We start from the raw sequence: 144,179 nt of genomic DNA, 5'->3' as shown, positions 1-144,179 counted from the left end.
GAAGGCAGGTCTCATCTTTGCAGAAGAAAGCTGGCACAGTGGCTGCCTGAGGGGAGGCAGGCAGGGAACAGCAGGTAAGGAACGTGAGGGACTTCTCTGGGATGCCGCACTTGTTCTGTACGTTCTCAGGGGTGTTGGTCACACTGCTGTATACATTTGTACATACTCATTGAGCTGTACACTCAGGGTCTGTGAATTTCACTGGGGGAAATTAGAAATTATTCAAGTTTCTCATCACTTTAAAAATGCTATCTCAATAGTCTCAGGCATTCCACTGGTGAGAGTACAGCTTGGAATAAATGTTTGGAGGACTTTCATGTTAAGTATTAAAAACCTTGAAATACTTGTATTTTTGACTCAGTAATTCAAATTTTAGAAATTTTTGCTAAAAGCAGGGTTGGGGACAACTTTTTTATATTTATGGTGACAATAATAATATACTTTGTTATAAGATTTTTAAGCATAGGGAAAAGTTGAAAGAATTTTACAGTAAATACATTCATACCCATCACCTTGAGTCTACCATTGATACTTCAGTTTTTTGCTTTATTGCTGTCAACTGATAGTTCTTGGAATTTTGGGGGTGCGCTGAAGGAGGCAACTTTACTTAGTGCGAACAGCTCACTGGTAGGTAACACGGGTGTCTGTGAAGACAGCACCGCTGTGGAACAGTTCCGCAGAGTTACAGCATAGCTGCATGAAACCAGCAGGGCCAGCGAGGGCCCCTCTTCAGCAGGGCAGCTCTGCTCTGCCATGGTCCGCCCCTCAAAGGTCTGCTCCCATCTGTTCCACTCTGCTCCAGGGAGACATCTTTGGTGTTCCAGCTCCAGCCAGTAGGTCACCTTTCCCAGGCACCAGTGAAAAGTGTGCTTCCAAAGCACACTTCCCAAGCCCCAGGGAAGCTGACTTATATAAGCAGAAGTCCTCTGATTGGTCAGAATAGAGTCGCCCTGATTGGTCAGAGCTGCACAGCTCTGATTGGATGGGAAAAGCCTCAGTCCTGTTGGTTGAAATAGAACTCCAGGACTTCCTTCATAGGGGCTGGTTCAGATGGCAGAAGCACTGTGCAAAAGGGTGGTTCAGTGCATTCTCCACAAGGTGCAGCGTACATTGAAAGGCCCTAGTGTAGAATGGCCTCCCTCTTCTCCTCCCTCCCTCTCCCCTCCCTCTCCCCCCTTCCTCCCTTACATTGAGCCCAGTTAGCCACCAGGAGCTCTTCTTAGCAGGTATCTTTTTTCCCTCAGGATTCACATCATATATCTGTCTATCCTCCTATTTTTTGAAGTTACAAATCAATTTGTGGAAATTTGATATTCTTTTATAATATTGAGGGCAACCAGCCAGGACTGGGGGGGCGGGTGGGGGGAACAACCTTTAAAACACTAACAGATTTTTTTTCTTCCTGTGCAATAGTATTCCACAAGTGTATAAATCCTATCATGGATAACCAAAATATTTTAAGTGTACTCTTGGAATTTACCCAGAAGCCAGATCAAGTGACTATCTCTGTGTTCTAAGGGATGAGGGAAACACCTGCTGCTTTTAGACGCCCTTTCTAATCCGCCCTGGTTCCACCAAGTTCCACCAGCAGGTAGTCATTCTTTCAAGTTCATGCATTGATTCTGAAGTTAAAACTGTGGCTGAGGGAGTACTGGGCACAGGAGTAAACCTGGCGTTTGGGGTGAAGGAAACAGAGGACACTGAAGTGCGTACAGTTGTCGAGCACACTGTAGTGTGGGGTTGGCCCTGTATTCCAGAAGGGCCGTCTCCAGGGATGAGAGCGAGACATCTGAACTTGTACCGAGAGCTTTGAGACAGTCAAACAAAGATTTATTTCCTCTGTAATTATTAAAAATTCTGGGCTCCCCACAAATGCTAACTTATGGTGGTTCATGTTGGAAATTTGGGGGTGCCCCAAGGTGGGGGCAGTCCATCCGGCTGAGCACTTCCTGGGCTGCGTGTCATGTCATTTTGATTTTCTGGGGTAGGGCTGTGGGGACCTGGAAGGGGTGGCCTCAGGGGGTTGGGAGGGACTTTCTGCCAATCCAATCAATGACAGCTCTGGCGTAGCTAGCTTGTTTTCAAAATCATAGGCACAGTTGTTCCAAAATTAATATTTTTGAATATTTAACACACCCCTTAGGGAGAGCCAAAGGCCTCCCCACCTTTGTTTCCTCTGCAAAACAAGTCAAGATGAAGTCTTCGCTGATGAAACTCTTGGCGTCCTCTGATTCAGCTGTGCTGTGTCCCTGCGGCATTCCCTCTTGAAAATCCCAAAATAGTCACAGAGCTGGCCTCCAAGGCTAGAGCTGACCTGGCCTGCCTGGCTGCCTTCCAAGAGGGATTCTTCTGAAAATATTACTTTGCTTCTTTTCTCCCCAGAGACTTTGTTTTTAGTGTTAGAACCCATGCAATGAGGTGTCCTCCCCTGCTTATGATATAGGAACGTTATCTCACTGGCTCGTTTCCACAGCCAGTGAGTGGAAAGGGAAGACTTGAATGAATACTCGATACACCAAATCCCAGGTCCAGAACCACAAGGAAAACCACCCAATGTCAGGCCAAAGACAGTGATGGATATGCAGGGGAGGAGGTATCAAGAGCAATGGTATTTTGTTAAAAAAGGGAAAATACATACATTGTTTTTATGCTATCACTATAGTTAGTGAAATTATGTACACATAAGGGAAAAGACCAGAAGAAAATACAAAAACAAGGAGACTTTTAGTTAGGAGTTTATCAATGGTTTTGCCCCATGAATTTCTGTTGAGAGGTAAAGGGAGAATCCAGGTTGGAGAAGGATGGAGGTGCACAGGCTTGGGAAGCAGGAGGAGAGGAAATGGGAGTGGGGGTAGCCTGTCTTTGAAATGAGAGCGGTGGGGTGCAGGAGGAGCATGCTGGTATGTTCCTTGGAAGAGAGGCAGAGGCAGGCTTGGGATTTGAAATGAGCCAAGGGGAAGAAATAGGAGAGGGAAGGAAAGGTAATACAGAAAGGGGATGGGAGGACAGGGACTGAGAGGAGGGGGAGGGGGAGGAGGAGATGACAGGCAGGATGTTGCAGAGATGGCGGGATGGAGACTACATAGTGCCTTGTACACAACAGTTACTCCAAACAGGTATTAATAAATTAAGAGTTAACGCTATTGGTTGGACATTGCAGTAACCAGGACATGCTTATTATTTTTAGGAGCTCGTTTTGTTTTGTTTGTTCTGTATGTGTGTGTAAATATGAAAATAGCTTTACTTTATTTTTCTGAGTATATATGTGTATATATAAACACATGCATATATGTAAATATATGCATGTATATTCCAAAAGCACAATAAATAATTAAGAAGAAAATAATCTGTAATTGGATCTAAACAAAACTATAGTTAGCATTTTAGTATGTAGCTTTCTTGATAATTTCTGCTTATTATGTCCACACACATAAATTCATATTACTTTCTAACAAAGGCAGCAACACTGGTAATCCTTTTGTCCCTTAACAATTGCCATGAACATTCTCCATGTTAATAAATACCTTTCTCTGATTGTTTTCTGTTGTGTGGATAAATATAACACACTTAATCTCCCCTGGATGAACACTGGGTTATTTTGAACTTTTAGTTACTATAAACAGCATTGTGTTGAATAGCCTGGTACACACATCCCTGTACAAAAGCCCATAACAACGTGAGAATTTCTGCATCCTCCGCCCCTTACCACTTGGGGTATCGGCCTTCTTTCTACTTTCTCAAAAGGCCATTGTTGAAAAGCACGCCCAAAATCTCCCCTTTCTCATTATGTCCTGCCTCGTGAATATGTAATTTGTTTTAGGAAACATCTAGAAACTCTTCTGGAAGACATTCCTAGTGGAATGGAAAAAAACTTGATTTGGTTTTAGGAGGTTTTTTCCCAGACAACAGAGAAAGTTGAGCCCCATCGAGGCCGTGCTTTATGTCTTGTACCTGATAAGTAGTTCCCTCTGATTGGGAAGGGGAGTAATTAAGCCTACGGAGATGCTTCGCAAATATGCAAAAGTAGATCTGAAGCAATCCAATCCGCGGATGTTTCCCCGTGTGAGTCTAAAATTATAGCAAAGGGTTTTCTCCTTTACTCTTCAAAATATGATTGTAAAAGCATTGTCATCACTCAACCCTTTAAGAATAAGCATGGAAATCACAAGAGAAGTTTCACTCTGAACTCTAATTTGAGGTTTGGGCAAACATTTAGGTATTCATTTAATTTCAGACAAATAAACTACAGAATTCTAGCAATTTATTATAGGTCTAATTTGCAATAAGGGATACCAGTGATGTTTCTACCAGCATTTTAGTAGAAATGTAAAATGTATATTTATAACACTTAGTCACTTCCCTTTAAAAGTAATATCTTTTCAGCCTGCAAGGGAAGTGGCCAGATGGCTAATTAGGATACCAAAAGTCAGCTGTACTGTTAATAAGGTCCGTGCGCGTATTAACCGGAATGTTGGCTTAACTAGAATATCCCATTCCCCAACAAGGAGAAAAAAAACACTTGTAAGTTCAGAAAATGAGCTAAGTGGTTTGACAAATTTCTAAATAAGACCATTATAGTTACATGTTCTTGCTAACCTACACTGTGATGAGAAATCCAACCATGCCCAAATTGATCTCCTTTATTTTGTTGCTATTTCCCCTCAACCCTACCCCCTGTTCCCTGGAAATATATATATTTTTTGAACTGAAAGGTTAGTGATTGTTGAAGTTTATGTGGGTTTTTTTTTTTTGCTGTTGTTGTTTCTTGAAGGATACAAAAAGATTAGCCATTTTTGAGATACATATGTACACTCATATACATATATATAAAGACTTTGTAGTATATCAGTTAATCAAAATGGATATAATTTCAGTAATTCTAACTAGTTATTTTGCCACTCTTCCCACAGCTAAAAAGTGTTTGTTGGTTGTTTTTTTTTTTGAAGAGGAAGCAGTGAAGAGTTAACTATATATATAGTAATAGTAGTATATATAACTACTATTATATAGTATATACTATATATAGTATATATATAGTGTTACACACACATATTTTAATCTCCAGTAAAAAGCCGAATTACATACTTTATGGGAAAAGATGCACACTCTCGTGGCATTTAGTAAATTACTAGCGTCTGGAGCTCAGTCATGTTTGAAGTTAAATTAATAAAACCAGGTTTGCAAAAATCTCCATGCTTATGTTCAAGGAGTCAAGAGGTGAATGCATTTATATTTTGTTAAGAAAGGCAATTTAAACTCCTACAGGAAAGAAAAGTAACATAAAGATGATGGTTGACACTGAATCCAAACTGTTAGCCTGGAAATTAACTAAGAGAATGCATGCAAAGGGCGTGCACGGGCACTTGGCACAGGGCACGTGCTTGGGATCAGCTGTTGGCACACGTGCCACCAGTTGCCTGCAGTGACCCAGCCACCAACTAGGTCCTCTCAGTGAAGTGAGGATGATAACAGCGCCTAGTCCACGGGATGGCTGCGAGAATCAAAGAAACGCTTAGGGCAGAGCCTGGTCGGCCGGAAATTCTAGCCAAAGATTAGTTTTTTTATTCTTAACTGTTCATACCCAACATAAATCATTTTGCCTGGGTTATTACTAGCAGGATTTAAACATATTTTATTCTGCTAATTAGACTGCCAAAATCTTGGCTGGTAAAGATATATATATTTTTTTTTTTTTTTGGTAGTTCCCTTCCTGTCTAGCTTTGCACAATAAGCATGCGACTCACACGCCATTTCCATTTGTGTATTAGTGAATTAATGTGTGAATCCGAGAACAGTGAGTTATGGTTAAACTGGACACCGAGAGAAATATAGAGCTAAAACAAAGATTTCCTACTCACTTCATCCAGAGATGAATAAAAGATCGTTGGATATTGTTTATCTTTTACTAACTTCTGTAATCGAATGACTCATCAGCCATAGATGTGTTCTCAAACACAGAGTGCTTCTGAAAAAGGAGTACTGGCGCTCCTCAGGGCTGCCAATTGCAGGAACAATAGGTGGGATTAAAACAAAAACAAAACCTAGCCCTGGGGTTCTGAAGCCATTTGTAGGACAACGGCGCCACCTCTTGGATGGAAGAAGCAAGTCTGATAGAGTTTTGTCCATTGGACGGTTCATTCCTGCCTCCTCTGAGCAGGGCCGACTGCAAAAGGAAGACACCTGAAAAACAGTGAAAGACTGTCTCCACTTGCAGCTCTTGGACGAGTCTCTATTTTAAAACCTGATCTCGTGTCCTCGCAAAGCTTCCCAAGGACTGCCATTGGTGCTACTGCTCCTTCAAGCCTTGCGTGTTCACTCGCCCTTTAGGGACTGCTGAACTCTGATACCCATCATTTCACTAGGAGGAGACATTACTTTCAATAACTCGGATCACTGTTTAACCAGGCCACAGTTCTGTCTGTGGGGCTTTAGACACAAATCTCTGAGAAGTCAAGAAAGAAAAATCCGAGTCTAATACTCTGATAATGAGATGACATGTGGATCGTAGTCCCTGACCTGGAAACTCAAAACGGTGCCTTTGTTTGGGACAGTTTTAGAGTCTTTGGAGTTGGAACTCTGCTGTTATCCCCCAAGATGGTCCCTTTTGCTCACTAGTGCACCAGGCTCGCATTAAACCCCCAATGCTGCTGTGTCTCCATCGCTAGCAACCATGTGGTGAAGTCAACTTCGGCTGGGCTGCTGGTGGCAGAGAATATCTGGAATTACTTGCTGTCATCACCACATTTTTTTTTTGGAAATCCTGAGTGGGCATGGCAGGTGGGAAATAGACATATTATCGAAGAATAGGAGTCTAAAAAGAACAGGCACTCTGTTTTTTATCTTTGGGTGAGATTTTGTCCCTGGCTCTCTTTGAAGCCATTTACTGGCTACTGCGACCAACTTCATAGGGTGAAGAAAAAGAGGTGTGCATTTAGAAGGGCAGGCACCAGTTGTTTGAAGGCACAAGAGTGACTACAATATAGGCAACATACAATGTCATCTGAGCGGCATGAGCGATCGGGGAGTTTATAGGCCATAAATATTTGAATTAAGACAAACAGGGAAGACCTACACAAGGAAGCTCAGGTGGAAAGGGCGAAAACAGGGAAAGTCTGGGATCCAATCAGGAGGACAGAGCCAGGTTGTGGGTGTCATTAGCAGTGTCCGTTTCTTCCACTTCTCACTCTTTCAGGTATGAGGCACAGTTGCATTGTCCAGCCTCAGGGAAGTCAGGTGTGGCTGAGGAGCACACACGGAGAAGGAAGGGAAAACTCTGGGTTACTCCCAGGCTTTAAAAGCCAGGACAGAATTTTCCATGCACTCCTTTCCTGCCTCAGCAGTTGCGGTTCCAAAGGTCAAGATGCAGCCTCTCTCAGTCTGTTCTCTGGGTAAGGCTGCTTGTTGCCATTGAATATATACTTTCATGACATTAAATCATCAAGATTTTGAGGTTGGGTTGTCACTGCAAAATAACCCAGTCCCTTCTGATGAATGCACAGGGTTGCCATGGAATGCATAAAATAATTAGCTAATAAAAGTAAAAATAAGAAGCAAAGTCTCAGGGAAACTCTAATTAGAAAGCATTGATTTTGTGAGAACTAGAAGACAAGAATTTCCTTCAGCTACTGAGAAATGTTTCATGTGTAATATACAAAGTAAGTAAATATAAATTATATGTTATATAATCTATAGTATATATAATCTACAGTGTATATACAAGTAGATATATGAATAGATCTACATACATGAATAAGTAATTTGTAAATACACATCTAAACCATAGACACTGGTTTAGATATATGTTTCCAAATCTGAGTCATCCTCCCACTAAATGACACATTGTCTCTCTGTTTCCCCAATTCCAAAACAACAGCCACAACCACCACCCAGGGGTACTTTCTCTATCACATATCTCCTTTCTCGGTTGTAAACATTCTTTCTCATTCCTCACCCTGGAAGCTATAGCATCAACTGACTCTCTGCTTCTACCTTTGTTGACGGAATCTCTTTATACAGTATGTACAGCAATATTTAAATATTCCAGGAGTAGCCTTTTTTCATAAGGTAGAAGTCAAAGCCAGGAGAGACGCCATGACTCCGGCAGGTTCGCAGATCTGGGTTTCAGCAGAGCTGGGACTTAAATCCCTGCCTCCTCGTGCCCAGCAGTTCTGTTTTCTCCGCACACAATTCCTTCCTCTGAGAAGCCCTAATGCCTCCCTGACTTGGAGTGTCCCTGGAGTGCTCTCTTGATTATTAAGCACCTTGGGGCTTAGCAGAAAATCAAGGCCTCTCTTTCTCATTTTTCTTTCCTTATTTCTTCCTGGGTGGGGGACAGAAAGGTTAGGATCAAGATTGAATATTTTCATTTCTTGTCATGCCCCCAGGTGTGCAGACTAGTGCCATGGGCCACTGGGAGAAAACGGGCTCTTGTTAGCAACTGTGCCCAGAGTGGAGATTTCATTTTCTCCTCTTAGCAATTTTACTAATTTACCGAAATACTTCTTTGTTGTTCAAAACAGTAACGACATAGCAGTGCATAGAATTAAATAAAAATTCCAACACCCTTCCTTCCCCAGAGAAAAACCACATTAGCAGTTTTATTTATATTCTTCCAGCTTTTTCTACACATGTACATAATAAGTCATGTTCTAGGAACAGCAGGTGAAAACCCTGTAAATCTGTGGAAGAATACATATAGAAAAAATAAAGGAAGATATACCATTATGTGAAGTGTTTCTGAGTGGTAGGATTAAGAGTGATACGCAACTTCTGTACCGATAAAAAGGTGTTAAAAATAAGACTTCGACAGGCAGCAAGCTAAGTTCACATAGAATATTTAGGAGAGTTGAGGAGTTTAAGAAAGTCATTTCTAGTAGGGCAGAGTGCTGGGATCGAAAGCAAACTGAGAGGTTAGAACAGGTGAGGCAGCTGAGTGGAAGGTCATGCTGTGGGCAGTACACCCCTGATGTCCTGCGGTCTGGTCCCCTCCTTCGCCGTCTCGGATTGTCTTGGACATTTCTCAAGTTCTGTGTGTGTATGCCCGTGCACACATGTCTGTGTTTTGACATGGCTCCGGCAGGTTCCACCTAAACTCCAGACTTTACTGGAGGCCAGAACCTTGTCTCCAGGTACGCATCCTCCCCGCACCGGAGGACCTGCTCAGCGCCCAGCTCTAGGTAAATACTGCGTGCCTGCCATGTTGACTTCCGCTTTTGTTTATTCTCATCCTCAAAAATCGTCTGAGCCAAAGACTGCTCAAGCTGTAGAGAAATCCCTTCCCATCCCTGGCACTGCACGGGCTCATGAGCTCCCTGCAGCTGTGTTTCCTGTTGACTCGGCATCTGGCCGTAAGCAGACAGAAGATGCCAAGTCCACACCAGACCACAACCACTGAGCACCAAGGATGGGCTTCCTGGCTGGTACCAAGGGGGAATGTGCTCCCTTTGTAGGGATCACAGTCCTGGAAAGAAGGTTCCAATTTTCACGAGCCAAATAGCTGACTCTAGCACCTTCCCGCCACCCAGAATGTCCTGATTACTATATTCAAGCCATCTGGGCCACCGCCGTGGAGTGTACACTGTGACTGCCATGAGAGAGCTCAGAAATCAGGGATTCCAGGATCAAAGGGCCTTAAACGTATCTTAATCCAACACCCGTCTTCTTTCTATTTAAGTTATTGATGACTGTTAGTCATTTATGTAATCGTGTATTGTTAGGGAGTTTTCTTTTCAGGCATATGAGGAATTAAAATCTCCCTCCCCAACATGTCGATCCATTGCTTACTCACTCACTAAGATTTGAGAATGGACTTCCCTTTCCCTTTTTACAAGTCCAGTTCTGTGCCACGTGCTGAGGCTGGGACGGTGGGTGAGACACAGCTCCTGCTATCAGCAGCCTCATGGCTGGGTTGGAAGATAGCTACTGAACAGGTAATTAATAAACAGTATGTGTGTGAAAGGATACACGCTTACATAAAAAAGCAGGATGGAGGAACATCGACTCCAATCTGGGCTGGCTGGGCAAAGGAAGGGAAGATTCCTGGACTATGTGAAAAGTCACCTCTCTCCCTAGTTTGTTAACCAGATAACTCTTTTGTCAGCTACTAATTGACCCAACTGTATTAATTGAGACCGAACTTCTACATCTTTCCATGGACAGAATAATCTTTGCTGGGGACTTGGTAACTGAATCCGATCATTCCTTGCCCACTCCACTCCCACCCCTCTGTGGAAGCAGTGATGTTTGAAGACCCTAATCGCAGCCATACAACATTTCCTTTGCCAGAATCCCTAACCCAAGGCTGTCAGTGCCTAGCATTCCATCAGTGACAATCACTATTTAAGGACTGGAAACATTATGAAGAGAAAAATTATGTTCAGCGCTTGGGAATGGCATGCTTTCTCTCTCTCTCTCTCTCTCTCTCTCTCTCTCCAGAAGTGAATGAGAAAACATGTCACGTATTTTCTACTAGTGGACAACTTACATCCATGATGAAGCCAAGAATGTCATCAGAACATAGAGACAGAAAGAATCTGGACCCTTGATTGCTTTACTGAACTGCTGGAGCAACTAATTCTGACACACTTCCAAGTGTGTAAGCCAACGTACTCAATGTACTTACTCTTGAAGTCCATTTGATTTGGGGTTTCTGTTACTTACATCTAAAAGCATCTTAAGTGTTTAACTTGCCTAAAGCTTTATTAAAATGAAGAGATCGGATATCTATGGTTTCTTTTCTGAACAACTAGTCTAAGAGTATTAAGAAGGCAGAGACCTTTTCTTTGGTACTCCTTGTTTGGAGAAACTAATTATAGTTCCTTATGTCCAAAGTCGCATCTTCCTGGAGAAATGTTCTTGATTCCCTTAGAATATGGCTAACAGTTGGAAGCAATCAGATTCCCGAGTACTGATTACATACTATTCTTTGCCCTGCCTATGCTAGGGCACCAGGGTATGAGCAAACTGGTTCTGAATAAGATATGGCTCTTTTCTTCAAGGAGCTTAAAACCCTTTGGAAATTACATGTAATATAAGGAGCCTGAGCATCGGAGTCATATACTCAGTTTCGAATCTCGCCCTGCCCATTGTATGTCTGGCACGAAACATATGCTGTCTCATTTCATCTTCCCATCAACAGCTAAGGGCATTATTTATGAATGAGGAAATTAAGTTCAAAGAGGTAACTAACTTCCCTAAAGGGACTTGTCAGACACGATGGCGCTGGGAAACAGCTATAGGACTGAGTCCAAAACCAGAGGTATAACCAGAGGTCTAGGTGGGATCTGAATGTAGCATTCATCGGCAAGCACCCCAGACAGCCGATTTATGTCCATGGTAGTTCTCTGAGGTTGACGCTGGTGCTCAGCTGCTTTTTGTTTGTTTGTTTGTTTGTTTAAGAGGAAAAGAAGCCCCACTTAAATCAGGCAAAAGCTTCATCTGATGGCAATTAGTGCAGAGGGCAAGAGCACTGAACAAGCTTTCTGGTTAGCCAACCATTTGATGAAGATTTATTATACCTGATATATGACAGGCATCATGCTGAACACAGCAAAGAATACAAAGATTCATGAGGTTTGGTGTGTGCTCTGAAGGAGCTGTGGCCTTTAAACGACAGTAGTTGCTGTGTATCATATGTCTACGGACTGCAAGGCATTTTTTCATAAATCACAGAAATCCTTAAGAGTCACTGCGTGGAAATAATTTTGTTCCCATGCTACGAACCAGCAATCAGAGGCTTGGAAAGGCTACACCCACATCATACAAACAAAGCCAAGGTTGGAAAGAAAGTCTGAGCCCAAAGCTCGTGTTCTGTTCATGGCATCACTCGGCCACCTGAAACCTAAACTTAACTGAGAGAAGCAGTGTGAGTAGATGCTCTTGTATTCTCTGCTCCAGCCATGGGCCTCCCGTCCACCCCGGAACCAAATGCCTGCTGTGGTGCCATGCTTATTTAAGCGCTCAGTGAGTTTGCATAATGTATTTTCAGCTCTGTGACAGAGTGGTAACTGTGCTTACCAAGTGACTGATCTTGAGAAATCTGAAGTCTGAACATTATGCTTCACGTTCTGTTAGCCATAACAGGCAGGCACTTTTGCCTCTCGTGAAGAACCGGTTCTATGTGATGTAGATTCAACACATACCTTTCGACACTTGCTATATAAGCTAGGCCACTTCCACATATATTATTTGATGACTTTCATTTTGCAAATAGTGAATTTGAAGCTGTAGTCAACTGCCCAGGGTCACTGACATTAGAAGTGTAGGTTCCAGATTCAAATTCCAGTTCTCTCTGTCTAGCACAGTTTTAAGTGTGGGCCCAAATTTTCAATGTATTTTCAAGGATCTGTCCAAGGCATTTTCTGCTATACCAGATGTGAATGCTGTTGGGTTTTGTATGGTGAGAGCTACTTTTATTTAAAGCATTTACTTTCTTTCTTCCTCTTACTCCACTTCTATGATGGCTTTTGGAATATCTGACGTCTATGCAACCTCCACTTTTTTCCTTGGCATCTCATAATTACTGGTGCTGGCTCTGAGCTCTCTCCCAGACTATCCCGAGGGGCTGTCCCTCACCAAGCTACAGCCTGTCTCTGAGTTCAGTTTTCATGAGAAATGTCTCCTTTGTGCCATTTACCGAAAGGAAAAAACTCCCAAGCTTCTCTAAATAGCATAAAGTAATGCTTTCCTCATAGTCTTAAAATGGGTTTTCTTCTTTTTCCTTTTTTTTTTAACTTGTATGACTTGCCTCATTAGCAGGATCTAGACAGTTTGCCACATGAAAACTATTCGAGAAGACTTTCTTCAGGTCTTTGGTATGACTAAGACTCATTTACTCTCCTTAGCCCTGGGTGATCTCTTGGGAATATGTTATATTTTCAGAACGAAGAACATATCAAGCTAAACATGTAAGATTTATTTTCTAAATCAACATTTCTGATAAGACTCAGTCGAGGTAAGGACCTCATTTGGGTAAGGCTCTGGTGGTTATGCCTATCACCTTACACAGTGCCCAGCAACAAACTACACTTTTCTGTGTTTCTGGTGTGAACATGGTCCACTTGCAGGTTTCAGCGCGGTGAGCCTTGAACTGGGAAGAGAGAATGTCAATAGGGAAGGAGGAGGGGTCCCTCATAGCTGCATTCAGACACTCTGCCGTGGTTCTGAAGTTCTGTCAGGGGAAAGTTAGAAGAAAGGGAGGCTAAGACTGTCTTTTACTGCAGAGAAGACAAGTAAGTGGAAAAAACATCCTAGTCTTTTGAGAGAATATTCTAAATCAATGCTTTCAGCTAACACCTCTGTGCAAAGTAGCGAAATGCAATGGGTGAGGTGTCTGAAGCCAGAGTTCAAGTCCCACCTCAGCTACTTAACTGCAAGAGGCTTAATATCTCTGGAGTTAATAACTGTCACTACCTCACCAATTCTGGGGTTTAAATGAGATAATACAATTAAAGCACTCAACACAGTGCCTGTTGATCTTAAGTTTGGGAAATGTTCTGGCTGCCATTATTATTATTATTATTATTATTATTATTATTATTATTATTAACTTTATTTTCTAGATGTAAACATTCACTGAGGTCCAAGTGTTGCGACAGCACATTCCCACTTGGGCATCTAGTTGTCACCTCGAGTTTATAATCATGTAAAACAGAAGTGGATTTCTCTGAGATGGAGATGAGAGGACTGGAGGGGCAAGTAACATTGACCTAGAAATAGATTTAAATTGTTCACTGACACCAATCAATTATGCATTTTCAATGCATGCCCGTTGAGACAATTAGTCTTCAGTCCCTACAGGTACAGGGGGCTAGACTGCCAAAATGCAGAGAAATTATATAATTCGAAGCTCCAGCATTCACAATTTCAGTATCTATCTTTAGAAAGCATATAATTTAAGTCCAGTATTTTGAGAAGAGAGATTGGTACAACAGAACTTGGGAGCTATTAGGTGATGCTGGGAGTGATTTGGAGAAGAGAATTGTAAACTGAACATTTGACTAATTATCCAGATTCTGAAGCACAGGCCTTGCATCCAGGAACTGAATTTTAGTCTTTTAGTAGAATTTATTAGTTTCGTATTTATCTAGCATTGAACTAGGCCAAAGGATGATTAGAATTACTCTTTACAATTAAGGAGCTTATGTGATATTTTTAGAATATGAAAATCATAGACAATCCTAAATTAATCTACAATCCCAGACCATTTTTAGCTTAGTTATAAGGTTTTGAAGATTTCTGCACCAGAATTAATAGCCCCCCAACCCCTCACACTGTGTGAAGTTCACTCTTAATTTTGAAAAGCAGTTTCTAGTCAAGCAAGCAGGAAATTAGTTTCACTGAGTCAAAGAAGTCAGCCCACCGCTGGCCAGGCCAGCCTTCGAGCTGCCTCCACAGAGGTTTCGAGAACCAGGGAAAGACAGCTGAGGGGGTGGGGCATCTCCAGCCACATGCTCTTCCTCCCTCTAGACACCACCATCTCTTTCACAATGTATTAATTAGCTTTGACACAATATTTCTAAAGAACAAATGACTCCCAAACACAGAGGCTTCAAGGTACAATCACTGATGTTCAGGAGCCTGTGAGTTGGCCAAGCTGGGACTGAGGCTGGGCTTAGCTGGCCAGTCAGCTTCAGGATGGCTAGACTTTGCATGGCAGATCTGGGGGCCTGCAGGGTGGCTCTGCTCCCTCATTTCCTCTTTCCATCACCCTGTGATGGAGAGCTACAGGAGACACACTTCTGTCATGGAGAAGGCAGAGACAAAGGGAGAAAGAGGAAGCATGTAAGGCCTCTTAAAACCTAACATGGAGCTGGGCTCCTGTCCCTCCCATCCACATGGCCAAAGGGAGTCAGTCACACAGCAGAGCCCAAAGTCTTAGACACAGGGAAAGATGCGTGGGGCTGGTCCAGGGCATGGATGGAGGGAAGGTGATGGGTTTGGGGTCAATCTACCAACCTGAATCACCCCCAATCCTTAAAAAAAATCCTTTCCCCCGAAGAATCTGAAGTTTCTCTATTCAAAGGATTTTTCTTCCTTCACTTTTTATATTATCATTCAAGGTTTTAAATACCTATACTTCTCCCTTAGCCAGACAGAGTCCAGAATTACTTCTTCTCTCCATTTCATGCTTCAGATTGGAAACTTTCTCCCTTCCCTTTTGCCTCTGTTCCTGCCATTGATCTGTTTTTGGGCTAAATTTTTTAAACTTCAAAATGATCTATATGGTGTTTTCTTAAACAAATGGCATTAACATTTGTGGTATTATTTAAGTTCACATCCCACAAGTAATAAAGGATATACCTACAACATACACATACACACACAAATCTGAACACCTACATGGAGACTTTGAATACTGAGTATAATCTTAAAGGAAATTATTAAGCTTTTTAAGGGTTTAATTACTCCAAAAAATTTTTTTAAAGAGTTCAAAAGTTCAATTACAACATTCTACTCACTACCCATATGATGAAGAAATAGATGTGTGGGGACTGGTTAGTATCTTGCTTTTTACTGATACCAGACCCTCTGTCCAGCATTCAAGAATACAGACCATTAGTGTAAAGGCAGGTGAGTGAGCAAAAGCATAGCTCACACCTAACACAGCATCCCTGGGCAGAGCTGAAAGCCCATGGGACTTGGGTGAGTCAGAAGTAACTAGTATGTCTCAGGGGTGTTCTCAGAGTCTCTCTCTTTCTGTGTGCATAAATGCATGTGTACATATAATCAAAGTAAATATATCCTATACTTACTCATCATTAAAGCCCATGAGTTACAATAAATTGTACTATATCAGCCTGATGGCTGTTATCACCATTAGGAATCAATAGTTCATCAAGAAATTATATTTGTTCAAGTTGCTAAGGTGATATATTGTGCAGTTGCTTTACTATTCTGTTTTTTAAAGATTTTTTAATTTATTTTTAGAGAGAGGGGAATGGAAGCAAAGAGATACATCCACTGGTTGCCTCTTGCACACCACCCCTCTACTGGGGTCCTGGCCTGGTACCCAGGCATGTGCCCTGGCTGGGAAGTGAACTGGCGACCCCTTGGTTCACTGGCTGGCACTCAGTCCACTGCGCCACACCAGCCAGGGCAACTCTTCTGTTTCTAAAACCGAGTTTAAGATAAGCTAGTAAGGGAGAAGCCACTTCATGGGTCAAGTACCCCCATTCAGTGTCTCGATGCCACCACAGGTTTTACCATCCTGTATTGTACTGTTTACTCATCTCTACTGACCATGGGGTTATAAACTCCAGGGGGAAGCAAACAGTTGTCTTTGTTCAACATTTTGTATCTTGGTACAGTGTCAGCCATGTGTTAGCTGCTCAATGAATAAGTATGTATTGAGAGAAACAAACATCATTCCCATATGTCACGTAAGACACATAAGCAAAGCATTCTGTAACTTGTCAATGTTATACAACTCTCTTTAATTATGATAATCTGCACTAAAATGATCTACAGAGAAAAAGTATAATAAGCCGACCACCAGTTACAAATGTGCCAGGCCGGCAATCTGACAACTTTGCACATTATCTACTGGGGGGGAGAGTTATGTTTAGATCGCTGCCTGAACGTGTGCATGTGGGCTACAAGGCACACAAGCATGCTCCGTGGTGGGGGGTGGGCCTGTCCTCACGGCCTACACACACACGCACGCGCACATACACACACACACAACCACAGTAGTGACAGAAAACCTTGGACTTCACACTGAAATGTTTCACTGTGAAAGCTCCTCAAGGCTATGAAATCTAACTGAAATTCAAGTACAAAATAAAAATTACCACAGGAAAAATACAGTTTTTTTCCCTCTGCATTAAAAAAAAATGAGATGATTCCCCGCCACCCCCCTCCCCCAACGATATAGGACCATAATGATTCAATTTCTCTTGCACCAATCAGCATCAGCCTGTGAGATCCAGACCTGGCACATGGAAATTTCAGCCTTAAGTCAAATATTATTTCAAAGTTAATGACAAAATCTATTTTTGCAGTGGTCTTGTTTAAAATATTTCCCCTTAATACTCTTGAAATGCTGTAATTGAAAGCAGTTATTTGAGATGCCAGTGCATACTTCTTTAATTATGTCCTGGCCCATCTGTTTCCAATGAAGGGGCAGTATCTGTTTGCAGTTACCAATCTTATGAAAAACAGGCTTGTCCCGAAATAGATTGGAACTAAAACCAGAAAGCATTTCTTTCAGAGGCATCCTTTCAAGCCAATTAACTTTAATCATTATAGAAATGTTTATTTCCCATCTTAGTCTCTCTTCACATGTAAATTCCTTCAGGGGAAAAGATCTCTTTTTGTGACTGTTTGAATAGTTCCAATTTGGATTAATCAGAACCTGCTGGCCTGTTTATGTTCCAATTGTGAATGCTGGCAGCTTCCTTGACGCGGGAGGCGCCCAGCCCAGGGGAGAGCAGACCTAGAGAGGCAGCGCGCACGCACCTCCCGGTCACAGCACATTGGCTTAACCTCCCGCTTGCTCCTGTGCCATCTTCCAGGGTGGGAGCTGATGAAGCCATCTGATGGGTGGGGGACCGGGAATCCCACCCACGTCACTAAGAAACCTGTCTCCTCTAAGGAGCCAGACATTGTCTTGCACCACAGGCTCCCATGTCACTCTCGGTAAAGCTATAAAAAGGCCTGTTGATCTTGCAAAAGACAGTGTCTGGGGGCAGGGGGTGGCTTACAGGGACATCACACTACCCGAGGAAGAGTTATTTCTAAATTCCCTCTGTTCTTCAAGGAAATTTGCTATCCAAAGGCAAAAAAAAAATGGTTTATGGCAAATTTGTAGCTATTGTTATTAAGAAAAAGTTGTTCAAGGATGGAGATTTGGGGCTGATTTGCACACTGATACATACCCACAGTACCTGGTACTGTTCTAGTAGACCTGCACTGAACATTAGCGGAATTTATCCATTCTTCTAGGCCATGGGGATACATTAACATAAGACAAAGTCTCTGCTCTTATGGTATCTTAGAGATGAAAACAAAATGGTAAAAAAAACAAGACAGGTCGACCATAAGCATCATGAGGATAGAACAACAAGTTTGTCTCTATGCCTAGACAGGGCCTGATGCAAAGTGTTGGGGTCAGGGTTGGTGCTTAATGAATGCTTGGTTAATTCAGTGCAGCAGGCCACGTGTATCTTGGCCACCACCTGAGCACGCTGCCGCTGCCTGAGCCTTTAATAAGTTCCATTCCCTGTGATGAAAGTTTTGCACACATGAGCGCCTCCAATTCTCCAAACAAACAAACAAAGCCTCTGTGAAGTCAATTTTAAATCTCTCCAATGTTTAGATACAGAGCTGGAGCTGATGTACGGAAATAACTTGCTGGAGATAACCAGTTAGCAAACACCAATTCGGGATGAGGAATTCGGATGTGTCTTCCTTGAAAGTCAGTATTCACTTACACACGCTCTCCGCTGTCTCTTCTGCTGAGAGCTTGCCTCTAACACACCACAGCGCAGGGATTTCGTAGTCACATACGTAAAAATCTGAAACCACATTATCATCATCTGGGAAACAACAGTTCCATTCCTGTTTCTCCCTTGCAGTTCCTGGGTGTCACCCTGAAAAGGCCCCCTATTACCCACACCATCCTTCAACCCTGGCTTCCTGAAGCTAACTCATCTGTAGCTTTTGGATCGCGTGAGTTCCATCCAAGCAGCAGACAATCTCCTGTTTCCCAAGAATCATGAGGGTGAGTGATATATTTTTTTCCCTTTGTAGTTGAAATGTTATCCTGTCCAGCTGGATGGACTTGGCAGGCTTGAATTAAAGAAAACCACCCATCTATCCCATGTTCTCTTCCTCTGATGATTTAAATAGAAGTGTAACAAAATCCCTTGCTTAAACCTTCATAGTTGAGTCCCAGCCCCAACTTTCCAGAAAGCAGACAGGAATTCCCATGGGAATGTCAACTGAGAGTACTGGGTGACGCAGCGATGAGAAACATGTAAGGAAGGGATGGAAAGTTGGGAAAGAGGACAGAGACACACTGATGACACAGCGGCCAAGGATCTTACCACACTCACACTGGTGAGTGGCTTCTGAACTTATGTGGTCGAGGAGGAAGCTGGTCTCCATGTACTTGAGCCTGGCGTTGAGGGGCTATGACTCACATGCTGGGTCTGGAGCAGAGTAATGAGTTATGAACAAACTACAGGCACTAATTCTGCATCAGAGTGTCTATGATCTATTTGTCAACTGTTCATTTATCACTTCATAACATCAATCGCCACTCCTCAGTCTTCAGGCACAGCATACTAAGTGCTACCCTAACAGCAAGAGAAATGGATCTCTAGAGAACATTCCATTTAAATTTGTTATACACACACATACACAAATATGCGATAAAGGTGAGAACCCCACAAAGAAAATGGGAATGTCAGAGTGGGGGAAAGTGTGTTAAAGTGAAAGATGTATAATAACAACAAAAACAGTAATACCATTTATTTAGTTTCTACAATGTGCCAGGCACAGTGCTAGGAGCTCCACAGCGACTTTATAAGGGCCCTTTACAATTAGTGTTCTTATCCCTGTTTTACAGATGAGAAAATTGAGCCTCAGAGAGATGAGCAGTTTCAGATGCCAGAGGTAGTCAATGTAACAAGCAAACTTATACCCAGCTCTTTCTGATGCCAAAACCTCTGCTCTTACTATATTAATGCAGTGTAAATTAAGGAGATTAGTAGAAAATGTGGTGCAGAGAACTCTGCTGTTTGAAGGAAACATTAAGAAAAAAGAGATGCTAGAAACTTAATATAGGATCCTGGAAATACCCCAGAGCTAGAAATGAGATTTAAATTTTATTTTCTGCTATCTCACTAGCGACTTTATACCTTGGGTAAGTCACCATACCTCTCTGGGCTTAAGTTGTATCATCTCTTCTATTCAATTAAGGAGATAAATTTAATGCTGTTACAGATTTCAGTAGGATGTTTGGTGTCCAAATCCCTACCCCGTACCCCACCCTATCCCTACTGCACAGTTCTCTGTTGAAGGAGAGACTGGAGCAAGGCTAAACAGCCAAATGCAAAACCATATGCTATCCTTTCGGGGGTAGGGCTCCTAGACGAAGTCAAGCAGAGCCAGACAGGGCCTTCCTTTCCCTGCTCCCATTTAGCATGAAGGGGTCTGCATAGCAGACTCCACATTTATGTACAGAACTAGCCTCATGGATAAGAATAGTCAACCTGTCTCAGCCACCCAAGTGCAAAGAAACACAGGGTCAAAATGGGGGTAAACTTTCCCTTCTAAATGCACCAAGGCATATGCAGGGGTGGAGAAGCAGCAGAAGAAAAGAGTAACTTCTCTCCTCTGCAAGTGACTTCTAAGGTCATCCCTGGTATTAAGAGTCCATGACTGATGAAGCCACTGCCCCTAAGCCACCAGAGTTAAGATTTAATGACCGTCCTTAAAACTCAGATGTGTAGTGAAATTGTGGGGTACCTTTAAGGACAGGACTGAGATTAAAAGTAGACTTTTAATCAGAACAATAGATAGCAGAAGACAATGGCATAATATATTTAAAGTGCTAAGGGAAAATCATCGTCAACCTAGAATATTTTACCCAGCTAAACTACTCTTTAAAAGGGAGGGAAGAAAAACAGTTTACAATGCACAGTTTCTCCTGAAAAAATCGTCAGAGGATAATGTGCTTCCTGACATTCTCACTTCGAGACCCAGGAATGCTCCCGAGCTCACGTAGCAGCTCTCCTCTCTGCCCCTGCTTTTGCTCTGCCTCCACCCTCAAAGTAGAATCTGCAGGGCTAAGCGAATGTACCCACCTGGAATCTGCCTCTCCTTCTAAACCCCAACTCTGATACCCAGGACCCCCAGAATTCCCTGACAAAACACCCCAGAGTCTACTTACAGATCCTATATGGATCTCTTCCTCCAATCAGTTGTCCCAAGAGTGGGAGCTACTACCAGTGTCATACCCCTACACCTAGAAGGTACTGTCTGCAAGAATTGTGAGTGGAGCATGGACATATGGGTGAGGAGAACTATAAGCATGCCTCTAAGGCCCTTAAAGGTGTGGGAGGAAGCCAGAGTGAGACAGGATGGTACAGGCTGAAGAGCAAAGACCAGGGGCCCACTTTTCCCAAGCCAAGAGTTTCTGGCTTGGAAGTCCAAGAAGTCCATGAAATCTCAATTTGAACCTGGCCCTCACGCTTGTTAGGAAGACATAACTGTCAAGGAAAAGGACAGAACATCATGTATTTAATAATGCGTACGCTTTACTTACAACTGTTAAACATTTAGGCGTAGGTATGTGGGCCTCCTTTTATTGTTCTTGCTCTAAGCCCTGCAAATATTAGGGGAAGCCAAGAAGAAAAAGGGAGCCTGTGGGAAAGGAAATAGAATATAAGAAACAACACAGGTATGAAAATTAATAAACCATGCCAATAAATTAATAAATCAGTGACCATAAGAAAATTAATTAAAACCACAATGAGATATCACCTCACATCTGTCAGAACGGCTATCATCACTAAATCAACAAACAAGTGCTGATGAGGATGGGGAGAAAGGGGAACCCTTTTGCACTGTTGGTGGGAATGCACTTGGAGCAGCCACTGTGGAAAGCAGTATGGAGATACCTCAAAAAAATTAAAAATGGATCTGCCTTTTGAACCAGCAATCCCACTTCTGGGAATACATCCGAAGGAACCCGAAACACTAATTGGAAAGAACACAAGTACCCCTATGTTCATTGCAACGTTATTTACAATCGTCAAGATATGGAAACAGCCCAAGTGCCCATCAGTAGATGAGTGGATAAAACAACTATGGCACACTTACACAATGGAATAATACTCAGCCATAAAAAAGAAGAAAAATGTTACCCTTTGTGACGGCATGGATGGACCTAGAGAACATTACGCTAAGTGAAATAAGCCAGTCAAAGAAAGACAAATACCATATGACTTCACTCATATGTGGAATATAATGAACAAAATGAACTAACAAAGAAAATGGGGAGAGACTCATAGATGGAGAGCAGGATGACACCCAGAGACAGCAGAGTAGGGGGTTGAGGGATGGAGCAAAAAGGAAAAAGGACTCATGGACATGAACAAGAGTGTGGTGACTGCTAGGGGAAAGGGGGTAAAAAGGGGACCAAATGGTAATGGAAAAAAAATACAATAAAGATTAAAATTTTAAAAAGACAGGATGAATAAATCCATGTTTAATCCATATTTTAATAATTAAAATAAATTTGAATGCAATGAAAGCACCTATTAAAAGACAGAAATTAGCAGTTTGAATAACAAAGAATAAAGTCCAGCTACATGCTACTTATAAGACGCCCTGTGAAATAAAATCACACAGGCTGAAAATGAAGTTATGAAAAAAAGATATGGCATGTAAACCCTAACCAAAAGGAAGTTTATTTTATGTTAGTACCTGACAACAGATTTTAAAGCAAGAGAGTTAATGCAAATACAATGTGATGCAACAAAACCACATAAGGAGAAATGAATGAAAATGAAATGATAATCAAAAATGTATATGTACCTAAAAAGTATAATTTTAATATAGAAAAAAGAACCCTAATAGGACTCTTCCTCATCAAAGCAGACCAAAAAGAAGCAAGGATATACGAGATTTGAACCAAACAGTACCAAGCTTGATGTAACATCCATACTTCTATCCTTATATCTATAGAGATGATCCTTTTCCCTCTAGTTAGAAAATGTACATTGTTTTCAAGAACATACAATGTATCCAGTCACATGTAGCACAAAATTAAATGAAAGTCAGTAACATAAAGATATGCCCTCTATATGAAATTTTTTTAAAGTTTGAGAAAGCTCATGGCTTATAGAAGAAATCAAGAAGAAAACAAATATATTTACAACTAAATAATGATGAAAATACTAAATTTTGTGATTTGGGATTTAGCTAATGGGATACTTATGTGGAAAAAAGTACAAGAAAAATGAACCCTAAAATATAACAGAAATTAATAAAATTTGAAAACAAAACAATAGAAAGTATCAGATCGGGGAGAGATAGATGAAATTAATTTTTAAAGAATGAGATGATACTCTTTATGATATTTAAATAACACCCCCAACATTTATATTTTACTTTAAGGGGAAAAAGAAACAAATAAATGGCTGAATGTGAGATAAATTTTTAAGTATCAGTGTTATCACTTTTTTAAAAATCCTTGTAACTTTAAAAAAATATGAATAATATTATTGGTTCATTGTCATTAAAAAAAAACCCTTTTCCAAGTTTAGTGTATTTTTCTCTCTGCCACCAAACATTGAAGCCATTGCTACACTTCCTTAGTCTTCCCACCTTTGTATTATTGTTGCTTATAATATTATTTGTGCTTGTCTTACTTAGAGTTATGGAGCTTATATTGTGTTTTGCAACCACAATTCCTGCAATTGTTAAATTTCATTCTATTGTTTAAATGGATTCAATACCCACGAGTGTTTGTTTTTGTTTAATTTTACCACAATTTTTCAATCTGGTGGTTCTTAATTTCTTTAAAAATCATTTAGTTGGCTGGTTTTCATTATTGAATGTTTTAGTCCAGAAATCTTCATCGATTTACTTTTTTCCCCACATATGAGGCATCTGCCCTCTCTCCGATTTCTCTGAATGGCAATTTGGCTGGGTTACATATTCCAGGGTTGACAGTTATTTCTATAGAACGTTATGGACATTGCTTCATTATCTTCTGGCCTTTTGTTCCCTCCTCTGGTGACTCACTTTTTCTGCCTAAATATATAAATTAATTACTTAAAAATAATTTGTTCAGTTCAGGAATTTAACCAGGATTCCAGACAGCATTAATTTTGTAGCATTATTTCTCATGGATGCAAAGTGACCTCTCAAGCCGTGAATCCAATTCCTTCATTTCAGAAAAATTTTTGTTCCTGTAGTGGACCTTCAGTGGGTGTATTTATTTCAGGGATGCTGGCTGCCGTCAATGTGAGATTATATTTGCCTTTCACAACTCTCAGCTTCGCTCTAATTGCTCAAATCTCTTGTCTGTAATTATGTCAATGTCTGCCCCATGCCATTTTTAGGCAGGCCTATTCCTTTCCTTGGCCTTCCTAATGTATTTATGAATTCTACCATGTTATTTTAGTTTACAATCTGTTTAATTATTTCTACAACTTCCCTTTCCATCTCCTTCTTTTGCCTCATCTCATATGTGGGCTCATATTTTTACAAAGTTGTTTTCTAATTTTTTAATTGATTGATTGAGTTTGAGGCAGGGGCAGGGGGGTAGAAACAGAGAAACATCAATGTATTGTCCCACTTATTGATGCATTCACTGTTTGCTTCTTGTATGTGCATTGACCAGAAATCAAACCTGCAACCTTAGTGTATTGGGACAGTGCTGTAACCAACTGAGCTACCTGGCCAGGGCTGACAAAGTTGTTTTCTATAATGAAGCATCACACAGCTTTATACCAGGTTAAAATGGTACAGAGAGGCATGCAGATTTTCCCTCCCATGACACCTAAAATTGAACAGAAGTTATGTTTAAAAAGCAAAAAAATCTACATAAAACATGCCGTGCATGTGTGTGATAAAGATTAATTATCACATCACTGAGATGGTTTACCTGTGGTCCTAGAGCGGAAGAAGAAAACTTAAAAGGAAATTTAGACAAAGCTTATATTATCTGAATTTTATAGTTGCACATATATATCTATATGTCAAATTATCTGTTTCCAAAGCAGGATTGAACAATCCAATAGAATTTCTTTTAATCCAGTTCCTATCAATTTAGTTCAAGTCAGATCCGTCCAGCTCAACTAAACTGAACACTACCACTAGCTCTAATCTCGGTCCACTTCCTATTAGTATGAGAAACTAAAACTCCAGCCCCAGATAATAGCTGTGTTGCCACTGTTGGCTCCAGGCACACCCCCCCAACCTACCCAACACTCATGTCCCCACTTACTCAAGTGACAAGCTTTGTCCACCCCTCCTCTCCTGAACCTCCCTGATCTTGGCTTTGTGGGCCAGCTCCTATCACCTGCTTTAAATCCCTTTTTGTTTTGACAACTTATTTGGCCCAGTTTCTGTGTCTGACCAATTTCAATCTATTTCACTAATCCATTGACTTCTTATAATCCATTCAATTTTGATGACTGCAACTCAAAGTAAAACACTTTGGCTAAAAACTAGTCCTAAAAGAATTCACTAAGACTAGCACTAGGTGTGGCTCAGTGGATTGTGTGCCAGCCTGTAAACCAAAGGGTCGCTGGCTTGATTCCCAGTCAAGGTACATGCCTGCGTTGCAGGTCAGGTCCCCAGTAGGGGGTGTGCGAGAGACAACCACACATTGATGTTTCTCTCCCTCTCTTTCTCTCCCTCCCTCTGCCTCTAAAAATAAATAAATCAAATCTTTTTTTAAAAAAGGAATTCACCAACTCTGTAAGACCAGACCTTGACCTCCCTACCAGTGTGTAAAATGCACTATGCTGCCGTGAGAACATGGCAGAGAAAGACCATGTATCCTGTGGACTAAAAATGCAGTGAGACCTCAACTTGTTCACCACCGTGCCTGTCCTTGACTGTTTACACCCAGAGCTTCCCCAGAACTCCTTTTATGCATGCTAATGCAATTCCTACAGAACGCATCCGGAGAGGCAAGCACATAACTGAGCACCAGCATCAGTCCAAAGTTCTCAGAATGAATTACTTTCCAAATAGTTCAAAGAGATTTTTTAAAAAGACAAACAGACCCTGTATGGCTCATAGAAAGTTGGCATCAAAGGCAGATGATGGATTTGAACGGCAGTTCGCTGTATTTTTATGCTTTGAGTGATGGTGTCAGTGTCTTCCTGTTATTCTTGGCAAGGTAAAAAAACTTTGAGTTTTTCTCTTTTTTATTTTTTTAAACTGTTGCAGAATTTTCCAAAAGTGAGAAAAAAACATTAAGTCACCCTCTCTATTGCTCTGGCCAAATAAGTATTCCCTATTATGTGTATTCTAGGGTGTCTATGAATAAACCCTATGACATGTACTCTAGGACTTCCATGGATGAACCCTCTGATGTGCATTCTAGAACATGTATGAACTAACCCTGTGATGTGAATCCTAGACCACCTATGAACGAACCCTATGATGTGTATTCTAAAACATCTATGAATAAAGTTTACCTTAAATTATAGTAACACTCTCACTACTCTCTCTGGAACATGTTTCCCAAACCTAGTGATTCTTATCATTCTTTCTTTCTGATTTGGATTTTCCTGTCTTAATTTCCAAAATTTCTACCCATATTTCTCTGAACTACATCTGTCTGTATCATGCTACAATCCTGATGTGGGGTTATGACCTTCATATTAAGAAAGGCATTTAAGCCTTTCCCTTGGTTAAAGCCCTGGAGTGGAGATAAGTATGGATAAGGGTGTGGAATGTTATAGAGGCTAAGTGGGGACTTCCTCAACCCCAAGATGTGGCATCTGTTTAAACTAACATCAGATGGCACCTTGGAAGGAAAATAAAACATCAAAAGGCAGCACAGTGGACGCGTGCATGAGGACAGTTTCAATTCTTCATCGTGGTGGGGACAGCAAGTCACCACCCAATTAGCTCAGCATTGATCAGGTCTTGATTGGATTCTCAGGCTGTTCTAGAAGGTCTTCCCATGCTTTCCACCTCTGTGTGAGCCCTGGGAGTTGTCTAACTCCCAGCTTCTTGGTGGCTGCTCTTCCCCTGTAGTTGCCCTTCACCCAACCTTGTAGAATCTTGCCCTGAGTATGTGCAGCTTATTATTTGGCCACTATTTCAATACAGATTTCTGAAGCTGACAAAGAAAGATATCCACCTTACCACTGCTATTCCACATTTTGCTGGAGATCCCAGCCAAGTGAATAAGGCAGGAAAGATAAATAAAAGACATACATATTCAATAGGAAGCTCTGAAACAGTCTTTTTTCACAGGTGACATAATCATGTGCATGGAAAATCCTGAGAAATCTTCAAATCACCTATCATAACTAATACATAAATTTAGCAAGGTCATAGGATATAAGGCTAATTAAAATTTAATTCTAATTCTAGATACTAACAACAAAATCTGGAAAGTAAAATTAAGAAAATAATAACATTTACAAGAGCTTTCCAAGCACATATTCTGAGGCAAATATATATGACCTATACATGCAAACCTATAAACTTTGATAAAATTAAAGAGCTAAATAAATGGGGAGATATGTCATATTCATAAATTTAAAATTCAATATTGTTATGTTGATCCTCTTGAAGTTAATATGTGAATTCAAAGCAATATCAATAAAAATCACTAAGTTTTTAAAGTAAAATTGGCAGGCTGTCTGTAAAACCATTTCAGAACCTCAAGGTGGCAGCTTGAACTTGCCAACAAGTAAACTTACACAGTTCAGTGTGTAAGACCAGTGTTGTGTGCCGTCCTCCCAGTTCCTTGTACAGAATGCTGAAAAGACATCAATCTCTGTGATTTCATCACATCTGCACTTTTCACTGTTTCTGTGATACTTCAATCAAAACCAAGTGACATTTCAGCAAGGGAAACCATCAACAAAACAAAGACAACCTACTGAATGAGAGAAGACATTCACCAATGATACATCCAATAAGGGGTTAATATCCAAAATATAAAAGAAACTCATACAAATTAACACCTAAAAAACCCCAAAAAACAAGCAATCCAAATAACAAATGAGCAGAGGACCTAAATAGGCATTTCTCCAAAGAGGACATACAGATAGCCAACAGACATATGAAAAGATGCTCAACCTCACTAATCATTAGAGAAATGCAAATTAAAAACATAATGAGAACTTGAGACTGATATAATCTTAGTAACCAATTTTTGCATCCCAAAAAAATTAATAAAATATTTTAAAATGTTGGTGAGGATGTGAAAAAAGGAACCCTTGTGCACTATTGATGGGATTGAAAACTGGTGCAGTCACCATGGAAAACAGTATAACAGTTCCTCAAAAAAATAAAAATAAACTACCATATGATCCAGCAATTTCACTTTTGGATATTTATCAAAAAAAACCCAAAACACTAATTTTTAAAAATATATGCACCCCGTGTTCATGGCGTACTTATTTACAATAGCCGAGATATGGTATGGAAATAACCTAAGTATCCATCGATACATGGCTGGAAAAAGAAAAACTGGTATATATGTATAGTGGAATATTAGCCATTAAAAAGAAAGAAATCTTGCCATTTGTGACAACAAAGATGGACACAGAGGATATTATGCTAAATGAAATAAGTCACAGAGAAAGACAAATGCCATATGATTTCACTTATATGTAGAATCTAAAAAACAAAATAAACAAAACAGAAATAAACTCACAGATACAGAAAAAAAAATTGATGATTGCCAGATGGGAGGGAAGTAGGGAAGAAGAGTGAAAAAGATGAAGAGATTCAGAAGTACAAACTTCTGGTAATAAAAGCAGTCACAAGGATGTAAAGTGCAGCATAAGGAATACAGTTAATAATAATGTAATAACTATTATAACCAAACATGGGCACAACAAAAGGTACCTGTGCTTAGATCTACAAGGGTAGGGAAAGTGGGTGTGTGTGGAGATATTTATCAACTTTCTTCTGTGAAGCCCAAGAACCAATGATAGGGCCGTTTTCATAAAATTACAAAACTCAAATCACCTGATTTTACTCCTTCTTTACTGAGGGGAAAACTGGGGCCAAGAGAGGTCAAGTAGTTTGCTTAGAATCACACAGCTGGCAAGCAAACAGTCCCTAGAATCTAGATCTAAAGATTCCAGCAGGACGATTTATGTGTTTCTTATATATCAGAGTTGTATCCATGGGGGACAATTATGCGTCCATGAAACCAATTATGACTAGTGCTGTAGGATCTTATCTTGAGATTTTCCTAAGAACTGGGAAACACAGGAAGGAATCATTGCAGTGGGACTGAGAAGGTCTAGAGCAGACAACCAAAGCATCACTCTCTGGTTTGCAGAAAACTGAACCACTCCCCACCACTCATCTCTTTGTTTTACAGGGTCAGGTTTCCAAAGGATTCTGTAGGTCAAGCCTGAAGCAGTAGTACCTATAACCTTTCAGGTCTCTCTGCTCTCCTTCCTTATTTGAAACTTCATGGCTAAAGAGACCCCTCTGAATGATGACTCCAGAACTCAATAATGACAGTGGTACAGAGTCCGTTTAGAGGCATCTGAAAATATCATTTGCCTTAAAATAAAGAAAGCATTTGCGTTATTTGAGAGTGTCCCAACTGTTCGTGGAGAACATCCAAAGTAAGCACTTTCTTTCCCAAAACCAGTTTTCAAGTAGGGCGTATATTTCCTGCACTGCCAAGAACAAAGCTTTAATCTGTGACTCACTTGAGAGCTAAAGTGGACTTCAAATACATGCTCAACTTATCTCTTCATAGGTCAGTTATTCTTGGGAAATTTCAGTGGCCAATTGAAGAAATGCTCACAAAGAAATTAAAAATTGAAGTCATTATTCAAAATATTGTTTTACAATGTACTGATCATCAAAATGAGCCTTTGCAAAAGTCAATTGACCTTTTTAATGTCTCCTCATCATGTAAACTGTTGATGGGGAAGAAATTTATGAAGCAGTTACTACTCTTAGAAACCATGTGCAGGCAGGGAAGCATTTTGTAAACTAAGCAGTAATTTCAGCAAAGTAGTTTAGTGTCTTAAAAACATTGCTCAATAGCAAACATGCCTGCAAAAGAGCCACTGTCCTAGTAATCACTGAACTACTTCTAGTCCCCTGGACTTCGTGCCTCTCCATGTGCGCTGCCACATATTTGTGGCTATTCTTTGCTGCTATGCAAAAGCTGGTACGAGGTGATGCATTAAAGGTTAGTGGCAATATGGAGTCTGAAACCATATCAACAAAATTTTCATACTCAGCTACACTGAAATGCCCTTGTCTGCCTTACACTTTGAGATCTGTCACTCACATCTGATTTTGGAGTATCATACATTAGTATTTTGAAACATGCTGGTTTACTGAGTTATGCAGATCTCCCAAATGTTGACATAACATCACATTCATTAATATCACCACCAATTTAATCATAAGTGTTTAAGTATTGGGAAGCTGTTAAACTCATGGTAGTAGATAAAATTTTCAAGATTCTAATTTTCTCTTTAAAACTTTGCTTTTATCATTAGCAATAGATACTTGTTTTCCCTGAAATGACAAACTTACTTCATTCAGTTTTGAGGAAATGTTTGCCAAACACCTGAGTCTGAATAACCATAGCGTGTTATTCTTTCTTGCAAGTAAGAAATGAATATATATGTCATAAATAAAGTGGTGAGTTTCTAACTAACAGAAACACACAACTAAATGAATGGATCGAGAGGATGTGGTATTTAACATGCACACACAATGGAGTATCACACAGCAACAAAAAGAATGAATTCTTGCTATTTGTGACAACACGGATGGACCTAGAGGGTATTATACCAAGTGAGACAAGTCAGCCAGAGAAAGACAAATACACTATGTCACATCCTCGTGGTGTGCATGCTTCTGTGATAGGCAGGCAAGACTTGGAGCTCACTCTCCCAGAAAATGAAATCATGTTTTAAAGGCCCCCTGGAAATAGTTCTTGAAAACTATTGTGTGAGTTAAGTGTCAAGGAATCAGCAGTAGGATTGGGTTTCCCTGGAAACACACGTGGGCTGAAAAACGGAAGGAGGGGAAATTTTCTACCCAAGGTCCTGAAGAAAGAACTGGAAATGTGTTGCCAAGAAATGACAACCTGTTTTTCCAACACTCATTCAAATTCCCTGCCTTTCCTTTTCAGGCACCTGACAAAAAATATTTGATACTCAGATGCTTGCCTCTACTCTGAAGTGTGACTTCATTTCAGTGAACTAAGGTTCAGGCTTTCTTCCCATTACACACACTGAAGGGCCAACGACAGTCCTGCAAGAATAGCTCCTGGCGGGGGTGGGGGGAGGCAGGGAGCACGCCTGAAGGGCTGAGGCTCTAATGAGCCTTTGATCACTGGCTCCTCACAGAGCCAGTACTGGGTTATGTTACCACTCACAGTCAACAGGCAGAAGTTTCCATCTGCCATAAAGTCTGCTTTTCTGCAGGTAAAGGTGTGGGTGATTGGGGCATGGTGTAGGTCACGTACCCTTTGCCTGCTGGTTCAGGAGTACTGTTCTTCATAGAAAGCTAGATCCTTCCTCTCCCAAATATTTTAACAATGAAGAGAAGAACAATGGCTCCCTGGATGTCAGTGACTAAGTGTTATCAATTAGCTTTTGTGATGCAACAAATCACGACAACATTTACTAGTTGAAACAATGATGATTTGTTGTTTCTCAGGATCTTTGCGTTCCTTGAGTCTGGGCAGACTGAACTGGAGATTCATGGTGGAGAACAGCCTCATATCTGTGGGCTGTGGCTTATTGCTGCTGTCTTATCCTTCCATTTCTGTATGTTCCAAATTATGGATATGAGTCATCCATTAAATTTTTTGTATATGGAAGCTGTTTTTGTCTCATTTTTCTTTAATGTTTATGTAAGTAGATTCATGATATACGTAGTTTTGCATTCTGATTTGATTTAGTAAAAAATTACATTGTTAGAGTTTGTCCATCTTTACAAATTCTCCCGAACATAATTTTAGTAGCTGCATAGCATTATTTAATTTGGGGTACACCACATAGTTGAAGCCATCGTTTTTCTTTTGTTGATACTTGCATCTCTCCTGTTTCACCGTGTAAGTAATGCTGTGATGAATGCCTTAGTGAAACACAATTTTGAACGAATGTCTACCTCTTTATATTTCTTGGAGTGTGACTGTTGTGTTGCAGGGTGTGACCTCTTCCAGGGCTCTTGATATCTCCAAACTATGTGTCCGAAAGGCCCAAACCCGTGTTCCCAGCAGCAGTGAGTGAGCATAGGCCCCACATGGTGCCCTCCTGTGGGGCCACTGGGAACTTGCATTTTGATAACAAAAGAAGACAGAGTGCTACCTCAGAGAACAAAGAAGCTGCTGAGCTGCTGAAGGGGAAAAAATCAGCCCCAGGAAGAGCAAGAAGGGAATGAGAGTGACCTCTTATGGGAAGGGCCCCCCTCACTTCACCTTTGCTCACCCCTCTTCTTCCAGAACCTCATACAGTATCACACACGTAAGGCGATAAAAATCAGTTTGCATTCATGAAGGCTCTTTTTCCAATCTTGACTTTACTTATTAGCAACAACTTTCCTAAAATTAAATCTCACTTAGTTCTGTGTTTCTATCAGTTCAGATTTTGTATGTGCATGTGCTAAAAACTTAAGACAGTAGACTGGAAATTCACTTATCTTTATTTATGAATAAAGTACAGAGGTAACTGCACAATGTTGCCAGGTCAGTTCCGTGATCATTGAGGCCCTCACTTAGGACAGGGCTTCCGCCTCACTGTCCAGTCTGCAATGACCCTGCCCTTCCTGCAGCCAATAAGAAGAAGGCAAGGGAAGACAAAGCAAGCCTCTCCATTGAAGGACACTTCCAAGAATTTGCACATGGACCCTGAGGAGGAATGCTGGGAAATGTAAGTCCTTATCCCAAGAGGCCATGTACTCAGCTAAAACTTGGGAATTCTATTATTACAGGAGAAAATGCCAAGCATTTAATAAAATTTTAAAAGTATATAAATGAAATTTTTAACAGTGAAGAAAATAAAAGTATATGTAAAACGTGCAGAAGAATGGTCTCCCAGAAGAAAATGCTTAGCTTTGCACCTCGGGATATACAATCAAATATTTCTAACAGGGACTTCTGAATATGTCAAAAGCACTACGCAAACAAAGAAACTACTGCCTTCTCATCTCTTCTTCTTTTGCACCCTCTCCAAACCTCACTGGGGGATTGGGAGGAGCTGAGTGAGAAAAGGGAAGAAACATTCAACTCCGTCTGAAGGCTGGCAGGTCTGTGACAGCTCTAGCTACGGGAAGAAGCACTGTGACTTAAGATGGAATAAGTTGTATTATTGCATGAAACTGTACAGTTTTAGTTACTAAACTGTGGTAGTTCTGCTACTTAAAGTGATTATACAGCTCTTTAGGAGCAACAAGACAGCAGAAATGCCATAGGGGTGTGTGAGGGTTCCATATGGGAGCAGGGTAGGGGTTTCACACCAAGCAAAGCGCAGAGGGAAGATGAGAAACACAAGTGAGGGTCCCTTGTGAGTACATTCCATGAGCATTGCATGTACAAAGCAAAGGCTACAATAACTGCTTCACAGGGCAGTCTTTGGTTTGTTTTTGTAAAGGGTATATTTTAAACATGTAAGAAAGCAGTAGAGAACAGGGCATAAAATAAAGAGGCGTTAAATTAATGTTGTTTTCCTTCCCTTCTTTCATACTATTCATTCAACAAATATGTATTGAATTCACACTATTTGCCAGTATGGCTTTCAGAATAAAGACATAGAAGGGGGAAAGATCATAGCAAATGGTAGAGATAGATTTGAAAAACAATCTTATCAAGTCTCCTTGTCTAAAGAGAATTCAATTTACTTCCTCCTGGGGGAAGCTGTTGAAACTTTAGACGTAATTTCCAGGAGAGACTCCAGCACGAGAGGCTCGGGATGTTAACCACATTTCATTAGCAGAGATCCTACAACATACGTCTTGAATTTTCTTAGCTCATTGAGTTATTTTTCTGTTAAAAGCTGATGCCAACTCTAATAGGTCCACACACAGACACGACAGACAAGGTCTGAAACCATTTCCTGGAGGCAATAGGTGGAAACTTCCGTTTTCTCCATTAGCATGGCGAACTTCACTCGCCTTTTCTGCTTTCCTAGTTATCCTCTCTGCTGCCTGCAAATTTTATCTGTAGTGACACCTACTGGCTCCATGCTGTAGTGAGCACACTGTTGGGCTTGGAGGCTCTCTCTGGCTGAGTATTGGGCCAAGAGGGGCTGGCTTTGGGTTTGCTTTCCATCCTTACCCTTGTCAAAGAGCCATGTGAGAAAAGGACTTTGTATCAAGGCAATTCAGATTCCCCCACTCCTACTTGTAAAGAGAAATTAGATAGATATCTGTACTCCCACATCATTGATGGGATGTCAATAATCTCTTGAAAAGAGGGGCAATATCCTTCCAAGTGGTTAAAATTTGAAAGCAGCTCCCTTCCCCTCCTTCGAAAGCTAGGGAGGTGTTACAAACCAGCACTGTGGGGAAAAAAGAGAAACGGTGCCAAAAGTGGCCTTTCTTTGGCTGGAGCAGAGTCATACCACCAAGATTCTTAGAGAGGAAGAAGCCAATGATTCATATTTTTCTGTCTGATTTGAATCTGTGATTATTTAAAAGCAAAATGAAAACCAGAATTTGACATTCCATATTTGAAAGCCATTTCAAGATCATTTTTTAACAGACCCAATTCATCTCACTCTTGTCTTTTGTTCGCTCCCCACCCACAGATTATTAAAAAAAAAATTGGACAGAATCAAGTAAATTCCCAGAGAACAGAAGAATTCAATCCAATATAACATTCATCCTTCTTACTGAGTTTTAAATAGGGAAAAGCACAGAACAGAGCCAATACTCATGGGTCCATATTTTCTTTAAAAAAAAAAATTATAGAAAACATTAGTCCTTTTCCCCCTTCATTCCAATTCCATCCCCCATCACTATCATGCATTTATCCTTCCAGCGTGTTTTGTAAAAATAATTAGCTCTCTATATGGGGTGAGGTGGACACACAGAAAAAGAAATTTATTTATTCAAAAAATTGCATATTTGTTTTTACACGTTTAAACTTCAGTCACCTCCATTTCATGCAATACATCTATTGAGATGTTTTTTCCACTGCTCAAAACAGTTTTTGAACTTGTCAATTTTGATGCCTTTTAGTGCTTCTGCTGGTTTTTGTTTCACGTCTTCCGAAATGGCCAAACATTTCCTTCTGAGGACTTTCTTCATCCGGGGAAACAAAAAAAGTCTCTTGGAGCAAGACTGGGTGAATAGGGAGGGTGGGGCATGGCAGTCATGCCGTTTTGGTCAAAAACAGCTGAATGCTCAGCGTAGTGTGAGCAGGTGCACTCGTAAATCACCCATGATGAAATGGGCAAACGTGTTGAGTCTTCAAAAAAAAATTCACTGAAGCCAAATGCAGCCTCTCACGACAACGCCACCTGGTTCACTGACACAGATGGGTTCCTAGAACACTCACCTAGAGGGGGAAACCTGTACTACAAGAGGCCCGCCCTCCAGAAGATACTTCTGTTTTTATAGGGGATCCCCCCTCATGTATGCACTCATCAAAATATTCCCTGTGTGTTTTCATTATATATCATTCTACAACTTGTTTTTATTGCTATTCATGTGTAGATATATAATCTTAGCCTACTATTTTAACTGCTGAGTTCTATTGTATGAAGACATTACAATTTTTTGGCCATTCTATTACTGTAAGAATTTTCCCAATACATTTTCCCTATTAAAAACAATACAGTGTAAGTACTTTTGTGATACTGAAGAACGAACTTTAAAAAAATTGTTCCTCCACAAGAGAAGTGAGAACACTGACAAAATTGTCAAAATCAGCTCTTAAGAACTTGGGAAATTAATCAAAGGCTTGCAATCATCTAAGAAACATTTTTTTAATGCCTGAAAAACAACAGCAGCTATGAAAATCAGCAGCCTAGCCACTGTTGGACAGGGCAGAATAGATTTACAGCTTCCCCCAAGCCCTCCAGGGAACGACCGCTATTTGACTATCTCCCTTAAAAAAGTACCATCCACAGGACTTTTTCATCTAACACAAAGACCTTCCAGGCCAAACAGGCCTATTTCCAGAGCATCTGTCAAAACCAACCAGTGGCAATTGTTTAACATGGCACTGCCTGAGGTACGAAGACCAGTTGGGGCAAATTAAGAAGCTGACAAAAAAACTTAAAAGGAAAAATTGGGGAATGAAATGCCCACAGTGGGCTTCGAAAACTCTGACATATTCCTGGAAATCTAGAAGTCATGCGTATGTGCTGGGCTCTGCACATGGCAAGGAAAGACCTGAGGAGGTTCTAATCTCTCACCTCCGGGCAGGTGTGAGGTTCTTTGCAATTAGGAAGCAAAGGCTACGGCAGTGTTATGAATTGCTGGAAATGTGGACAGCATTCTATAACAACACACCCAGAGCCCCTCGGCAATGGTTGGAAGGCTTCCTGGTTCAAGGCCTATAAGGAAATCTGCCATATCAGTAGCTAACTGAGCAGAAAATTCAGTTGACACATGTGGCAAAGGATATAAACTTTACAAAATTAGTCCAATAAAGTTACTACATTCAAAAAATAAAACCGACAACAATGAGCATAACAACAAATGCTGAGTAGGGAGTAATACAATTTCCAAAGCTACTATATTATGTTATGTTACATGTCCAGATTGTATGAAAATTATCACATTTACAAAGAGAAAGAAAAGTATGTTCCATAAACAATAAGAAAAAGCAATCAAGAGAAACTGTCCCAGAGGAAACAAGATACTGTACTTACTAAACAAAGACTTTAATATACTATTACAAATATATTGAAAGAACTAAAGTAAATCACATCTTTGAAGAACTAAAGATAAGGATAAAAACAATGTCTCTCTCACCAAATAGAGAATATCAAAAAAATAAATAAAAATTATACAACCTAACTGTATAGAAATTCTGGTGTGAAAAGTATAACTGAAATAAAAAATTTCCTAAAAGGGCTCAACAGCAGATTTTGGCAGCAGAAGGAAAAATCAGCAAACTTGACAATTGTTCAATTGATGTTATCCAATCTAAGGAACAGAAACAAGAAAGCATGAAGAAAAACAAGTGAGCTTCAGGGACTTGTGGGACATCATCAGGTATGCCAAACTATGCCTATCATGACTCACAGAAGGAAAGGGGGGATAGAAGCAGAAATATTTGTAAAAATAATGGCCAAAAACTCCTCCAATTTCATTTAAAAACTCTAACCTACACTTACAAGAAGCTCAAAGAATATCAAGTAGCATGTCTAAAGACAAAGACAAAGAGAAAAATTGTAAAGCAACAGTGAAACACGACTCATGTAAGATACTGTCATAACATTAACAGCTGATCTGTCATCAGAAATTATGGAGGCAACATAGTAGTGGGATGACATACACAAAGGGCTGGGAGAAAAAAATGTCAACCAAGATTTTTATATCTGGCAAAGCTATGCTGCAAAAATGAGAAATTAAAGCATTCACAGATAAACACAAATGAGGGAATTTTTTGTTATCATATCTTTGAAAAATACTAAAAATATTGCTTACACAAAAATGATAGGGTATTAGAGAGCAACTCAAATATACACACAGAGAAAACTCCAGTAAAGAACACAAGTAAATATAAAAAGCAATAGAAATGTATTTGTGTTTGATTTACCTGTCAGATTTAATAGACAACTGTAGCCCTGGCCAGGTATGCGGCTCGGTTGGTTGAAGTATCATCCTGTTCACCGAAAGGTTGTGGGTTTGACCCCTGGTCAGAGCACACACCTAGATTGAAGGTTCAATCCTCAGTCAGGGCATTATGAAAGGAAACTGATCAATATCTCTCCCTCTCTCCCTCCCCCTTCCTCTCTCTAAAATCAATAAACATATCCTTGGGTGAGGATTTTTTTAAATGGATGCATTTTTATGGAATTGAATTATATCTTATAAAAACAATGCTCCAATGAACGCCCTTACAATTTGTCTCCTAGAGCACGAAGTGTACAAATGTTTATAAGTCTATGGACCTACAAGTGGAAATTCAAGGGGCTAGGCTTTCAATTTTGCTACAATTTGACAAATTGCTCTAAAAGTAGCTATATCCACTTATACTTCTTCAGTGGTATGAGGAAGTTCCAGTTTCTTTCTACCTTTATCATTATATGAACTTTACAGATTTTTTAATTTTTAGTTATGATTTTATTTCTACTTATCTGTTGTCAAATGGTGTTTTCATTCTTCAAGGGGCATTTGGTATTTATTTGACCATTCAGTTTTCTTCTGTGAATTTTCTACTCATATCCTTTGCCCACCTTCTAATGGGCTGTTTGTTTGCCGAAAACTACCTTTCAGTGCTGGTAACTTATAAACCAAAAGCTTTCCTCCTCAGTGGTAATAGGTAAGCATTAGCAGCCACCTATGCATGTCAGTGCTTTCTAGGAACCACATCCATTCCAGAATGGAGTCTTTGAGATATGTGGTTGCCATGACAAGAGACAACATCTCAAAGGATTCCTTTGCTTGATTATTTTACTTCTGGCCAAGAGGGAAAGGTTCTCTTCACTACCCTGCCTTGCCAACAATTACAGAAAAATTACACACAAGTAAGTGATTTTTCTCCCATTAATCCTTCAGTCCATCAAAACCCATCTTCTTTCTAGCTTTGACTATTTAGCTTTTGTTCTGTTAAAAGAAGGAAGTACGGATATATAAGAATATCTCATCATGTGTTCTCTACTAAAGTTCTTTCCAGATTTACTGCTTGGAAGAGTTTATCTTTGTCACTTAATTTCCTAACTTCGTGTCTATTTTCCACCATCTGACTATACCCCTCCTGCCTGGCAGACATCCTGAGCACTTATGTTAACTCATGAAATTCTGAACGGCCCATCAGCTGACATCCCCCAGTGTTTGGTCTTACCCCCAGCACGCAAGCTCTAAAATTGAACTCCCCTCCAGAAAGCATTTCATTTTCCTCAATAAAGCTGGATTTCAGGGAGTCAAGAAATAGAAAATTTCATCAGGTGGTGAAAAGCTCGTGAGATAAATAGTTTAAATATCAATAAAAATGTTGGTCACAATTTATTTATTAAAATAAACCATACATGTGTAGAAATATAGACTAGGGAAAATTCTAGATCTGTCCTAAAATTTCTTCGTGTATGTATTTAATCATGTGAGGTTTTTAAATGAATTCTCCCAATAACCTAAATGACCTTGGGAGAGGACCTTGAGTGTGTAATGAGATAGCAGTCCATGACATTCCAGCCAAGTGAATTAATACTACATCCTATTCATTTAAAACCCTAAACAGAGCCTGACCTTCTGGCCTACAGAAACTGTCAGATAATATATGGGTAGTTTTTAAGCAATTAAGTTTGTGGTAATGTTTACCCAGCAGAAAAAATTAAATTAATATCTACATATCATGCATCATAGTGGCATCAAAATTCATAAATCAAAACAAAACTATAGGAAATGTACTTGTTTAATACAAAATACTCTTTTGCAGCATTAGTAGTAGAAGACTAATTCACCTATGTCAGCATGGCAACAAAGAATCATAAAACAAGTAAGAATTCAAGATACAGTAAAGACAAAGGTAAGTGTGTATGTGTGTGTGTGAGAGAGAGAGAGAGAGAAACCCACATATCAATCTCTGTCCATCTCTGTCCAAAACAAAGAACATATCTTTTTTCCCTAATGCCCACAGATATATTCATAGAGGATAACCATGTATGTTAGGATAAGAATTTCTATATAAATCTCAACATGTAAGAATAGGAAAAATATTCTCTGATCACAATGCAAACAAATTTAGAAAGCAATAAGGGACTATGAAACAAACACAAAAAGCCTACCACTTGCCATCTAAACCATTCTATTTTAAAGAATTCTTCAGTCAAAGAGGAAAATTAAGACAGAAATTACAGACTATTGATAATAGTCCGTATTAGAACCTATAGCATACAGCCAAAATGGGATAAAGAGAAAAATCCCACAACTGTAAATAGAATAATAAACCAGAAAGAATGACAATAAGTGAATCAAATATCCACAACAAGAAGGGAGAAAAAGAACAACAAAATAAATCTGAGACAGGCAGAAGGAAAGAAAGCCTACATTAAAGATGAAGCCAAATTCCTGAATTTGATAAGAGAAAAAGAGTAGGACTAATGAATTAATTCAAAATCTGTACTACCTCATGATGAGGAAATTTTACTTCTATTTTTCCAAAATCCTGTATTTCCCATCTAACAATGAGAAAAATGCCAGATAAATGCAACCTGAGTGATATTCTACAAAATACGTGACCGAGTCCTCCTCAAACTGGCAAGGTCATGAGCAAGGAAAGACTGTAGGACAGCGACACGCAGGAGGAAAGGAAATTAAGGAGACAAGACATGCAATGAGGGATTCCGGATCAGACTCTGGAACAGAGAAAGAACATAAGTGGAAAAACTAACAGAATCCAAATAAAGCCTACAGTTTTGTTAATAATGCTAATTTCTTAGTTTTGACTAATGCACCTCAACTAAGTAAGATGGTAACATTACAGGGAACTGTCGGTGAGGGATGTATGAGAACTCTGTTCTATGTTTGCAACTTTTCCATAAACATGAAATTATTCTAAAATTTAAAAAAATATTTTAAAAAGTGAAACACAGGAGACCTAAAAAAATCTAAGCAGAGTAATTAAAACAGAAGACATAAAAATGATCTTCAAAGGGCTACCTCCTCAACCAAACAAAAACTTGGCAGGTCCTAAAGGTTTTATATGGGATTTTACTAAACATATCAGTAATTGATGGCTGCACTTCTAATAAAATAATTTTGATAACATGAAAGAAATTTAGAAGGCACTCATGAAGTACCTTTCCCATGAAGTACAAATTCAAAAATAACAAAGCCTTTTCCTTTTCAATTTTAATACACTTTATTTTTTCTGTTTTCTAATAATGGTGGATGGAATGTCCAGAAATGGAAAATGATAGTGATAATGGTCATATTTGCCTTGTTCTTTAATGAGAATATTTCTAGTTATTTCCTTATTACATCTGGTTATAGCTTTTATGTTTATATACCACATTAAGAAATTAACTGCATCTCTGTTCTATTAAGAATTAAAATCAATAAAATAGATTTAAACTTTACCAAAAATTTTTGTCACAATAAAAATGACCATGTGAATTTTCTCTATATTTTCTGAGTAATTAACGTTGAGAATTGTATTGTAGGTTTTCTTTTATTGAACCATCTTTGCATCCTTGGAATAAATACCACTTGGTTATATAGTTCAGTATTCTTTTAATGTGTTTCTGTATCCTATTTGCAAATGTTTGTATAAAATGTTGTTCAGAAACATTCATAATGAATTTGTGTGAAGTTTTAGCGTATGTGTGGATGTGTGTTGGGCTTTGTCATCAAGGTCATACCAGCTTCAAATTTCAGGATACGCCCCACTCAGTGGTAAGACATTAAGTGTATTTCAAGAAATTGAGTGTATTTCCTTTTAACTGGTCTTCTTCTCCCTCACTAGTCACTGACCTCCAGAGGCTGCAGTCCAGTGTGAAATGGCAACACCTGGTACGTTATATTCTACGAGGACACTAATGTAACCAAAATCTCTTGGGGGAAAACATTTCTGTCCATGTGAGGCTGTCATAATCAATGCCTAAAATATGTGTGTGGGGGTGAAAGAGAAAAAAATGGCAGTTTGTTTGGACACTGTTTTTATCTTTTTTCCCCTACAAAGTCATGTTCATGTACACCCTTGTGTGACCTTGGAAATGACCTATACCCCTAATTTAAAAGGGAGAAAGTCTGACCCACCGCACTGTCTGCCCTCTCCTTCCATCATCCCAGTGGAAATTCTTCCCACCCAACTGTGTCACAAGTGATGACCAACAACGTGCTCTCCCTCCCAGGAGGATGACTGCACTTTTCCCTTCCCCTACTTCTTCCCCCACATGTGTGCATCTCTCAAACTCTAAGGGACCCTACGAGGAGCAGCTCGTCCCAGGCTCATCCTTGAACCTTGTCCCCAAGGCCCCCTTTGCTCTGACTACGCAGTGAGCTGACAGCAGCCCCGCCTGGGCTCACCTCTTTCCCATAGCGTTTCTAGACAGCCAGAGCAGCCCCGCCTAGCCTCCTATTCCTGCTTCTATTCTAGGCCTGTCCTTGTTTCACTGTCCCCCAGCTTTAATAAATAGACTCTCAAACTAAAATTAAAGAAATAAAGTCATGACCAACAGGAGGAGGACAAGAAGTCATGGTGTGAGCAAACAAAATACGAGTGTAGATATTTCCTGGGTCACAGCCACAACCCCAGAGATAAAGATAAGCGAGCTGTGAGAGAGGAAACCCCTTTCCACTCCCATAATGGCAAAAATGGCTAACCCTTCCACAGCATTTACACAGCATGTAAGGCTCGCTCTGAGTGCTTTTAATGAGTGGCTCATTTAATCCTCACAACTGCCGGACAGGGCAAGGACTACCATTATCCCCGCTTGGCAAATGAGGAAACTGAGGCAGCAGGTGACCTGCCCACAGTCACAGACAGGATACAAACTTGTGAAGTCTGATTCCAGTCACTGAGATAAGTCCCATGCTATCTTCTGTAAACCCCGAAACCAAGAATCTTGCCTGCCTTGGGAAAGGAGGGAGACTGTAAGCAAATGATAAGGTTGGAGATTTTAAACACACAGGATTCGGTATTAATAATAATGGTGAAGCTGTTTTAATAACTAAAAGAACATTCATGGAATGAGTCAATAAGGGTGACAGTTACTTAGGAGGAACTCAAGGGCAGGAGGTTGGTAAAGAAGGGAGGACAGAGTGTAGGAGCAGTAGTTACAGAAAAAAATAAAACCATTTTCTAGTCTTCTCCGCCAAAGAGTGTTATTAACATTCCTATGTGTGCACATCCTGTCTCTGGAAGGATGCCCAGGAAACGGACCACAGCTGTGCTCTAGGGCAGGGGGGCTTGGAAACTCTGCCCACTGTTTACCCATTTGTACATGCGTGTGCACTGCTTTTTAAATTGTTTACATAAATCGGGGGCACTGCTTTAAAAGCTTACTGAAAGAGACGCTTCTACAGACAATCTCGGTTCCATCACTGGGTCAAACTGTGCATTTGTCATCTACATTTGCAATAGAAGAACACGGAAAAGCGAGGAGAACCACAACACGGAACATGCACAGTGTAGTCACGCTGGCTCTGGCGGCTTCTGCAGGAGTGGAAATACTTTCACTAGCTGTGGGAGTGGTGGGTGAATTTTTTCAGCTCCCTCAATACCTGGCCTCAGCAAGGGTGCTGGAGACATGAGACCGTCAACACCAGCTTCACTATATTCAGTAAAACCCCAGCACAGACCGCAAGCCTAGCAGATGAGGGCATGGGACAGGCACACCCCCAACTCGGGTACCCCATCTCGCCACACTTCTCCGTATTTTGTTGTTGTCTAAATTCTAGTGATCTAGAAATGAAGGGAAAATGTACGGACTCACATCATGTTCTAGAGGGCCGAGTCCATGGCTCCCTTTGAACATCCCCAGGACTGCTTAGGAGTTACTAGAACAGAACTCAGATTTCCTCAGAATCATGATTATTATGATAACCCCATTTTCCTGCAGGCTTAGGTAGCATCAGAAACACACATTATATGCATGCGCTTGGAAACATCTGGGATTGAAAGAACTAGTTAAATTGGCATGACTCCAAATTTTCTGGCCAAGAATGACAACAGATACAGAACAAAAATGTCAATGATATGAGATATATATATAAACAGGTGGTCAGCTTAGAGAAGAAAGCCAAAATAATATATTTAGAAGCTTAGGGCCCCCCAGACTGGTCCTAGCACCTAGTGTTCTGAAATATCTTACAAAGTACAGATTTCCAGGATTGTGCTGTTCTTTTCGTTTACCATTTACTGTGGTGTGCAGCGGAGGCCCATGGTGATCAGGGAGTAGCCGAAATGAGACAAAAGAGAACGCAGCCGCAGAACAGAAGTGAAAGGCAAGGATGGCAGGCACTGAAGAATTTCTGGGAATACCAGTGAGCATGTCACACGTTCCAAACAACAAATTGCTGGCTCCTTCCTGTAACTGCCTAGAATGACACCTCTGGAGAACCAGTTTCTCTAAGCTCACCCGCCCTTATTATTTACCACTGTGTGCTTTGGCCTTAGCGTTAATAAACACTAGCAGTAATATGGCAGCAGTGAACGCTTGTCAAGAAGGAAGGTATGTGCTGTAAATCAGTGATGCGACAGAAGATGTGATGTTAAATAAAAGGGGCAGAACAATAACGCGGGGAGCGATAACACAGTGACAAATCTGGCTCCATGAAGAGAAGAGAAGCTGGCTAACAGACTGGTAGCAGAGGTCCGTGTTATTACAGGACACCTGAAGACAATAGTGAGAGTGGTGTTCAGGAGAGCACCTGGCCATGGGCATTCCTCACAAAACTGTGTCTGAAAATGCTAACTATATGAGCACACGTGGTAAGCCAAAAAAGGCTAGCACTTGGGATCATGGGTTTAAATTGCAGTTTGCCCTGTCTCAACACATCCATGAACTCTTGGGCTTATACCCCCAACCAAAACAGTGCCATTAGTGCAATCCAGTGTGGTCCCGTGATGCCTTGAGGCTCCTAGGTCTGTTGTCATGGATTCCTCTCTTTTTCCTGATACAGGAGCACAAGGTTGACAGCCTATGGGATGCATACACAAGCATCATAAATGACCAAGCCCTAATCTTGTCCATAAACTCCAGGTATGATAATCTGCAATTCTCTACTTCACTGAATGACTGTCTACAAAATGTAACAGAGAAAAACCACAACTGTAAAAAAAGAAATGATTCCAAATTCCACCATCCTAACTTTTCTTTCTATCCCAATCTTTCTGTATTGCATGGATAGACAGATAATTTAATTATTCCAGAACCATAAGTAGATTGCACAATTTTCTGTAATACTTTTGATTTTGGCACTTTATCTTAAGTTTTCATTTTTCTTAATCATTTTCATTTTAATGGCAGGAGAGTATTCTGAAAATTTGAAATTCTCTAAGTCATGTTTTACTAAAATTATGATAATCCTCCTTGTACACACAAGTCTATATCTTCTCTGAAACATGTCTTGGAAATACGCTTCTGTGAGTGAGGCTGTAGATGTAGATGACAGGCAACCTCAGAAATGCCCTGCTGCTGGGTCCCAATTGGTTGGCAGCCCCGCTAACTCAACAGTGTGGACCCACCAGGACCATTGCTGAGACCTTCCTTCTGATGACACCATACAGTGGGACAAACAGCTCCAGGGGTGACTTGGCTGAAGGAATCCCCACCAGCCTGGCCAGACTTCCCTTGGAACTTAGCAGTCCGCGACGCTTCTTGCCCCAACCCTCCTACCTTCCTTTCTCCTCTGGGAAACTTCGTGCATCTCTAAATCTTGTTCTGGACTCCGCTTCCCCTGAACCCTAGCACATGCAGATGGGATGAACCTTCTTAGAGCTTTCAATAAACGCTGTCAATTTGGGGACCAGAAATCTGCACTAATAATAAATGTTTATTCAAAGGCCAGTCACCTAAATTTAATACATACCTACTTTTTTTCTACTTAATGACATAACAGGTTCAACATTCTCATTGTTATTTCATATTATTTTCAATATAAGCAAGACAATATTTTCTATATGTTTTTGTATTTATGAATTTTCTCATGTTCTTTACCAGTTTATTAGAATTTTAGTGGTAGTATATATTTAATAAGCATCTCCTGATGTTTTTATGGTTTTAAATATGTTCCTTTTTATCTTGTTAGAATTGATTTCATGGTCATAGCTATCCACCACAATTTTATTTTACTTTTTGCATATCCAATAAAAAATTAATTCTAGATTGCACTTTCATATTATGTCCAGTATCTCTTAGTTTTTTTGTTACTTGATTTTTGTTACTCTTTAGTCTCTAAGTTATCTTTATTTATGAACTAATTTAAGCTATATGCTTCCCAATGCCATTATAAGGACTGGAAGTCGACAAACTATGGCCTGTGTGCTAAGTCCTACTGTTTTTACAGCCTCCTGTTTTTGTACATCCTGAGAGATAAGAATGTTTTTTTTACATTTTTAAATGGTTGGGAGGAAAATCAAAAGAAGACTATTTCGTAACCTGCAGACGTTATATAAAAGTCAAATTTCAGGGTCCACAAACGCCGTGTTGTTGGGAAACAGCCACACCCGCTCTCACTCACATACTGCTGTGGCTCCTTCTGGGTTCTGATGGCCGAGCTGCTGTAGACAAAGGCATCCAGGCCTTACGTGTTATCTGGATACCACAAAAGGTGTTTGCTGACCCCTGATGTAGATGATGCTGAGTTCAGACACTTCCTTTCCAAAGGCATATTTAACCATTTGGATGGTTTTTTTTGTATTTGTCTGTATGATGGAGTAGCTGTGGGTTTAAAGGGTTCTGAGCTGTTTGGTATCTTGACAGAAGTGATGAATATATGAGCCTCCGTGTGCGATAAAAACGTATAGAACTAAATACACACACACACAAGCACATGCACAAGTAAAACTGGGGACATCCAACCACGATCAGTGGATAGAATGGATATCAATACTGTGGTAGTAGTATTACACTACAGTTTTTACCACTAGGAGAATGTTACCACTAGGAGAAACTGGGTGAAGTGTACAGAGGTCTTTCTGTATTGTTTCTTACAACAGCATGTGAATCTACAACTGTCTCAATAGACTTTTCAAGTAGAAAAAAAGCGGAGTGGTAACAGATTGCAATTTGACCAAACATGAAATACTGTCACAATAAACTAGTGCCGCATTTGGCCTGGAAAGGGAAATAGAGAATTTACCCATGTGTTTGCTAGTTCTATATTAGGGCATTTTCTATTCTGTACAATTATTTAGAGTTTATTTTATAAACACCACTACACTGTTTTGATTTAATGCTGTTTTGTAATAGATTCTCTTAGCTGATTGAGCTAGAGCTTCCTTATTTTCTTGATCTTTTCCAGCAAGGTAGTCTAATAGTCCTCCCCATTTATTTTTCCAAATGAAATGTAAGTGTGCTTTATTAGCTTGATGAAAATGTTCTAAAATTTTAATTGCAGCTTCAGACTTTGTAAAATAATTTGAGAAAAACTGGCATTTATAAGTAATCTATTTGTGAATATATTTTTATTTATTCAAACTTTGTTTTATGTCTCCCTTAAAAGTTTGAAGTATTTTTAATATAGATTTTGTACACTCCTAATTTATCAGATACATTGTGTTTTGGTCTCTGTCTCATTTTATCATGTGGAAAGCAATTACTGATGTACTGAGACGTAGTAGGATTTGGGGCAGTGTTACATGTGTCCTGTATTTGATTGAGCTTACCAAACTTTTTTATTAGATTGTGTCTTATTAGAAATATAAGAAACTCTAACACAATATTTCAAAATAAGAAATTAAACCCTTATGCTATTCCTGTTTTTAATGAAAACACACTACTTCTCAATTAGCAATATATTCATTCTTGATTTAAACAAAACCTTTCAAGAAATTGTTTTTTTTTCCCTAGAAAATGGTGTTGAGATTTATTAAATACAATTTCAGGTTTGATTAAAGAACTACTTTATTTTTAATCTATTAATACATTTGTATTAATAGTTTTTAGAATATTGGGCCATTCTTACATTCTAATGATGAATCATGATTGGTAGTGTTACATTACTCTTTTATTATTTTTACAAATCATTGTTCTAGAATTTCAAACTTTATACTCTTAAATATTTGTTCATATATTTTAGATTGTCTTTTATTTTAACTCCATTTGAATAACCAGTTATAACCAGATCCCTGATTTCCATTAATTAGTGATTTTTCTAGGCTTACAAACTCATTTGTTTTGAGGTGGAGGGGGGTGTTTGTGTGTGCGTGCATGTGTGTGTGTCTTAACTAGCTGAATTAACTGGAATTTACAAAATAATACTACACAAAAAGAAATAGTGTTTAAGTGTGAAGACTTTGGGGTCAGACAGACCAAGCTTCTGACATCGGCTCCACCACTGACAGATTTTGTGATTTTGAAGAAGATATTTAACTTCTTTAGGTTTCAGATTCCTTATCAGTGAATTGGGGTAACAATGGTACTTACCTCCTGGTGTTGCTGTGAATATGTATTGAGATAATAATGCATGCAGAACAGGTAAAATGCATAGCACCTGGTGTTCAAGTCCTCAGTATCTATGCTTTTAACCTATTCTTTTGGAAACCTGATAAAACTTTTGGACTCTTTCCCCTCAGAATACACATAGACATAAAAACAAAATTTGCATCTTATTTTATAGGTTTTCATGGATGGCAGACTCTGGATTAGGATCCCCATTCCATATTTTAATTTAACAATTTTTGTCTACCCACATAATAGTTTTCCATTAATTTTTTTATTTATTACAGACTGTGCCTTTCATATATCATCCAAGTATTATTTGGTCCATAAAGATTCACACGTTATATTTTCATATATGCCTATATAGTTTAATAATATAAATCAATTGTTTCTAATAAACCCACATAATAGCTAATTTCTTTTTTTACTAATGTAGTCTTTCTCAATTATTATTTAGTTTTGAGTCCTCTGATTTCTTTTTTAAATCTTTATTTAAATTTGTCACTGAGGATCATTATACTTATGAGCTTCCCTTTTACTCTTTTTTCCACTTTTTCTCATTTTGTAAAGTATTCCTTTTGCTTATGTCCTTCATTTTTTATAAAAAGTCTAAATATTATGATGATAAGTTATAACATTTTTCTTTTTGTACTTTTTATCTTTATTGTATTTTCTTCAGTACCATGTAATCCCCTTACATGGCCCCCCACCCATAATCACCAGGTCCTTCATTTCTTTGATATTTTTTAGTCCTTTTAAAATTTTAAGATATGTGCTTGGTTTGTTATTTTTTTCATTTTAAATGAGAAAAACTACTGATAGTATTTAAGTATTTTAATTATTTTTGAATCCTCTAATTTTAAAAATAGATTTCTAACACAGATTTCTCATTGTAATTATAGAATGAAACATATATCCTTTCATATTTTAAAATTTTCTATGCCTAAGCATATGATAAATGTCAGCATTTCATCATTGTCTCAAAAGATAATCCTTATCTCATTTAATATAATTTATTATATGTATATATAATAAATATACCTCCTTATTGATCATATTCATTATCTCTTTTTCAGAATTTTAAAAAAGATTTTTATTTACTTATTTTTAGAGAGAGGGAAAGGGAGAAAGTGAGGGAGAGAAACATCAATGTGTGATTGCCTTTCACGCACTCCCTACTGGGGACCTGGCCAGCAACCCAGGCATGTGCCCTGACTGGGAATCGAACCAGCAACCCTTTGGTTCATAGGCTGGCGTTCAATCCACTGAGCCACACCAGCCAGGACAGAATTTTTATTTTTACATACTATATGCTAATATGTGAATGCTTAATCTTTCCTGTAACAGTATTCCTATTTCTTTTTGTCTCTTTAATGATTTTCTTTAATAATTTCCATTTCTCCTTGTATCTTTAATAATGTAACATGTATTTTAATAGTTATATTTAATAATTTATACATTCCATTTCTATGTGATTTTGGATATTTCATATTATTAACTATGCCTTTTATTTTTTTATAACAATTATATCCATCTCCCTCAATACTCTTCAATTTGAATTACACACTGTGTCATATCAATATGGCCCTCCTGATTTCTTTCTGATCACATCTAATATAATTTTCCCATGCTTTTATTAGGAGGTACCTACTTTTAAAAATTCAATTCTGATTCTGAAAATTATACTTGCAAATATATACATTGCCCTTTGTGTATCAATCTTAATAAATAGACTTATTGCTTCATTTAAAAATTCCCAAGTTCAATATATCAATATTTGGTCTACTTCTCACTTCACTTTAATCTGTGAAACAAATATTTAGGACAAAAATTTAACAAAAGCAAACTCATACAGCAATTTAGTAAGGAACCCTTTTTCTTTCTTCTCAGGTGCCTTTCCACATCACCTAGAACTAAGAACACATTTATACTAAGACGTCACTTGTTGTAGTACACATTAGTATTTAATGACTGCTCTTTTGGAAAAGAGTTACATGCAGACCCCCTACCACCAAAAAGCCATACTTGCGGACCACTGCCCAAGCTGACCCACAGAGTTGCATGTGCCTTTCTTCTTCCGTGTGGCCAGTGTCTGCCTCTCAGTGTCTGCTCATGGCATCAGAGTATCATGCTACTTTCACTACCCTTGTTTGTGACCTGAACTATTTTAGCATAGTTTTAGGACTGATGATATGATTTCAAAGTAAACTGAAAGATATTTTTCTATTTCATCAGTCTTAATTTTGCATTTTCTTAAGACGGTTCATATATTCCTAGACATTCAATACCTTCCACTGAAAATTCAATTAGAAACTTTTGATAGATAGCTGTTCAGAGCCTAATAATCCATTAGAGCTGATGAGTGACAAATCAGTCTTCCAGGATCTGAAAATTACCTAATACATTCCAAGATATTCCATTCCAAACAATGAATCTCAGAGAGAGTATCTTGACAGTAGAGATTCTAAGTCCCCCACAAGATTTCATATTTTACCACCTAATATCACCATCTTTTCAAAAAATAATTATTTTCACCTCATAAAAATCAGGGAGGACTGTTATCCAGATCATATATACCAAAGGAATAACAACTGTATAACAACTTATCTTTCTAGCTGCCCTTCAGCAACTAGAAAATATCTAGAAGACATATCTTTCTTTTGCCATCAATTGGAAGATGAATCCCAATATCAGAAATGCTAACATATGAGAAACATAGTATCATGGATCAGAGAAAATGTGGTAGTAATTTATTTCAAGTGCCAATGCTGGGCATGGCTGAGAATGTAACCACTTTACCTGATTATGTCTATTGAGAAAAATAGTCTGATTTCCAAATAACTGATTACAGATGTCATCCCTTTATATTTAAAGCACCATCATCAGTTTTATGAGACAATTTAAAACCCACATGTCAGATAAAGCCAAAAGACAGGCCTCCTTTTCTAGTCCATGCTCTCTTATTTAAAAAAAAGTCACCAAAATTAGGTTATATTTGTTTTCTCCTCAATTTAATCACTGCACCTTTTCCTTGCCAGCTTTGTGGATCCCTTGCTGCAATTTGAAACTCAGTTGAAGATAATAAAGTCATCCTTTAAAATGGTATTTACTATCCCAAGTCTTGAGGAAGTGAAAGAAATGGGGGACGATGACGATGACGAGGACCTGCAGGTGAGAGTCTGCCCCCTTTAATCGTGAGGGGACTTCGCCAAGCACACAGCAGTCCTGCACAACCTCTCTTCCCCGGTCACGACTTTTGTGGTTTTCTCCTTCACTCGTCTTAGATACAACAGATACATAGCACTTCCCAGCACTGATCTCCACCCCTGCATTCATGAATTCTGCAAAACATGGGATTTAATGGATTGTGTAGGTTTTACAGGAACAAATGGGTAAACGCATTTTTGGTTAATTGGCTGAACAAGGACAGGGAGTTTACTGGCAGGTTCTGCCAAAAAGGAAATGTCGGCAGAGAAAGGTGGAGCCAGGAAGAGTCCCATAGTAAGATCTGCAACATGTATGGTCTCTATTTCCTCAGCATAGTTGCACAGTGCACCAGCTGTGCAGGTTCTAGAAGAAACGCATGGCACCTGGCTTTGGGTGAGCTCTCATCACCATAGCTATGGCTCTCCTATCTTACCTGCAGTTTATGGGAAGAACTCAGGACACCAGGATGTGAAACCGATAGACAATGGGGTAAAATTTTAGGTAAGGTGGGCTGACTGGTTATAATACATTTTTGTTTTTCAGGAATTATACCAAAGTATTTTAAACATATATGAGGATACTCTTTTGATCTTAGTGTCTAAAGACCTCTACAAACTGCAAATCTTAAAGGTAAAGGGAAAGGAACAATTTTGTTCTTATGTCATAAATCCAAGGACACTGCACTTCTTATTTCCCATTTGCCATCTGTAACATCTCCTTCAAATATCTGGCAGCTGGAAAAAATTTTTTCCTCCCAAGGTATGCAAGTAACCCCTAAATGACACCACTTCCCTGTATTTGAACTACAGGAATTTAACTTTGGGAGGATGGCATGAACAGACATTTAAGAAGCCAAGCACTACGTGGCAGTGATATGGGGCATCGGGGAACAGGATGGTCAACCTGGACTACGTCCGAGTCCGCGGAACAGCGAACCAGCTTTGGCAGGGTCTATATGCATGTTCTTCCCTAGCAGCTCTGCAGCTAGAGAATTCGTGGTCATCCTATCATCATGGATACCATGCTATCCCCAGAAACCCTAACAATCATCCCAAACCCATTTTCACATCCAAGACCTCACTGTGTCCCTGATGTCCCAGTCTCTGGACACCTTATGGTCTTTAATTTTGCATTCCATACATGATGGCATCAGGGGGTGGCTGTCTGGAAATACTGGAAAACCAGATGCACCTACTCTGCCCTGAGCATCCATGGGTTGTCCAAATCATAAACTACCCTCAAGTACAGAAGCCGAATCGGCATGCGTGAGGACAAGGAAGATGGTGAAGGAAAGTGAAATACATTGAGCTAACTGGTGCCTAATTTGAGGCAAATGTTTTCTGCACATTTGTAAAATGTTAATTGCACAGCTTTTTACAGTATCATTCTTGCTCCATCATTACAACCCTCTCCCACGTGTGCTCTTTCAGCACCCCCCCCCATGCTGCTTAGTGAGCAGTTACTGTATGTCAGGCACTAAGCTGAATACTTACTACATGGGTTGTATCTCACTTGGTACTTAGCCCTGTGAGGAAGTTGCCATTATTTCTCCCACACTGCAGATAGGGAAAAGGAAGCAGAGAAAGGAGCAATAGTATATGCAATGCTAATGAGTGAAGGAGCTATTCTAACTTGGGAGCCTGTTATTTAACCACCTTAGTCTTACACCTTCCATGTCCAGAAACACTCCTGATTCTCAAAAAGCACTGAACTTACTACTGGAAAAGGCACAGGCTGACCACCCCCCGAAATTTAGAGATGCTTCTACCCTTAGAAATGGATTTCAGAACGGTTTATACAACGGGAGCACCTGTGGCCGACCATTGGCATAAATACTATGGACTCAACAGACTGCCTTAAGCAGTCTGTTAATGGTGACCGGCCTGTGAAACATAGGCAGGTGTTTGTCCCTTCCCAAGGTTGTTAATGTGCCACTGTACCTGGGGATTTAGGACAAACAAAAGTCACAGTAGGATAGACTGGAATCAAAGTTTGCAAGAACTTTTTAACCTATCCACCTCCAGAAATGTACTCTGTAACCCTGAGCCAGGAAATATCTGGGTGGTATATTTAGAAAGAAAGTTCTGGGATAAGATGACATTTCAGGATCAGATAGCATTTCAATTTTTTACACTGAAAATCAGATCCTGTGATAAAAAAATAATGAGAGAATGTGTATTTTGAAAGAAAAGAAGACGAAAAGCCAATGATCCCCTTGTCGCCTTGTGTTAAAGGGGACATTAGTAAGTACTTGTTGGGTAGAACTGAAAAAAATAAAACCCAGGTGTGGTTCCCATAGCAGACAAAGGAGTGCGCGAGTAGATGGCAGTCTACTAGCTGGTGGTTGTGTACTTTTTAAGTAAACGTGGCTGAGGTGTGAAATCATCAGAGGCGTGGGGACCCTTGACGTGGTGAGGAATGTCCTCACCATTTCCTCTGTTTAGGAAATGCAAATACCGTGGTTCTGGGATGACTCCTGTGTTTTCTACAGGAGATGGCCGTGTGGATGGGTATCGACAGGTCATGCCTGCAGGAGAGAGTCCTGGTGATCATCAGCAGAGTGCTCATCTTCGCAGCCAAGAAAGTCAAGGAAAGTGTAAGTCACTGGGTGCTTCTGAAGACTGCATTTCTGTAGCGCCCTTTTCCGAGACTCGGGTCTGCAGGGCATCAGCAGCCCGCAGGCTTGACTGTGCTGGTAGGTTGGGATATTGGGAAAGGCGTCAGTGTCCCTCGTGACTCTGTCAATCAGCAGAACTTCTCAGACAACAGATTAAGATGTCTCATGCTTCACACCAAGAGTATGAGTGTGTCAAGCCAGCTTTTTATTCACTGTGTTGATTCTCTTCTGCAGACGTTATTTGTGACCTTATAAAGTCTTCCATCCTTACTTTCCTTCTTATTTCTCCTTTTCTATCATATTTTTTCATCATCTTTTGTTGTTGTTCAAATACAGTTGTCTCCATTTTCCCGCCACCACTTCCCCCTGCCCAACCCACTCCCACCTCCCACCCTCAATCCTACCCCACTTTGGCTTTGTCCATGGGTCTTTTATACATGTTCCTTGATGACCCTTCCCCTTCTTTCCCCCCATTATCTCCTTCCACTTCCCCTCTGGTCACTGTCAGTTTGTTCTTTGTTTCAATGTCTCTGGGTCTATTTTGCTTGCTTGTTTGTTTTGTTGATTAGGTTCCACATAGGGGAGATCATATGGGGAGATCGTATTTGTCCTCTATTGCCTGGCTTATTTCACTTAGCATAATGCTCTCCACTTCCATCCATGCTGTCGCAAAGGGTAGGAGATCCTTCTTTCTTTCTTCTGCGTAGTATTCCATTGTGTAACTGTACCACAGTTTTCTATCATATTTCCTATCATATTTTTAACATAAATATTTATTTATGTTAAATTTATGCAAGTGATTCTTGAGTACTTTCATTGAAACATACTAGAGATATAGCCGAAGTTTCCTTTCCCCTCCTCTCCACCCCAGTTCCTTCTTACCACGCCAGGTGCTGTGTGTGCTGCCCAATAAATAGCTTTCAAATGGATCCGCACACGCACACGTGGAGAGAACATAGCTTTGCTCCTCAGCGTTCCTTTACTAAAGTTATGTCATATTTACCTATGGTTCTGCAATTTGCTTTTTTCACAAACAACATGTCCTATAGATATTTTCCTAGATATTTCTCATTCTTTTAACCACAACATACACTCTACAACTTTAATACATTAAAATCTACTTAACGATTCTTCAGCTGATGGACTTTTCAACTGAATAGTTTGGTGTATTCTGTGTTTCCTCCTTCAAACAATACAAAAATGGTCATCTTTGTGTAAGTGTGTGAGTAGGTTTAGAAAGACAGTAGATCAAAACGTATGAGTAGATTAAAGTTGAGGAAAGCACAATTGTCTCCCAGTGTGCATCCCTGAGGGATGGCCTTTCCCTCTCGCCATCACCAACACGGGGCTGCCATCAGACCTATTCCCTGGGGCCTTTCAGATGGAGGAGAGCAGGTGTCTCCTAACTGCCAATACTGATTGGGGTTTTCTGTGTTTTGAGTAACGTCCTTGCCTGCCTTTTATACTGTCTCTGAACACACCTCCCCCTTGTGGATAGTCAGCCTCTCTGGGTGGTAGTTGTAACATTCACTGTCCCCTGCCCACAGCCCACCCCTCTACTGTGAAAGAACAAGTGTGTAAGAACAAGTGTTCACACGTGCACTGCTGAGGGTTCCCAGCTACAACAGACTTGAGAAGTCAAGTGGCGATAACCCACCACTCTGCTCTGCAGTGCCTGCCGAGTGCCACCAGGTGGAAGCAGACCAGCATGTTCAAGAACACGGACACTAAGCTCCTAGTTGTGGCCGCATCAAACTTTACCAAGTGAACTTTCTTTTCAAATAATGTCTCCTAAAGATGGCTAAGTCAATGATATTTATGGGGCGGGGAAATAAGTCTATGAAACAAAACAATCAAAAATATTATCAATAAATTAAGTATTTAAAATGTAAATAAATTAAAAGCTGAGCTTCCCACAGGGCTTGATTTGTACACAGTATCTCTAGGACACAGACAAATCAACGAAGATTTGTGCTGCCCTTCTCTAATGCAATGCCACTGCCAATTCTGTTCTCAGGAGAACCCACCTAACCCCTAAGCATTGCTTTCACTGAAAAAAATACTTTTTTCTTTGTACACTACCCTAGTCTTTGTCTTCCAGAGTCTCAGAGGCTCCTGTCCTACTGAACAACCCTGACTATCATTCATACTCCATCATACGTAGTTTTAAGTGGTATTCTTCTTATATGACCCATGTGTCCATCAGGATGAAAAAACTGCCACAATCAAAGAATATTTGTTCCTTCCATTAAGCTTTCAAGAAATGTGAGCTAAACATGTCATCTTATAGCATTAACATAGGTTTCTTCCCCTAGGTTTGTTCCTTTAGTACATGAGCATTTAAAAAATTGGAGGAAGCCCTGGCTGGTGTGGCTAGTTGGTTGGAGCGTCATCTCATACAGCTAAGGTTGCAGGTTTGATTCCCAGTCAGGGCACCTACCTAGGTTGAGGGTTCAATCCCTGGTAGAGGAGCCTACGAAAGGCAACCAATCAATGTTTCTCTCTCACATCAATGTGTGTGTGTGTGTGTCTCTCTCTCTTTCTCTCCATCTCTCTCTCTCCCTCCCTCCCCCTTCCTCTCTCCAAAACTCAATGAAAAAAATGTCCTCGGGTAAGGAAGATTTCCAGTCGAAGCTGACAAACGGACATGTCTTTATCTCCTCTGTCCCCTGTGTTCTCACAAAATGACAGTAATGACATTTGTTGAGGGTATAAACCCACAACAATAAAGAGAAGGAGCAAAGGGTTGTTGGTGGGCTGGTGACACCAACCAACTTGCAGGAGAGAGTGGAAGGAAGATGGGAGCTGACAGAGCCTGGCTGGGGGGACAAGAGGCCAGAGCACATGAACTTGGGCTGGGGGACAGCTGAAAAGGAAGTCAGTACACCTGGTGGAACCCCAGAGAGGCTGGCCCTGTAGAAGCCCAAGTAACACTGACTAATGGGTGGGAGGCAAAGGCAGGCTGTAAACAGAAGCATTCACTGAAAGAATTCATCACAAGTTCTTGCAGAAGATTCCATGTTGCCTCCCCTCCTCCTAGACGCACACACTGTATTCCACAGGACATGGACCCACTGGAAGGCAAAATCTGAGACATTTTTTTTCTCAAAACATCTGTCAGTTCCCCAACAAAATTATCCTGATGCTGTTAAGATCTCCATGATCCCCGTCTCTCTACCTCGTCATTTGAAAGCAAAGCCACCAGCTGACAAGTCTTGCTCACATAGAAAACATCACATTCTTAAATATGACCAGACAACCAAGATGTGTGAGAAAACCCTTGAAATACACAAGATCAATGTAAAGAGAAAAAAAGATGATCAAAAATAGACAATCGAGTACAGAGAAGAATTTAGTCTAAGAGTTGATGAGACATTTGTAGGACTCCTAAAATAGGGAGAGTCCTCAGGCCTGCCTTACAGAGAAATCTATGCAGAAAAGATCCGAGAATATTCACAGAAGAAAAAGTTATCTTTCCTTCTTTTGCTGACATCTTCATTCTCAGCATCCTAATTCAGTTATGCTCGTGGTCCATGACCCAGGTCACTTCACACTGTTCTTCAGAATGACTGTGTGTGTGTGTGTGTGATAGACAGACAGACAGACAGAAACAGGGATAGAGGGAGAGTGAGTAGGTGTGGCTGGGTCAAGCAGCACGAGAGGCAGGGCTAAGGGAACATGAGAGAAGTAGAAAGAAGGACAGACAAGCCCCTAGAGGGCTGACTTGACTCAAGTTTTACCACCACCGTTTGCTCCAATCACCACAGAATTTATCTAGGAAAAGTAATCACTTGTCTTAGAGACAAGAAGATTCTGCAGGCCCAGTAGCTTATCAAACCTACATGTGGGCAGAGTCCTTTGAAAACAGAACATAACAACAACAAAGAGAAAATAGTAACTGTACTGAAACCTTCACAAAGCAAAATGTCTCTTCCACCTCTCCTCTCTTGTGTCTCCACTCCCTTCTCTTCTGTGTTTGATCTGGCCAAACAAATCAGTCAAGATGAAAAACTAAATATTTGAGCAGCCTATGTTTTAAGGACATTGCAGGGAACAATATGTAAGTGTGTGGTAGTAGCTTTGACATCAGAATTCAGTGCTCTGAATTTTAAACAACGAATTTCCCTGGGAAGAATCAGAGCAATTTCAGGAGGAAAAGTCCCATTTCTCCAGGGGCTGAGAGAGTCACCTGAACTCTTTCATACAAAGAGAAGGAAGCCCAAGAGTGTTCAGATATCAACCTCCATGACCTCCCCGCAGGTATCCTGGGAATCTGCTACCTGTAAATTGCTACCTGATTTATGAAACACAAACTAATAAAGACTCAACAAGTCACTGTTATCTCTGAGCATTTGCTACAAACTTTCTTTCGTGTCATCCATGTTACCCCTAGTCACCAGAGTAAGTGTTACCAGGCAGCAATTCGTAGATGAGGAAACTGAGGCTCAGTAACAGCACCAAGGCAGACATGCAACGCCTGTGCACTCTGAGTCTCATCTTCCAGTCCTCGTCTGGTGTGTACATTAGAGGTTCGGGCACGGACATCCAGTGCTGACTCTACACAGCAACACATTTCCCCCCTTTGTTTTCTGCCAGGCAAGTGTGGACGCTCCCTGTCTAGGGGTCCTGGCAGCGGAACTGTGTCTCTTGTGCTCACACCCCAACCGGTCCATCACACAGCAAGCGTCCTTGGGAATGTACCACCTCCTCTGCATCGCCAAGCATCAGAATGGTAAGGCCAAGCCACCCCCTTCTCCAAAGGGCACTGAGAATCTGTTGTTAAGATCAGAACAAACCCCAGTAAAGAAAGGAGAAGGCAGAAAACCAATAAGAGAGCAGCCATGAAACCAAAAGCAGAAGGGATAAAACCAGAGAGAAGACACGAATTACCCACATCAGGAATGAGAGAGAGGATGTCACTAGAAATTTGATGGGTGTTAAAAGAATAATAAGGGACATATGAACACCTTTATGCCAGTATATTTGACACATTAGACACATGCATTGAAAACTCCCTCGAGAAGAAATAAATAACCTGAATATCCTGTATCTGTCAAAGAAAATGAATTTGTAGTTAAAAGCCTTCTTACAAAGAAAACTCCAGCCAACATTCAAGGAAGAATTGTACCAATTCTATACAAATTTGTGCAGAAATGTGAGGATGAGGGAATACTGGCCAACTCATTCTTTGAGGCTAGCATTATTCTGATACCAAAACCACAGAAAGACATTACGAAAAAATAAAATCAAAAATCTACAGACCAATGTCTCTCAGACATAGATGCAAAATTTTTTAACAAGTTTAGCAAATCAAATACTGCTATACATAAAAAGAATAATGCACCATGACCATATGGAATTTATCCCAGGAGTGAAATATCAATTTAACATTTGAAAATCAACCAATGAAACATACTATATTCACAAATGAAAGAAGAAACTATATGATCATATTAGCAGATATAGAAAAAGCATTTGGCAAAATTCAACATCCATTTCTGATTTTAAAAAGAAATATTCTCAGAAAACTAGACATTAAAAGTAAGCTTCCTCTACCTGCTAAAGGACACTATGAAAAACCAACAGCGAACATCACACTTAATAGTGAAATACTGAACGATTTTCCCAAAGATCAGGGAAGAGACCAGGTATGCACGGTCAGCACTTTTGTTCAACCCTGAGCAGATCAAAGTCCAGAAACTATCCACACACACGTGGTCAAATGAATTTCAACCAAGTTTCAAAGGCAAGTCAGTGGGGAAAGGATACATTTTGATAAATGGTGTCTGAAAAACTGGTTACTTCATATGCTGATGGAGGGAGACACACAATAGGCAGATGATGTGCCGTAGCACTGTACACTTGAAACTTATATAATGCTATTAACCAATGACACCCCAATAAATTCAATTTTAAAAATTGATATTTGTAAGCAAAAAAGGAACTTTAATCTACATCTCATACATGCACAAAAGCTAATTCAAAATGGATCACAGGACTAAATGTAAAACCTGAAACTATGAAACTAGAAGAAACCTTTGTACCTTGGATTAAGCAAAAATTTGTCAAATACAACACCAAAAGCATAACTCATAAGTGAAAAAAAAAATAAATTAAGTATTTCTGTTCTGTGAAAGACACTGTTAAGAGAATAGGCAAGCCACAGACTGAGAGAAAACATTTGCTAGTTGCTATCTGATAAAAGACTTGTACCCAGAATTTGTCCCCAGAATGAGAAAACAGAGTGTCAAATTAAAAGTAAAAGGCGAAAGATTTATATGATCTGAAGAGAAACCAGAGTAAATTAAAAACAATAGTAGACTTGAATACTTACTTCACCAAAGCAGCACAGACAGCAAGGAAACACATCAAACCACGTTCAGGATAGAATCATACAGGGATGTCAATCAAAACCGCCACAAGACACCACTGGACGCCCATTAGCATGCCTGAAGCCAGAGAAACTGGCCGTGCCACGTGCGAGGAAAGACGTGAGAAAGCGGACCTATCCCACGCTGCCCACGGGCATGTGAAATGACACAACCTTGGAAAATCATTTGGCAGTTTCCTGAAAAGTTACGCACACATCTGCCATGTGACCCAGTCACTGAACAGTTTAGTCTCTACCTAAGAGAAAACAAATATCAAACGAATACTTGCACACACATGTGGAGAGCACCTTTATCTGTAATAGCCAAACACTGGAAACAACCCAAATGCCCATCCCTCAGCAGGTGACTGGGCAAACAGGGGGTGGGGCAGACATAGAGTAGAAGAGCATTCGGTAGAGAGGGATGAACTACTGGCACATCCAACAGCAAGGATGGATCGCATTTTGCTGACCAAAAGATGCTAAACAACAAAAGAGTAAATACTAGATGACTCCACTTGCATAAAACTGGAAAACACAAGCTTAGCAGGAAGCCGACCAATAGTTGCTTTTGGATGGGGCAGGGGGAGAGGGGGCGGTGTCCAGGGAAGCAGGTAGGAGGGGTTAAAAAGGGCACAGGGAAACTTTTACAGGTGATGACTATGTTCGGTTTTGTTTTATGTGGTAATGTTTTCATGAATATATACGTACATGAAAACTTACCACATTGTAGGCTTTAAATATGTTGTACGTCAGTTATATCTCTGTAAAGCTGTTAGCAAATGAAATAATTTAAAAACCCCACCTCTCTGGAACCAAAGACACCTGCACCTGAAGCTTTGGTCAAGCGCTTCCAGCTTTCCTGCAGCACCGCCTCCCCGCAGCAGCCCTGGCAGATCACTTCCAAGTCCGCTCTTCCGCCAACGGCCTCTCCGGTAGCTTTACAAGAGCCCCGAACAATGGATCTGATGCCCACATGTATTGATACCTGGTCCACCTACTGAAATTATCTACGTTCTTCATTTCCATTTCACAGAGGCCTCCTACAACACTGGAACTCTGGGTCCATGTGGTCATCACAGTTTATGTGACCAAACTATCACCAGGGTGTTAAATTTTCAGAAAACTTCCAACATCCAGAATTGGGCAGAAAGAGGAGATTGGAAATAGCAACGTCAAAGAAGGAACCAGTGACCAAACGCAAAAAAAGACCGCTCTCTCTCCTTTCCTTCAGAGGACATTGTACGGCACACCATGGCCAAGTACGAGCAGTCTGGGAACCAGTGTCTCCTGTCTCACTGCTGCGACATAGAGTTCCTGCTCGACATCCTGAAGGAAGACAAAACTCAAGTTGCTCGGGTAACTTAGCCCCCGTTTCATCTTACAGCTTTTGTTTCATGTGTAATATTATTTTTTGTGACCACATATTTCAACCTAATTTATATTTTAATATTTTTTTCATTTTATATATATGGAATGTACACATGAAATGCACAAAGAGAAAACGTGGCTCGTTCATCTTTCTTAACTGAGAAATGCACATCATGTAACTTTGTTCACATTTTATGTTCCACGGTCCATGGATATTCTTCTCACTTTAAAAAGGGATTGTTTGAATTACATTTTTTGTACTGCACTCATGGACTTAGGGGCCTTTTTTTCCCCTCTCCCTGCCTCCTAATCCCTCTCTGGGAAAGAGGGAAGTCCAGCCCCTTCACACTCCACCCACTTCTGTATCCTTGTTTCTGATCTGAGCAAAATCATTTCCAAAGCTGAAGGAGTTTGCAATGATTTCTAATATGTGAGTAGCTGAGTTGGGGTAAAATCAGTATTTTACAGTTCCTTAGTTTGAATGCTATGGTTTTCCACTTCTCCCTGGCCTGCCCTCAGAGCTGACTTACCCAGATGAAAATGTTTTCATTGCTTTAAAAATCAAAATAAAAAGATATGTATAATTTAGCTTGCATTATAGTCATCTTAATACCAACCCAGGGTCGATTATCGTTTTTAACATTTTTTAATGGAGGATGAGGCCCACAACAGCAAAAGTGACTAGAGCCCACAAAAACCACGTGGCGCTACCTAGCCCCAGGCTTCAGTGTGATGCCTGAGGTCCGGGGATGCAACTGGGGCCTGAGGTCACGGCTCTCTCTCTGGGTTGCAGAGTATAGGACACATGTTGCTGCCATCCTTGCTGACTGACTTCGTGTGGAGTCTCCTGATGCGACTCGCTGTGCCTGACCGTGGGATGGCAAAGGAGGCGGCCAACATGCTGAAACTGACCCTGGAATACCACGCCCACAAAGTCACCATGGTGAGACACCGGCCAAGGGGCATGCGATGACCCTGTCAAGTGCTCCTGTGGCCATTGGTATAGACCTACTTCTTCTCATATACAGGCCTTGCCACTGTGTTGTCATGTCAGTAATGAGGTGAGGCTTTTGGGGTGGAATATTTCAAGCATCCAGAAAAGTTCAGAAAAAAATGTAATGGACATTTTATCCACAATTCATCCACATCATAACGTCTTGCCGTATTTACTTCAGATTTCTGAAATAAGTAAGTGAGTAACAATAAACTAGTACAGCTGTCATTCGAATCACCCTCGGAACCATTGAGGGGAGTTTCAACGGCCCCCAGCTTACTGTAGGTTGGCCACCTAATTTGTGGGGCCCAGTGCAAAGTGAAACATGGGACTTCTGGTTCAAATGCAGGCGGGAGGTGCCATGAAAGGTACATGCATACGAGTCCTTTCCTTTCCACCACCGTCTGTCTCTTTCTGTCTCTCTGCCTCTCTCTCTTTTTCTCTCTCTGTTTGTTGTGGTGTTTTTATTTAGTCTAAGTGAAAAACAACTAAAATTTAAAATTATAGTATGGATTTCACCATCCATTGTTATATTGTGTAATTCCAATTACAGCTGTAAATTTAAGAGCATTTGACTCAACAAAATAATGCAATTCATAGCTCTTACACGCATGTTTTTCATTCTTCCCGGAAGACTGGCAACGCTACAGAACTCCATTGTTTTTATTTCACTTCTTGTCGTTCACACATTCTATGAACGTTCTCTATCCTCGGCTTATTGAGGAGGAAGGAAGACAGAAAGGGAAGATGTATGGGGTCCCCATCTTTCTCTTCCCTCCCAGGCCTAAGTGCTCATCTTGTACTTGCTTTGTCTCCCCCTGAACTCCTACACATCCCAGGTCGACTGGAATTCCGTGCACCAGTGGTGACTCACATATTACACGTATCTCCTCTGCTCTCGCGCATACTCTACTGTCCCATGGGAGTTCACTCACAAACAAAGCGGGCAACATCTGAGCTTTAAACAAAGTGAGGGGCCTTCAGAGGTGGGACCCTGTGCAAATGCACAGGTCACACACCCCTGAAACTAGCCCTGGTGGTGACAGGAGGGGGCAACTTCAGTTCCCACACCTGACCTTGCAGTGTTACGTGACTGAAAATAAATGAGAGCTGGGACTCAGGTTCAGAGAGCAGGAAAGGGGGGGGAGGGGAAGGCTCCTCGCAGATCTCCTAGTGCCACCACCAAGGGGGCATTCTGAGAGCAGCATATGGAATGGCGGCGGGGTGGGGGGGGGGGGGTTGCTGAAAGGCAGTGGTCACATCCGTGACAAAAGAAAACTCTCCCCTCACACAGCAAGAAAGGGAGGCTGGGTAAAGCCATACCAAGTCCCCAGAGAGGAAGAAAAGCCAAATCAGCTGATGCTAGAGTAAAATCACTAAACACAGAGGGAAAACCCCGAAACAATGACTGGTCAGCAACCCAGCGCCCCAGCCCAGCTCCCACACACCACTGAACTGCTGAGTAAAGTGGGCTCTTCTCTTAAACAGGGTTCTAACACCACTTACAATGAGAGACTGTAGATGGCGAAATTTATCCCCCCTGGCCCCGTCCTCTAAAATGGCACACATAGTTTGTGGCCTCACAGTCTCTAAACAAGGCTGATGCAGGGAGTTTTCCCTGGAGGGTCACAGTAGGCCATTGTTTCTGGAACAGAGCAGACAGTACCATGGCTGCCTCATTTGGGGGACACACTGCTTTCATAGGAGGAGGAGGGGAGGAAAGAGGTCTAGCCCCAATAGTTAACAGGCCCATAGAGAAGAAGAGTGGCTTAGGGTCTCCCATTTCTCGCTCACCCGGTGCGGACGTGGAGAAGGAATGTCTGTACTACTTGACACTTCACCTTTTTTCTTTCCTTTGGAGTAATGGGCTGAGCGCGTATCATTGAACTGTATCTGAGGCAACTACAACAGAATGGAAATATACTTCAACTTTCCGGTTAGTGACTTCTGGGGATACGGGCAGATGCAGCCTGATGCTGAATACACAAGCACTGGTCTGAGACTAATCCCCAGATCTAGCTAGTGCTCTCCCTATTCAAGGATGAATCAAAGTGAGGAAAAAACACAAGCAACATGGGGCCTATATGAATAGGATTTCCAAGATTATGACTCAGTGTTCGCTGTTCTGGGCCATCCCTCCAACACACAGCTCACTCCTTCAGTATGGAGAGTCAAGTCATCTTTAATTGTTTAAAAAAATGAAGTATATGGTTCCATTGTTATTCTGTTCCGTTATTTTGACTTTCTTCTTTAAAAGTATGAATTATAGCTAGGTTTTCTATATTGACCTTATATATCTCATATAATTAAATTGTGTATATTCCCAAAAATAAACATTTTTTGTAAAATGGGTATTTTTCCCACTATCAATAAACGCACAGATAGGTTTATTCCTCAACCAAGTAAGTATTTTGCATTGTGTGGCCACACACATAAATATGCTTTCCACTATTATTTTATTTCTGGGTTAATTGCTTGCCGCCTTGGTTTTTCTGAGAATGACTAAATTCTTCAGTCCAAGAAACACCTTGCTCTGGCAGGGACTGTGGCCCAGGAGACTCCTGCTGACTTGTGGAATTCCTTCTCCAGGTGTCTAAGATCGTGGAACTTATTTACACACAATTGTGTGAGAACTCTAACCATGTTATGAAGCAAGCTATGTTGCGGGTCATCACCTTGTTGACACGTACTTCACCGAAAAAAGTCATCTTTCAGCTGATGGACTACCCAGTCCCTGCAGACAAGTAAGGCCCCCTCGCCTCTTCCCCAAGGGGTGGTACACAGTGCCCAGAGCCAGACAGACCTGGACATGCCAGTTCTGGCTTCCTTTTTTTTCTGAAAGGGAATATCTACTTTTGCATCACGTGGGATGACTGGAAGCCTTAAATAATGTCACACAGGTCATTCATACACTTGTACAATACCTGGCTCACAGCAGACCATCAAGAAATGATCACTGTATCGTTGAGCTGAGTCTTTGTGTTCTGCATCTCTGATAGAAACACACCTCCCCTCAACGTGATGATGAGTTTTTCTCCACATGGAATGAGATTCATAGTGTTCTTTTCTCCTCTATGAAAGACAGACGTTCAGATATTTCCACCCACCAATAAAATAATGAAACATTAAACATTCCCAGGTGTAACTGGGAGCCCCCTACCCCTTAGCTGTTTATCTGAAATTCATGATCCAGGATCACAAGAAACATTTAAGAAGAAAATAATGCTAATGTGAGCCTATGGGGCAGTGAACCTACTAAGCACATGGGAAGAGATTAGGAATTACATCCCTCTGTTTCTACAATTTGTTCATTGGAGAGGAAGGTGTTACTTCTCAACTATTCATAGTATGAAAGGCAGATGGTGATATATTTAGAATAGGTCTGGGCTTTGGAAACAAAGGAATCTGAATCCTATCCCAGCTACGCAAGTTTCATAAACTCCTTGATCCTCAACTTCCGTTCTGTGAACTGAAAGCAGCTCATGTTACGCATAAAGCTATTACAGGGGCCAACGAGGTAACATCTGGGACAGGGCATCGAAATCAACAAAATGCTAAACCAATTCTATGATGGACTTTCTTTTTCCAACAGAAAGATTGTATTTATTTAGGAAGCTTAACCTCACAAAGAAAATTGAGGAAATTCCTAAAAACTAAAATTCTTGATAAGACTCAAGTGTTTTTCATTCAGGAACTAAGCACCCACTGTGTGTAGAATATCACTAGCCTTCCAGCATTTTGTTAAGTGGAAGGAACATCCTCACACAACTGTGAAGTAACAGTTTGCAGTGAATCCAGTACAAACAACATGTATTGAGGAGGTACAGAAAGCAAGAAGATTAGAGTTGGGTGAATTTAATTAAAATAGTCCGAGCAGGTCTTCCGAAAGAGTAGGTGAGGTAGAAAAGAGGAGGGTTAGGAGATAGGCTAAGTTGGAAAAACAGAAGGGAGCCCTGGACAGCCAGAGGCATGACCAAGAGATGAGGGAATGAGCCGGGTACGTGAGATTTTGTGTCCACGTGGCTTCAAGCATGCTTCTAAGAGGCAGGGGCAGTTGAGTAATGGGTTCTAGAGAACTGGGCATGTCCACGTGCTTGGGGACCAGCCCCTCATATAGCAACCTAAAGGCAGAGAGACCAAGCAATAGGGTTTGGAAGCCAGCATGGATTGACAAGGTGGCAGGAATACGCCAGCACGAAGGAATGCAGCAGCTTTTAAGATGAGCCACAAGAAGAATAATCTTGAAGAACAGCTGTGCATGCAGGGAAAGGAGCTAGGGGCCTGGAGGCTGAGAAGCCAGGATTCTAGTCACACCCATGTCACTAATTAAATGTGTGACATTTGGCAAAATAGCTCGCTCCTCTGAGCCATTCATTTAATTTTAATCATTGAACTTCACATTTAATTTTCTAACCCTTCGATTTATAGTTTTTTATGTGCTTTTATCTATCCTTTTTTTTTCCAAGTGGTGTATTTATTGATATGTTAATTTTATTGTCATATCAGTTTTTAAATATTCTATTATCCCTGAACAAACTGGGTCATTAGGTGGGAGGGAGAGGACGTGGGGGGCAGAACGCTGATCGGTTCTCGACACTGAGCTGAACGTACATTTAAAGAGGTGGGGACACCTCAGGACTCCCACTGTGCGGGCGGGCTGTGTTGCAGCACTTTGACCCTGATGTGGCAGGCCGCCGGCTCCGAGGCCAGCGTGGCCCTCCCCGTGCTGAAGACCATCTTACTGATACTGCGAGGAAAGCCTGGGGAAATGCAGGAGAGCCTGGCGGACAGAAGACGTTTCTCTCTCGATGCTACAAACATGATGCCCGTGGCGGTAAATCACCCAACGCGCGTTTCTTTTTCCTGGTGGCGTTTCCTGATCCTGAAAATTCCTCTCTGCCCTCAGGCTCAGTCATACTTCCTTCCACGGTCCTGCTCCCCTGTATGAGTTCATTCATTCATTCCTTCATCCGGCACATATTTATTGAGTGCCTACTCTGTGCTTCTCCCTGTTCATGAAGCCGACATTCTGGTGACAGACACAATGAACCCAAAAAATGTGTCACGTGTCAGATGACAGCAAGCTTAGAAGAGATACAAAGAGCTGGGACAAAGAGACAGTGACGGGAGGGTTTGGGGAAAGCGGTCAGAGCGGGCCACTCTGCTGAGACGACATCTAAACAGAGGCCTCACGGAGATGAGGGAGTGATGCTTGCAGGTGTCTGCGCAACAGGGTTTCTGACAGAGAAAAGGGCAAAAGCCCTGTGGTGACGGGCGCTCGCCTGACACATCACTGAACTCGAGGACGGTCGGAACAGGACTGAGCAAGGGTGACCGTGCAGGAGATGGTATCAGAGAGGCAGCCACCAGCTAGGCATACTCGCTCTTACAGGCAGGTGAAGGCCTAATCTCATCTCACGTGTGTCCCTCACTATCTGTCTCCCAAGGACCAACACTGCCATTCCTGGGAGTAAATTCAAATCTTACAGAGATGCAGAAAAAAACGGAGAGTGCTCCACAAATGTGAGGTGGGGACATGAGTCTCTCTGATGTGGACAAACGGTCAGTGGGCCCAATGATGTGTTAGGGACCCAGCCCGCCTCCATTCCTATCTCACTGCCCTGGATTGTTGAAGTACAGGGAGGGCCTGGAGAGGCATAGAATAGTCTTCGTGGCAACAGATGAAGGGGGCCTTGGGACGCATGCCACCCTTGGAGAGGAGCTTGCTTCCTGCTGGCCTGGCAGCAGGGGTGGGGGGGGTGTGCATTGCCAATAATGCTTTGGGAGTTCATGGCCACGGACTGCCTGGCACGTTCCTGGCTCACACAGACTTAGCTGCTATTGGAGGAAGGAACGCACATGCAGGCTTCAGGCTTCCTTGGAGGAGGAGGGGGTAGGGTGCAGAGTCCCTCGCTGCCCCCATCACTGGCGCTGACAGGACTCAGAGGAAGACAAGACAGTCTTGACTCTCTTCCTTTCCCTTGTAGGCATCCCAGGCCCTGTGCACACTGCTGCCTGTCCATTCCTACAAGAAGGCGGTGGCCCAGTTCTTCCCTCAGCTCTTGATGGCCCTCCTGTTCCAACTGTTCTACACCTGCAACATAACACTGGTGATGGAGAACAAACTTTTGTGAGCTGGCTGCCTCTTTGCCCTCGGGTTGAAGCGGAGGCTTGATAATCCCCTGGGCGGTACATTCATTTATGGCCACTTGCCCTTCTCAGAAGCGTGGAATGCTTTCCACGTAGTAACTACTCTGGGTACCTAGAAGTCAGCCAGGACTTTTGCTGAGGGTGGGTGCTGTGTAGATAGGACCACCCCACACAGCAGGGCTTAGATCCACCTCTAGGAGAGGCCACCGCAGGGAACATCTGCAGGGAGCATGCGCAGGGAGCAGCAGGAGACCCAGTGCTCTGGCTGGGCCCTGTCCTCTCCGCCAGGTCTCTCCATAAGATAAGAGAGCGTGCCACATAGTGCTCTGGGGCGTGAGGGCTTGTGATAGCAGGCACTCGTTCTGCCCACATCAGGTAAGCTTTGGCTCTTCCCTTTCACCCAGGAGAGCACAGTCTGGGAAAATCGACACCCATCTGTCTGCTGTTTGCCCTCATCCAGTTCCTAAGCCAGGCGGGACTCTTAAGTGCTGTCTTTCAGGCAGACATACCAAGTAAATGAGAATGTATGCTATTGATTTAAAGCATCTGAGGAAGCAAATCAGCACCTTGAGCAAGTTATCACATCATTTAACACCTTTTGCTAATAAGCTGTTAAGAAGTGAATAAACGAATAAGCTGCCCCAGGGTCAATCCTAGGCTATATATGTTGCAGCCCCAGCTGTAGCCCGCACCCCAGGTACCAGTACTCAGGAGAGAGGAAGAGCATTTAATGGTCTCCTTCCTCTCCAATACCCCCTTTCCCCAAACCAGCATCCTGCGCAGGACGGAAAGGAAGGGCAGGTCCCATGTGCATAGTTATGTGAAGGCCACAGTCAGACTGTGACTCTGCTCTCCTCTGGGCCCTAGCTTTGCCCGGGACGCCCTGAGAGTTCTGCTAAATTGCTCCGGGCTGCAAGAGGTGGACACTGCTCTGAACAGAAAGAATTTCTGGGACCAGATCTCCCAGGTGCTGTTTCACCACCACGGGGTCTACCTCATTGCCACGTAAGAACAGGCTCTGTCTGTGTGGGATCTGGGTCTCTGCCCCCACCTTCTCTGTCTTTCTTCAGTGAAGCCACATGGGAGCACAGCCCACACCCACTTGAACTTCCCAACCCCCACCCCCATAACCTGTATTGCCATGTGACTCCTACTTCCTTGCTGATTTTGAGGGGTGTGTGCTTTGGGACTGTCTTCTGTTTCCTGGCCCATGTGCCTGGTGATATAGATGCCTAGCCTCCCTCTCTCCACAGGACAGGTTCCTCTTTCTGACACAGACAACTAGGGCAGAATCTGGTTTTTCTTTCCTCCGTGGTCTGCTGTGGGCATCAGCCAAATACATTCAGGAAAGGATAATGAAAGAGGACTTTTGCTTTTCTAGTCCTCCCACAATTTCTTTCCCCTGGTTAGCCTGTTAGTACATAGCAAGCTTCTGATTCTAGGGATCAGATTTGCTGATCAAGAATCAAGATGCGCGCTCTTGACAACGTGACAGACCATGTGAAGTTGTGACTGACGCCGAAAGTCCAGTCCAAATGGGCTCTGGGCTCCCAGTGCTTTGAAAACGGTATCTTATTTGCACGTAGATTTCAGGAGCATATCTTGTTTTGTAAAAGTTCACCTGCACCCTCCAATGGCCCCCAGTTAAGTCACTCTGTTCTTAGTAATTTTGGATCTTCGTACTCAAAGTGAGGTCCACAGACCAGCAACCACAGCAACATCCAGGAATTCAAAATACAGAATCGCATGGCCCACGCAGACCTACTTTGTCAGAATCTGCATTTTAGCAAGATTCCCTGGGTGATCGGCATTCACGTTAAAGCTCTAGAAACACCAGTTCAGGGTACCAACCTGGGGTCTTCAAATGGAATCCATGCCATGTCCTCCTTCCCAGTCCTGCCACTGCCAATCTGATCCAGGTGTGTCAGGACAGCTGTCAGCCTGGCCAGTACTCAGGTGGGTTACAGAGAATGGCTTGGTGAATCAGGGTTCACCAGCTCTTCTCCAGCACCAAACTCTCTCCTTCCTTATTTCATTTAAAGGAAAGACTTGGTCTACAACAATAAAGGTGACCTGCACCATCTGGAATTGCCAAGACAGTTATTTTCTCTCCCTTTGGTCTGGCACTGATGGGAGGTTGCGGTAATACAGAGCATTCTGTTCTGTAGCACAGGATGGGAGACAGGAAAGAGCAGTGACGTTAAGAGATGTTGTCAGTGACCCGAGGTATACACAAGGGGGATCCAAAAAACCAGAATTCTCTTCTGTAGGGCAAGCCCCTTGTAGTATAGGCTTCCCCACTTGGTGAGTATTCTAGGAACCCATCTGTTATCAGTGTACCAGCTGATAATGTTGTGAGAGGTTGCATTTGGCTTCAGTGAAATTTTTTTGAAAACTCTCTCAATGCATCTGCCCATTTCATGATGAGTGATTTACGAGCACACCTGCCCACACTGTGCTGAGTGCTCATCAGTTTTTGACCAAAACCAGCATGACCCCCGTGCCCCACCCTCTGTATTCACCCAATCTTGCCCCGAGTGACTTTTTCTTGTTTCCTTGATGAAAAAGTCCTCAAAGGGAAACATTTTGCCCATGTGGAAGAGGTGAAACATGAAAAGTCATCAAAATTGACAAGTTCAAAAACTGTTCTGAGCAGTGGAAAAATCATCTGGGTAGGTGTATTACATCAAATGGAGAGGAGAATACTTACAGGGTGACTGAAGTGTAAATGTGTAAGAATAAATATACAATTTTTACAAATTCAGTTTTGGGGGGTCCCCCCATACACTTCCCCACAGCCTGTGTAGAATGTATACTGGGGATGCCATTTACCTGGATTAGGGAATATTAGAGAATTTCATTCTTGGTATCTGGATGGTACAAAATATAAGAATAATAATTCTCTCTTTACTACCACTAGAATCTGCCCACACAGAAAGTGTTCTCATCTTCTCTGCTAATTCAGTGCCGTCTCCTCCTTTCCAGAACCCTTGGTGAACACAACTTTCCACAGTTTCCAGAGACCCTGCATTATCTCTACAAGCTCTCCGTGGAAGGTCCTAGAAGGTCAGAGGACAGTGTGATCACAGTCATCTTCCTCACTGAAGTGAGTTTTATTAGGAGACTGTGAACAACCGAGTTCTCACTCCCTTTTCTTACTCAAACGTACCTAACACTCTAACCTTGTACCTCCCTCACTGAATGTTTATTTCACCATGAGTTAAAACGATGACAGATATCTGAGGTTGACGGGTAGGATGGAGATAGAGCTGGGTTATGAACAGTTGAACCCTCAGCCTTTCCTGGAGTTGGCTTTTATCATTTCCTCAAGTGTGTGGATCTGCACAAACACCAGTTACTTTTGAAATACCAATTCATATATCTCTGCATGCTTGTTAAAGTATATTGAGGGATAATTGAGTTTACTAAAGATAGTAGGTAGCATCTGAGATCTAAATGATACTTCAGGCTGTCTGGAAAAAAAAAAAGAAGGGATGGTCCAAATAACTGGGTGAAATAAAGATTAGAATTCCATTACTCTCTATATGAATATTACATCATCTATTGTAATGCCATACTAGAGTCAAGCCAATTGAGGAAATCCTTTTGAATCTAACTTTAGTTTTTACTAAATAATTAACTACTTAAGCAAACATCATTTAATTAATAAGCATAAAATTCACTACTCATTGGTGATACTACCTTTATTAATTTTGTTATTAATTTCATACACATACACACATATTAGGGTCTGTCTCAGGTTAATTGCTAGGTTCCATTTAATTTTCACTCTCGTGGGAAGCATCATACTGTTGAAATATGGCCATGTGCAAATAAACTTTAGTATCTAGCAATGCAACTTCTCCTCAACTCTTCTTTTCAAAATTTCTTTTGTTCTTCCTATATATTTGTTCTTCTAGTTAAAGAGAACATTGCCAGCTTTAAAGGGGAAAAAAGCTCTTGCTGAAATTATTACTTTAATTACATTAATGCTATGAGCTTCTTAGGAATATTTGATATGCTTATATTTTAATTTTTATTTTTACTCAATATTTTGTCATTTCCATATAAATTTTACATATCATTTTTTGGAATTACTAAGTAGCTGATATTTCAAATGGTTAGTGTGAATGTGGCCTTTACATTTAGATGTTCGAGCTTATGGTTGCTGAATGTTCAGGAAAATTAAGTTATTATCTTGAATTCAGCTAGCTTCCATATAAATTCTAATGATATTTTAGTTCATTCTCTTAGGTTTTCTAGCTGTATGATCCTAAAGTGTGAAAAATTAGGATAATATTGTTACCTCTAAGTCATTATGTTTATTTTCCTGAACCATGTGTCTTCGCCTTGTCCCTCACTGAAGTTCCATTTGGTGAATAATTCGATCTCTCCTTTGCTCACTTAGTACTATTATGACCTTAGTGTTTTTCCCAATACATTGTATAATTCTCTCTCTCTTTTTCTCTCCTTCTCAACACAGATTTGTGAAGGATATCAAGTTAACCGAGGAACCCAGTGCTTTAACTATGCATCCTTAGTGAGATACATTTTAAGGACAAAAATCTTTTTTAAAATACTCACTTTTATTCAGGAGTCTTATTAATATTGTGTGTTGAGATTGTAATTTTAAAACTGAGGCATGCATTACAAAGCAGAAAGCCAATATGTACACACATGAATGGTATTAGGCACCAGGGTGGTCCAGGTAAGAGAAAGATGAGGCAGTATAAAACCGCAAGAAGTTAACATAAACTGTGTTACATTACATTTGAATTGAATATATCAACACTGTCAAAGTGAACTTATGACTAAAAAAAAAAAGTATCTCCTACCTCAAGTAAGGGCCCAGAAGACATGATATGCCAGTAACAATCAGTACACTCTAGCACCCCCTTCTAATGGTTTCTCAATACCATTATTCACTAAAAGGAAATGTGTCCCCATAAAGAAATGAATAATTGCGGGGGCAAGGGAAACCTAAGATGAGCCTAGGACATCTAACTTTTCCACAAGCAAAAAAGTGCTCGAAGGCAGATGGGCCATGTCAAAAGGACACACGCATCGGCTTGTGGGGGCTCCTACCGGCCAAATTTGAGCATCAAAAGAAATAGTAACATCAAATAATTGTAATATGTTGAAAAAATTTAACACATAAGTCCTTGTTACTACTCAAAATTGGAAAGCTGGAAGAGAGAGGGATGCCAGCCAGTAAATGTAGAAAGAAGGCTAGAAGAAGAAGGAAAAAAACACACCATTTTGCAAGTCCCAATGTAATAAATGAATGAAGAAAAATTATTAACAGTTTTAAAACCATTAAGTGAAAGGCTGCTGGAGAACACAATACTCATGTGGTACCAAATTACCGCCCTGCAGGTCAGCAACTAATCATAAAGGAAAATGTGCCTGTACCATCTGCTGTGTGGTGACATGCGCACAGGATACATATGGGAATATGCTGAAGTGCTGGGAGCTGTAGTGTGACTTGCGTTCCAGTTTCACTGACAATGTCTTCATTTTTATGCCTGTAGCAGAGACTGCGCATTGGCCTTTACTCTGACAACACATTAGCTGTTTTCTTTCAGCTCCTGAATAAATTCTTCAAGGACCCATTCCCAGAAGAATTTCTAGTTCTCTTCAGGAACTGGATCAACGACTCCAACCCTGCAGTGAGCAAACTGAGCCTGCAGAAGATCGCCAGCATGGCGCCCGTCATCAACCAGGTACGTGGGCGTGTGGCCTGTGTCTGCCATCACCTTCCACATCACACTCTCACACTTGATGTTGCTCAATATCCTTGCTGAGGTTTTATCAACAAGGGATCGGGGTTGACTGGAAGAATTGTGTTAAGTCAATTCAGTGGCATTATCACCTAATTTATATTTTTCCCAGAAAATCATTCGTGGCATCCAGAATTTATCAGCATCGCCCTACATGAACATCCTTCTTACAGTCTAACCACACACATAAGTTGATTTCCCCTCCAACACACACACACATGCATACATGTTAATGACCATCTCTGGACACTCACGCCAGCTTCTCCTTCCACTCACACCTCTTTCCTCCCTCACCCATACGGAGTCGCATTTCTCTCCTCGTTCACAGATCAGTTCAAGTCGAATTCCACCAACTCCTCGGATCTCTAGCAGCCTCATCCCTCTCAGAGCCACACCAGCTCTGGGCACTCGCTTATGTAATATGTCACACCAGTGCTGCTCCATACACAATTCTGAACCAGCAACACCAGTATCTCCTGGAAACTGGTAAAAAACGCAAATTGTCAGGCTCTACTTCAGGCCTGTGGAATCAGGAATCCTGGGGGTGGGACTGTGGTTTCGAAAGTCCTCCAGGGGCTTCTAACATGGGTTAAACTTCAGAACCACTGTCTTATATTGGTTTCTGCCATGTCATGTGGCTCTGTCTCACCTTCCAGGAGGACTGAACCCAAGTGCACCTCTGTGTTCCGTAATCGCCTTGTACATTTCAAAGTACTTGGTGCAGCGCTGAGAGTTAGCTGTTCTATCAATCATTGTTGATTTAATAGCACATCAATAACAAATCCTTGTTTATCTATTAAGCATAATTTCTGACAACTGAAAGCCAGGCAGGGGGCATCCATTTTGCATTTAGAATGAAATGAGCCATGGTCTATTTGCTTCAAATAAATCATGCAAGTCGATGTACATTCTTTTCGTAAACAGAAAGTTACTTATTGCCTTGTCTAGCATTCTTCCTAGTGTTATTAAGCACTGAAGGGACATTCTGGGTCAAGGTTATGTAAGACAGAGAGACAGAATTACTGGACTGAGGTTGCACATACTGTCTGTGGGTAAAGACTCAACCTTCCTGCCAGATACAAGCAGCCTCTGGCTATTGTTTTGGCAAATAGTATTTATTTCTTTTACTTTTCTGTCCAACCCTTCTTCTCCTCCTTCGGTGTCTCCTATTCATGTTTTTCCTTGCCTTAAATTCTGTTTGTCTCTAATCTGCAGCTGACTCACATGACCTGGCTCAGTATCTGAGCAATTCTCATGTCCAAACAGGTGACCAGAGTCCCCTCGTTCAGAGGGCATGCTGACAGCAGTGTGCTGGTACACATGTAACAGTCAGCTCACTAGAAATCAGACCAATTTCCCAGGTGTGAATACTCCCACCACAGCTGACTTCAAGCTGTCAAAGGGACATCATTAAAGGTGGAGGTGGGAACAAGAGCTCATCATGAAGACATAATGCACGTAAATAACCTCAAGGGAGTATAACAGAAAATGTAGCAAAGTAAATAGGAAGTGATACATTTTGAGCTATTTATAGCTATTGTTTTTTTTTAATAAAAGATTTATTTATTTTTAGAGAGGGGAAGGGAAGAAGGGAAACATCAATGTGTGGTTGCCTCTTGAGCGCCCCCTACTGGGGACCTAGCCCGCAACCCAGGCATGTGCCCTAGACTGGGAATCGAAACAGCGACCCTTTGGTTCGCAGGCTGGCATTCAATCCACTGAGCCACACCAGCCAGGGCATAGCTATTGTTTTTATTTATTTCTAAATTTATAAAATTTAACTTTTTAGTAGCAACTTTTATCTAACAATCAGCCTATAAAATCTTTCACCATCGCCCCCTGTGAGCCAGCTCCGGCATACCGCCACATGCTGTCCAGATCAGAGGTGTGTGTGCCAGATGCTCACGCAAGTCTCTTTCTCATTCCCAAATCCCACCATCTCCTTCCTTCCGTATGCAGGTAGGAAATGTTTACAGCTTATTGTTATGCATCCTGGATGCCTTCCTTTCCAAAGACAAGACTGTTATAATCCGGGCGCTGCTCACCCTTCGGAGACTTTTAAACAAACTGGACAAGGTGACCTACTCGTCTCTATGCACCCAAATTGCTTCCAGCTACTGCCCACTGATGGACCATGTGAGTGGTACAGCTGGGTGTGCGGGATCAGTAGATGAGATGGGTGAGCTAAAGCCCCAGCTCTGGCAATGACAGTACAGCCCAGAATAAGTGACCAGAAGACGGTCATTTTGTGCAGAGCCACCATTTCTTTTCAAGGTAACATTAGTCAGGAAGTACTGTGAGAACCTGGAAAAGTCTCCCCATAAGAAAGGAGAGTCAAAGAAGAGCCTCTGTCCTTGGATGAAAGAGAAATTATAGCTCAGTGGCCATATATTGGTTAACCCTGAGTCCAGACTTCCTGGGTCAAATCCTGTTCTGTCTCTTATTAGCTGTGAAGTCTTAAGCAGGTGTTTCAGTCTCCCACCTGTAAAATACAGAGGGTAGCAGGTATCCTGTGAGGATTAGAGATGATGTGTAACGCCCCCACATGGGTTTGTTATCATCATATAAAACTTTGAATTTAAAAGTATCTCATCAGAAAGTTGTGTGTTTTAAAAATTCTCATTTTGTATGGTAAATGTGTTCCAGGCAAGTTGATGACAGTAATTTATTTTAATAAACAAGAGTAGTTTGGTATGCTATGGGCAATCTATTTTTTAAAGATTTTTATAATTGTAATGAGTTGTTTGTGAACCAGAGAATTATTTCATAGAAAATTATCTTGCCAAAATTTGTAAGTTCTTCATTACTCAGATTTCAGTGAAGAAGAGCACAATATTATTAAATTACAGAAAGAAAGGATTTAGTGGCAAAAATTATTTTTACAAGGACAAAAATGATAATAATAGTAGCTAAAATTTATTGAGCATTTACTATGTACCACATATTATTCTAAGGAATTTACATGTATTATCTCATATAATTCTCTAAACAAACTCTACTACTATTATCCAGGTTACATAAAGGAAACTGAGGCAAAGAAAAGTGAACTTTTGGCCAAGTTCACACAGCTAGTCAGTAGTTAAAATAACTATGTAAAATATTATTTTCAAAGTGAAATCACTTGGGGGGAAAACTAAATAAATTATCAAGCCAAAAAAGAAGGAAAATTAAAGAGAACAGAAACTTGTCAGGGATCAACTTACCCTAAGTCATTCCTTGAAGGCAGAGTATTTGAAAAACATCAGGATATCAATGAACCTATGGGACTGTGTCTTTCCATATTAAAAGTAAAAAAGTAAATAAATAACACCATGATCAAGCTCAATCAACATATGGGGGACAAAACTGGGAATTCAATGGGTACCCAGGCCCTCCAAAGCTCTTCCCACTGGTCTACACACACTGCCTTTCTGTGGTCAGCATGCCTTCCTGTATAGTCCAAAGACACAAACAGGTGGCCCACGGATGAATGCAACTGGCAGGTGTGTTAAGTGTAACCCTCAGAGTGTGGTTGATATTTGTACACTGAGGAATTGTTCACAAACATCTGACTTGTGAAGGAAATGGAAGAAGATCTGGAAACAATGAACCCTACAACCCACCTGGCAACAGCCTGCAGGAGCTGGGTGTCCTCTCTGAGGGAGGCCAGGGCTCTCTCCTATCCCTGTCTCCATCCTCTCGCTGCACTCCTTCAAGGCCACCCACTGTGTTCACTTACATCCCTGTCCAGCCCCTATGACATATGATTTAATTACCATTCTTGTAGGTTTAGACTTTGAAACCCATTAATGACCCCACAGAAGGAACATACGAAACCACATTGGCCATTTGTATTTTACTGGGAACATATCTGATATGTTCCTGAGAACAGAAAGGAAGAGATATAAAATGAAATCATAAACATTTCTTAAAAACTGGAAGGTAATGTTATATTTTTCAAAAATTGACCTCTTCCCCTGACCTGCAAGTTTTCTCTCCTGGAATCTCTGTAATGCCATCACCTCTCCGCAGCTGGCCTGTGCAGGCCCTGGGAACCTGGCTCTGTGTCAGTGCCCCGTGCTCCCACTGGTATTCAATGCGGCTCAGCAAGGGCCTCCAGCATTTGACTATCGCTCAGTTACTCTGAGGCCTTTACAGACATTACCTCCAAGTTAAACACATTTCTGCTTTTAAGACATTATTAAAGACTGTCTTCCTAAATTTAAGAAACTTACTATTCACAGGGTATTTTTTTTATGCAATCTGAATTTTGGTAAGCAAATCTTATTTAAAATCAAACCAAGAACTGACTAGTTAGACCCAAGGGGAAGCTTTTCTAAAAATAACATAATTTCTTATATATGTATGTATACGTAATAGATACTTATGTAATATGTATACACGTATAAATATATATAAATATATATATATATCACTGTTTAAAGAAAGAAGCTCTTGCCCTGGCTGGTGTGGCTCAGTGGATTGAGTGCCCACCTGCAAAGCAAAGGGTCACTGGTTCAATTCCCAGTCAGGGCACATGCCTGGGTAGAGGGCCAGGCCCCCAATAGGGGGCACGCGAGAGGCAACCACACATTGATGTTTCTTTCCCTCTCTTTCTCTCTCCTTTCCATTCTAAAAGTAAATAAATAAAATCTTCAAAAAATATTAATTTAGGGAAAAAAAAAAGAAGCCCTAGAATTATCCTCAAATGAGGCTTTTCTGTGCACAAATTCCAGAGCAACGGAGGCATTCGGTGCATGGCCATTCGACACTTTGGTGAACTGGTCAGGGACATGAGTCAGTACAGGTGGATGTTGAACAACGCGGTGTTCAGGGCCCTGGTGCCTCTGATCCTGTTTCTGGAGGATAGAGAGACAAGAGTCACTACAGTAAGTCCTGCCATCTTGCTTTTCTTAGTTTGGCAGAGACACGCCGTGTTTTATAGGACACCGGACAAAGAAACTCTCATTGTCTGTTTTCTGTTTCACAGGCATGTAAACATACACTTGCAATCTGCGCCTCAGAGTTACACTGGTCAACATCACATTTGCTCCTGGGCCGGTATTACAGTTTTGAGCTGGTTGTGCTCAGCATCTGCAACCATCTTGTAAGTGGCCCTTCAGGGTTTCCTACCAAACGTTATCAAAAGAACATTGAAGGACCGCCTGAACGATGGGAAGGGTGGTGGGAACAGGGTGAATCTTGGAGAAGAAAGGTAAAAATAATAATAATAAACAAATGGGTGACAACAGCCAGGGCTTGAAACCAGAGAAAACGATTGTTTTCCCCTTCCTGTTCCTCGACATTAACCTCTAGCTAACCTTCCTCCAGTCCACCGCCATGGAGCTTTGGATGGGTAAGAAGGTAGGAACAGCATTTCACAAACGAAATTCGGAATTATCTGGTCACTGCCTAATGAGCGGGCCCTCTGAACCCCTGCACAAACTGCAGGGACAGGTGGGAAAATGATAACCAGAGGCCGGAAGACAAGGTTGGGTTAGGAATCCTATCATAAACGGAAGAACACCGGCAAACAGAAGAGTCCGGTTCATACACAGAGATCTCGAGTTTTAAGCTGGACCCTATTTGGTATAAGCATCCAAGTTCTTTTCTCTGGAAGCCTGCCTGAAAGGGAGCATGTGTACTTTTTCTGAGAGTGGTTTTCCCCCCCTTTCTATCCTCAGTTTATTTCTCATGGGAGCTACATTGTGGAGCTGCTCTCTGATGCCTTGGGGTTCCTGAGGAACTCCCGAGCGTACCTGAGGAGAGCGTCAGTTATTCTCATAGGTAAATACAACTCAGTTTGCATTGCCTGGCTTGTCTTAAGAGGTACAGCTAGACGTCTTCCTTTAAAACAAAATTGTAAATCGCTTTTGTTGATGATGGACAGCACCCATCCATGGTGATATCTATTATGAATAAAGGTTGCTATGTGTGATTAGAATAAAGTTCTATTTTATACTATGCAGTGAGTCTAGCTGTGTGATTAAATTATTATATGAAGTATATTTAACAAGGATAGTTTCAAAATCTAACAAGATGGCATGCTACTGATTATTCCCTTTCATTGCTCAAAAATCACTACCCAAGGAATAAGAATGCAGTAATATCTAAAAATCCAAACACCATCTTCAGCAAAATTTGGGAATCAGTAGCCACAACTATAACAGATGAGGAAGAGCTATCAAATTTGGCAAAGTAAAAAAATCTTTTAAAAATGTAGGGTTCAGAGCAGTGAAGGAAGATTCTAAGAGAAGACAACTGAAGTTTTCAAACTTGGACAAACCTGATCAGTTTTTTCCCACTAGATTCTCACCATGAAGATCAAAATTGATAATCCTTTATTTGGAATGACAGGAAGTGAGTTCCCAACTTGGTAATGGGATTTTCACTTGACCTTGTTTAGCCCCTAGGTAGTAGCAGGGACAACAAGCATTGAGGAGATACACAGTTGGGTCATTCTTCTAAAGAGGAGACAGCCAGTTTGTCAGAGCAGAAGGCAATGGGAATTATGATCAGCACTAGCACTCATGCCCTGTGCTGATGGGAGAAGACAAAAGCACACACACATACACACACACACACACACAGAACCCCATGTCACAAGATTTGATTTCAAGCCAGAAGTGTCCTGCTACTCTGAATTCTACCCTGGTGCTTTCCACAAGCCATCCTCTGTAGAGAATTATTGCAAGATCCAAAAATAAGTACTTTTTTTTTTAAAGAAATGACATTATCTTTCTAAAGAGGTATTTCCACGGGGAAAGGAGAGGAAAGAAGAAAAACAAATTTTATACTGTTTCTACAGAGCAGATGAAAATCATGATAAAAATACCCATGAATCTAAAACTTTTTAAAATAAAAAGCTAAAGTATAGAGACATGTGCACAGTCTATGCATGATGGGTAGCAGGAGCATATGAAGAATAAACTTTCAAAGGATGGGGGCAGGTGTCAGAAAAGACATATAACCACCATCACCCCAAACACACACACAAAATGCAATGCAACCAGCAGAAGAAAAAATATACGCATATATTGTGGATAACCCAGGAAGGGACAAAGTAGTACAAGGTTGAGAAATGCTAGCAAAATGAAATGGTGAGCCAGAGAAGGCAGACACAAAAGAATGTGTTCTGAAGGACAGAGGGGCCAACAGGGAAGAAGCATGAGGAAGGTCTCCGGGACACTAGTCACATCCTGTTTAGTGACCTGGGCAGTCATAGAAGTGTTCACTTTGTGGTCATTTGTTGACCTGTGCATGCTTATAAACATGCACACCTTTCAGTAGATTTATTAAGTGCATAATTATGTGAAAACACTCCAAGAAGACACAAGGATAATGTAGAGATGTTTTGCTTTGAAGAAGGCAATGAGGGTAGGTAGGTAACATCAGAGAAAGTGTTTTCCTAATGTGTTGTGGGGTTTTATTTTGTGCACAGGGTACTTGACAGCATTGGGTGGCCATTTACTGCTCAGAGATGACATTGAGGTCATGCTTGAGGGTAAGTGTTGAAGGTAGGGTGAAATCACACACAGGTCTAAGTAAATTCACTACGTGTGGTTCTACTCAAATGAGTTCTACAACAAGGCGAGGGCTGGGGGTGGGAGGAGGGTGGGGTTAGGGGAGAATCAGTGGGAAAACTGGGTTAAGGGGCATCTTTTTTTCCTATTTATTCTCTCTCTCTTTCTCTCTCACTTCTCCTCCTACTTACCCTCCCTTAGGAACAACACAGAGTTGAGAACTGACTCATTCATTCACCCAACAAATATTTTTTCCAGCTGTAGTCTAGCTGCTGGGGATACAGCAGCAAACAAAACAAAGTCCCTACCCTCAGAGATTTTGAGTTTCAGGAGATAGCAATGTCCGCCTGCACCAGAGGGACTTAAAGAAGAGCATAGTTTATTCCATCCAAATGTCTGGATCATTGGCATCTCTCAGCCTCTAATTCCCTACCAGGATTAGAATTACAAACACATAAGGTGGAATAGTTTTAGAGTTTCATCAAAATTGAGTGGAATGTATAGAGATTTCTCACATACTTCCTGCCCCCACCCATGTGTAGCCCCCCATAATCAACATTCCCCAGCACATGGTGTATTTGTTACAACTGAGGCACCTACACTAACACATCATTATCTTCCTTCCTTTTTCATTCTTGTATTCACTCGTTTATTCAATACATATTTATTGACTGCCTGCTTAATTCTCTGTCTCTCAAAACTCTTCTTTCATTCCTCCTCCTGCTTCTTTTCCTCTCTTTTTTCTAAATGTGCCCCTCTTTTACTCTTTCTTTTTTTAAGACATTATTTATTTTTGGAGAGAGGGGAAGAGAGGGAGAAAGGGAGGGAGAGAAACACCAATGTGTGGTTGTTAAGGGGCCCCCCACTGTTGCAGGTGTTGACCGAGTGCTTGAGGATGAAGACCCAGAGATCAGGGTCTTGGCAAGCATAACCTACAAGCTTTTAAAGGACGTGGCCCATAAACTGACCTCCTCAGTTATTAAACAAACCTCCCGAAGACTGTTTAACTTTATCTACATCAAGAAATTGAAGCCTCTGTATAATTATAACTCGCCCAACGACGTGACAGAAAAGCCCTACGGAGATGAAAGAAACCAGGAATGGGAAGAGAGGCCTTATGCATGAGAACGATGGAAAATTTCGTGAAAGAACGAGACATTCACCAAGGCACCACTCAGAAGAGGAATGATTTTCCTTTTCCTCTAAGGATGCTAGAGGCCATTTTAACTGTTCCTCCTTAACTGTCTTCAAATACAGAAATCTGCTGTCTATGTCTGATGGTGATCAGAAGCCTTAATTCATCAAACCCAATAATAAAATCAAAAATCATATAAGCAAAGTGTTTGATGAGAAGCTCTTGGGACTTAATTCAATCAGTAAGCCAGACACTGTGCTAGGCAGGGGGACATGTGGGGAACAGAGACAATGTTGCTGTCCTCAGGAAGGTAACCATCTAGGGATACTGGATTTGGTTGTTTCTGACCATCCTGCTGGGGTGAATGTTGCCACGAGGCAGTATTCACAAAGGAGGAAACGGAACTTGCAGGGGCAGGGTGGGCAGGGCGCAGGGAAATGTATGCCAGGTAGAAACAATGAGGCAAGAAGAGTGAGGGGGGTCACTCACTGGAGAGCCTGTTGCAGATACAAGGGGGTAAGAGGAGCACTAGATGTATCAGGGTGATCACTCATACGGTACACAAATGTCTAGTCACTGGGTTGCACACCTGAAACTAATACTATATGCCAACTGTAACTTTAAAATAAAAAATTATTTTAAAAAAGAATGGGGACAGCTGAGACCAAAGGGGAATATTGTGCAACTGTGCTGATGGCTTTAAGCTTTCTGAAGTGAAAACTGGACAGCCAATCCCAGCGGCTTCCTATAGCCATCAGGACCCAGGGTCACATGCTGCTCTGGTCTGTGAGAAAGCTGACACACAAATACTGCTGATGAAAGGGTTTCACCCTCCTCCCACTCCTGTACGGCGCCCCCCCCCCCCCCGCCACGCACATGCCACTTCACAGGGTGCCTCTCCCAGGGAGATGAGAGCCCCCTCTTTCCTCTGTTGATGCGGGTGCTGTGGCTCTGTCATGTGTCAACTTGGAGTGCACGCACGCTCTCATTGCTCTGTGGGCTCCCTCACTGGCATGAGGCAGCAGCCCCCTTCCTTCCCTCAGGTCCCCATCAGCTTCTCTGACTTTTGGGCCAGGTGGGTTTAGTTCTGCTGACAAAGCGTCTCCTGGGTGACACCCACATCATCAACATCACTGACACAGGAGGCAGGAAGAGACTGACAATCCCAAGCTTTTGGGTTCCACCTTGCCCTCACTCTCCTCTTGACACCCAGCCTCCCTTCCCAGCCCCACTGCCTGCCCGGTGGACCTCAAGCTCCCGCACCAGATGTGGAGACAGCAGCTTTGCAGAGACCACAGAACAGTCTCCCCCATTGCTGAGAATCAAACCCCGGTGCTGCTGCTCAAATCAAATTCAATGGACAGACCTGAGATGCCTTCTCCAGACCCCTTCAAGCAAGGAGGTGGGTGTGACTCCTGTGGGTTTTTTCCCCTTAACACTCTGTGTTCTTTTCATTGCATTTATCAGGCTGTAGTGTAATTACTCATTTACTTCTCTGTCTGTTACACAAGACTGAAGTTTCTGGAAAGTACATGTTGTATCTCACACTTGGTTGTGTGCTCTGGAACTCTCAGTACCTGGCACCTAATATATGCTCAGTGAAGACTGCCAAATGAACAAAACACTAACAGGACATATTGCCCTCCTACTTTAATAAGCACTTTCAGACACTGATGAGCATTACTGAGTATTAAAAATAATGAGAGAATGGACGATTTGAATTTACCCCTTAATTCATATTATTTCACATTATCCTGATGTCCCAGAATTGACTTTTCAAAATCAGGGTAAATTTCCTTTCTCACCTTCCAAACTTAGCTGGATGCTGAACAGTAACTTCCTGAAAGATATCCAATTCCTACTCCCCAGAATCTGCAAATCTGTTACCTGACACAGGCAAAGCAAGCTCACAAATGTAATTCCATTGAGAACCTCGAGGCAGGGAGATTGCCTGGATTATCTGGCTGGGACCAATGTGATCACCAGGGCCTTTCTACAAGGAGAGTGGGAAATCAGAGAGGAAAAAGCTTCTGAAGATGGTACCATGCTGGCTTTGAAGAGGGAGCCAGGGCTCCTGAGCCAAGGAATGCAACTCTAGGAGCTGAAACAGGCAGGAAAACAGATTTTCTGCTGGAGCTGCCAGAGTGAGCACCGTTCTGCCAGCACCTTGACTTCAGCCCTTTGAAACTGATTTTGGACCTCTGACCTCCAGAACTGAGACAGTGCAGGTGTGTTGTTTTAAGCCACTAAATGTACAGTAATTCATTAGAGCAGCAATAGGAAACTAATACACCTACATTTCTACAAACCAAACCAAACCAAAACATAACACCCCTTAAAAAAAAATCCCCGCAGACACAGCACCGAATACAGTGGACATGATATAGATTTTGAGGTTTCTGTAAAAGGTCTGATATCCTGAGGGAATCTGAGTGTCAGACAGATTGGGTGCACCATCGTAGCACTTAGGGAGAGGAAGGGAGTACATTTAAGCTCAGAAACATCACACCCAGGGCTCTTGGTCACTACCTGAACAGACATTTTTTCCAAAGAAGATGTCCAGGTGGCCAACAGGCATATGAAAATGTGTTCAACATCACGAATCATCAGGGAAATGCAAATCAAAGCCTCAATAAGATAACACTACACACCTGTCAGATTGACTATTATCAAAATAGACAAAAAATAACAACATTGGCAAGGATGTTGAGAAAAGGGAACCCTCCTGCACTGTAAATAGGATTGCAAATTGGTGTATCCATTATAGAAAACAGTATGGAGGTTCCTTAGAAATTAAAAATACAGCTACCATATGATCCAGCAATTCCAGTTCTGGGCATCTATGCAAAGAAAACAAAGACACTAATTTTAAAAGATGCATGCACCCCTATGTTCATTGCAGCATTATTGAGAATTGCCAAGATATGGAATAAACCTAAGTGTCCATAAATAAATAAATGGACAAAGAAAATTTTATACATATACATATACATATGTATATATAAATGCACATACATATGCACATATCACTCAGTCATATTATGTGTACATGTGCTACATGTACATACATATTACATGTACATATATACATATGTATATGTGTGTGTGCACATATATATGCACATAATATTGCTCAGCCATAAAAAAGAATGATCTCTTGCCATTTGCGACAACAGGGATAACATGGATGAACCTAGAGGGTAATATCCTACTGAGAAAGAGGAGGACAAACACCATAGGATAAAAGTAAGGAACAAAGCGAATTCACACTTTTCACCAAAGTTACTGGGTGCTTGTTATGTGCTAGGGTCTATTCTAGGCTTTGGGGATTAAACAGTGAATTAGATAAAAATTGTCCCTATCCTTAAGAAGGTTACATCCTATTGGGGGGGAAGTCAATAAACAAATATACAAGTTAATATAAAAGAAAATATGCTGCAGAATATTAGAAAATAAAGAATAGAGTGCCTAAAACATAATCTGGTCAAGTCCTCTAGCTTTAGACCCAGGAAATATGCAATGGTTACCAACCCCAAACAAATTTGAATCCCACCTGTGCCATTTTGTATGGCCACAATAGCTACATGCCTAAAGTTTATCAGCCCCAAACTTGGTGCATTTGTAGTACATTTCAGTGAGAAACTGCCGAAGTATCTTCCAAACAGCTTCATCATTTGCATTCCTCTCTCCACCTTTTCATTCCCACTGCCAACCAGCTAGATCCAGCTATCACTACTTCCTATTAAAACAGGCCCCTAACTGTACACCAGACCACCCTCCTGAAGCGAGCCTCTAAATCCATCACTCTGCTCAAAATCCTTTGCTGCTGCTTCTTTCCCCATTAAATCACATGCAAGGTGCCTCCCGATATGGCTCAACCTACTTTTCCACTCCTATCTGTAACTATGTTCCAGAATAATTGTATGATTGACAGTTTGCTCCCTGAATAAGCCCATCTTCCTGTCTATATGAATCGTTTTCTTCCTGCTTGGGATCCAAGCATTTTTCAAACCCATCTTACTCATTCCTCCTGAGTCAATTTTGCACTGTGCCCCTGGAGCAGGCTGAGGTCTAAGTCTAGTTATGAGTCTAATGGCCACAGCGGGTGGGCTGGGGTGGAACTGGAGAAGAATAGCCATCCTTCTGCAAAGTGAGAGCCCCCAGTGAGGTTACTGCAGAATCTTTCACACCCTCAGACATGGGAGGTGGACTGCTTCCACTGTAAGAGAGCCTCAGAGTGGCCCAAAGGTTCAAGATTCTGTTTCATTGAAAGGTAGATGAGGCTGGGGGTGCAGCTTATGTTGTAATTCTAAAACCTGCAAAAGTAAAATTTGCTCTGATTATCAGCATGGTTAGCTCTGAAGCTATAAGAAATAAGAGATTCTTATAGGTCCACCACAAGAGCTCTCTGGCTCTCTGACCGCAAATTGTACTGGAGTCTAAAGATCTGAGCCTGTCCTTTTCTTCCGTAAGAACCTCAGCATGCTCAGAAGTAGCCTTCCCTCCCACTAGTTATGACTGTTGTCACACAGGTAAGTGCCCCAGCCATGGGGTCCCCGGAGACACCTGCTTCAGTAGGTACTTCCTCACAATCAAATACAGGCAACAATATGGTTACTATGTGGTTGATTACTGCATCCTGATTCACTATTGTCAGAAAGTTCAGCACTATGTTCAAGTTCAAGGACATGACCGAACCAACACCCAAATCTCATTTTTGAGTGTCATTTCCATGAAGCAATTCTGATGCCAACCCCCTAGTTATTTTAACACAAAAAATTTATCATTAAAAATTGTTGGTAAGATAGTAAAGACTCCAAAAAGGCAAAAAGAGAACACAGAATGTCAGAGGTAGTGACTGCAGAAGGAGCCACTGCCAGACCTCAAGAGACAAAGGAAAGAAACGGGGATTGTTGAACCTGAAAAGCCTGGACAGAAGATGAAGAGCTGGCACCTTGTCTCTGAGGAGGGTGCCAGCTGGCTGGGGCTGGTTTCTCTGAGGCAGCACAGAGACATTGGTCCTCAGGTGCTGGAACCACTATCCACAGGAACCAGTGATGGTGCCAGCGTGGCTGCCGGGGTGAAGACATTTGCTGCACGATGCTGACAGGAACAGGAAGTGAACAGGGAGAGGAACATACCTTCCTGTTTTCCCAGGATTCTGGCTGGCAAAGGAGAAGAGGTTTGAAGAGTCCCAGGGCCAGCATCAGAAAGCAGAGCATAAAAGAACGGGTTTGAGGTGGAGAGAAAATAATGATTGGCACTCATTTTTTAAACTCATCAAAACACCACTCCCTCCACAAAGACTTTCTTCATTTTACCGCCGGATAATCATTGGCACTGTCTCCTTTGTCTCAGAGTTAACTGACATGTTGCCCTGGACTAGAGGTAGGCCCATACTTGTCTTAATCTCTCCCCTGTCCACTGCCACCCTCACCCATCACAGGCACACACTTCACTCACCACCTCATCTCCTGCAACTTCTCAATAACTCGCTACTGAATTTATTCACTGTTGAACCCCACGGCTTACAGCTGTAGCTGGCACACAGCAGGTGTGTGTGTATATATATGTTTTGTTTTAAGTGAATGGCTAATTGAGTTAGTGAAGGACTTGAACTGAATTGACTATCGGTCTCGGGAAATCGGGCTTGGGTGACACCGTAGACTTTTGACTATGGGAATGCCTTGGTTAAACGGCACGCCACTTGAGGAAACAAAAGAAAACGTGTTCTTTGTGAGGGGACTGACCTAATTTCAAACTCTGGAAGCTTCTCCCTGCCTTCCCCCGCCTCCCCCTGACCATGTCAGAAGCAAAATGTGTGCTAAAATCCCACGGACTTAAGTGGATCCAAACCCTAAAGCTAGTTTCACATAACACAACGAATGTGGAGAATGTGTTTTGCAACCTGTACTAATACAAATAAAAAATGTACTTGGCAGAAACTTGTCTGAAGAGATAAACATAGCATATTATAGTCAAAACAAAGGAAGAATGACCTCAAGCATTCCTGTGGAAACAGATGAAGTCAGTCCAAAATCCCAGGGTACCAGAGGGCCTGCAATTCCCTGGCAGATGAATTTAATCACTGTTCTGTGTTACTTACAAGAAACACTTACAAAAGGGACATGGAGTTAAGTCAACATTTGCGTATGAAGCTCCTGCTGAATACCCAACTCTCTACTGGTGTCGAGGAGGATAAATTAAAAGTACATATGATGGTCTCTGGTAGGAAATATGAACCCTGTCCACAGAGAAAAGAATGAACATTCATGAGACAATTAGCCAACCACCCCTGCAAGTCTACAATGTCGAGTGGTGTGGGACGTAGCACTCGATCTAAGGGACTCGGCAGCAATATGTGTGGGCATGAGGAGAGCTTCTTGAGGAGAGTGATGTGTGCTAAGGGTCCCAAGGCATGCATAGGACTTGTACAGAAATGACAGGGGTGGAAGAGACCTCCACCTCCATTGCAGAGGGAGTGTGATCCCAGGCAGAGAGGAGAAGAACTACAGTGTGTGCAATGGGCATTAAGGGGCCAGACATGCTGTAGACTGGGCACATGCAGAGCAACAGTGAGCCCAGTAAGATGAGGCAGAGCATGAATGCCAGTGGGAAGCACAACACAGTGGGTGGTTTAGGAAGAGTAATTCCCTGACACATCTGAGGTCCCAGTTCCAGAAACACAGCCCCTGAGGAAAAAAAAAGAAACTTACTGCTACAAACAGAAGAGTTCCTCAGAAAGAATTGAGTTGAGCCTAAGTTCATTTGACAGAGCCAGGGCGGGGACAGGGGAGGGGGTGGGTACCGAGAAGATGAGGTGGTCACTGGAGAAACGAAGGGGACCCATTCTGACCCTTCTGCCTTCCAGACTGAATGGCTTGCCCTCCTCTTGGCTACCAGGAGAGGTCACTATACGGTGATGTGCCATAAAATCGTATGACAGGAAAGGGAAGGCTAAGTCGCCTTCTTTGTCTGCCTCCTTCTCTCCCTAGGATCCTTCTCTCCCTGTGGTGAGACACAAGTAGACAGGCATGGACCCAGGCCAGGGAGTGAGGGAGCATCTCTATGAAGAGAGTGGGCCTACAGAGGTGATGGTGTGGACCCTGGGGATCTAGAGATCACAATAAATCTATCTAGATGCTTAAACCAAATTGGGCTGCTATCTCACGTTGTTATCAGGAGCAAGGTAACTGCTCCTTGCTCCTGTAGCAGGCATTCACTGCTACAGGCATTCACTGGAGCGGTGAAAGAAGTCAGTTCGTAAGGTACTTGGGTTCAACAAATGATCTCAAGCAGAGATCAAAAAAAGATTGTCAATTTATTGCCCTTACTCCTTTTATTTTTGATTTTATAAAAGTAAATGATATATGCTTGAAGAAAACTATTGGACCTCTCCCCAATAGTTTCCTTGACCCAGAAGAATGGGCCCTATTCTGGCAGATGCTTCCTCACATTGGGGGACCCTCATGCCCCAGGCAGCGCTATTGGATAGGACCTAATATGACCCCATGTTAGTTGCCTCAGGTGATTCACCTTTGGCCTTCAGGAAACCCTTACACATGCCTGGGCTCAACAGGCCAAACCCGACACAGAAGCAGCTCTCCTCACAGCTGGCCAGTCCAGAACTCACAGCCCAGGCTCCTCAGACAGCAGCTGAGCAGACGAAGGCTCAAGCCCCCTAACTTCTCTCCAAGTGGTCGGATCAGTGTACTGTCTTCTGATGCCAGCTCTCTGACGGGAAAGGGACACATGGCACAGCAACAGCTCTTGCTGCAGAGATCCACTTCAAACACTCCCTGGCCCCCATTCTTTGCTCTCCCATACCCTTGGCTGCATCACCTAAACCGCCCCCTTAACAAAAGGCCCCTGGCAGCCAAGTGAAATCAACTTTTAGACAGTAGGGGGCCCATAGAACAAGGAAGATCCTCCTAAGCAGTGTAAAGGTATTTACGTTACCTTTGGCTTACATTTTCTATCTTTCACAAGGTTTACTAAGGTTTACTCAGTGAAGTAAGAGATTCACAGAATGCTGAAAAGACTTTAGTAATTACCTATTTCAATTTGCTTATTTTACAGAGCAGAGAGCTCATATCTGGCAAAAGTTATCACAAAATATACGACCAATGGGATACACCCGACTATTTACTGTATTACTATTAGAGGAGAGTATGAGTATGTTTGGGTGTCTGAGGATGCAGGACTAGTTTCCATTCAATGCCACATGACCTAGTGTCCCAGACACTGCCTAGTGACACTCCTCCTGTAGAATACCTCCTGCATCACAAGTACTGGAAGGCTAAGAACTAGTGGGTTGGCCAAAAAGTTCATTTGGGTTTTTCTGTAAGATGGCTCTAGTAGTGCTCAGTTGTCTTTAACTTCATGCGAAACAGTTTTGTTAGAATGTATTGTAACAGTTGTCATATCAGCATACATTTAAAAAAACTTATCAAAATTGGTGAATGTTGGACTTCCAGTCAAGATGGAGGCATAGGTAAACATGCTTTGCCTCCTCATGCAACCACAGAAAGAACTACAAATAGACCTCAAAACAAGTAACACCCAGAACCATCAGAAAACTGAGCTATATGGAAGTCCGACAACCAAGGATTTAAAGAAGCCACATTCATCCAGATGGATAGGAGGGGTGGAGATGCATAGACAGGCAGAGAGGTACAGAGGCACGGTATGGTGCAGAGAGGTGGTGGTGGAAGAACAGGCAGTCCAACATTCATGTGAGGTGGATAAAAATCAGGAGGGATATCTGTGGAATAAGTGATCCCAGCCTCAGGCCAAACTGCACAGCACAGGGTTCCACACCAAGAAGATAAATCCCCATAACTTCTGGCTATAAAAACCAGTAAGGATCAGGGCAGTGGAAGAAACTATCTTATTTTCAGGAGACTCCCCTTAAAGGACCCGCACAGACTTAAAAACATATGCAGAGACACCCCCTCTGGAATTCAGCACCAGGGCAACAGCTGGAAGGGCGCCAGTCACACAAGGCAAGCTCCGGGCAAACCTCCAGAAGCCAGGCAGCAGCACTGTCCCCTTTCTGAGCCCTCCCCCCACACAGAGCCACAAAGCAGTGAAGTGGGTTGCCCCACTCTGGCAACCACCTAATGTTCCACCCCATACAATGTACAGGTGCCTATTCTACAATAGGCCATGCCACTAAGATAGGGAGTAAAAGCAACTCTACCTAATACACAGAAACAAACACAGGGAAGCTGTCAAAATGAGGAGACAAAGAAATATGGCCCAAATGAAAGAACAGAACAAAACTCCAGGAAAAGAACTAAATGAAATGGAGATAAGCAAGCTATCAGATACAAACTTCAAAACACTGGTTATCAGGATGCTCAAAGAACTCAATGAGTATGGCAACAAAATAAAAACACCTAAGAAGAAATGAAGGCTACACTAAGTGAAATAAAGAAAACTCTATGGGAACTAAGTGTGGAGGGTAGGAAGCCAGGATTCGAATCAATGATTTGGAACATAAGGAAGCATTAGGAAATAAGGAAATAAGCATTCAACCAGAGCAGCAAGAAGAAAAAATAATTCAAAAAAAAAAAAAGAGGATACTGTAAGAAGCCTCTGGGATATCTCCAAACATATCAACATCCAAATCATAGGGATGCCAGAAGAAGAGGAAGAGCAAGAAATTGAAAACTTATTTGAAAAAATAATGAAAGAAAACTTCCCTAATTTGGTGAAGGAAATAGACATACAAGTCCAGGAAGCACAGACAATCCCAAACAAGTTGGACCCAAAGAGGACCACACCAAGACACATCATAATTAGAATGCCAAAGGTTAAAGATAAAGAGAGAATCTTAAAAGCATCAAGAGAAAAGCAGAGTTACCTACAGAGGAATTCCCGTAAGACTGTCAGCTGATGTCTCAAAAGAAACTTTGCAGGCTAGAAGGGACTGGCAAGAAGTATTCAAAGTGATGAAAAGCAAGGAGTTACAACCTAGATTACTCTATCCAGCAAAGCTATCATTCAGAATGGAAGGGCAGATAAAGTGCTTCCCAGACAAGGTAAAGCTAAATGAGTTCATCATCACCAAACCATTATTACATGAAATGTTAAAGGGACTTATTTAAGAAAAAGAAGTTGTTCAAAACTATGAACAGTAAAATGGCAATAAATTCACAGCTATCAACAACTGAATCTAAAAAAACAAACAAGCAGAACAGGAAGATAATCACAGATATGGAGATCATTTGGAGGGTTATCAGCTGGGAGGAAAATGGGGAAAATGTACAGGGATTAAGAAACATAATTTGTAGGTACAAAATAGACAGGAGAATATTAAGAATAGTAACAGTAAGTAAATGGAGAAGCCACAGAACTTGTATGCACAATCCATGGATGTGGAACTAGGGGAAGTGCTGGATGGAATGGCAGTACCAGGCAGAGGGAGCACCATCAGTCAGCAAGTCCCCAAACATTTATAATCAGTTCTGAAGCATCTACTCCCTAAATATCTCTCATGCCCAGTCTCCATCCTCCATCACCTGCACTGCTGTCATTTAAGTCCTTGGCATCTCTGGCCTAGACCATTGAAATAAACTCCCAGGTTTGGGGATCCCTGGTTCTAATCACTGTTCACTTCCATCTGAATCTGACCTTTTCTGACCCTGTCACTTTCTTGTTCAAAATTCTGGATCATCATAACCCAGAGGATGGTACCCAACCCCTGAGTTAACACTTCAATGTCCTTTACCATCCAATGTCTGTGTATTGAATTCTGCTGCTTCCACCTGGGAAGGAGAGACTGCTCTGTGACATGACCACTGCTGGACCCTTGAGCTAGACCCAGGCCAGAACAGAGGTTGCTTCCCGTAAACCCCCTCTGAGAATGTGTGATCAAAATCAATAGCTTCCCTCTGACATAAACCAGTTTCTCTGCCCCGCATCTCACCGTGTGCTGGTTCCTGGACAGGCCTTTGTCCTGATCGAGTCAAGCATTCCCCATACCTGGGTCTGGTCACATTCGCCCTATCCGTCCTGCTGTTTTATGTCATTCTTCAGTGCCTGCCCAGCAGTGAGGAGGATATACCCTTCATCTTGCAGCTGCCCAGGATGTGCCTCCCATGTAAATGTCCCTTAATAAACTCTGTTCATTGCCAGGCTGCAGTGCACATTTTTGTTTTTAGCTGTCATGTTTCCTCACCCATTGTCCACCTGGCAAGCATCTACTCCTTCAAAACTCAGTTCTCTTCTCACTTCCTCTGGAAGCCTCTCACTCCTAGATGTTTCTTCTGTTGTGACATTCATCATCTCTCCCTCCATGGGACTGTATGTTTCCCGATGGAAATTGTTGCCTGCTCGTCGCTGAGTCTCTAAAGAGACTCCTATAATGCATGACCCATGGTAGATGCTCAGGGAAGCGGAAGAAAGAAAGGAGGATGGAAGGGAGGGGGGAAAGAGGGAGGAGTACAGAAGTAGGGTGAGCAGATATAAAAGACGGAGGGAGTCAGACAAGTGACTTCACAATTCTGCCCGTGAGTTCACTAGTTCCATAAACATCTCCAAGAATTAGCTCAGCTCCTCAAATCCGGTGCTCTTAAGTTTCCAGAAAATTGGGCTTAAAAAAAAAAAAAAAACCTGTTGGCACAAGAAATCTTTTCCTTGTAGTCCAGGTGCATAGCCTTTGTTTACATATATTCTACAGCTCCAAAGAAAAAATAAATAAAAGAACCATTTTTCCTTTAATCTCCCAGGGATTCACCTTACAGCTCCAGTGACCATATCAGTGACTGCTTTCTTTTTTGTCCCCAAGACCAGGAACCCCATTCTTGCCCTTCCCCCACCTCTTTATTCTTCTGCCCTCCACCCCACCCCCATTTCCCAAGCTACCACACTCGGTCCTTATCTTCCAGGTTTTACCAGGGCACTCCACCATAAGAAATACAAAGAAAAAGGAATTTTCACTTTAAGAATAACTCCACCCCCTTTCCCAATTACCACCTCAAAGGACATTCTCTTCCGCATTTAGAACACTGCTGATTCTCCCAGGAAAGGCAGGAGGTGGAATAAGAGTAAGGCCCCTTCAAGCCAAGCATCCAAAGTGTGTAGGGGCAACTTGGTCCCGTGATCCCGAGGGTTGCATGCGGGAGGCTTGAGTTCTAGTTCTGACACCCTTAATTGTTAGCCCTGAGACCTTGAAGAAGTAATTTCTAAACTCCTTGGAGTGACAACTGCTTCCTTTGTAATGACAGCACCAGACTGATGACCCTCAGGGTCCTTCCTGTTCTTGCCTTCACTAACTCCACCATGTTGGGCATGTTGAATAATCAAGAGAAGAAACCAGATTTAGAATCTTATTTGCAAAAGTGGTAAAAAAAAAAAAAAATGAGTATCAACTGTTAATGTGTCTCTGTGTTCTTCTGTTAAGGTGAGGGTCCTGACTCTTAAACCTCGGCTGGTTATTTCTGCTGAAAAGTCAACGCATTCAGGAACAGTCTTCTGAAGAGGCCCTGTCCAGACCCTGCTCCAGGAGACCATGGGGAAGAGAGTAGCTGTCATCGGAGCTGGCGTCAGTGGTCTGGCCTCCATACGGTGCTGTCTGGAGGAGGGGCTGGAGCCTACCTGCTTCGAGAGAAGCGATGACGTGGGAGGCCTGTGGAAATTCTTGGTGAGTGGCCCACCACTGGGACCCCAATAAGAGTGAGCTGGGTTCTACAGCAAATCCAATCTGATCGGTTCTACTTTGGACTTGGAGGTAGGTCACAAAAGTTCCAGCTCTAGAAAGTAAAACTGCCTCGCTCCCACCTCACTGACACCCAGTCATTCAGAACTATTTCTCCCCAGCCAGGCTGCTCCTGAGAAGGACATCCCACTTATTAAATACTGTGACTGGCCTGACGGAGCCCAGACCTCTGGGCCACTAGGAGAGCTAATGTCAGTAATTAGTCCAAACCACCCCACTGCCTCCCCATGCAACTGAGAGGGCTCTATCCCTACTGCTCTTAAACCCTAGGAACAGGAGGTAAAAGAAAAACCTAGATGGCATCAGAAGTCCCGAGTTCTCTTCTCAACTCAGGTGTGTTCTGGGCAGATATGTTAGTCAAGTCACTTTTCTTTCTAGATCCCAAACGCTCATTTGTCAAATGCAGAGGTTGGAAATTATGTTACTTCTAATGTGTCTTCCAATTCTAACAGTTATAATTCTATAATTACATCTACTGGGCAAACATCATAAGCTTTTATAAATGATGACTGTGTGTATTGGGCATGTGGTTATTGAATGTCCCATCAGCTCCAAATCCAGAGGCAAAACGGATTATCTCTGCCATTCAGACTCATTGTAGAAATGATAGGATCAGGAAACAGTCATTATAAACAGAATTTTTAAATCTCAAAGCCAAGTTTGGGAAAACTTCTGACGTTTCTGTCCTGACTTTCCCAACCCTTGTTATTGGACGTAGATGATATGCGTTTTGCTTGAAGACATTAATTATATCCCTGCCATTCATCTTGTAACTATATTCTGTCCTGGTCTCAGTTATAGCCCAACCTGCAACGACAGACCGCTATAATAGAGTACACCAGTGCTAATTTAGAACACATCTGGACTGATCTCAAAGCTTTTAAGAAAATTGATGGTCTTATAATCCTGAAAGTATTTATCACACAAGTTAAAAGATCATTAATTTTTAAGTTTCATTAGGGAATAAGCAAGAGGTTCTTGGTTTGTTTGTGTTTTAAGAATTCAGTTTTCTTTATTTCCATTTGCTCAGGGAGATACGGCCAGCTCTACCTAAATCATGAAATGGTTCCCTATTATCTAATTAATAACAATTCAATGCTGCTTGAGCAGCTATTTTGGCAAAGTTGTGTGTGAGGTGCTAGGATGGCTAATATATGTGAAGTAATCACTCTATATAAATGGTTTCTGCTCCAAATCTACATGTTTCCAAAATATATCTGATCTCGAAGACTGTCACATAAGAGATTATGGAACCTTACACCAACTGGATTGTCAACTTGGTGACTGTCAACTTAATGAACACACCTTGAGGTTTGGAAGAGGCCGGACTACTAAAATCTCATCAGGTCAGGGAAAACTTCCTGCAGGCGTGGCTCTTGGCTGAGACATGAAGAACGCCCTACTTGAAGGAAGGGAGAGGATGACTATGTGACGGTGCAGAGTGTGCCATGCCCAACGTAGTCTGTGAATGGCACCCCGCAGATGCGCAGACTCCAACAGGGTGACAGTGCCAGGTGGGAGAGGTCTCCAGGCAGGGGAGACCAGCAATCCATGAGAGGCACAGAGAAGGCCATGAACACAGTCTATCTGGGGGTCTAGGTCACCAGTGCAGCCCGATCTGAGAGTTTATTCACAGAAGCAACAGAACACAAGTTGATAAGGTACAAGGTCAGACTCTGGGTTTTCCACAAGAGGAGATGCCTCTTTTCCCTGAGGTCACTGTGTATAAGCAGAAAGATATCAAAGGCCCTGTGGAGCTGTAAACACATACAAATAACGTAAACTCTAGCCTCCTCCACACACTGCAGTCCTTCCTTCTTTTAAAGAAGAATGGCTTGGTGCAACGCATGAGCAGAGAGGGACTTTTGGAAAATGTATTATATAAGCTTTCCTCTTGCAAGCCCTGTTGGGCAAAGGTGCTCTGGAAGAGAGAAACCTGATCATTCTGAACTTTTCACCATGTATTTTTCCTGTAAAATGAAAACCAAATCGGATTGACACACTAGCAGATTGAGTATGAGCGTGTTTTAAGTTTCATGTGTTCTAACAGGGCCCCCTGGCCTCAAATGATTTTAATCTGCTGTGGTAAGAGGTTGCTCAACAAGCTGTGCACAATAGGTCAAGGACATTTCGACTGCAGAGGGGGGAAACAGAACTCTCTGGGCTCATGTTTGACTTATTGTTTCATGTATTCATTCAGCAAGTACACATGTGTGCACACGTGCACAGGGCACAGTGTGAGGTGTGGCTGCAGAAAAGAGGCACATAAAGGCAGCCAGTGTTTCAAACACAGAGAGAAAGCAAGTGTCAGGATAGCTTCACAACAAGTGAACGTGAGATGAGGGCATGAAGAGCATCAGTGTGGTGCAGGGAGACAAAACAACTTCCAGTTGAGGAGGAAGAAGGCAACTCCTGAGCTGGATCTCGAGGGAATCTGTGGACCCACAGAAATGAGACTGAGAAGCAGAGATGGAAAATGAAAGGAGATCGAGGTAAACTAGAAACACACACACACAGCCCTCCTGAAGTAGCCTCTGCCCTTGCCCTCAAGCTGGCTGTGCTCTAGCGGCAAAGAGGAGACAGGAACGCAGTGATAACCCTGAGAAGCTGCCTGCAGCTGCTTGGCTCTCCAGGTCCAGGGCTAGCAGTCCCAGCCAGAGGCAGAGTCTGAGCTTCATATCCTCCTCATTGGCTCAAACCACCTGATATATTGAAATAATGAAAATTCGAGCTCTCCAGAGCAATTGTCTGTTGTTATACAATATATCTATTTTCTTTTGTATGGAGAACAGCCTCTTAGGGGGAAAAAAATCCAAGGAGCTGCAGGATACATATTCTCTCTGCATGTTCTGATTGGCTTGGGTCCAGAGGCCAAAGGGAAGAGATTCATTAACATGGAAATCATCCAAGAGCAGAGTCTCACATTTCTTTAACCAGTCCCCAGCCTGCAGCTCAGCCCTCCCAGCCTCAAAGGGCAGCTGAGAAACCTCCTCCACCCCTCTTTCTCTCAACCATCAACAACAGGCACCAGCTGTGGGGGAACAGGGCAGGAAGAGCTGAGAACCTGCCTGGTCCCAGCCTTTGCCCTCTTGCTGACCTTGGCGGACACTTCCAACTGAGGTTTAGAAAGTCACCGTCTCTGAGCTTAGCTCTTCTGAGAAAAACAGAACCACCAGCACAGGAAATGTTGTTTCCAACTTCAGGGAGAACAGTGAGACCTCAGGCAGCCCCTGAGAGATATAATCCTCCCCATTCTTTCCGGAACTTCTTGTCTCCATCTTCCAGGGGACAGCGGGGGTGGCAGGGTGGGGTGGAGGGGGGGATGACAGACATCCTGAGTCCAGCAGCCACATGGCATTCCAAGCTTTTCCTCCATTTCATGGCAGTTCCCTCAGGACTGGGGGAAGCAGAGGCTGCGGGCTGTTAAATGTGCTTGTTAGGCAGGCAATTGTGTAAGCCTCAGCCCAGTCCTGCCAGCGGAGAGGAAATGTTGCTTTTCAATTAAGCCTTCAACCACTTCTCAAAAGAAGCTGCTTTTCAATTACATGGTGACTTCAAAATGCAGTGCCAAGGTGAGACACAAGTTCTGGGGCTTCCCGCTTCCTGTGTTTGCTGGTGAGGGGCGACAGCCTCTAACTGGTGAGCTAGGGTGCTCCTCAAGCGCAGAGCTCACTTCCAACTGAGTAGTGGTCCTCCAAGTGCCGTCCCTAGGCAAGCCACATCAACAACTGCCTCCTGGCAGGAGAGCAAATCCTCAGGCCCCACCCCAGACACACTGAGTCAGAAATTCGGGGTGTGGGCCCAAGCATCTACGGCCTAAGGAGCCCTGCAGGTGATTCCGATTTCACCAAAGTGGGGGAACCACTTCTACAGAGGGTTCTGTTGCTGTCGAAGAGCTCACTGGACAACGCACAACCGGTCAAACAAGCTAAAAGCTGCGGCCCCCTTCGGACCGCTTAGTTGAATGTTTTTTAAACACCAGAACCATGGCTGTGATTGAAAAAAGAAAAGAAAATTCGATGGGACTAAAAACACAGAGCTAATACTGGGGGTAATTAGAACAAGGACTAAGGTGGACAGAGGCCAGCTCTAAGCCAGGAGCTATGCTTTTCCTTCCAGATCTTACAGAGACCTGTTCCTTTTTGCATGGGTCTTTGGGTTTTGTTTTTTTTGTTTGGTTGGTTTTGGTTTTTGTTTTTTTACATAACAAAAAGCTTTCAGTCAACCAAGAGTTGAATATCTGCTGAGGGGCACACCATTCTTGCTTTCCTTTTCAAGCCTTGCTATTCCTCCTAGGACCACGCAGAAGAAGGCAGGGCCAGCATTTACCCAGCTGTGTTCACCAACTCTTCCAAGGAGATGATGTGCTTCCCAGACTTCCCATACCCTGAGGACTACCCCAACTTCATGCACCACAGCAAGCTCCAGGAGTACATAAGGGCATTCGCTCAAGAGAAGGGTCTTCTAAGGTATATACGGTTTAAGGTAAGGGCCTCGTAACTTGTGCTGCTGGTATCAGTGTGCGTGTGGGTAGGAAAAAAAGGACACAGCACTCAGCTATAGAAATCAGAGCCAAATGGCTGGACAGCTCCCCCATCAGAGCTGAGCGGTGGTGATGGTAAAATATCCGTGCATTGGTTTTTTTGTCCCTAGACACATTCCCCATGAGTCTCTAAGAGCTTCTACAATGCCACAGAAAATGCTGGAGGCAGCTCTGCCATTGCAGTGTGCGTTCCACCCTCACACTCTCATATTTTAGCAACAATCTCAAATTCTCAGTTCATAGTCATACTTCATGTCCATATGTTGTGGTTTCAGAAAGTGTGGCATTTGTTAGAAAGCCTTCCATGAGAAATGAACAATCAATACAGTCTTTTCCCTCATCTTCCACCCACTTAGCTCCTTAGAGTAGGAGCCTTAGGAGTTGGGGCACAGAGGCACTGGCTCTGCAAATAACAACAATGCTTTTCATTTGTTTAATGTTATTAACCCCAATGCGTGTATGTTCCAGACAGAGCACATAGACCTAGAAAAATAATCAGCAAAATCATGAATTGGGATTACACATAATTTTATTATTTTAATATAATAAAATATGAATTACATTTATATAATTTTAAAGTATATATTACGTATATAAATATATATTTTATATAATACAAATAAATATTTATAATATCACAATTATGATTCATTGTAAGTTAAAAATAAATGTGCCAAATTAAAATAATTTAATTATAACAAACAATTGTAATTGAATTTAATGTAATCTAATTTGATTTTTATGCATACTTACATAATAGTCATACTGTGAAAGTGGCTAATGTTTCCAAAGGAGACTGTCCATCCTGAGCAAAGAGAGACTGAGCGAAGACTGAACCCTAAGACATTCTCCATCACTGGAGTAGATGGGAGATGGGATCGAAGAGGAAGAAGGCATGGGTATCTGTGGGGGAGGGCTGTATGCAAATAACATGGCCTCTTTTGCCAGAATACTCAGTGTTATCACCCCAAATTTACTAACTCCATGTCAGAAGAGTAAACATACCCCCATAAGTACTTTCCCTGGTGAGGTCTGAAGATTCACAGTGACTCCTATTGTAACGTCTTCCTACATGTTTCTTCCCACAACGACCAGGGAGCTCATAACAGTTATTGCCTCCACAGAAAAACTGCTGAACAGATAAATACATATAGAATTATGAGTAGAAGAAATTTCTTTCTGATTTTATTTAAGACCCTGGTTTCCAGTGTCAAGAAATGTCCCAGCTTCTTAGTCACCGGCCAGTGGGAAGTGGTTTCGGAAAAAAATGGGAAGCAGGAATCTACTATTTTTGATGCTGTAATGGTTTGTTCAGGACATCATGTCTACCCCAATCTGCCACATGATTCTTTCCCTGGTAAGTTTGGAAAATGTATAATAATCTTGGTATTTAGACACAAACATCAAGGTTGAAGTAGACCTTTCCACAGATTGTACATAACAATTATTCTTAAGCTTGCAAAGATTTTGAAACAAAATTTTAATCTTGAAGATATGTGAAGTATAGTAATAATTGGCCTCCTGGACCCCTATACTAAAAGAATCAAGGGCCTGTAAGCCAGAGATAAGAGGAAGCCACAGGTTTTAAGCTGTGTCTTACCTTAGACACAACGTGAACGTAAGTCCTGACTGCGTGTGGGGTCTCTGAGAGAGGGTATTACACCTTCACAGAAGTAGAACCCAACTGCCAAACTGTTTAAAGAAATTCACACTTTGTTATTTATAACAAACATATTGGTGACTTACAGAGGAAATCTGGGTTTCCTAATTTCACATATGTCCACATTTTGCAAACGAACTTTAGAAATCTCAGTGTGTGCATGTACACGCGTGCAGGCACACTCTGTTACTATACAAAAGTAGCAGGCATCAAATAAATACAACACACAAGCAGCCTTCCTTCTTTCCTTCCAACAGAAACACACATTCACTCAAAGATTCCCATCTAGAGTTCCCATCTCAAGGCATGATGTTCACAGGCTGAGATCATGAAAAGAGTAGAGATTCAGGGAGAATTAAAGATCAAGCCACTGATGTGAAGAGGCAGTATATTTCCTGGAGGCTCACAATACAGCGTAGGCTTAGAGTACCTGGGCTCAATACTCCATGGGTTCTTTACCACCTAACCTTGGTCAAGCCATTTATTTGCCTCAATTTCCTTGTATTTTAAAATAGAGATCATATCAGTACTTACCATTCAGAGATGTTATCAAAGTTAAATGGTTAAAATACATAAAGCTTTTAGCAGAGGGCCTAGCCCACAGAAAGTATTCAATAAATATTAGCTATCATTATTATCAAAATAGAAGTTCTCATATCTTAAGGCTTTTTTTTAAGGCAATAAATAATCATTTGAGGGTTTCTTGTCAAAAACCACCAAAAGGATAAATGCATTTCAACTAGGGAACTTTTTTTAAAGTTAAGAATGCCGTTAGGAGATTTAAAAATAAAAATATCAAAATATGTGAGTCTTTATCATTTCTTCTGAAAATCAACTCAAACTACTTCCCATGTTCCACTTAGGCCTAGACCAGTTTCAAGGCCATGTCCTCCACAGCCGGGACTATAAGGGCCCAGAAGCCTTCAAGGGGAAGAGGGTCCTTGTGATTGGCCTGGGGAACTCGGGATGTGACATTGCTGTAGAGCTCAGTCGCTTGGCTACACAGGTACATGGTCTGAAAGGTTTGGGGAAACAAAGCTGGGGGACGGCTGTACTACTAAACCTACAGCCTAGGCACTGAGGATGCTGATGGCCACGTCCTATCACAAGGGCCCCCCAACCCCCATCACATATGCCCAGTCGGGGAAGACTGCAGACATTCTCCCTATGAAGCCAGGTGAGGGGGCCCACACTCGTACGGGAGTGCATGCTGCTGGAACCAGAGGCATGTGTGTGTGTGTGTCAGTGTGCATTTCTGTTTTAATTTTATGCCCTGATCACCCCAAGCAAACTGGTGGCTAGTCAGACTCTACCTTAATTTATTTAACAGCATTTCTTATCACATAAAACGCAAAAGGCACTTGTTTACCACTCTGAAGGTCTGGAAGAGACACAAGATTTAGTTCTTACTATTGTTTACCCACTCAACAGCCACAGCTCAAAAAACACAGGGCACTTTTTATGTGTCAGAAATAAACACAGAAACAAGTCAGAGTACTTCCTGACTTCAAGGAGCAGGTAATGGGTGGAGGCAGGATGACAGGTATGCACACCTTTGCAAAAGGAGGTAATGAGACTTCAGTGAGTGGCAGCACCAAGAAAGGAGAACCAAAGCCAGCCTGGAGTCAAGGGAAGCTTCCCAGGGGACTCCAAGCTACATCCTACATGACCAGTAGGAATAGCATATGTTAAAGGAAATAAGTACTCAATAAATTCTTAAATGCATGTAAATAAAAGCTAAGGATTTTTTAAAAGTCAGATAACCCTTGGGTCATCACAGAAGTGGTAAAATAGGCAGCCGGGCTTGACTCAGGGCTGAGGCCACTGCCTGGCGTGGGGCTGCCCAGCAACATGCCACCTAGGTGTGGAGCAAGAATTGGCAAAGAGGACCAGGAACAGAGAACAGAATTAAACCTTTGGCATCTGCTTAGCCTCATCTCAGCTAGAGATTTCACTACATTTCCTGCACCCAACCCAGCCACTACCACCACTGAGTTTTGCTGGATTGGCTGGTTTCTATCACACCTGCCATCTTAGCCTGAGTGTATGCAGGTGAAACCTCTCATGGGTGAATACAGAGCCCTCCTGTTCCAACACATCACGTTCTCCTTCTTTCAACAACTGTGCACTAGCCCTCTGGGGCACAGGGAGGGAGGAGGTCTGCCTCAGCCTGGTTTCAGTCATGCACCCCCCTCTGAGATGCGGCCCTCCCCTGATGGTGAAGGAGATAAATTCATGGAGATGTCCAGAGAATCTGGACATCTACCTCTTGCAGAATACTACTGAAGTCGATGTCGCCTTCCCCACCAGGTCGTCATCAGCACCAGGAGTGGTTCCTGGGTCATGAGCCGGGTTTGGGATGACGGCTATCCTTGGGACATGATGTATATTACCCGTTTTGCCTCCTTTCTCCGGAACGGCCTTCCTTCATCTATCTCCGACTGGTTATATGTCAAGAAGATGAACACATGGTTTAAGCATGAGAACTACGGCCTGATGCCTCTAAATGGGTACTATCAGTAACACGTGTTTTTCATTCAAAGAGTGGCCCACTGGTTTAAGTGGGATGCTTCCTCTCCAGGTCTTACTTTAGTTGTCTCACTGAGGCTGGTGGGGTTACACTGAGGACTGTGTAGGTGACACAGCATTCCCAGAGGCCATGGCTTGGGTGAAAATCTTCCTGAAATCAGTCTAGAGGGGAAAGGCATGTGGAAGAATCGGGGAACAGGAAAGGGCAAGCAGCTCAGTTACCCTGCCAATGCAGGATTCAGTTGTGGTAGCTGCAACCTAGACAGACATTTGAGGGCTGAGGCAATTCACAAATTACAGTATTTTGAGGAATATCTTGTCCATACTTAAGGTTGAATGGGGATAGAAACAATAATATACTTATTCCTCAAGACTGTCGTGGTATTCCATGAGATAAAAAAATATAAGACTTACTTTGTAAACTATAAAGCTTCACAAAATATTGTTTCTTAATAGTCTCGAATTTTCTAATATGCTCCTAAGGAACAATTACAAAGTAGGGTTACCTGACATGTCTCAGCAAGTAGGAAGTCTCAAAACAAAAGTGCACAGCTCCTCCATCACAGACGGGTGGGCGTTTTTGCAGGACAGTCAGGAAGAATTGGGGCGCCTCAGGCATTTGAGATCACTGAACTAATGCAGTCAAGGAGATTAGCATGCTTCATGTATGTATTTTCTATGGAGACACAGCCCAACACCTGTTAATAAGAAAGGCATTCTAGGTAGAAGAATCACTGTATCAATTTTTTTTTAAGATTTAAGTGGGTAAGAAAAGAAAGGATTTACAAAGAAATGTTATCTTTGGCCCATGCTGGCAAAAGTGTTTCATTGTGTTTAGAGAAACAGGTTAAGGAAAAATAAGAGAGAACTAGAAATTGAAATAGCAAATGCCAGGCTTGGGAGCCAAACCCTCACTCCTCCCTAGTCTGGCAGACAGCTAGATCCCTAAAATAAAACAATGGGGATTTCACACATTTAAAATTATGCTTAATGCAATAGAAGTTTCAAATCTTGAGCTGGTTATGACTTTTTTGTCTTGTAAGGGAAACTGCAGATTGCATGTTGGCCTTGTCCTTCAGATGATTAAAACATCATTTCGGAAATCCACTCCCAAAAACTAAGCTCCTTCCCGGAAAGGGCTCCAAACATGCTACGGAACTGACATGATCTCACTCCTGCCTTGGACAGCAGAGGTGGAGGAGGGTAGAGAAAAACAGGTTTCACTGTGTAGCCTACTTTTTGTCACCTTATGAGGTAATGGAAGAGACTTCAGGGTTATAGAGGTGGAGAGCAGCTTGGAAGAGTAAAGACAAATTCTAAGATTAATAAAGTTCCTTAGGGTCTGAGATAGAAGAAATGCCCAAATCCCTGAAGGAAACTTAACTTAAAATGAAGAATGTCATCAAAACCATACATACACACACCATTCCTAGAATTACGGCAACAGAAGTGCAGCACCCAAGTTGGTATGCTTTCTTTTGGGACCACAGCTGATGAAAGGAAACCAAACATGGCAATATGACATCCGGCCACAGCAAATCTGATTTCCCCACGCACGATGAGAGACCTTGGTTACAATCATAGTTCACTTACAATAATGATGCTCGCACATGCCAAGCCCTGTTTTGAGTGCTTTACATATAATCGCTCATTAATTCTCTCAACAACCGTCTCAGGTAGATTCTAGATCATCCCCACTTTACCCTGAAGGAAACAAGTACAGACAAGTGGCAGCCAGTAAGAGTGGAGCCAGGATATGCATTTGCATCATCTGGCTCCAGAGTCAGTGTGCTCAACCATTTTATTATGTCTAGGAATTACTTCCATTCTAATGCATTTGACAAGTCTCCAAATAGTGTAGGCACCCAGAAGAGAATCTCCAAGTTGCCAGGGGCCACAAGAAGCAGCACAGATGTCCTTATTAAGGTCTGCTCCAGGCCACAGGGGAGGAACTGCCCAGAGAAAGAGAGCCCGGGTGTCCTCAGGCCAATGCTTAACTGCTCAAATTTGGCCTCCATGCTATGGGCTATTGTGGGGATCTCCTGATAACGAGGCACTTCACGGAAAAAACCCATGACTCTTGTTTCTTCACAGCACCCTGAGGAAAGAGCCTGTGTTCAATGATGAGCTCCCATCACGCATCCTGTGTGGCACCCTGTCCATCAGGCCCGGTGTGACAGAGTTCACGGAGACCTCAGCCACATTTGAGGATGGGACCACATTTGAGGCCATTGACGCCGTCATCTTTGCCACAGGCTATACGTATGCCTACCCTTTCCTTGATGACTCCATCATGAAGAGCAGAAATGACGAGGTGACTTTATTTAAAGGCATCTTCCCCCCAGTGATGGAGAAACCAACCTTGGCTGTGATTGGCCTCGTCCAGTCCCTCGGGGCTGCCATCCCCACTGCTGACCAGCAAGCCCGCTGGGCCACTAAAGTGTTCACAGGTAGGTGGGCCATTCTGTCTCTCGTTCGATCATTCAGTGAACATTTATTAAGCATCTAGTAGATACCAAGCACTATGCTAGGTGCTAGAGATACCAAGGGAAACAAGACAGACATGTTCCTTGACCTCAGAGAGCTTGAAATAGGGTGAGGGGAATGCCAGGCGCAGTGCAGGAAACTGTAGGCTGTTCTGGTGAGGGCTGCTGGGCAGTGAGCTATTCCAGGAAGAGGGAACAGCATGAGGAACATTTCCCCTGCTAAATGTTCATAAAGGTGAGGAACTGCACAGAGTGGGTGAGGACCCAGAAACACTTTGGTGTCAGGGAATATGAAGCAGAGGTGAGGGTGGCAAGAAACAGAGGAAAGACTGGTGAGTGGAGGGCGGTATAAGCTGTGTTAAAGAGCTTAGACTTCTGGTGAGGCAATTGGAAGGACTTTGAAAGGCTTTAAGCAAGAGAAGAATAGCAGTGAGTCACTGAAATGTCCAAGTACATTGCAAAGATTGGAAAGGCCATGCCCAGAGACATGCTGGAGGCATTTTTGCTGTCCACCTGTTTCAGAATAACAACATGAGGTCACTTCTGCTCTACGAACAATCTTCTCCCCATCCCTCCACTCTCAGCTCCATGGTCTCCAGGGACTACAAGTATGTTTATGTGAGAAAAGAATACAAGAAATACACAGAGAAAAGCAGTGTCTCAAATATGGTGATTTAATTTATTCCAATGATACTGATTATCATTGTTATTGAAAGTGTCCTTTTATTCAAGGGTTCAAGAATCTTGAATCTTGGCTCATACAGGTATACCTTACCTAGCATACCGTCTATAAAAACTGAGACTACAGGTAATGAAGAAAATGTTAACCATAGAGCACATGCATGTGCTTTCTAAAAATGTTGTGGATAAATAAGATTTTCTTGCAAGAGTACCATGAGGGAACATTATTGTAATAGCCCTGTTGTGTAATCTTTTGTAAGGGTGCTCCCCTGCTAAATGGTCCCATTGTCTTTTCTATTCTATTGAATGGCACAGCAGTGCCTCGTGCCTGCTGGATACAGTTTATAAACCAAAAATAATTTCACATGAAACAAAGGGTATCATTTATTCATTCAGCAAATACTAATGAGTACCCACTATGTGCCAGGCTCTGTCTTGGCACTTAGGACACAACATCAAACAAAACGATCAAAATTCTAGTAGAAGCACAGCCACCATGTGATCATAGGACACTGCCAGGCTGAGACAAGATGCTAACAAGTGCTGGGAGTTGTTCGCCCACTGTGGACGCCATGATAAATTCTCGCCATTGTTAAAAGGCAAGTGAGCTGCCATCAGCGACCAGAAAAAGCCTCCACTGATGTAGTAAAATTTACAAAAACCTAAAAAATCGTGCTGCCCTCACTTTAAAAAACTTATTTTTCAATTACAGTTGACATACAATATCATATTACTTTTGGGTGTACAACATAGTGATTAGATACTCATATACCTTAAAATATCCTCCTTGGCTGCAGGCTGATTCTGAGAAAACCATGCTTCCTTCCACTGTCCCATTTTAATTGCCATGTACCTTAAGAGTGAACTATTGCACCAGATTATTTCTTGAGAGAATCCTTAGTAAGACGACACTGACAAGAAACATGAAGAAACTGTTATGTGCATGGAGTGTTCCTGAGTATATTGAAGACTGGGCCCTACATAACGTCACAGGAATAGGAGATTGGGTGGCTCAAAGCTACAAACTCTTCTGCTGTCACTATCTCACCGCAGACCAGCTTCGCCATTCCCGGAGCAAGTTCATGGGCTTCTCAGGTCTTCATTCCTGTGAACTGTTTTCTACTAGAGACACCAAAGATAGTTTCTCTTGATACAAACTCTTTTTCCCCCTTCTCTTTTACTTATTTATTTTTGTACTGAAACAAAGTTTTATTTTTTTTAATTTTTTTATTGTTGTTCAAGTACAGTTGATACAAAATCTTTTAGGGACAGAGTTCATAACTACAGAATAAAATGCATTATGTGTCATTATATACATTTCTGATTTACTTTTTTCAATATTTCTCTCTTTATTTCTTTCCTAGGCTCGTGTACCCTGCCAACTACAAAAGAAATGATGGATGATATTGATAATAAAATGAGGAAGAAACTCAAGTGGTAAGAGACTATACTTGCTAATGAAACAAACGCAACACTAGCTAAAATTAAACAGTCTTGGATGGGCAGATAAGAGCCATTACATTTCTCCTGTATAACACTAGGTTCCCAAACAGGGGTGGCTTTGGCAAAGTCTGGAGATATTTTTGGTCATCACAAGTGAAAAAGACATGTTACTGGCATCTAATGGGTAGAGAATGGGGATGCTCTAAACACCCTGCAGTACACAGGACAGTCCACCCAAGCAAAGAGGTATCCAGTTCAAATGCCAGTAGTTCTGGGATTGAAAAACAACTGTAACACTTTCTTCAAGAGCTCCTTTCTCATCAGCCACAGGTCTGTCCTAGCCACAGCAATCAGACAAGAAAAAGAAATAAAAGGCATCCAAATTGGAAAGGAAGAAAAAAAACTGTCACTAGTTGCAGACAATGTAATACTCTGTATAGAAAATCCTAAAGATTTCACCATAAAAATTGAGTTAGTGAATTCAGTAAATTATAAGATAAAAATTAATATTCAGATATGTGCTGTATTTCTATATTCAAATAACAAATTATCAGAAAATTTAAAAACAATTCCATTATAAATGCATCAAAAATAACAAAATACCTAGGAATAAATGTAACCAGGGAGGTGAAAGACCTGTACTGAGATTTCTACAAGACATTGATGAAAGAAAGTGAAGAAGACACAAATGAATGGAATGATACACAGTGCTCATAAGTTGGAAGAATTAACATCATTAAAATGTCCATACTAACCAATGTACAGATTCAATACAAACCCTATCAAAATACCAAAGGTGTTTTTCACAGAACTGCAACAAATAACCTTAAAATTTATATGGAATCACAAAAGACCCTGAATAGTCTAAGAAATTTTGAGATATAAGAACAAAGTTGGAGGTATTACATATTGTGGTTTCAAACTATACTACAAACCTACAGTAATCAAATCAGTATGATACTGACATAAATACAGAGACATAAATCAATAGAACAGAATACAGGTCCCAGAAATAAACCCATGTGTAAATGGTCAATTCATCTATAGCAAAGGAGGAAAGAATATACAGTGGGGGGGGATGGTCTCTTTAATACTGGGAAAACAAAACAGATAAATGAAAAAAAAATCTGAAATTAGAGCATTTTCTGGTATCATATACAGAAAGGAACTCAAAGACTAAGACCTAAAACCATAAAACTCCTATAAGAAAACAAAGGCAGGAAAAGAAAAAAGAGAGAGAAAAGAGAAAAAATCATGGACACGGACAACAGTGTTGTGAATGGCAGATGGGGAGGAGGGAGGGAGGTGGATGAGGGTATAAGGGGAATAAGTGGTGATGGGCAGAGACAGGACCTCAGATGATGAACTCACAATACAGTATACAGATGCTGTGCTGTAGAATTGTGCACCTGAAACATGTATAATTGTGTTAACCAGTGCCACCCCAACAAATTCAATAAAAAGGAAAAAAAACATACACAACGAAACAGACTTAAAAATAAGTCAGAGCAAAGAAAAAATGAGATCCAAGGAATAAGATAATTCTGGGGAGAAGGGCAAGGAGGGAACAAAGGCAGTAAATGGTTAGATGTCTGTCTTTGCAGTACTTTTTAAATATGTCTCCTCAGGTAAAGGCAACAAAAGAAAAAATAAACAAATGGGACTACATCGAAGTACAAAGCTTTTACAACAAACAAAAACTCACACACACAGACAATAGAATGTTGGTTACCAGAGGGGGAGGAAGTTGGAGGAGGATGAAAAAGGTAAACAGGGCTAAATACAAGGCAAGCAACGGAGACTAGACTTTGGTGGTGAGCACACAATAGGGTATACAGATGTCGTATAATAAAGTTGTACACCTAAAATTTATACAATGCTATGAACCAATGCTACCCCAATAAATATAATTTAAAAAATAAAGCAGTTGCACAGTGAAAGAAACCACCAATAAGATGAAAACACAACCTACTGAATGTGAGAAGATATTTGCAAATGATATATCCAGTAGGAGTGTTAATATACAATTCAATACCCAAATCAAAAAATCTGATTAAATAACAGGCAGATGACCTGAATAGACATTTCTCCAAAGACATACAGATGGTCAACAAACACATGAAAAGATGCTCAACGTCACTAATAACCAGGGAAATGCAACTCTAAACCACAATGAGATATCACCTCACACCTTTCAAAATAGCTATTACCAAAAAGACAACAAATAACAAGTGCAGGTGAGGCTGTGGAGAAAAGGAAACCCTTGTGCACTGTTGGTGGGATAATAAATTGGTGCACCCACTCTGGAAATCCACAGAGATTCCTCAACAAATTAACAATGGAACCACAGTAAAACCTAGCAATCCCACTTTTCAGTATTTATCTGAAAAAAATGAAGACAATAATCTATACAGATATATGCACCCCTCTGTTCATTGCAGCATTGTTTACAATAGCAGTAAGTGGAATCAACATAGGTGTCCATCAAGAGACGACCAGATAAAGAAGATGTGGTACGTTTATACAGCGGAATACTACTCAGCCATAAAAAGAACAAAACCTGGCTATTGGCAACAACATGGATGGACCTAAAGAGTATTAAGTTGTATGTCAACTATGGTTAAAAATAAATTTTAAAAACCAAAACCCCAAAAGCCCAAAACCACATCAAAGTTGGATAGAGATTAGGAAGGAGAGAAAACTAAAAGCTCATTTACAGCCAAAAAAACAAATGATACATTTAATGTTGTGGCAAAAGAGAGGAGGGGGTTATTACTGGAGGTGCCTGCTAAAATGCTAATTATCTGAGGTAGAAAATAAGAAATTGGTGCTTTTGTTTACAACTCACTGCTATACGTTCTTTTCTTTCCTCAGGTTTGGCCAGAGCCAGACTTTGCAAACAGACTACATCACATACATGGACGAGCTGGGCTCCTTCATAGGGGCCAAGCCTAACATACTGCGGCTCTTCCTGACAGACCCCCAGCTGGCCCTGCAGGTGTACTTTGGCCCTTGTAGCCCCTATCAGTTCCGACTTATGGGACCAGGGAGGTGGGACGGGGCCAGGAAGGCCATCTTGACCCAGTGGGATCGGACAGTGAAGCCAATCAGGATGAGAGCTGTCAGTGAAGCTCACAGACCCCAACCTTTTTACAACTTGCTTAAAATGCTTTTATTCCCACTGCTTCTTCTGTCTGTCCTCCTTACATTTTATTAATGAGAAAGTCCTTTGGGTCTTAGAGTTCAGCCTACAAGTTTAAGTATTGATATGCCTATTCATGTACACATAAAATCTCATGGCTGCTCTTTCCCTTCCTGCAGAGGTCAAAATGAATTCTGGCCCATTTGACTCAAGTACAAGTAAAATGAAAACTACTCAGCATCTCCTTTCTCATGAGAATCTATACTCTCAAAGGCTTTGCACATGCTGAATTGGCGAGTTTGGAGATGCTGTAGATAAAGGAGATGGGAGAGTGAATAGCAGTGAGCAGTCAGCTTTGCAGTCTGAACAAAGTTTAATAAACACTTTAAAGACTGTTTTGTCATGCAAACCATCGACATCACAACCATGTTGAGTCTCCCAGCCTATGACCCACTATATCTTTCCATTTATTTAGATCTTGTTAAATTTCTCTCAGCTGTGCTTTATAGTTTTTAGTGTACAAGTCTTTCCCATTCTATTTCAGGTTTACCCTAAGAATTTCACATGTGGGATGTTATTATAAAGAGTAGTTTAATTTTTGTGATTTCCTACTGTTTATTGTTAACATATAGAAATCCAATAATTTGCTCTATGTAGACAATCATGTCTGAAAATAAAGACTGTTTTTTTCCTCCCATTCCAATTTGGGTGTTATTTTTTTTCTTTTTCTTGCCTTATTCCACTGGTAGAAACTGCAGTATGATGTTGAACAGAAGTGGTGCGAACACACATCCTTGCCTTGTTCCTGATCTCAGGAATAAGCATCCAGTCATTAAGTAATGTTAGCTGTAAATTATCTTATAAATGACCTTTAAGTTGATGAAGTTTCCTTTAATTTCTAGTTTGCTGACAACTTTTATCAGGAACAGATGTTGGCTTTTGTCTGATGCTTTTTTCCTGAATCATTGAGATGATTATATGATTTTTAATTTTTAGTTTATAAATATGGTGAATTCCATCACCTAGAAATCCAATCTTGCATTCCTGAAATCCACCTTACATGGTCATGATGTATTATCCATTTTGTATACTGTAGGGTTATAGTCACTAACATTTGCCATGGATTTCTGCATGAATGTTTATGAGGGAAAATGACCTGTATTGTATTTTCTGATAACACTCTTGTCTGGTTTTGGTATCTGTGTAATGACGGCATCATAGAATGTGTTGTAAGTATTCTGTTCTCTTTCATTTTGTGGAACAGTTGTGTGTAATTGGCATTATAGCTTTATTAAATGTTTGGTAGAATTTACCAGTGAAGCCATCTTGGCCTGAAAGCCTTTGCAGGAAAAATTTTATACTATGATTTCCAGTTCTTTAATAGATGTAAGATTACTCAGGTTATGTGTTTCTTCTTGGGAAAACTTTGGCAGTCTTTGTCTTTCCAGGAATTTGTTCTTTCATGCAAAGTAATTTGATGGAGATAAGACAGTCTTTTCAACCTACGGCACTGGGACAGTTGGATATTCATATGATATGAAAAAATAATGGTCTATAAACTTACAAAGACATGTGGGGAAAACCAGAAAAATGGTACTTTGAGTGGGGGTGTCTGTGCTTCAGGAACATGTTTCAGGGTATGAGAGTCTCCTTCTGGGCCCAGCCACTACAGGGGAGCAGTGTGTTCCCCAACCAAGGCTCTGGTGGAAGTGTGGCTAGGTGCAGTGAGACCCTTCAGACCCAGAATATTTGAGCCAACTAGAAATTTCTTTGGCAAACTGACCCTGTTGATACCTTATGCAGTCAAATGGACAATATTAATTTTCATCAAACTGAATTTGATACAATGTTATTAACAGTTGTGTACTTGGTTCTGTGTAGTAAACAGACATAAGTATGACCCTTTCCCTCATCTTCACCAATTATGCAAAATAAGATGAGAACAAAAGAACACTGAGGACTGACAAGGAGCTTCGGATGTGCTAACTCAAAGGGCCCTTCTCTGTTGTGGCTGGGCACTTAGCTGGATCACCTCTGAAATCTTTGACTGTGTGTATGTGAATGTGTATAGCATGCAGGTATGTGGTTGGGTTTGTGACTGAATCTAGGGCAGAGGTGGCAAACACAAGGCCCACGGGCCAAACCCGGCCCTCTACCTTGTTTTATCCAGCCCGGCACCTTGTTCCTACCCAGCGACAGTGCTGAGCTTCTTGCCCCTAGTTAAGGAGTAGTTACATTTATACAGTCCTAAAATTACATTCGGCCCTTTGAAGGCAACCTTGAGGCTGATGTGGCCCCCGGTGAAAATGAGCTTGATACCCCTGATCCAGGGTAAGGACTACAGCAGGCAAACTCATTAACAAATTGAATATATAACACCTTTTTACCAGGTCATTACCAATGATAATCCCTATTTTTAAATCAGATTGGTCGAAAGGCTAACAGTTAAGAAACTGTTCTGTTTCAAGTTATCAGAACCAAAAGAAATTTTTTTGTAATTTTTAAAGTACAGTTGGAATATGATATTATATCAGTTTAGGTGTACAACATAGTAATTCAACATTTATATACCTTATGATATGATCACAACAATAAGTACAATAACCATCTGTCACCATGCAAAGTTACTATAATATTGACTATAGTACCTGTTCTGTATACTACATCCCGTGACACTTATTTTATAACTGAAACTTTGTACATCTTATCCTCCTTCATATTTTTCCCTGACACTCCCCACTCCCTCCCCTCTGGCAACTATTAGTTTATTCTCTGGATCTATGAGCCTGTATCTATTTTGTTTTATTTGTTCATTAGTTTTGTTTTTTTAGATTTCACGTATCAGTGAAATCATATGGTTTTGTCTGAGTTATTTTACTTAGCATAATACCCTCTCAGCCCATCCATGTTTCAAATGGCAAGATGTCATTCCTGAGTAGTGAAATTTCTTTTTTATTACTGAGTAATATTCTAGTGTGTGTGTATGTGTCACATCTTCTGTGTCCATTTATCTAATGATGGACACTTGGATTGCTTCCACATCTTGGCTATTGTAAATAATGCTGCAATAAATACAGGAATGCATATATCTTTTTGAACTAGCATTTGAATTTTCTTCAGATACATACCCAGAAGTGGAATTGCTGGGTTATAAGGTAGTCTTATTTTTAGTTTTTTGAGGAACCTCCCTACTGTTTTCCGTAGTGGCTGTGCCAATTTGTAATCTTACCTACAATGCAAAGGGGTTTAGTTCCCTTGTCTTAACATCTGTGCCAATGCTCGTAACTCTTTGCTGTTTTGATAGTAGCCAATACGACAGGTGAGAGGTGATACTTCACTGTGGTTTTGCTTTAAATTTCCCTGAGGATCAGTGATGTCTTTTCATGTGTCTGTTGACCACCTATATGTCTTCTTTTTAAAAATGTCTATTCAGGTCCTCTTTACATATTTTGGATATTTACCCCTTCTCAGATATATTATTTACAAATATGTTTTCTAATTCAGTGGGTTGCCTTTTTGTTTTACTGGTGGTTTCATTCACTACCAAAGCTTTTTAGTTTGATGTAATCCTATGTGTTTATTTTTGCTTTTGTTGCCCTTGCCTGGGGAGACATATCCAAAAATGTATTTCTAAGACCAATGTCAAAATTTACTGCCTAGATTTTCTTCTGGGAGTTTTATGGTCTGTGGTCTTACATTTAAGTCTTTAATCCATTTTGAGTTGGGTTTTTCTATATGGTGTAAAAAAGTGATCCAGTTTCAGTTTTTTATATGTAGATACCCAGTTTTTCCAACAGAATTTATTAAAGACTGTCTTTTCCCCATTTTACATTCTCACTTCCTTTGTTGTAGACCAGTTGATTTAGTTTTCCTAATTAACATTAGTGCTAATAACTGAGATTATAAACCAAGGTAAATTATCCAGTTGTATATCAATCCAAAGAGAGGGAAAGAGCAGGAAGGTCTTAGAAGGACCACCAGGTCCATGCAAGCCCGAGTACCCATAGCCACAGGTAGAGATGAGAGAAGGACCTGTTCAGGGTAAGTGATCTTGGAAGCGATAAGCACAGTAGGCTAGGATCCAGAAGTTGTCAAGCCTAAGAAAGCCAGGCCAGGAAAAGCATATCGTTTCTATAAGATCCAGGGTCACAATCTGTTTTATTCATCCAGACACAGTGATTTGCCAGAAATAGTGCCTAACACACAGAAATGAGTATTTGTAAGATGGAATTCATACAGTCATTATAAACACTGCTGTGGATATAAAGGTACTGAGATACTGGAAATGGAAAAATCTAGCTGGAAATTAGTGTGTGATTTCATTTTTGTTTGTGTGTGCATATGTGTATGTATATAAATATCTGGGAAGATATACCAAATTGTCAACAGTGGTTATAGTTATCCCTGTGTCATAGGGTTAAGGGTAATTTCAACTTTCCATTTATCCATATTTGCTAATTTGCAAATGAACATTGGCTACACCCATTATTAAAAAATGGTTCTTAAACTCTCTGTATGATGTGTGTGCAAGTGCACATGTAACGTGGTTACCGTAAAGACGCTGCACCACTACCCCAGACCTCTGAATACAGGCTCCTTGTTTGATTTCATAACTACCACAGTTCTTGGAGCTTCAGCTGGCAGAATGCTGGAGTGAGACGCTCCGCCCCTTACTCACTGCCTCCTCCAACACTTAAAACCCTTCTGACTGCCTCCAAGCAACACAACCCACAAAGCACACTGCTGTGGCTGACAGACTGTGCCAAAAGGCCACACCAAAGGTAAGGAAGAGGCTGACAAGGAAGAGCTCAGCTCTAAACTCTCAACTCTGGGGAAAGTAACTGGGGATTTGGCTCATCTCCCTAGAACTTTGTCCTTGATCACTTGGCTTTGCTAAATGGGATGCATTTTAACTGTTAAACCAAGATTGTGTCAACAAGGCTTGCAGTAAAGCCCATGACACTTTGGAATTTGACTAGTAAGGCATTTTATTCCATTCCAGCTGGTTATTAAATTACCACTGCTATAGCCTTAAGAGCCCATGACCCAGGCACACCATACCGTCTTTCTTTCCTTTGCCCTACTGTAGCAGCACTGATTGATCAACTCCGTGACTGGGGACCATGGCAAAGACGGTGGCAGTGATTGGAGCCGGGGTCAGTGGCCTGATCTCTCTGAAGTGCTGTGTGGATGAGGGACTCATGCCCACCTGCTTTGAGAGGACTGAAGACATCGGAGGACTGTGGAGGTTCAAAGTACGTGAGCTCTTCTCATTTCCTGCACAGGTTGTGCTGCTCTTGCAGGGTGAATCACAGCTACAGCAGGGCTTGACTGAGGGTTCCCCGAGCCAATCCAATCAGATCTACTCCACACAGCCAGGCAGGGGCCGAGCACTAGACTGGGGCATGTCTCCCAGGTCATCCTGTTCTAACCCAGGTGGCAAAGCCAGGCACATCCAGGAGTTCTCCCTAGGGCTCTGTCTCACAGCCCATTATTTTTGTCATTCTCAAAGCAATATACTAATATTAGAGAATATTTTATGAAAGAGAAGTGACAGTGATTCTTTTCAAGACACCACTTCTATTCCAATCATTGAGCAAATGATTTTGTAGAGAGTGTGCTCTTGTTACTACTGACTTTTATTTTTCTCTGACAAACTTTGTTTGCTTAGCTTTACTGATGACACTGTACTGCAACTGCTGGGAAACTCTTTCACTATATTATTAAATATATTCTCTGTATTAAATCCGTGCTATTTACGGATTTAATAAAAATTTCTCTGTATTAAATCCATGCTATTTAAAGCCAAACCCAAATATTGGCAATGCTAGCTGTCCTTCGGAATTTGTATAAAAATTATAAAGATACATTACAGAGCTATAAAGATTTATAATTATGCCTCCCACAATCTTTTGTGTAAATATTAGCTTGCCACCTTCTAGGTGTGACATCTTTGGCAAGTTATTTACCTCCCTGTGCCCTGGTTTTCTCAGCTGTATAATGAGATAGTAACAGAAAAATGGAAATATCTCAGTGCTATTTTGAAGTGTAAGGGATATAATTCGTATTAAAAAACTTAAACTAGAGTACAATAAATGTTAGCTACAATAACTGTTTATATTTTATAGACAAGCAAACAGAAACAGAGAGGGTAAGTGACATGCTCACAGTCACACAGCTGGAGGAACTGGCACTCAGTCCTGGGTCTATGAGGCCCAAGCAGATAAATTCCTACTTAGCACCACGCCCCAATTTGCATTCTTGCTCAATAAGGTTAAACAAAATCTCAGCTCAGAACTCTGGTGGCAAACTGGGAATTATGTGTCAGGCGCGCAGAGCAAGGGATTAATTAAAACAGGTGGGACCAGCCCAGGCAGAGGCACCAGGGCTGAGCACAAGGGAAGCAGAGGGTGCTTCAGCAGAGACTGCCCACGCACCCTCCCTGCAAGCAGACCGTGCAGGGGGTGGCAGCGATGGCTGGCACGCACACATTGCCAGTTCAAACTGAACTTCATGCCAAAGGGAATTTTTTCACATTGGATTTCTCAAGGGTATCTGACTGTAAGATACCTGGGGGTTTCTTAAAATACTGAATTTTGAATACCAGCCTAGATTTCCTGAGTCAAAATCTTCAGAGGAGAAGAATCTATTCTTAATCAGAGTCCCCAAAGGATTCCATGATAGGACAAGTTTGGCAAAAATTGCACAAATATTAAGATTTAAAGTCTATTTATTCAATGAGCCAAGCACAGCCAGAACTTATTATGCAACAGATAACTTTGCAGAGAGGAAATTGAAAAAACAGCTGAATCACATTCACATCCTATGAACAAACGCTCATTAAAATCATCACAGCTTTTCCTGAGCAGGTGGACATTCCTGTCTTAACCAAAGATGTGGTATTTTTGTCCACTCTCAGTTCACATAGAGATTCCATTCGGGATTCTATCCCCTGGGCAGATTTTTTACGCTAAAAAAGAATGTGAAATTATAACAAATTTCTATTTAATAATAAATTTGTCATTGTTTTGTTGTATTACCTCATTTGGGACTTAATATCAAAGAGCCAATGTCCCTGACTTAATTGTCATTAATTTGGCAGCAGAAGAATGAAAGGTTTTTTCTTTTCTAGTGATCTGTCAAAAATATGATTTGGTGAATTCCAGGAAGGTTCTTTCTGCCCCAAAATATTTCTCCTGCTATCCTATTCTAGTGTCTAAAACTTCCAAATTTGAGACTACTTCTTGCCGATTATAAAAGTTAAATTAAAATGTAAATTAAGCTTTATTAAGTATAAAATAGTTAAGTATATAAATCCATGGAAGCTGTAACAATACCACATTTCAAACCTGGCTTACAACTACATTCAACACAGAAATGGAAATAATTCTCTCTACCCAAAGAAGACAACAAATCTCCCTACACACTGAAACATACAATCAGCAAAATGTCAGAGGCCAATGGGGCCACGTGAGGGTGGTGATGACCTGGATAGGGGCTGCCCAAGGGAGGAGGTGCTGAAAAGGATGCAGGAACCTCCACCCCCACCCCCAGGGCAACTTGGCCTCTTTGCCGCTCCTCCACCCAGGATCAGTTTTGAAAATAGGTGATTGTTTAATTTCTAGATTTATACACAATCCTCCATGATTATATAACACCCTTAGTGGTGACAAGTCAAGACAACTGAAGAATCCTTGTCCCATGCCCTGCTCAGAGGGTACTGAATTCTTCCAAAAGTTTCTCCAGCACCTCCTAGTGGCAGCTTTGGAATGTGGGGAGGGTGGGTAATTATCCTACTTTTAGCACTTTTTTCAAAAAAATGGAGAGCCCTCATCCCAGGCATCATCTCATTTTTTTTCACAATACTTCTAGGAAGTGGTTGTTACAATTACTCTCACGTACGTATGAAAAGGAAACTGAGGTCTAGGATAAACACACAGCGCTGGACATCGCTGGTGGTTGGAAACAGCACAAACAAAGGTCCGCAGGGTTCTGAGCCCTTGCACTTCGTGACCTTACTGAGTTCTAGAGGGATGAAAGCATGATCTTCCTTCTGCCCCCTTCATTGTCCCTGAGACCCGAACTCACAGGGAAGTTAGCAATATGCATTGCTTTTGTTGGGGGAAGGGGCGAGAGTTAAACATTTGGATATTTATATAAATATCCAAATGTTTTTATGTAGCTTTTCCCAGCTACATAAATAGCCTGGGGATTTGGGGTGCTGATCCCCATGCAGTTGAAAATCCACTCTGACTCCCCAAAAACTTACCTACTAATAGTCTACTCATGACCAGAAGCATTGCCAATAACACAGTCACATAACATGTATTTTCTATGTTTTATGTATTACATACTATACACTTACAATAAAGTTAGCTAGAGAAAAGAAAATGCTACTAAGAAAATCATTAGGAACAGAAAATACATTTACAGTACTTTATGTATTTATTGAAAAACATCGGAGTATAAATGAACCCATACAGTTCAAACCTATGTCCTCAGTTATTTTAATTAACCTTCATATAACAGTCTTTAACTCTTGTCATCTCGGTCTCCTTCTACTACCCTCAAGGTGAAACAACTTTTTCTGTCTTAAAATGCAACTCCCCGGGATCCAATATCCCAAACTGATTTGAAAAAGACTTGTGATGTCCTCATCAATTGCCAACAAACTACAAAAGTAAAATCCCCAAAGGAGAGCTTGCCCAGCTTTGACATTATTGGGGAGGGAAGGGTGCGGGGGCAGCTCAGACGTCAGAACCAGTTCTTCTCATCACTTAAAATTGACCTCACAGAGAAGCTAATCACATCTTAAAGCCAATTTATTGGCACTTGAAAAAATTAATATGTTAGTTTTTTCCAGTATAATAGTGCATCTTAGTTTAAACTAGGACTGCATTAGTAAGATCCACTCTAATGTGAGGGAATAATATAGCAAGAGAAGAAAAGGTACATTGAGCACTTACTAGCACCAAGCATCATGCTAAGCACTTTATCTCATCTCATTAAGGCCTCCTAACAATTGTGTGATGTTAGAATTACTAATAAGCCCCATTTTACAGGGGGAACTGACTTATGTAACTTGCTCACAGTTAAAAAGCCATTAAAGGTCATAGAATTAGGATGTCAACCCCCTGTAACTCCAGAGCCCTCGTCTTTGACTCTGTTCTGCACTGACTTACAAAATTATCAGGTCCTAAGGAAAAACTAGGGCGGTGTTTTGGGGGGTTTTTTTGTTTTTGTTTTTTTTTGCTTAATGAAATATTTCTGATTTTGAGAACTTGGCTGGACGAGAAACTCAGACATTCAGCCTTGCCGAGCATACTGTATCCAATCACATGGAGCCGTCCCGAAAGAGTCTGCACCATCCATTTGACTCTAGGATTACACAATTTGAAGCTAATGTTTGAAAATAGAAGTACCACGATTTATTATTCGTCCAGAGTTCAAATCAGTGTGTCTTTGTATATGACACAGAGACCACTTCATATTTTAATACAAACTCCCTTCACATCCTAATACTTAACATACAGTAACAACAACACCACACTGAACTCTAATCACCTAGAAAGATGGCATACCTAATCTGACTAGTTTTTACCAAATCACTTGAAATTGCAACAAAGTTATCATCTGAGCCTTGATTGTGGAACTGAATATATTTTAGAAGATCAAACTTTTTGGCAAAAATAACCTAGGAAATATAAACACATTGCTGATGAAAAAAGGCATCTGACCGCTAGCCTGAGTTGGCCTGAGAGGGTGGGTGGGTGGATAAATGGGTGGGTCGATGGGAAGACGGAGAGAGAAGGAAGGTGTAAGGGAAGGGAGGAAGGTCTTTACAGAGACTGAGTGTTTTTAGACTAACACTCAGTAAGGCTCTACATATCGCTCCTAAATGACATGACCTGAGAGCAAATACTGTTTTAGCCTCGGTGGCTTGTATGGGTACTAATAACTTCTGTGAAACACAATACATATAAAGAGCATTCAATGTATAAAAGAGGCAAGATCCCACAGTTTACTCTGAAACTGAGGAACAGAATGAGGAAATAAAGTGGAGTCACTACAGCCAAGCTGCCAAATCACCACTATCAAGTAGGCTGAGGAATGAGGAAACAATTCTACTTTACTGGGACCAGCCTGGGAACTTAAACTTTTGAACTTTCCAATCCTGCATCAATGCCTGAATATAGATTAAACCTCCAGATGATCCTAAAGGACTAAGGAAAGAACGTTCATGTATCCAGACCACTTGTCACCTAGAGAATTACCATCTTGGATCAATCCAGAGGCTAACAGTGCAGGACTGATTGTTTTCAAGAATGTACTTGTTACTATAAGAAATCTTAGCTTTCCCTTCTTCTTTAGAACACTCTGACCACTGCCTAGTTGTGTTTCCTATTTGCAAACCTCAAGACCCTTAAAAAAATCTTTGTCATGTATCTATAGCAAAGCCTCCAGATGCTTTTTGAGTTTGTTCAACAATAATCAAGTACAGCCCTGGCCGGGTGGCACCCAGTGGCTCAGGTGAATAAAGCATCATCCTGTAACCAAAAGGTTGCAGGTTCAATTCCTGGTCGGGGCACCTACCTAGGTTGCAGGTTGAATCCCTAGTTGGAGTGTGTACGGGAGGCAACTGATTGATGTTTCTCTCTCACATCGCTGTTTCTCTCTCTCTCTCAAATCACTAAATATGTCCTCAGGTGAGGATTCAAAAAGGAGAAATCAAGTACAACTTCTTGTACAGAAAATGCCAGAAAACTCAGTTGTGACAGTAAGTGTGGTTGTGTCAGTCCTGGGGTGTCCGAGCAGCTCCCCCAGGGCCTTTCCTACACTGCAGTGGGTGGTGAGCTATCACTCAGGCTCACAGCTTCCTCAGTGACAACAGACACTACCCCCAGGCAGCTGGCATACCCTTCTTCTACAGCTGAGGGGGCTGATCTGGTCCAGGCTCATATAGCCTAAAAGCAGCTGATTTAAGCCTGTGTCTAACCGCCAAGACCAGGCTCCTTCTGCTAGTCTGGGCAGCCTCTCTCAGTGCCGCCAAAAATCTAAGGCACCTTGATCTAAAGATTGGCAGGGAAGTAATGACTTTTCTATGAATAAGGATGAAAAAGGAACACGCACAATTGATTTATTGTGGTCATGCGATTACAATTGAATATTTATTTTCCTTTATTTACTATTCTGTGGAAGAGACTATAGTGCCATTTATATAAAATAAAGTCATTTATTTAAATTAATTAACTTTATATTTCTTTATGCCTCACCCTCATGCTGAGTCATAATAACAACTGCTATTTGCCTGGATTTGCCTTAGTCTCTGCTTAGACAGAAGTATCTATTAAGGACTTCTTGGTTGGCATAATTTAAATTTTCTTATAAAAGCCCCTTTGATAACATGCTAATTTCAGGGACATCGAATCACTCATCCTTGGTTTTTGCTGTGATTTAACATAAAAGACATTACCACTGAGCAGAGAACTTCTTGCAGAGGAAATTATAAACTCAGCCACAGTGTGTGCTGCCTCAGTAACATCTAAAATCAAGTTTAAGGTTCAGCAGGTGTCAGTGTTGTTCACCTTTATTGCTTAAGGAAGGTTGATTGCCAAGAAGCATAGAGCCAAGGGAGAGGATTCCAATCAAGTTGTGAAAACTCCCTGGCCCCCAAAGGACTCATTTTAATTGAAATTCTCCATTATGTTCTCTGACCAGTGTCCCAGGGTTTAGTAAAGGGGTGGAAGGTGGGTATAGCCTCCCCAGGGGGAATTCCAGAAGGAGCTGGTTGTAGCAATGACTGACATTAAGAAGGCAGAGACCTGTGGTACTAAACATGGCCAAAGGACAGTGGTTCCCACTCCCCAGACCCCCAATGGCAATATACCCTCCGGGGGCCACCATGCAAGGCCCCACATAGGCCCTGCCACACACGGTAATGATCATGTACACTGCACCAGAGGGGACCACCTCACCCAGGGGTTAGATTTAGAAGAAGAGTAGGAGCCAAGGGATTTGTTTAATGCGTGATTATCACTTTTATTTGATCTTTTAGGAAAATGTGGAAGATGGGCGAGCGAGTATCTATCAATCTGTCATCACCAACACGAGCAAAGAAATGTCCTGTTTCAGTGATTTTCCAATGCCTGAAGATTTTCCAAACTTTCTGCACAATTCGAAGCTCCTGGAATATTTCAGGATCTTTGCCAAGAAGTTTGATCTTCTAAAATACATTCAGTTCCAGGTATTACATTTTGGGGGGAATAGTTTTTTCTCTACATTAGAACAGATCACATTTAAATAAGAAGTTCCTCTGATAACAAAAGAAATTATGAATAAAAGAAAGCATTCCAATCCAATTCTTGGCCAAAAGATAAGGGCATGATAGAAAACCCAAAGAAAATGTCATTGCACTGACATTATAAATTGTATACATTGACAGAAGAGGAAAATCACCAGTTAAGAGTAAAGATCTGACTGATAATATTAATGGTGAAACTGCCTTTAAACTCATATTTATAACCACTGAAGAGTCCTATCCTCACTTCCCTTAAAAAACCCATATGGAAAATATCAAACTTCCATTTCATTCTTTTAAATAAACATGTGTCAACAATTTTATTTAACTCATTATTAATGAGGGACCAGTTCTTACCTTCTCTAAGGACTTCTTAGGAAAACGTGCTAAAGAATCTCATAGTTCTCCATTCATCTAAGATGCCAGTGGAGATTACGTTTGCTAATTATTTTTTTCTGGGTGCAATCTTTTGCAAGGTAAAGATGTACAGATCACTTTGAAATATAATTAGAACTATCTTTCCTGTGTTTCTGCAAAAACCAATAATCAGAAACAAAAAAACTCACTTAACATGCTGAATTTGTATCAATGGCCTACACTCTAAGAACTAGTTAACTGTGCTTAGGAAATTTAAATTACACCTCTGAATAAATAACCCTTAGTGGAGTTTACTTTTTTAACACATCTCAGTGTCTTGGTAATTTTAGTTTTGTCCCAGGTTTGTATTATATTAATTTATAACAGTTGATTTTGGTGGAAATCTGCATTTGTTAAGTACCATTAAAATGTCCAGTTCCACCTGATATAGTTTTTCCCAAATTCCTGGTAGATCCATCCTATAAATGACAGATTCTTTATACCAGAAGATGTTTTTAGGTCTATGTCACTTAGTTATCGCTATATGTAACAGATATATTACCCTCTTATGATATGTAATTTATATTCTCTATTCTTTTAAAGAACATGTGAGAGTTGCAAGAGAACTACTTCTGTTGTTTCCTATTTTGCTGCTATAATTGTTTCCTGGAGGGGTCAGGAAAACTCACTTCTGCTTATTGGTCTCTGAGTTGGTATAAGCCATAAGATGTTAGGGCTAACTCAAAATGTAAACGGCTCTGTTGCATTTCTAATAACCTCCTGAGTAATACTGAAAGTGTCAGTCCTCAAACAATATTTTTCTATTTTTTTTTAAGATTCTATTTATTTATTTTTAGAGAGAGGGGAAGAACAGGAGAAAGAGAGAGAGAGAAATATCAATGTCTGGTTGCCTTTCAAGCGCCCTGTACTGGGGACCTGGCCTGTAACCCAGGCATGTGCCCTGACTAGAAATCAAACTGGCGACCCTTTGGTTTGCAGCCCATGTTCAATCCACTGAGCCACACCAGCCAGGTCCTCAAACCACATTTTGAATAGCAAGAATCCACAGTACTTTAGTTCGATACCACTCTGGACTACAAATCAGAAGTCTTTCCTCTCAGCTGAAAATGCCCAGACATGTTACAGTACTTTCCTAAGCTTTATACTAACATTCCTTTTACAATTTTAAAGTTCAACAGCCTCAAGCATCACCAATGCAGCACTCTGAAAAATATCTGAAACTCTGAAAAGCAGGCCTCAGAGACTGACAACACTTGCAAACAAACGGTGTATGCCATTCCTCTAGATGTGAGGAAAGCTTGGCTTTCATTTGACATTGTTCCTTAAATGCAACATACCTACAACCTCTATGTACACTTTTGAAACTCACAGACCTCCAGACAGTGAGCTACATTTAAAAAAAAATTAATGAACAAATCAATTATTTCACCCAAATGAGATCATGAACAGCACTGCCATCATGAAGTACCCTGTTTTTAAAATACGAAAGAGGAACAAGTACCATTTGGCATGCGACAATATGCCAGGCACTATGCAAACTGCTTCCCAAACAGCTTCTCTAATACACTGTCTGCACAGAGGTGGATTCATAAAGGGTCCTTAACAAATACTGATTGTGTCATCACTTGAATGATAAACATGTGTTTTACACCTTGCCCAGAGCTTACCTTCCACCCCTGCATCTTGCACCAGTTCTTAGTCTGCTGAGTGGGCCTTTCCTTGGTAGGCAGCTCCCTGCCAAAAAAGAATGAGAAGGCCATGCTTAGCGGTCTGTGGCTTAACTAGCTTAAAATGGATTCAGAGGAAACCTAAATAGCATCACACATTGCAATCCACCTACACCCACTCCCAGGCCACTGCACAAGGCCCCTTTTGTGACAGATTAATTCTCAATGACACCTCCTCCATATTCGTTTAAGACAACCGTCCTCAGGGTGAAAAAACGCCCAGATTTCTCATCCTCTGGTCAATGGGAGGTCGTCACCGAGAGCAAAGGCAAGGAGCACAGTGCTGTCTTCGACGCAGTGATGGTTTGCAGCGGCCACCACATCCTCCCTCACATTCCGCTGGAGTCATTTCCAGGTGAGGCCTGGGGGTTCCCAGCTTTTTAGAGCATCTGTCTAGGTACTTTACACACAGTTTGGATTGACAGGCAGGATTAACTGTTGCAATTGGGCACAGTACTAAGATAGGGAAAGGCCTAGAAAGACTCTGAATACCATCTTTGTTTCTGTTGACCTCTTTCGGTCTTTGTCACACAGGGAGTCCAGCTAACCTCCTCCAAAGTCAGGATTTTAGAGAATTCTTACCCACACTGGTTCCCTGCTAGAGAGGCCCTTTTAGCCATGTGTCCACACTGGCCATCTTTTTATCCTGCCAAACACCTGTGACTTTGTTGTGTCCTTGGAAACCCTTTCCACAGAACCATGCCTACGGACAGGGTTGGTGGGGAAGGTTCCTGGAAACTGTTTTGGTCCTGGACCATATGCTTAACTAACATTTCTCATATGGTTTACACTTTGAGTTTGTCAATTAGCCTCGCTATTGGAACTCACCTAAGAGGGGAAGAGGCAAAACAAATGATTGACCCCAGGAAGGAAAAGCTGACAATGCAGGTTTGTTGAAATTAATTTGACATGGTTAACAGGCTTCTCCCTTTCTCCTCCTGAAGGTATTGAGAGGTTCAAAGGCCAGTACTTTCATAGCCGCCAATACAAGCAGCCCGATGGATTTGAGGGGAAGCACATCCTGGTGATCGGACTGGGAAACTCAGCCGTAGACATTGCTGTTGAGCTGAGCAAGAAGGCTGCTCAGGTGCAGTGCCTTCTGCTTACTTTGTACCATGGAGGAGAGGGAGGGGGTGGGGCACACTGGAAAATCTGAGCTGTACACTCATGGATCCATTACTCATTAATTGGTTGATTGGTGGCTTGCTTGCTTGGTTGGGTGCTCAGTTTCTCCATATGGTACCACAGAAAATTCTTGGTGTCAAGAAGCCAGAGTTTACCTCCCAGCTCTGTCTCTATCAGCTGTGTAGCCTAGACTGTCTCATTTCACTTCTCTGGGATACGGTTCTTTGAGTCTGAAAATGGGAAGTTTGGACCAGATGACATTCAGCCTAAGAGGTCTTGTTTCCACCCACAGGCCTTAGTGAGAAGTTGACCCATTCGTGTATTATATGAAGGGAGGAAGGTCCATTTAGAAATTTAGTGCAAATTTGAATTATATTTGAAATGTACATAACCCTCAATTATCCAGGGACCATGACAAGAAACAGTAAATAGACAGTTAGACTCCCAACCAAGATCATAGACATTTAGGTGCACACTGAGGCTGTCCCAACCACCGTCATCTCTGCACCTGCTCAGGAACAACACAAGTGAGCTGTCAAGTCATGGAGTCTTACAACAGGTAAATAACGTTGACAGCGATAGTTAGGAATAGCAGAAAATAAATCCCTTTCGGCAGAACACACCAAGGCGAAGATGGGAAATAGCTAGGGTTCCTCTCTCCCCAAAGCATTCCCTCCCAACAGGGCCTAGACCCAGAAGCCCTATCGCTTGTACACTAGCCTCCTCCGCCTGGCTCCTTCTGGCCACACAGGGACTTACCGTGCCCATGTCCACACCAGAAAATCTGTCCTGAGTCTCACACTTTGAGGGCTTGAGATACCAGCTAGCAAATGTGATAAACAAAAATGGTGCGCCCTCAGCAGGTTAATGAAGGGCTTACACTGGAACCTGTCAAAGTCACCTACTGGCCAGTGCCAAGGAAGCAAGGGAGACACTCGTGGAAATATTTAAGTATAATCTCTAACATGTAATCAAAGTATTGTCAAGTCAACATAAAGGCAGCCACAGGAAAACATTGGGACACAAGTATGTTACCACACGCAGATCAACAATTTAACACTGGGAGTATCGTTCCTACTTCACAAGCTGAGGAGTTGAGGCCCTTCCCAGCAAAATTTGTCACCAAATTCTGGCTTACACCTAATGTCTGGCATTCTATGAAACTCCTCCTCCTCCACCCTAAATTTACAAAGTAATAATAACTAACAGACAATAGTTTAAGTACTTTATTTATATTAATCTGCACAGTAATACCATAAGGCAGGTACTTTTACTGCCCTCATTTTGCAGAAAGAGAGACTGAGGCACAGAGAGGTTGAAATAACTTGCCCAAGGCAACACATCCAGTAAGTGGTGTGGCTAGGATTCAAACCTAGGGAGCAGGTTCTGGTGTCTTTGATCTGGAGTGGATGATCTTAAACTCCTAAATGAACTGGTCTCCTTACACATGAATCATAGTTAGGTTTTTATCTAGGATAGCCTTATGCAACAGAATTCATAGAATGGTAGGTAACTTTTTGAGAGAAATTCAAATATGCATTTGGGCAATGGGGGAATAACAATAAGCAAGGTAAATAACATATCTGAATATATATATAGAGAGAGAGAAAATATATGTACATTTGTGTGTGTGTATATATATATATACAAATGTGTGTATATGTATGTGTGTGTGTATAAATATAAATAAAATGAGAGAAATCTGAGTAAGCAAGGTAAAGACCACACCAGAAAGAAGACTCAGATGTGCATTTGAAGAGAATGGGAATCACAGTATAAGTTTGGAATTTTAACACTTACGACACATAACAAATTTCTCTTAAGTGTGAGAGGGAGTTGACTCCCCTGGTTATTCTACTCTAGGGACATGCAGATCCACACGTGTATGCCTGTGTAGTCATTGGGTTGTCATTGCACATTTCCTAGGATTATAATTATTTGCCTTCAGTGTAAAAGAAACCTGGGCAAGTGAAAAGGTGAGAAGAGGGGGAAAAGAAACCACAACTGTAAACATGGTACATTTTATGACTGGTGTGAGCCCAAAGATTTTCTCCTGTTTTCATGAAAGTTCCTAAGACTGTTGTAGTCTTCCTCTATCCATGTAAATACCACTGATACTTCTTTTATGTAAAATTGCTGCAGTGAAAACTGGAACCTACTTCACTTGGAGGTCAAGCATCTTTAAGACAAAACAATGCAGGAATTTGGGGGGGCAGACATGTGATATATCACCTATATGGGGGTTCCTCCCAAAAGGGACAGTGCCCTCACGTGCCTTCTTTTTTGCTTACCAGGTGTTCATCAGCACCAGACAAGGTTCCTGGGTCATGAGCCGAATCTCTGACAATGGCTATCCCTGGGACATGGTCTTCCACACCCGGTTCAGCTCCATGCTCCAAAATGTCCTGCCGCGAGTAGTTCTAAAATGGATGTCAGAACGACAGATGAATCAGTGGTTCAACCATGCAAATTATGGCCTTGAGCCTCAAAATAAGTAGAGTTATTTTGCTTTTCTTATGGGATACTCATTGTTAAGCATGGTCGTCAGAGGTGCCTCTCTTCACAAAAGGCCATATTGCTAACATGCTAGTTCAAGCTGCAGCCTAACAGTGTAGGTATCACCGGTGCTGCAGTTGGAAATCCAAATGTGTTCTAAAAGGTAAATACTTAAGAAGATCAGGTAGTAATGGGATGAGCTGCTCCAAGAACAAGATCATGGAAAGGATGTCCTAATCCCGAGAGCTGTCCACCATTGGAAGGGCTGCTTAAGGGACTGTGACCTTCCTCTCAGAGGATTGTGGTGGAAGTGTGTGTCCAGTTCTCCCTCTGATGACTCTTGCTTTGCTGACTCTGTCTGTGTAGCATGAGAGCTCTTCACACAGGCAGCCTTTGAGAACACACTCACTGTCTCCTTGCCAAAAAAAAAAAAAACACCTCTATTCATCTCAAAGTCATACATCACTGAACTTATAAACACAAGCAAACATTATAGATGTTTATTTTTCTTTAGTTGATAATGAGCTCCTTCCCTTTAAAAAAAAAACAGGAGCTTTAGAATCTTTCAACAAGGGCTACATGACTGCCATATTCTGAGATCTGATACATGCGGTATGTATTGCCTGGTATTTTTTCTAAATAGTTCTTAAACCTCCAAGAAAGAGAATTTAAGAAATATAAGCAGACTTTGCTTCCTCATCCAGGCTATCACAGGCTATACAGAGACTCAATGGATATTTGGCATTAACATATGTCCACAAATTTAATTCTATATACTAATTTTCACACTGATTCGTTATTAATTACCTAAACTAATGGGAAATTTAACACATTTTCCTTTTCTTGTTTATGATCAGCTAGAGATTAAGTGGAACAGCAAGATGATTGAAGGTAGATAACAGAAAAGAATGGCAGAAACATCAGTAGGCTCACAACTGCTGGAATACACAGGGACTGACCACAGGCACTGGCAATTCATCTAAGCCCTCGGAGGTGCTTCCTTTTTTGAAACATCTTTTACTCTCATCACCTTCATGTTGTCCCTTTGTTGAGGGGAGAGACATGTGACATGAAAATAAAGTCAAATAGTAAATTTGGGGGCAAGCCAACTAATCAAGTTCGAAAGTTTTATGGATATTGGAGCAACCTCTTTATTTTTAGAGCCAAACCCATAAAACATCAAGTGGGTTCACGACTCCTCCTTAAATGCTCCTTCTGAGTGTTTTCTTCTGTGTGTTTCAGATACCTTATGAAAGAACCTGTAGTAAATGATGACCTACCAAGCCGTATACTCTATGGAGCCATCAAGGTGAAATCAAAAGTGAGAGAGCTCACGGAAACGTCTGCCATCTTTGAGGATGGGACAGTGGAAGAGGACATTGATGTCATTGTCTTTGCAACAGGATATACATTCTCTTTTCCCTTCCTTGAAGACACACTTGTTAAAGTAGAGAATAAGATGGTCTCGCTGTATAAGTACATGTTCCCTCCTCACCTGGAGAAGTTAACCCTTGCCTGCATTGGTCTCATCCAGCCCCTGGGTTCCATTTTCCCAACTGTTGAACTTCAAGCTCGTTGGGCTACAAGAGTTTTCAAAGGTAAGTAAGTGGCTGAGGGTTACATATCTGGTGGAGTTGACTCAATAATGAGTTTAGACAAGAAGGTTGCCAACCTTGGCTGCTCTCCTAGGGTTTATATCCTAAAAAGTTAGTGGAGAAGTCACAAAGTAACAAAGATACAATAATAACAAATACCTGTAATTGCCCTTTAAAATATTAGAAAGCCATGGATTTTGATGCATAAACTGAAGTGCACATTATCCTTTATTTGAATCCTGAAAGAACCACTAAGCAGGCAAACATCTATGACTCCTGGCTTTACCTATATGATGTTTATGAATTCCTCAAAATATGTGCAAATCAATAGATACAGGGCCTACTCCACACTTCATTCAAAATTAACTCTTGATATCTAAGCAGTTGAATCTCACAGATCCCTACAAAGTTCCAAACGTATTGAAAAGTTTCTATTTGAGCAACAGTGTACCACTTTCTATACCTCAGAAAGCTATTATCTCCTGACCCCAGGATCACTTCAGCTCAACCAAAAGCACTGAGTACCTAGCCTTGTGATGGATCCTGGTGGAATAGACAGAAATTTAAACATATCATTAAAACATAATGAGAGACACTTTGGTGGAGGGATGCATGGAGTGAGTGGGAAGAAGAGAAAGGGTGCTTAGCAACAGCAGGGTGGGATAAGGGGAGGGCATGTGGTCAAGGAAAACTTCCTAGAGGACTGGGCCTCCCAGTTACATAAAAGTGACTCGCTGGAGCCTGAACACAGGGGTATGATGCCTATGGAGAATTACAAGCTGTCTGACATTCCTAGAACATGGCATGTGAGGCAGAAAGGAGAGGCTATTCTTAGAGAACAAGGAGCCAGGACACAGGGACCATGTAAGGCGTGCCAAGGAGCTTGGATAGAAAATGCAAACTGGCTCTTCCCAAATCTGGCCACACATAAAAATCACCTGGTGGACTCGGGACCCTGATGAGGTCTGGCCTGAGGTCCTAGGATCTCCCTTTTAGAAAGCTCTTCATGGGGTGGGAGGGTGGGGAGGGTAAATGAAGACAACTGTAATTGGACAATAAAATAATTTGGTTTTTTTTTAAAAAGAAAACTCTTCAGCCAGGGGACCCAGTGAAAGGTTATAAGCAAGGAACTGACATCAGATTGACAATGTTTGACACATTATTTCAGCATTTGTGGGGAAGACACCATATTTTGCTGTGTATAATAACATGCACTTTTTTGCCCAAATTTTTGAGGGAAAAATAAGGATGCACATTATACATGGGTATAATGATTACTTACCATGGGTATAATAATCCCATGTATAATGTGTACAAAACCTGGGTGCGCACTATACATGGCAAAAGGTATGTGCGTAGACTGCCACAGAGAAAGAATGGCATCTCAGAGACCAATGAGAAGGCAACTGCAACAGTCTACAGTAAATGAGCTGCATCCTGAGCCAGGTGGGCAGGGTGGAGGACAGCATACGAATGAGAGAAATCAGCAAGTCACAATGACTGCTCAATGTGGGGAGATTAGAGGGGAATCAAGGATGATGACCTGCCAATCTCTGGCCACAGAAACTGGGGATGGGCAGCACTTTCATGAACAGAGAGGGGGTGCATGAGGGAAAAATCCAAGTCTGGACAGGGGGCTTCAGGGATGAGCTCAGTTTTGGACTCATTGAATCTGAGATGTCAGATGACTAGCCACATCCAGGGGAAATGGCCATTTTTCAACACATCTGAAGCTCAAGGGACACAGTGGATGGGACGGAATCATAGCTCACACTGATAACGTTTGCGCCCATCTATTTCTCCAACCCCACTGCCCTACCTTAGCTTGCACCCCTCTGTTTCTCACCAAGTTTACTTCTGGAGCCTTTTTTCTTAGGATTTTATTTATTTATTCTTAGAGAGGGGAAGGGAAGGAGAAAGGAGAGAAACATCAATGTGTAGTTGCCTCTCGAGCGCCCCCTGCCGGGGAACTGGCCCTCAACACAGGCATGTGCCCTGATTGGTAATCCAACTGGCAACCCTTTGGTTTCCAGGCTGATGCTCAATCCACTGAACCACACCAGCCAGGGCTACTTCAGCAGCCTCTTAACTGGTCTTGCTGTCTTTACACTCACCTCCTTAAGAGTCCATTTTTCTAAGGCAAGTCTGATCTTATCTCCTGCTGAAAACCTTCCATGGCTTCCCATCATCTTTACAAAACAGCTCAAGCTACTGGCATAGTTCCAACTCCTCAGGCTCATCTTCTCCAGCCTCAATCTTTCCCCTCCCCACCTCCAAAGTGACGCTGTAGCCTGTGCCCAAAGGATAACTCCACATAGAACCCAATGGGTATGGTGTAACCTGGAGTTCAACAGCAACAGCCCTGACTGGTATAACATGGTTAATGGCCAGAATCTAATTGTAGGAATCAGCCACCAGATAAAGTGATGATATTGAACCCACTACTCAAACCAGCCTTTTATATTCTAGGCTTGTGTACCTTGCCCTCAGAGAAGACTATGATGGAAGACATTATCAAGAGGAACAAAACAAGAATTGACCTGTAAGAATGTTTTCTTAATCTTTACCTAGAACAGTGTTTCTCAAAGTACAGTGCTCTACCCACCTATAAGAACTACCTAGCTGCTCATTAAAAAATGCACATTCTAAGGGCACAGCTCACACCAACTGAATCCAAACCTCTGGATGAGACTGGAATTTTGTATTTTTATATCCTTCCTAGGTGATTCTTACACTCAGTAGTTTAATAACCAACTACTGAAAGATAGGAATTTTACCAAATCAGAACATTTTTCTCTTGACTGAATTTCACTTCTGTTTTGTATGATGCCCATGTTAACATTCCAAATTTTATCAGACCACCCATACTCTGTGGTTAGATTGGGAATGGGATGGCAGTAATGGCGGCAACAGTAGCCTGTCTATCTCCAGAAAGTTAGCTGAGGTACCTCCTACCCAAGTGAATCAGAAAGAGGATGTATGACATAAAGGGTGATGATTTCTGCTTTGTGACTGAAGTGGAATGCAGTTCAATCAGGATTGAGTGCTGAGGGCTTGCCTCCTGGCAAACCACATCAAAACTACAACTGACTACATAACAACTACTGTTCAGAACTGACAGAAATTGAGCTGAAAGGAAATCCTAGAACCACAGAATTAAAGAAATAACCACACTGAGACTGGTAGGAGGAGTGGAGATGTGGAATGGGCTGGTCCCACACTAAAGTCTGGTGGATAAAATTTGGGAGGGATAACTTTGGAGGGTTCCTAGCCCCACACCAGGCCCACCAGCCCAGGGTTGCAGTGCCAAGAATAGTCCCCATACCTTCTGGCTGTAAAAGCCAGTGGGGATCGGGGTGGTAAAACACAGAAACTGCTTAAGTTCTAGACAGTTCCTCTTAAAGATCCCACACATGGATTTACTCAGACTCATTCTCTCTGAACTCCAGCATGGGGCAGCAGCTTGAAAGACACCAGAGACATACAGGGGAAGGAAATGAATTGTCTGGCTTCAGGGCAAGAGCTGGGGGGGCAGCTTTTTCCCAGATGGAAGTGCTGGCAGAGGCTACTGTTCCTTTTCTGAGCTCCTCACCACAATGCCAGCAGATGGGCAGCATTGTCTGAGATTCCATCAAACTGGCTCATATGGATTGCCCACCCTGGTGTTTCCTGAGGCTCCATCCCACCCAAATTTTAGGCCCACCCAAGTTGTTTCCAGGGGCTTTTCCATACAAATGACTTCTCTTGGCTCATGCTTCATATTTTCCTAAATTCTCTCAGACAAGCAGCATTTGGCCTCAACAAGCCCCACGCCTCTCAATAAGTGGTCCTAGCCCCAAATTAGCAACAGCCAGCCTTGGTTCACAGCTTGCCTCACTTGGGTACACCCAAGCCCAACACAAGGAACAGCCATCTACAGATTGTTTTGTAGCTTATTCCAGGTGGCTCCAGGCAGAAAACACACAGTGGCTGACCATGGATGGCCTGTACATCCCGGGAGGCCCCAGAGAGTGTCCACCCACTGGACAGCTACAAACCACTTTGGAGCACCACCACCTAACCACCTCCACAAGCAACACACTCAAGGGGTGGGTGCAGTGGGCACCAGAGTCCTGCTGAAGTAAGTCCTGCTCTGTGGAGTGGGCCTCTGCATAGCTGGTCCTCCACAGCGGTTGAAGGTTGATGGTCAGTGGTCACAGCCAGTCCTTGCAGCTGATCAGCCTGGGTAAATCCCTCCAATTGACCTTCCAACAGCAATCAAGTCTCAACTACAACAGGAGGGCATACAAAGCCCATACAGTGAGCACAATTCAAATACCCAGCTTGGATAGGAGAGGCTGTGCCACTGGACCCTACAGGACACCTACTACATTAGGCCACTCTAGTAAGCCAGGAAATCATAGCAGCTCTACCTAACACATAGAAACAAGCACAGAGAGGCTCCCAAAATGAGGAGACAAAGAAACACAGCCCAAATGAAAGAAGAGATCAAAACTCCAGAAAAAGAACTACACAAAATGAAGACAAGCCACTGGATCTACTAGATCCAGGGTTCAAAACACTGGTTATAAGGATGCTTAAAGAACTTAGGGGAAGAGTAGATGAACTCAGAGAGAACTTCAACTGAATAAAAAAGGACATGGAAACCATAAAAAAGAACCAGTCAGAAATGAAGGATACACTAACTGAAATTAAGAACAATTTACAGGGATCAACAGTAGAGTGGATAAAGTTGAGAATCAGATCAGCGATTTGGAACATAAGGAAGCAAAAATCACCCAGTCAGAATAGAACAGCAAGAAGAAAAATGAATCACAAAATGAAGATAGTATAAGAAGCCTCCGGGACTTCAAGAACAAAAACATTCACATCATGCGGATGCTGAAAGAAGAGAGCAAGAAATTGAAAGCCTGTTTGAAAAAATAATGACAGAAAACTTCCAGAACTTCATGAAGGAAACAGACATACAAACCCAGGAAGCACAGAGAGACTCAAACAAGATGAACTCAAAGAGGGTCACACCAAGACACATAATAATTAAAATGTCCAAGGTTAAATACAGAGAGAATCTTAAAAACGGCAAGAGAAAAGCAGTTAGTCACCTATAAGAGAGCTCCTATAAGACTGTCAGCTGATTTCCTAGAAGAAATTTTACAGAACACAAGGGATTGTCAAGAAGTACTCAGAGTGATGAAAAGTAACCTTACTCTACCACCCAGCAAAGCTATCGTTTGGAATTAAAGGACAGATAAAGAGCTTCCCAGACAAGAAACAATCTAAAGGAGTTCATCACCACCAAACCAGTATTATATGAAATGTCGAAGGGTCTTCTTTAAGAAGATGATCAAAAATATAAACAATAAAATGGCAATAAATACATATCTATCAATTGAATATAAAAAATAAAATAAACAAACAAGCAGGACAAAAACAGAACCATAGATATAGAAAACATTTTGATGGTTGCCAGATGGGAGGGGGGAAGGAGAATGGGTGAAAAAGGTGAAGGGATTAAGTACAAATTGGTAGTTACAGAATAGTCACAGAGATGTAAAGTACAGCACAGGGAATACAATAGCAAAAGAATATATATGCATGACCCATGGACATGGACAATGGTGTGGGGATTAACTGAAGGAGTGACAGGTCTGGGTGGTGGGGGCACAGGGGGAATAACTGGGACAACTATAATAGCATAATCAATAAAATATAATTTAAATACAAATATAAAAAAATTGGGACCATGTCCCATTAGAAAGCTGACTTAGAGACTTCATCCCATGAAGGGGTTAGCTCATGTTCAAATTCTCACTCTTCTGACATTTACTGAGTACCACATGCCAGCCAAAGTACCAGGCACTTTGGTAATTTAACAAGCAAATTTTAAGTGTCTCCTCTGGGCAAGACACTGGGATAGGCTTTCATCTGTCTTATCTCATGAATCTTGGCGGCAATCCAAACTGGCTGGTACTTTGCTTTGCTAAGCCGATAATGACCAAGGTTGCAAATGTTGTCTCGTTCCTAGAACTCCCATGTATTTATGGCTATTTATTTGACAGCCTACAGTCAATCTGAAATATAAGACTCCTGATGGGTAAGCCAACATTTCCAGAGGAGAGTCACTAAAAATTCATTGATTTGTTTGCTCATTCCTTCACTCTTTCAATAGCTATTGAATGCCTAATGTTCTTACATAACTTGGAACACCTTGTGAATCTGCCCTTCTTACTTTCTTCACCCAGGTTTGGAGAGAGCCAGGGCCAGATTTTGCAGACCAAATACATCGACTACTTGGATGAGCTTGCCGCAGAGATAGGCGCAAAGCCAGACCTTCTCTCCCTTCTGTTCAGAGATCCTGAACTGGCTGTCAGACTCTATTTTGGACCTTGCAACTCTTATCAGTATCGCCTGGTGGGGCCTGGGCCATGGGAAGGAGCCAGGAGTGCCATCCTCTCCCAAAAACGAAGGATCCTGAAGCCTTTAAAGACGCGTGCTCTGAAGCTGACATCTCATTTCCCAATTTCCTTCCTGTTGCTAATCCTGGGGCTTCTAGCTGTGGCTTTGGCCTTTTTGTTCTAACATCAGTGGTACTAATCTGTCAGCTTTGGGCTTTATCATCAGTCAATACCTCTTAAAGGAAAATAATCAAAAAGAAAAATACTAAATCTATATTCTAAATTTTAGAGTTGAAAGGAAAAGAGTAAGAGAGGTGATTGTGCAGAATTAGCAAAATTAGGCCTATGTATGAAACCAAAACAATGTCATGAAATGTCTTTGCCATTTCACTCTTCGCTCAGGTTCACTAGACTCTCCAAAAAGGACAAAATAACATGATCTAAATACTGTCACCAGCCCTGATGTAGGTGAGCTGTGTGGAAAACAGCAGAATTCCACACAATGAACAACAGGCCCCACGGTTTAAATCACTGGAAACTTTAAGTTATAGGTAAATATTTAAGCTCCTGTGCAATATTCTGAACAGTCGATCCAACCCTGTTTGGTGACAACACCATTTGCTTAGAGGGGAATCACTCAAAAATATTGGAGAAAGAAAATGAAAATAGACTTTAAAACTAAGGCAATACTCAGACAGACTTTTAGGGCCTCATATTGAAAACTAAGTATTGCTTGTTTTTTTAATGTTTTCTCATATTTATCTTTTTTTCGTATGCTGACAGAAACATTGCTGTAAAACAAAAATAAGCATTCCACAGTGGCTGTCTACCATGTGTTTAGTCTGTATCTGGACCAGACACTGTGCTTTGTGCGCATCACATGTATTATCTCATCTCATTCGCATGACAGTTCTGGGAGATGGGTGCTGCTATTGTACCCATTTAGCAGAAAAGAAACTGAGACTCGGAGCAATTAGGTGACATGCACAAGAACATACAGCTGGCCTTATGATGGAGCTGGGACTGGAACTCAGATGCACTTGACTCTGGAGCTAAAGATCATAACCTTGCCCCATAATATACTCCGTTACAAAAATCAGTAGTAGTGATAAAGTACTGAGCAGTTTGTTTTATTTATAATCAGATAAATGTTACTTTAGGGGGACAGTACTCCTTGCAAATGAGACCTGGTTGACTGTATTTATAGTATTTGGTTTATAATTCAGCTAGGTCTAAGAAGCATTTGAAGGTATTCACCATGAAAGACACCTGTATGTAACATTTAAGATTAGTCATTGACACTTCGGAGAAACAAGCATCAAGGAGGAAGAGTATATTTCCCCAGTAGAGGAAAAGCATTATGCTGATTGAGCCTTGTATTTAGTTCTACCCTCACAGACAACCAAGGCAAAAAGCTAACCCATATGAGTATTTGTCATCTGATAAAAAGAAGCATACCAGTTAGGACACACTAACATTTTCTTGAAACTGAGGTCCAGAAAGGGCACAAGAAATGCAATGTCAATAGACACTGATCAACATGATAAACATCTGGTCATGAAATGTGCACTGAGCTTTGGGAGGTAAACTACTGTAAGCCTTTCAAAGAGACAGAAAAGGTCAGGGGTTAAAAGATTTGGGCAATTCCTGCTCGTGCTCCTGCAGAACCTCTGTTGGCATTGTTCTTCATTTTGGCCCGCGTTTCTCCCTCGAAAGCCTGGACCAATGGGATGGCAACCTCTGTCCGTGGAAACTTCTTCCTTCGGGTCCACTGAAATGACATTAGCATTTAAATGCAAGATATTTTTCATTGCTCCTGTGAGCGGAGGCCTTTGGGAAAAAATTGCAGATGGTATAGATACTTAGTTCTTGATTAAAAACTGATTACATTGCTAATTCTTAAATATTATTTGCAAGCCATTGTATTAATACTAACGTAACTGAATGCAAGTCTGGTTGCCCGCCACTTGGAAAGCCAATACCTGAGAGGCAGGTGCTGATATAAAGGAAAGTGGTTTCATCCAGGTGCCAGCCACCTGGAAGACAGGGGACTCTTGTCTCAGATCCCATCTCAGCATCTCGGGTGTCCTGGCTAGTTTACATAGGGGGACAGTGGGAAGAGGGGAACTAAGGAATTTCTGGCAACATGCAGTTTCTCAGCTCTGCCCTTGGGTGTTTCGGTGTCACCTCCTGCATGTGTCATCATGTAGTTTCATCGCTCCCTCTGCAGTTTCACTACTGATACCTGGGAACAGGACGTGCATGCAGTGTTTCTGCTGGTCCTGATGTGAGTTGCTGCCACCTGCCCCATTTCTGGTGGTCAGAGCCACTCCTTGGACAAGCAGGATGTCTACAAAATACCTCTAAGGAAACTTTTCATACATGAATCTTCTATGAGTTGGTTACTACCATGCCATGGTAAGTCATAGTAGTATAGTGTTTATCGTCTGTTACAATAATAATAGGATTTATCAAGCCTTGATAACAGCAGTAGCAATCCAGCCTACTCCTAATTTCTGTAAATAAAGTTTAATTGAAGTATAGCCACATCTGTTCCCTTATTGTCCATGTCTGCTTTCAAGCTGCAGTGGCAGAGTTGGGTAGTAGCATCAGAAAAAGTGTGGCCCACAAAGCCTAAAATATTCACTATCTGGCCCTTTGCAAAAAAAAAAGTTTGCCAATCCCTGCTTTGTGATGTGCCAACCATTGTCCTAATTGTTTGTCATAGCCTCATTCATGACTACCCCATAACTATGGTTACCATCCTATTTCTAGTGGGAGAGACTGAGAAACAATTGTCAGATTAATGCTGAATCCATTGGGGAAACAGCTACATGAGGAAAAGCTTATTATTAAATGTATATCCTTAAAACTTTTAGAAAGGAGGTGATCTCTCAAAATCTTTTCAAGTATTCTGATACCTTTTAAAAAACATAAAAGGTTCATTTCTAGAGTCTGAGATTGACTAAGAAGGACTCATTCATGTCATTCTTCTGCCTCCATACATCCTGGAACACGAAACTCTCCCAAACCAACCATGTGGGATAGTTTGTTCCACTCCATGATCCACATGTTACCTGCATTGGAACACCTCAGGAAGCTTAGAGAAGGGCAGATTCCTGACCCTATCTGTAACAGTAATTCAGACCTGCTGAACTGGAGTCTCTGATGGAATCTCCAGTCTTGATAAGCTCCCTAGAAGATCCTTGGGCATTAAATTTAGGAGCCATTCATTTGAGGCCTCTCCAAAAAAGCTGCTTTCAGAGATTGGCCCCTGACTTTTTCCACATTCCAGGGCCACATTTCTCCTTAGGTTCAGCCCTGGTGCCTCTTGCTACAGTCTACAACGTTAGCTGGTTAACAGCCTCCTCCAAAATGTCTCCCTGTGATGGTCCCCTTACTAACTTTTCATTTTAATTCTCCTTCTCCATATGGTAGCTCCTTGATTTTCCTACCAAAAGCCAAATATATCACATTTGTTCTTTACAGAAAAATAAAGACATTTTTAAAATAAAACCCTTGGACCATGATTTGTAACAAAATAATAAAGATTTAAAACACTTAACCCAGAAAGAATCCAGCATTCACATTACAATGTGGGTGGCAAAGGTAGATTCTTCCTGATAACTGGTCTTTCATCCTGGAAGCTGCTGTTACCGACCTGCAAACCCACCCCCACCCCATGCCCCAAACCTGTGCAGAACTTCTGGTTGTTCCCTGGGAGGCTGGATGTTTACACAAAACGTAACTCACTTTGCTGTCCAGTCTGCCTTATGAGCAGACCCTGGATTCATGAGGCTTAAAAAAAAAAAAAAAAAAGAAGGCTCCTGATATTAGACTCCACTTAGTCCAAGTCAGATGCCAAAATGAGATGAAACATGCAAGGGGTTTTTTGTTTTTGTTTTGTTTTTCTTTAAGGAAAATTCCTGTATGAGGAAAAATAGAGACAGTGTAGGCACAAGCTGAACGGTCATCAGACAGCAACGCTTGTCTGACCCTGAGTGAAGGAAAGAGGGAAGAAGCACTGGGTAGAAACACCCTAGACGAGGCTGGGTAGTGTGAGGAAGGTGCAGCAGAGCCCTAGGCAGTCCTCGTGCCCTCAGAGTAGTCCTGACTCTCCCATGAATGATCTGCTTCAGTCTCCACCATTTCCATCACTGCTGGAAGCAGCTCATAGGAAAAGGGGCCACAGCAACATACTTAAGTGCAGCAGCTCAAGCCATGGTCAAGTACGCATCCTGCCGTCAGAGATCTGTGAAGCACATTCTCATGGCTCCACAGGTTCATAACATCATCTTTGTATTTTTCAATACATTGAATTACAGTTTTCAAATTAATTTACCTAGTGAGTCATCTGTTGTGGCTGTCATTCACAGCCAACTCTAAGACCCTTCTCCCTGCAAAACAGAAATTAAGCCAGGGAGTCACAGTGGCATCTGCAGTGCTCATCAGTTTCACTCATTAAAGGGGACAGAATAAAAGTCTAAAGTGCATGTCACTGGTCAGTGTTCCTCTTAGCATATCACTGTTGCCATTCACCAAAAGTACAAACAATGGCTAACCTAAGATTCCAACGTCTGCGGGACATTTCTTAGCACTTAAATGGGGTGCATCAGGTGTGCTGGGGACTCCCAGGACACCACGGGCTCACACTGGACTGTTTTGATTTCTGCTAGTTCCAGAGTCCTAACTGTGGCCGGGCCCTTGGCCCCAAGAATTACAAGCACCTCTGGTTCCTTTGGATTAAGGAGGCAGAGCCAGGATTTCTTTGTTTTGTTACTGTGGTTCAGGACACAATCACTTCACCAGCAGCTCCCTCAGGCTGTGATTTTGGAGGAGCAAAGAAGCCGCACCACTACCCACCCCAAAGTACAGAGAGCAGTAAATGTTTGAGTACGTGGAAGGGAACTATAAGGTCAGATGTTACCAAGTCCTCTGTGTTCAGTGGTAAGTACACTGCTAGGTGGATTATTAAGTGGTTAATCAAAAGAAAAACCTTGGATGCCTAATGCAAGAGGAAAAGAGTAATTTTTCTTAAGTGCTTCTGTTAATGGCTTCTAACATGGGGTAAGCCAATCGCCTGGGGGGTTGGTACCAAATGCTGGCATTTGGCACAAATTGGGAGAGAGAGGCAAATCCCCCACTTCGGAATCTGACTCATTTGTGTTGGTATGTTGTCCTTTTCCTGTTGCTAAAAGTCCTCTCTTCTATATATTATGTATCAGGGCATTTTTTTTTTATTTTTGTATTACGACCAGATTTTTTTTTGCTCATCCCACTCTCCCCTGAATTCACAAGATTAAAAATTCCAAGGGTTTTGAAAATCTGCAGATCTCCAGTTCAATGCCATCTGATTTACAGATAAACTAAGCCTCAGTCTTTTGTTATTTCTTAGTTTCCCCTCCAGCCTAGGGAACCTCTACAGCCTTGTACCTGGCATGGCGCATTCGGGGCCTGGCAGGGCTTTTCTCATCTGGTGGCTGTGGTTAGGAATAGGCTTGAGGAGGTGGGGGGCACCTGCTGGAGATCAGAAATCCAGAGCATGGCCCTGCTCTGTTCCAAGTTCTTACCAGTTTGCGGTGGTCTGTTCCCAGGGGCGAAGTGGGCACACTCACTCACACCCAGCTACCATCCAGCTAAATGTACTGTCTCTGATTACTCCTGAAATGCACAGCCCACTTAAGGATATCATATCATTGTGCAGTCTGTGCCTGAATGCATGTGCTAAGATGGTATGTGTCTGAGAGAGAGAGAGAATGTACTATAAATAAGAGGCTGGATACAAGCCTGACAGCACCAATGAACATGAACTCCTAGGAAATATATGGGTGAGTTGCACTGAAAACAGTTAAAGAGCACTGGTTAGTTGATATAGTCTTGGACTCAGATGTAGGCTCCTGA

The 144,179-nt window shown here is 41.6% G+C and overlaps 3 protein-coding genes across 6 annotated transcripts; all 3 read left to right on the top strand.

Annotated features, from left to right (window-relative positions):
- The first annotated feature begins 39,294 nt into the window (after positions 1–39,294).
- On the top strand, positions 39,295–83,218 carry MROH9 (maestro heat like repeat family member 9). The gene is given in 22 exon segments (XM_024578616.3): positions 39,295–39,349; positions 41,288–41,334; positions 44,449–44,528; positions 50,969–51,101; positions 51,681–51,767; positions 53,629–53,733; positions 58,351–58,486; positions 61,359–61,483; positions 62,289–62,438; positions 65,079–65,233; positions 67,158–67,323; positions 68,477–68,619; positions 69,507–69,644; positions 71,625–71,745; positions 74,225–74,366; positions 76,383–76,555; positions 79,135–79,287; positions 79,389–79,505; positions 80,083–80,185; positions 81,840–81,902; positions 82,796–82,992; positions 82,994–83,218. Coding segments are annotated over 22 exon segments (2,706 nt in total). The 3' UTR covers positions 83,111–83,218.
- An 11,786-nt stretch (positions 83,219–95,004) lies between these two features.
- Positions 95,005–112,967, top strand: FMO3 (flavin containing dimethylaniline monoxygenase 3). Of its 3 annotated transcripts, none has more exons than XM_024553505.3 (9): positions 95,005–95,109; positions 95,466–95,705; positions 100,077–100,265; positions 101,518–101,680; positions 102,847–102,989; positions 104,294–104,493; positions 106,607–106,962; positions 109,044–109,116; positions 111,997–112,967. In XM_024553505.3, the coding sequence occupies exons 2-9, from the start codon at positions 95,574–95,576 to the stop codon at positions 112,337–112,339; spliced, it is 1,599 nt and encodes a 532-aa protein (XP_024409273.2). In that variant the 5' UTR covers positions 95,005–95,109; positions 95,466–95,573; the 3' UTR covers positions 112,340–112,967. The 3 variants fall into 3 exon arrangements, with proteins under 3 accessions (XP_024409273.2, XP_024409265.2, XP_045045584.2); XM_024553497.3 differs by having other exon boundaries at positions 95,040–95,138; XM_045189649.2 differs by lacking the exons at positions 95,005–95,109; positions 95,466–95,705 and adding an exon at positions 98,249–98,272.
- Positions 112,968–116,934: 3,967 nt separating this feature from the next.
- FMO2 (flavin containing dimethylaniline monoxygenase 2) lies at positions 116,935–140,932 on the top strand. 2 transcript variants are annotated; one of them, XM_024553484.4, is made up of 9 exons: positions 116,935–117,045; positions 117,354–117,519; positions 124,320–124,508; positions 126,860–127,022; positions 127,612–127,754; positions 130,087–130,286; positions 131,531–131,886; positions 134,353–134,425; positions 138,126–140,932. In XM_024553484.4, the coding sequence occupies exons 2-9, from the start codon at positions 117,388–117,390 to the stop codon at positions 138,460–138,462; spliced, it is 1,593 nt and encodes a 530-aa protein (XP_024409252.2). In that variant the 5' UTR covers positions 116,935–117,045; positions 117,354–117,387; the 3' UTR covers positions 138,463–140,932. The 2 variants fall into 2 exon arrangements, with proteins under 2 accessions (XP_024409252.2, XP_071076084.1); XM_071219983.1 differs by lacking the exons at positions 116,935–117,045; positions 117,354–117,519 and adding an exon at positions 122,861–123,041.
- Positions 140,933–144,179: the final 3,247 nt, after the last annotated feature.

Source organism: Desmodus rotundus, chromosome 12, assembly GCF_022682495.2.
Source record: "Desmodus rotundus isolate HL8 chromosome 12, HLdesRot8A.1, whole genome shotgun sequence".
Classification (NCBI taxonomy): domain Eukaryota; kingdom Metazoa; phylum Chordata; class Mammalia; order Chiroptera; family Phyllostomidae; genus Desmodus; species Desmodus rotundus.
Note: the sequence above shows the minus strand (reverse complement) of the source record. Positions and strands in the feature narration are given on the sequence as shown.

Excerpts from the sequence above, each read along its gene's own strand:
- FMO2 (XM_024553484.4), top strand. The coding sequence starts at position 117,388 with ATGGCAAAGACGGTGGCAGTGATTGGAGCCGGGGTCAGTGGCCTGATC. Across the intron at positions 127,755-130,086 it reads TGAGCAAGAAGGCTGCTCAG|GTGTTCATCAGCACCAGACA; the intron begins GTGCAGTGCCTT and ends TTTGCTTACCAG. Across the intron at positions 134,426-138,125 it reads AACAAAACAAGAATTGACCT|GTTTGGAGAGAGCCAGGGCC; the intron begins GTAAGAATGTTT and ends TTCTTCACCCAG.
- FMO3 (XM_024553505.3), top strand. The coding sequence starts at position 95,574 with ATGGGGAAGAGAGTAGCTGTCATCGGAGCTGGCGTCAGTGGTCTGGCC. Across the intron at positions 100,266-101,517 it reads TAAGGTATATACGGTTTAAG|ACCCTGGTTTCCAGTGTCAA; the intron begins GTAAGGGCCTCG and ends ATTTTATTTAAG. Across the intron at positions 104,494-106,606 it reads GGCCTGATGCCTCTAAATGG|CACCCTGAGGAAAGAGCCTG; the intron begins GTACTATCAGTA and ends GTTTCTTCACAG.